General features: G+C 39.8%; 2 protein-coding genes and 1 long non-coding RNA gene across 7 annotated transcripts; 1 reads left to right on the top strand and 2 right to left on the bottom strand.

Moving 5' to 3' along the window:
* Window positions 1-23,402: 23,402 nt before the first annotated feature.
* On the top strand, window positions 23,403-86,398 carry pfkp (phosphofructokinase, platelet). 5 transcript variants are annotated; one of them, XM_008112323.3, is made up of 23 exons: window positions 23,403-23,889; window positions 45,828-45,901; window positions 49,344-49,421; window positions 52,913-53,102; window positions 53,348-53,513; window positions 54,685-54,729; window positions 54,817-54,925; window positions 55,557-55,652; window positions 60,180-60,272; window positions 63,008-63,133; window positions 63,855-63,919; window positions 65,559-65,628; window positions 68,647-68,793; window positions 70,286-70,356; window positions 70,914-71,001; window positions 76,218-76,370; window positions 78,223-78,387; window positions 80,053-80,114; window positions 80,785-80,896; window positions 82,278-82,377; window positions 83,467-83,472; window positions 83,838-83,943; window positions 85,805-86,398. In XM_008112323.3, exons 1-23 carry the CDS (start codon window positions 23,808-23,810, stop codon window positions 85,941-85,943), a joined length of 2,343 nt encoding a protein of 780 aa, XP_008110530.1. In that variant the 5' UTR covers window positions 23,403-23,807; the 3' UTR covers window positions 85,944-86,398. The 5 variants fall into 5 exon arrangements, with proteins under 5 accessions (XP_008110530.1, XP_062814178.1, XP_016849740.1 ...); XM_062958108.1 differs by lacking the exon at window positions 83,467-83,472 and adding an exon at window positions 73,101-73,253; XM_003221947.4 differs by lacking the exon at window positions 76,218-76,370 and adding an exon at window positions 73,101-73,253 and having other exon boundaries at window positions 23,404-23,889.
* Window positions 86,399-87,468: 1,070 nt separating this feature from the next.
* pitrm1 (pitrilysin metallopeptidase 1) lies at window positions 87,469-112,531 on the bottom strand. The gene is made up of 26 exons (XM_003221948.4): window positions 112,418-112,531; window positions 108,735-108,841; window positions 107,056-107,207; window positions 106,399-106,513; window positions 106,214-106,310; window positions 104,584-104,744; window positions 103,980-104,106; window positions 103,402-103,490; window positions 101,843-101,971; window positions 101,112-101,225; window positions 100,572-100,668; window positions 99,626-99,760; window positions 98,263-98,401; window positions 97,470-97,586; window positions 96,915-97,044; window positions 96,298-96,418; window positions 96,126-96,202; window positions 95,851-96,016; window positions 95,229-95,329; window positions 94,588-94,708; window positions 93,474-93,545; window positions 92,557-92,669; window positions 91,226-91,351; window positions 90,807-90,952; window positions 89,651-89,753; window positions 87,469-88,014 (listed from the first exon to the last, which is right to left on the bottom strand). The coding sequence occupies exons 3-26, from the start codon at window positions 107,183-107,185 to the stop codon at window positions 87,921-87,923; spliced, it is 2,820 nt and encodes a 939-aa protein (XP_003221996.2). The 5' UTR covers window positions 107,186-107,207; window positions 108,735-108,841; window positions 112,418-112,531; the 3' UTR covers window positions 87,469-87,920.
* Window positions 112,532-129,899: 17,368 nt separating this feature from the next.
* LOC134292494 (uncharacterized) lies at window positions 129,900-134,371 on the bottom strand. Its single transcript, XR_009999737.1, has 2 exons — window positions 133,372-134,371; window positions 129,900-131,755 (listed from the first exon to the last, which is right to left on the bottom strand). It is a non-coding gene; the product is annotated as an uncharacterized LOC134292494 (long non-coding RNA).
* Between the last annotated feature and the right edge of the window lie 9,808 nt (window positions 134,372-144,179).

The following is a 144,179-nucleotide window of genomic DNA, read 5'->3' as shown; positions in this document are numbered from 1 at the left end:
TGGATTATCCAACGCATTTTTGTAGTCAATGTTTTCAATATATCATGATATTTTGGTGCTAAATTCATAAATACAGTAATTACTACATAGCATTAATGTTCAATGAACTACTTTGTCTGTCAAATTTGTTGTATAACATGATGTTTTGGTGCTTAATTTGTAAAATCATAACCTATTTTGATGTTTAATAGGCTTTTTCTTAATCTCTCCTTATTATCCAACATATTCACTTATCCAACATTCTGCTGGCCCATTTATGTTGGATAAGTGAGACTCTACTGTACTTGTATACTGATTCTTGTTTCTGGAGGATCTTCACGTATTATTTGATTACATAATCACCTATACTACTTTTTGATTAGGCCCAATAAATCTTCTTTCTGCAAGCCAATGCAATGTTTTTCAAATCCCCAAAGTCTCATCAGGGCTGTTCTTGATTAGATAGCATAATGTGTATAGCCCTCCACATTCTCTGGATTAGGTTTTCAGGAGTCCTTTGCAAAAGCAGAGGGGGGGGGGGAACACAAATAAAAACTTATTTTTTACCTAAGAATCTCTAGGTCCTCTAGTGTGACTCTACACCCAACCTCCACCAGAAGTTGGCCATAGAGTTCTTCTGGAAGACTTTGAGATTCCTATAGAAGTGTTCTCTCTAGAAGTCTCTAGGTCCTCTAGCACTAGAGAGTCCTACAGAGACCATATTAACTAAATCCTCAACAGTGAAACCCACAAATGTGGAAGGCTGGCTATACATTAGTTCTAGAAAGCAGGTTCTGAATGATGATGATGATGATGATGATGATGATTATTATTATTATTATTATACCCCACTTTATCTCTCTCGAAGGAAAGGTTCTGAAGGAAGGAAGAATAGCACAAATATGAATGGGAAAGGAGAGAGGAAAGGAGGAACCATAAAGGCAAATAGGACAGAAGCTTGAGATCAATACGAAGTATCATGGAATCATCATACATGAGAAATATCGGACTGAACTGTGCTTTGCATGTTAAACCTATCACATCTGGCCTTGTCACTCTGCTTTGGTTTTATTTCCTTTTTCTTTGGCCCCATCCCAAGACCCATTTCCTGCCTACTACTCCATTGAGATCTTGAGACCTTTCTCAAACAGAAACTCGGCCTTCAAGGTTGTCTTATTGTTATTGCTGCTGCTGCTGCTTGTTTCTGAGTGCCTTCAAATCTTTGACTTCTTCTGAGAGAATGTGACTTACCTAAGTTCCCCCAATGGGTTTCCAAGGTCCAAGCAGGGAGCCCTGATCTCCAGAGCTCAGATACATGACAGTTTCTTTTGAATTTATATTAATTATATGTTCTTCCATTAAGTATGAAAAATGGCTTGCTCACATCTAGAGCTTCATCTTTATTGGCTTTGGGCCAACAGCCTAAGACTGGAAATCACATTCATCTTTTGGCAGAGAAGATAAAAACAAAGACTTGAGTTTGAACAGTCTGGAAAGCAAGTACTTGTACATCCTTTCTTTTAAACTCCTGGGCTGATTTGGAAAAATCTTTTGGTGCATGGGAAGAAATCTAAGCAGGGCTCCCCTTAAAAATTCAGACTTTCATTTAGTCTCTATGAAGTGGGGTCAATGTACTTGATGCATGCTACAGGATGAGTGAGCCTATTTCCCTGCATTTTGAATAGGAAATATTTGTCATGCTTTTCCTCTTATTAAAAAATAGCTTGGCTGTTTTCCTGGGATTGCATGCCTCTGGGAACTAGGCTAGGTCATGATGCTGCATTGCTTTGCTATGGCCAATGCAAGAACTGTCCTTTCCCCCTCCCCATAAAAATTACCCTGACCTCAAAAGTATGTTCTTTTGTCCCAGAAATGTAACCACCAGGCTGCTAAGAGGAGCAAAACTGAGTATTTCCATACTTAAAGGATGGCTACTTCCTTAAGATTCGAATATCCGTCAAAGACTGATAAATTGACTGATTAATTCATTTTGCATAGGGCAATGTTTTTGTGGCTCCAATGTGATGTAGTACTATGAGTGTTGGATTTTGACTCCTGAGACCAAAGTTCGAATCTCCGCTCAGACATAAAACCCATTGGGTAACATTGGGCAAGTCACACACTTTCAGCCTCAATAGAAGGAAATGGTTAGTTAACCTCTTAATTTTGCCATGAGAATCCTGTGATAGGTTCACCTTAGCATCACCATATGTTGGAAACAACTTGAAAGCATAATGTATTTTGGTGTATGAATAATATATAACTATTATATCAACTCAGAATGTATTAATCGTTCCACAGAGAAGGAAGTAAATAATACTTGATTTGATTTTAGTTTTCATCCTTTCCTTCTGCATATATTTTTTCAGAGCTTTGTTTGATTTCATATACTGTTTCTTGTGCTACATTCCAAAGAGGGAAGGTTTAGACCTGGGAACCTGCTGCAATCAGCAATACGTATGAGTATTACCAGCCTTAAAATGGGGAAAGACAGGCTCTGCTCCTGAAACTCCCATGTTTCAGAAAGGAAATTATGGCTCCAAACAAGTGAAACAATAGCCAGCTGTGAGATCTGAGACTAGAATTCCATTGTGGAGATAACCCAGTCTCTGCCCTAAGTTATCATGTCACAGCTTGCATGCGAACTGTCAACACCGCCAAAGCCCATCTGACGACAAATCTGTTAAAGGTGCCCGAAGACGCTTCATGATTCTTGCATTAACTTAGTGGCATGGCCTTTTCACCTCATCGGTATTTTTTTACTGCCCTCTTTCAATTTGATTCAACTTGATTTTTTTCTTTTTTCCTATTTCCAGTGCTTTTAGTTAGATCCTTTAATTGACTTAATTTGCCCGGGAAAGTCCTGATTAATCCTTTATTATTCCAATCATTTTTCACCTGCTTTTAAAAAAATATGAGTTTCTCCCTTCTCCTACTTCCCCCTTCATTTTACTTCAATTGATACAAACTCCAAAACTAGTTACATTTAGCATGGGTGAAATCTGAAGTTTCCCAGAAGGCTCAGGCAAAAGCAAATTGCTGCAGTGCTTCCTAGTTTGTTTTTTTCTGCATTAATATCATTTGTCATCTTGACCATACTTTGATTTTGCTTGGCAACCAATGTCCAATTTTCTTCTGTTATACTCAATCTTCTGGGATTTTTTTCTTGCAATGACTTAACTCCCCCCTCACACTTATTAAGTCAAAGACTTCCTTTCTTTGATTGCATATATTTAAATCTAATTTAAATATATTTAAAGTGAGTCTGCAGGTATTTATTTATAGTGTCAGAAGCAAATTGCGAATACAGCTATAATAAACAAAAAAAACACAAAAAATTGGCATTATACAAAATGTCCTTTGACCGGAAGCTGGCTATTTGGAGTGCCTCTAACGTCACTGTAAGAAGGTCCTCCATTGTGCATGTGGCAGGGCTCAGGCTGCATTGTAGTAAGTGGTCTGTGGTTTGCTCTTCTCCATATTCACATGTTGTGGACTCCATTTTGTAGCCCCATTTCCTAAAACTGGCTCTGCATTTCGTGATGCCAGAGCACAGTCTGTTTAGTGTCTTCCAAATTGTCCAGTCTTCTATGTGCCCAGGGAGGAGTTCCTCATCTGGTATCAGCCATGGCTTGAGGGTCTATGTCTTAGCCTGCCACTTTTGGACTCTTGCTTGCTGAGGTGTTCCTATGAGTGTCTCTGTAGATCTTAGAAAGTGATTTCTTGATTTAAGGCATTGGCATGCTGGCTGATATCCGAATGGAGGATGGATTGGAGATGTCAATGCCTTAGTCCTTTCATTGCTGGCTGTTACTTCCCAATGGATGTCAGGTGAAGCAATACCGGCTAAAAAGTATAATTTCTCCAGTGGTGTAGGGCATAGACACCCTATGATAAGTCTGCAGGTACAATGCATTAATAAATGTACAATAAACAAGATGTAATTTATTTATTTATTTATTTCCAATATTTCTATCCTGCCCTTCTCACCCAAAGGGACTCAGGACGGCGTACAATTGGCAACAATTCGATGCCGACACATCATTAAAAACAAACAGCATATAAAATCTATTACAAACAGTTAAATACAGTATAAAATATAAAACATATGCTTAAAATCCGTTCATCCAATATCCTCGTACTTTATCCATACATCATTCTGGGTCATCTTTGTTGTTTATTCGTTAAAAGCCTGAGCACATAGCCATGATTTTAAGGCTTTTCTAAACTTCTAAATTTATAACAAGTCATATGGATTGTTGGTATGGAGAAGTTCATGGTAGATGTTCCTGTGAGGAAGACCCAGAATGGAACACACCTTGAAGCAGATTTTCTCTGCTTTTCCCTCTGTCTGTGCATTTATTTAGAAATATCAATAATCAACCAAAAGAAATTTCCATCCACTTATATACCAATGAGTGTACACTTTTGTGAAAGCAATGTGCCTTATTAATAATGCATTGCTTGTCTCCCAACTTTATTCTGTCTTTTGGACTTTCTCTTCAGTCTGGTCTATTCCTAGATTGTAAGCCTTCAAGTGTAGTCTGTGTTTTAAGCATCTGATACAGAGAGAGAGAGAGAGAGAGAGAGAGAGAGAGAGAGAGAGAGAGAGAGAGAGAGAGAGAGAGAGAGACAAATAGATAAGTATAAGGCGGAGGAAGGGAGGAAGTGTAACTTTTCATGCAATGACAGTCATGGGAAAACTGACTTTTTAATGCATGCAGTGCAAACCCTATTATTTTGTTGCAATATGAATTTATACATACTTTGCCTTTAATGAACTGATCCTCTTGGCTCCTTTGGCACTTTGATCAAAGATGGTTTTAGGTGAGCATCTTTTCCCACTGATTCGGAATATGTTCCTGCCATGGCTGAATACGATGGAATCCTGGGATTTGTAGTTTGGTAAGTCACCAAGACTCTTTGGTAAAGAAGGCTGGAGACCTTGTAAAACTACAGCTCTTGCAATTCCATAGCATTGAGCCATAGCAGTCAAATTCTACAGTGTAGTGCTAAAAAATTGAACACCGAAGAAAAATGTCATTTTATAGAACAGAATTAATATTTGGGGACAATACTCTCATCTTCTTCCTTCCCTCATGCCCAAAAGTATGAATTTCTTCTAAAAGCTAGGATAAAAGGCACATTTTTTTGAAATAGATTTAAGCCCCAAAAATACATTGAGAATGGATCACCATGTTCATTGTGTCAGCATCAGAGTGCCAATAATAATAATAATAATAATAATAATAATAATAATAATAATAATAATAATAATTTTATTCTTATATCCCGCCCCATCTCCCCGAAGGGACTCAGGGCGGCTTACATGGGGCCAAGCCATGAGTTAAATATGACTTTTTTCCAAAACCGTAGAAAACTGTCCACATCCTGAACTCATATTGTGTTTATATTCCTTGGGTAGGTTTGCTTGTCACTTTTCTTTGGATGCCTACACTATATTTTGAATGTTCAGCTGGAACTTTATGTTCTTGTAATTCTAAAAAATTGGAGACTGAAAGAAAAAGCTCTTCAGTAAAAGGGCAAATGTCTCATATGGAATGCAATGCTCTCCTCCTTCCTCCCCCATTGCTCTCCTTCCAACTTCCTAAAAAGTATTCCAAGTATACTGTTCATGACATTCTCGCTCTAGTTCCCCAATAGGCCATGATAATGTAATGTAAGAGACTATTTATGGTGGCAATTATAAATTACGAAACAATGTTCCTCTATCATGTGTAAGAGGTGCATTTAATGAAGGAGAAAGTAACTCCAGTCTGTACTGCTGTGATGACAGAAACAACCTTAAATATATTTGACATTAATTATTTAGGAACCATCTGGGAGGGCTCAATGAAAAGAAAAGAAAGTAGCTTAAACAAAAACTTAAAGGTTTTATAACCAAAGGGTCCATCTTGTTCAAGATCTGACCAAAAGAAATGGAGGAGGTCTTTTACATTCAGAGCAGTTAATCATGTGTGTAATCCTTCTTTGAATAGAAGTGAATTAGAGCATATTCATTCATAAGGGATCCTTCTTTACAGTCTGGCTTTTAACCAGTTATGGTAATTACAGGCAAGATAATTTCTATATTTTGAAACTTAAATGAAGGTGACTTTTAGAAAGGTGACTCCTTAAAGAGGGGGTTTGTGTTGAAAATAAAATAAAAACATAACAAGTTTAAACTATTAAAACTATTTTTTGAATTGCAGGCCATTTTTATTACCATGGTCCTGTTCAATGTTCAGGTTGTGTATCCTTTATCTGAAATACTTGCAACCAGAAAGGTTTTGGATATTAGTTAGTTGTGGTTGTTTGGATTTTGGAATAATTGTATTTGTATATACCGTATATACTCAAGTATAATCTGACCCGAATATAAACTGAGACACCTAATTTTACCACAAAAAACTGGGAAAACTTATTGACTTAAGTATAAGATGAGGGTGGGAAATGCAGCAGCTACTAGTAAATTTCAAAAATAAAAATAAAAATAGATACCAATAAAATTACATTAATTGAAGCATCAGTAGGTTAAATGTTTTTGAATATTTACATAAAACTGTAATTTAAGATAAGACTGTCCAACTCTGATTACCTATATACTCGAATACAAGCTGACCCAAATATAAGCCAACCAGGACCCTCACTCGAGTATAAGCCGAGGGGGGCCAATTCAGCCCTAAAAAGGGCTGAAAAACTCAGCTTATACTCAAGTATATATAGTGCCTACATCATGAGAAATCTTGGAGATGGGACCCAGATCTAATCACAAAATTAATTTATATTTCATCTATACCTTCTAATTTTTTTTTACAATATTTGTAGTAATTTTGTGTATGAAACAAAAGTGTCTGAAAACAAAGGTGTCACTATCTCAGCCATCTATGTGGACAATTTTGGATTTTGGAGCATTTCGGAATTCAGAATTTCAGATAAGGGATGCACACAATGGCCTATTTGAGTCACTCTCTGCTTAGGTGCTAGACTATATTGCAGTATCAGAATGATTTTAAGTTGGACAAAGCCATTAAAGCTTGTGTAACTCCCTATGGTTGTGCTTAAATATCACTGCTTCCTTGATTGCCTTAAATGTTGTTTTAGCAATCACTTGTTCTGCTCTTGGTAGCTGTTGCTTGTGATATTGATTTTTGTCTGTAGTCTTATGACTCTTGGCCTTCTTACTCTGATCTTTTAAGCTATTGATATTCCATAAACAAGAGAGATTCACCAATGACCAAATTTGTGATCCATCATTGTCTAAGAGCCATATTTAATAGACACAGAGTATTGTCAGTCCCAGTTACTGAAGACGTTTGACAGTATTAGTTTTGACTTGAAAGGCAAACTACTTTAGACTGGAAAGGCTGTAAAGAGGCAGAGTTATTTGGCTTATTTCCCAAAGTGTTGTTTGAATCCCACAGGAAGAATAATGATTCTGAGATGGTTCTTATGCTCCTGGTTGGAAAAGGAATGTTTTAGAATGAATATTAGAATGAATCTGAGAGGTCTTGCTTCTAAACCCAACTGAGTCATAGAAGCTTATCTGAAGGGTATCTCTCAACTTCACCTAACTCATCTAACTTTTTTTTAATCTAGACTTATACAGCAACATTTATAGTAGTTGCCTACAACACACCATTAATATATATTGCTTAGTTCATGTAAGGGCACCAATCCACCTGTCTGATCTGGAGTAAAGAACCAAGTGGTTGGGTGCATTTCAATCTAGACTCATTATACTATGCAGAAGGCTATATTTTACTATATAGAAGGGTACAGAAGTATGGTATAGTGGTTTGAGTATTGCAGTAAGATACTGAGAATGGAGTGTTCAAATTTCCATTCAGCCATTAAACTTCCTCTCTTGACATTAAGGGGAGACAATAGCAAAGCTCTTCTGAATAAATCTGGCCAAGGAAAATCCTATGATTGAATCATCATAAGGCAGGATTCACTTGAAAACATGCTTATAAAAAAAACTCACATCCAGGTGTCATAAGATTAACTGAAACTTGTCATCCATGTAATGCATACCCTCTTATTGGGAAGCATGGTAACTTGAAAAACTTTCTGAATATTGATCTTTTTCACAATCTGACATCACAGTTCAGTCCATGACACATAATTTGAAAGCAATACTTACTCTGTATCATAGGAAATACAGCTTTTGGCATTTGTTTTTTTGAAAAATAGCCCCATTCTTGAAAGATGCTACTTGAATCTAATTGTATAACACAGCACATTGAATGAGTTAGCTTGTTCAGCAGCAAGGAAGATAACCTTTAAATAGCACAAGCTCTTCTTGCCCCAGGTTAACATGTCCAGTGGTTTACTGCAAAATTGTGTGAAACGTTGATGTGATCCGATTGAATGTGATGTGGCATGGTGAAAGGACTTTCACAAATATTCATAATGTATGGAGCATGGGAAAAGTGGCAGGAGTGTGGCAAGAGGAGAAGAATATGAAGCATTCAATTTAGCAAACAGGATAATGTGGTTAATAGAGTAATCATTCACTGTATAGTAGAAATGGGCTGCATTGCCCCTAAAAGAACATGGAAGGACCCATTCACCCTTGAAAAATAAATATATATATATATATATTGCCACCCTTGGGCAATATAAGGAACACCTGAAGCCACAAAAATGGTCCTGGGGACCCATATGTTACTCAGCCTGGTGTACAATGGTAGAAAAGGGTTGTGCTTGAGATTTCCCAGTATTTTCCAAAATGCTCTCATGCCTCCTTTGGCTTCTTCAGAACTGAATGATAAATGGTAAATGTTAATGTTCAGTATTGGCTGAGGTCCTGCAAGAAACAAGAATTAAACAGGGTGAGCAGGAGTTGTCTGTTTATTTAATAGATATTAGGCAACAGCTACTAAATTCAGATTTCCAAGGCAGGGAGAGGTAGAATGATACAGGAACAGGGACAGCACTTAACTCCATACCCCAGGCAATACTAATGTCACTTCCACAAATAACAACCAGATAAGCGGCTAAATAACAAAGTAGACAGGCAGAGTGTCCCTTAGATCAAAAGAAACAGGGATATTAAGGGACTTTGATTGGTGTACTTGAACAACATTGCACTACTGGAAATTTTTGCAGGAGCTGAAAGAGGAGAAAGGGTCATGTAACCCACATGATTCTCACTTGAGGAGCATAAAGCTTGGGCAAAGAATAAGTATCTCATCATCTTCCACTGATTGACCCACAAACCTCTTTCCTTGAGCTTTGTTCAGGCTTGGGATTTGTATGGTAAATCTCAAACACACTCCTGCTGAGCTGCTTCTGAAAGGAACACCTCTGCCTTGGAGCCATAGTCTGAAAATGGAAACAGAATCTCTAATATATAACATTGCAACCTTGCTAAGAAACCCTCCTGGTAGGATCACCTTAGGGTTGCCATAAGGCAGAAACAATTTGAGGGTGATGTCGAAGGCTTTCATGGCCGGGATCACAGGGTTGTTGTATGTCTTTCGGGCTGTGCGGCCATGTTCCAGAAATATTCTCTCCTGACGTTTCACCCACATCTATGGCAGGCATCCTCAGAGGTTGTGAGGTATGGTTGTGAGGCAACCTCTGAGGATGCCTGCCATAGATGTGGGTGAAACGTCAGGAGAGAATATTTCTGGAACATGGCCGCACAGCCCGAAAGACATACAACAACCCAATCTGAGGGTGCACAAAAACAAATAAATCTATTTGTAACCCCTTCAGAATTACATCAATGAGAATATATCTTGAGAGGTACACAGTGAACTGCAGTTCAAATATATTTTTTGATAAACAATGTAACATCTACCATATATTACGTATCATGCATCTCAAACAATGTAATAGATTCACAATTGTTTCTGTAATGTGTCTTCAGGTCTACTTATGATGACCCTATCATAGTTCTCTTGGCAATATATATATTTATTGCTTTTCGATGGAGGCTGAGAGAGTATTTTTTGGTCAAAGTCATTCAGCAAGTTTTCTTGGCTGAATCGAGATTTAAGCTGTTAGGACTTCATTGTATGCATGTTCTCTTCCCCCTCCATTTCTACACACTTCTAAAACATTTCATAGATGAAGTACAGTAGAGTCTCACTTATCCAACATAAACGGGCCGGCAGAATGTTGGATAAGTGAAGATGTTGGATAATAAGGAGAGATTAAGAAAAGGCCTATTAAACATCAAAATAGGTTATGATCTTGCAAATTAAGCACCAAAACATCATGTTATACAACAAATTTGACAGAAAAAGCAGTTCATTACACAGTAATGCTATGTAGTAATTTGTCACAGACAGAACGCCACCAAATAAGGTTCAACACAGTTTATTAAAGTTACAGAACCAAAAATGCCCGTAAGAAACAAAGGGCTAGGCAAACACTTGCCTTCAATGTGAAAAGATACAAAAAGACTCCGCTGATACTAAAAACGGTTCAAAAGATAAACCGGATTAAACAGGAGTTTAATCCGGGTTAAATCAAAAATGCTTACTTCAGCCTGGCACTTTAAACAAACAAAAGTTGGTAAACAAAGATTCAATGAAACACAAATAACTGGCAGAAGATTCCTCTTTGCTACTCAAAAGCTACGATTGAGTAACTAAGTTGTTACTCCTCCGTGCAACGAGCGAACTCCGGGTCCAAACACATCAATCAGGGTAGCAGCGGTCAGCAGGGTCCCAATCTGGTCCAAGGTCGAAAGCCAGGTACAGACGTCTTTAGTTCACCAGTTCCACCGATAGCCACAGAAGGGATAGTCCGAGGTCGTAGTCAGTCAGTCAGTCCAGCGTCAATCCAGAGTAGGCAATTAATGTCCATCAAAAAGACGACGGAGGTCCAAGCTATCAAGATTAAACACAAGTTGCACAGGAAAAGCCCACACAGTTCCTCCTGCCGTCTATGCCCAGTGTCCTTGGTAACTTACGTATTCAGCAAACGAATCACACCCGTCTTCAGGAAATTCCCCAACAAGAGCCCAAGCGTTCGTCCAGATTACCTTGCCCAGCGCAATTAGCCATTGATTCTAAACCCCATTTTATGCCAGTTCATAACTCCTCATCACTATCAGCTGCTATCCTAATTCCAGGTGCCTCATCATCATCATCCTCATCAGAGCTAAAACACCTTTGACTACGCCCCACAGCATCCCCAGCTGTGGATCCCGTTCCATCCCTCCAGCCCGTCCATGGGTCCGATCCTGCAACCCGCCAGTCGCCTCCCATGTTATCATTGCCGGTGACACCCAAATCCTCCCTCACACGAGTCCATTCCATGTCATCCTCCTCTGAGCTAACCATCTCTTCCTCCATTCCCTCGGTAAAACCCTCAAAGGAGTCTTCGTCTGTTGGTTCTGCAAATAAGTCTCGGAGCCGTTTCCTTTCGCGCTCCTCAAGAGAGTCTGACTCTCGAGGAGTCTTACGACCTCGTCTCCCAGTATCGGAGCCATAAGGCTCAACCATAACATAATTACTGTATTTACGAATTTAGCACAAAAATATCATGATATATTGAAAACATTGACTACAAAAATGTGTTGGATAATCCAGAATGTTGGATAAGTGAGACTCTACTGTACCACAGAACCCATCATATGATGCAGTCAAACATCTGTCTGTCATCTGTGGTGTTTCACCAGTGAATTGTGTCAGAAATGTGAAGAAACAGAAGGAAACTGAAGTAAGGGAGAAATTGTCTTGTGAACTCCTAATGCACCTGGAAATGGGAGAAAGAGTTTAATGGGATCTGTCAGATTTGCCCATGTTGAATTGTTTCAGTGGTATGGAGGAATGAGCATGAGTAATGAGATTGAGTGAGAAAATCAAGGAAGTGGTGCCTGTTTTAAGAATGGTGCCTTCTGTCTCCTCTAAGTGGATGGTTGAGGTGGGAGGAGGAAATCCTATGTGATAGGGGTAAGTAGTACATTCTCTGTCTTCTTTAAAGACGGAATCTCAAGCAAAGAAGACAATTTTCACCAACATCCTCCATTCTCCATTTAATGAAGTCCTTAGAGTCTGTTTTAATGCTCAAATCATTAAACCATGAAACGGGCAAACATGGAATTGTCACCATGTTAATTGGAGGTATTTAAAGGTGGCTTTACACCATTTTGAGGGAAAGTACTTGGATGAGATACTGCCAAGTGTTGCAGATTATATGTCAGAGGAGAGAACTGGGAAAACCATGTCTGAGTATTCCTTACCCAAGAAAACTCTATGCAGTTCATGGGGTCACCATAAGTTGACAGGTATCTTGAAATCACACAGTATTTAATAATAATCATAATCATAATAAATTTTATTTCTTGCCCACCTCTCATCATAACTTGGGGCAGGTTACATTGCAAAACACACATTCACCTATTAAGTTTTACTCAGAGTCTGTACAGTAAGCCAAAACATTTGCCATTATATGTGAACCCATTTGCATCCCCTCCAGATCATCCTTGATGAGAATATATTCTGAAAGGTACATTGTGATTTGCAGCACAGCACATAATACAGATCTCAGCCACAAGCAAAGCAGTGTATGCTCTCATCCGTATTCTCTAGATGCTTCAGTCGACAATCTGTCTCTCCCTCCGCTCGCTGAGTCACTGCAGTTCCTTATTTGAACTGCCATTAGTGACTCAGTATCTGTGTAGGAAAAAAAAATAATGGATGAGGTTTTCAGAAGCCCGGGCAAAGATGCTTTCGGTACACAGAACAGGAAATTATTGAACTCATGAAGGGAGTCGTGCATGGTGTTTTTTTTTGTACACTAACAGGGGAGCTGGGCTGGAAAGCACTATGAGAAATGTATTTATTCTTTATCATATTTCTATCCTGCCCTATCTCACCCAAGGGGGATTCAAAAGATTTGTGATAGAAAAGGGTGGGGTGGGGGGTCATTAACACAATATTTCCACAGCAAAAAAACACTCCAATACTTTTTCAGGAGGGTGAAAAAAACATCTTAAACACCAGCAGGGATTATGCATTGTTGTAGCACTCCAACGTCATTGTGTGATAACATGTTATGAAAGAGTAGCTAGGATCACAATGATGCATTATGGTGACTATATTGAAAGCTCAGGATTTCAAGCATATTAAAATGTAAATAAACTATTAGAGCAATGAAGCATTACAGAAAGGCAAAATTTTCTGGAGCTCCTGCATTGAGCAGAGGGTTGAACTTAATGCCCCCCAGAGCCCCTTCCAACTGTATCACAGGCACCAGAAGAGGTGAGCAAGGTTTTTTGGGATGCACTGCAAAGCCATTTGTCTATTATCATGCAGGGCTAAAGAATGACAATCTAGGGATAAGAAGAGTCAATAAAAACATATAATTCAGTCAGGTATTCCAGCTACAGACATCTTGCTCAGCTTTTAGGTTTGATTGTCATCGAAGTGGATACAAGTCAGGTGTGCCTGCTGATACACGTATACACACGTAGTCATAATACTGTTTGTTTTACACAACTCTGGTCCAAACTAGATTATTTTGGTTGTGCCTTTGAAGCCTTGGCTTCAGACTCTACACCCTTCTCTTTTTTAAAAAACAAAACAAAAACAAAAAATAAAACTACAATGGGAGGTTCTGATCAGGATTTATATACAGGCTTAAACCTTTCCTCCCAAAGCATTGTGTTGCTCTCAGTATTTTGAACATTGTCATCCTAATGGTGGCTGGGAAAGTGGTGCGTAATAGAATATCATCACTAAAAAACCAAAAAATTGAGAAAACTAATATTTCAATTACCTGGTTGTGGGAAGGGCAAGGACATGAACAAAGCATTAATGGCACACATCCAACTACTGAAATTATTTGGGTTTCTGAAGGTCAAACTACACTAAAAATTTAATGCAGTTTGACGCCACTTTAACTGCCAATGGAGCTTGATGCTATGGAATCGTGGGAGATGTCGTTTGGTAAAGCATCAGCACTCTTTGGCAGAGAAGGCTAACAACCTTATAAAAGTACAACTCACATTGTTATTGAGCCACAGTAAATCATGCCCTTGAAAAATGTATTGTTCAATAAGAGACTACAAATAAATATGTGTATGATTGTTTTTCTTTTTATTAAAGACTTTTCCAGAAGTCTGAAGTTGCAAAGTTCTGAAGATTTAGATGATTGAGAACAAATCTAGCAGCAGCTGTACGCCTCAAACTCTATTGTGTCTAACCCTTTAATAAATTGTATGAATTTAATGATTTCTCTGTAACGTATATTTTTCTTACTGTGTACTGTATCAATTTCTTATACGTAGTGTATAAAATGTTTCTTATATGTATCATTGGCAGCCCTGTGAACCTGTTTGCTGAATCCCTTAGGAATGGGGATGCTGGCTAAATCCCTCTAGATATTTCCTAATTCAGATAACTATCAGAATCATAGTTAGATGATCTGGCTGGTAAAGAAGACAGATGATCTTTTTTTATCACCCAGATAATCTCAGGATGTTTGTCCATATAACCTGAGGCTGAGAGTCTGCCACTCCTGCGGAAGCGGGGGCTTAGAAAATGTGGATACATCAAGTTTCTATACTAACAGCCAAGTCTTTAATTGCCTAAGATCAACACTAATTGCTACATTCACACTTGTCTCAAACAGACAAGAGTTTTTTTTCTCCCACCCTGGACTTTCCATAAATATATAAACCCCTCTTGCCTAGTTTTCAACAGAACTCACAACCTCTGAGGATGCCTGCCATAGATGCAGATGAAACGTCAGGAAAGAATGCTTCTGGAACATGGCCAAACAGCCTGGAAAACTCACAGCAATCCATCAACACCTTTGTCTTTTGAGATCTACACCTTTGTTTTGCATGGAAATAAATGTCTGAGTTACTCAAAAACTCATCAGCATAGATGTACTATTTTTTCCTCTTAGGTTGCCCCCTTGAGGGGTGGTCTCTACAGCTGATTGGCTCTTCAAAGAAACCAATCCCAGCCGCTATCCTTCCCACCTCTATCCCCGTCTGGAGGCAGTGACATCAAGGGAATCCCCAGCCAATCCTGGCACAGATCTTAGCCGGCCCTTTTCTCAGCCAATCCAGTAAGGGAGTGGGAAGTTTGAATGGCTGTCAGAACTGTGTAAGATGTCTTGCATTTCTCGGAATGCTTATGCTTGTACTATTTGAAGCAAATTGCTTGTACTTGCATCCTTTTTGGCCGAATCATAATACGTCTCTGTGGCTTGTCTTTAATGTGGTGAGTTTGTTTATCTGTCCTGGGATATCTGGTTTAGCTTATGCTCACCGGGCATGGATTCTCTAACAGCAGTCCTAGCTAAAACATTACATTATAGTTCCCTAGCATGGAGTAATTCCACATTAATTCCTCAGAAGCCTGAGATTTCAGCAAGCATTATAACACATTTTGAAGCTTATTTGTTTTGAGTCATGAGGAATAAAATGTTCTCTGTTTTTAAAAAAATGCAATATATTATAATCAGGCTGGATATTGTTCCCTGTCACATTTTATGTTTTTGATGAATGTGCAGCAAGCTTTCTGTTGTTTAAGGTATTGTGCAGGACGTGGTGTAGAAGAAAGGAGCTTGAGTCAAGGTGGTTTAAAAGGTAAAGGTAAAGGTTTTCCCCTGACATTAAGTCTAGTTGTGACTGACTCTGGAGGTTGTTGCTCATCTCCATTTCTAAGCCGAAGAGCTGGTGTTGTCCATAGAGACCTCCAAGGTCATGTGGCCGGCATGACTGCATGGAGCACTGTTACCTTCCCACTGGAGCGGTACCTATTGATCTACTCACATTTTCATGTTTTCACATTGTTAAGTTGGCAGAAGCTGGGGCTAAACAGCTGATCAATGTCAACAGATCAGTGTAAGAGATCTCAGTGCTTTTTAGAATTCATTTGCTAGTTGTGTCCATTGCGTTACTTCCCTCTTAAACCATGGGCGTGAGATCTTATTATAACAAAATAATTTCCAAAGAGTTCTAAATCCTTTTCTTTGGAAGACCTCCAATAAAGTAAGCCAAAGATATTTCAAGGAGTTGCATGTTTACGTGATTAAAGGCATAATCTTCTTGGTTGTTGTCTGCTGTGCTTATCTGTCTGTTATTTTTTTCTCTTTTCCTCAGTAATATTATTGCTTCTAATACATTATGGAACGAGAGCATAATAATAATAATACAAGTTAGATTTTAAGTATAAAAATAAAAGGAATCTCTACAGCTGATATCATAGTAAGAATTTGACCTTTCCCATATGTTTATTCTACATTTTGTTATCCCATTTTTAAAAATGGTAAAAAAAAATTACATAGCTTCTGTCAGCAGTCAGAAATGAATAGTCATTTATTTCAAAATGAGTTTGCATTACAGGTTGAGTATCCCTTATTTGAAATGCTTGGAATCATATTTTGGATTTTTTTTGGGAATATTGGAATGAAATATCTTGAAGATGAGCCCCCAAGTTTAAAAACAAAATTTCACATAAAGGGCCACACTGGCACAGCGAGTTATGCCACTAAGCTGCAGAACATGCTGATTGAAAGGTTGGCAGTTCAAATTCAGAGACAAGGTGAGCTCCTGTTGTTAGTCCCAGCTTCTGCCAACCTAGCAGTTTGAAAACATGTAAATGTGAATAGATAAATAGGTACTGCTTTGGCAGGAAGGTAATGGTGCTCCATGAAGTTATGCCGGCCACATGACCTAGGAGGCATCTACGGACAACGCTGGCTTTTCGGCTTAGAAATGTAGATGAGCACCACCCCAAGAGTCAGACATGACTAGACTTAATGCCAAGGAAAAACCTTTACCTTTACCTTCACATAAACATTAAACATATAGTTTGAAGATAATTTTATACACAATATTTTTAATAATTTTGTACATGAAACAGTTTGTTCACGTTGAACCATCAGGAAAAAAAAAACATGTCACGATCTCAGTCACCCAAGTGGACAGTTTACAATTTTGGAAAAGTTAGGATGTTGTAATTCCAGATAAGAGGTACCCAGCCTGTATTACTTTTAAAATTACAACGATTTTGGATATTGGAATTCTGGATAAGGCAATCTGTACTGATATTATTACTTTGTTAAGATTTATTACCTGCCTTTCCACACTTAAATCAAACAGTGATGGCTGTTGTTGTTGTGTGTCTTCAAGTTGTTTCCAACTTTTGGTGACACTAAGGCAAGCCTATCACGAAGTTATCTTGGCAATTTCTTCAGAGAATGTTTGCTACAGTGTGACTTGACCAAAGGTACACGTTTGGGTTTCCATGGCTAAGTGCATCTACACTGTAGAATTGATGCAGTTTGACACTACGTTTACTACCATTGCTCAATGATATGGAATCATGGGAGTTTTCTCTGCCAAAAAGTGCAGGTGCCTCACCAAACTACAACTCCTAAGATTCCATAGCATTGAGCCATGACGGTTACAGTGGCATTAAACTGCATTAATTCTACAGTGGAGATGTATCTATTATCCCATACAGTACTACAGGTGCATTAAATGCTCACTATTTTAATAATATAACAATAAAATGTCTTTTTAAACCTTTCCCACAAAGCAAAGGCATAGTTAAAAAAATTATACTGAACTCTTGATTGCCAAACATACATTATTGATGGGTCTCCATGTCTTTGATAGATTCTAAATTATACAAGTTTTGGATATTTTCATCTAACTTGGGGTGCGGGGAGATAGATAGAATACTTTGTCATATTAACCAATAATGAATGTAGATGTAATGGTTTTTAATCAAGAAGTCTATCCACCCCACCCCCTAATAAAACAACAACTGTAGAGATGCTAGCCAGTAGAATGAAACTTGAAATGCTTCCAAAGCAATATTGGACTGGTTATTAAGTCCTATCTAACTGCACAGTTTGATGCAATTACAAGAGGCATGTGACTCAAATAGGTCTTCAGATGTTGTTGGACTAGTTTCCAGCATTCCTAGCCATGGCCATGTAAGATTGCTGGGACTTATAGTCCTGCAGCAATGGAAAAGCAACACAATTCCCTCCTTTGATTTACAGGAATGCATGCTCCAGCTCAGAAAACATCGATAATGATCTCCTTGCCTTCTTTTGGTAAAACACTTCTGCTATTTCAGGCCGACTGCTTCTGTATCACCACCAACATTGTGCTTCCCTCCCACTCTCTGTTCGGGAAGCCAATTTTTTTTCCCCTTTGAGGAATCATGTATCTTACAAAAACAAAGCACTGTTTTGTATATTTTGTTCTTTGACTTGCAGCGAAGCAAAGCCTTTCCTCTGATAGTTTGACCGCAAGTCCTTAGCTTCTCTCACAAGTTGTTTTCTTATTTGTTAGTATTTTAAACAAGGTGCCAGGATGCTTTTGTTGTGCCAATCCCAACCCATCTCACCTTCAACCCTCGTCCCTGTGCAATTTGAGAAAATCCTTGTGTTTCCGATGGGATCATTGTTAAGATAGAGATATTGCAAGTGAGATCTATGAACTTATTACATACATTACAAGGGAGTGTAAGGAGTTATAGAAGTCAGATAAAATATAATAGAATACAGAAAGATGCAAAATGTGACTCCTGGCTGCAAATTTTCAAAGAGCGGTGAGAGGTGAAACAGGTCTTTCAAGTGGGTGATAGCATAATTGTTTAAATGCTCTGTATTGAGGCGTGAAAGCAGCAAAAGTCAGTTCCCTGGGGTCACAATCTTCTCTTGGGCAACTGTTTTTGTTATATGTACAACAAAATACAAAATCTACAAAATGAGGTAGTGGCATGGAAGATAGGAAGTTGGTTTTAATTTTTTATTGCACATGGGGGCAGAGGGGAACACATTTTAAGGTGGAGAATTGTATATATTTAACATACAAATTATCGTATATTAGGGTTATTTCTGCTTGGGATATAAAACTGTACTTACATCACAACAATGAAAATAATTTGTTCTAAAAATGTGATCAAGACAGATTTTCCATTGCCTTTTTAAGCATTGTAGATAAATGTTTACTTTATTTAACTGTTATAATTTTTCTTATAGATGGAGGCTGCAGATGAGCAAAGCTAGAATGGAGCACTTCAAGCAGTAAAAAGATCTTCTGTAGATGAATGTGGGAGTGGAAGGGAACAATTTGGCAGTTGATGACAGTTGGTTGGAAAAGACCAGCAGCTCTGTTCTGGAATTGTTATCGTCTTTACTTTATTTTTTCAGTGAGAAAAGAGTGTGTTTTATAGGCTGAACTGCCGATCATATTTTATTTTACTTTACTCTGACTCAGAAGGATCTACAGAGACACAAAGATGTCAGAATGTAAGTCGAGGAGGAAAACTGAGAAATCATATGAACCATGAGTTTTTAACATCCAGGGGCATTTATTTGATAACACAACAAAGAGAGTGGGAAGTTACTTTAAATGTTATTAGTTATAATTCCAACACCAGTTTAGTTGCCCTTATGATTATTTTTTTAAATAATGTCATACTTCTCAAAAAATAGCAATTTATAGTGGTTAATTTTAATTACTTCCTTACAATGCCTAAACAGTTTAATTTAAAGCCATAAAGCATGAATACATTTGGATAAAATCAGTAAGACCTCAAAGACTATAATAAAAATGAATGTTTTTACCTGATACCAGAATTACATCTTTTCTGGAAACAAGCAGCCTCTAGGGGGTGCATCTACACTGTCAAATTAAAGCAGTTTGGCACTGCTTTAACTGCCATGGCTCAATGTTATAGAATCTTAGGAGTTATAGTTTGATGAGGCACCTGCACTCTTTGGCAGAGAAAACTAGGGATTCTGGGATTTGCAGTGCAACAACATCTGGAGAGTAATATCATTCCCACCTCTGCATTTAGGGTGGCATCTACATCACAGAAATAATGCAGTTTGATACCACTTTAACTGCTATAGTTCAATGCTATGGAATCCTGGGATCTGTAGTTTTACGTCAACACATCTGTTGTTTTACATCAGTGCATCAACGCAATACAATCACGGGAGTTGTAGTTTTACAATGTCTTTAAATCTTCTCTGCCAAAGAGTGCTGGTGCCTCACCGAGATACAACACCCACGGTTATATTGTACTTAGTCATGGCAGTGCAATTGATGTCGAACTGCATTAATTCAACAATCTAGATACACTCACTGTTGATTTACTATAAACATGCTTAAGGTGGGACTGTTAGTATGCTGCCTGGATGTTATCTGTTTGTGCTGTTGATTGCTAGATTTAATTAGAATTCACTTAATTCAATTACTGTTGCTTCTTTAGTGGCACAGCTTTCATGTAAAACAGCCAATAACACATGCTGTTCTTTGAAAATGCCCTCTTTCTATTAGACGTCTCATTTTAGAAGACATCCAAATTGTTCATTGTAAACCAAAATTACAATAAAACAATCAGGACATAAATTTATTCAGTGCAAAGCAGCTTTTGTTGACATATATTTACATGAGAGTTGAGGACGAAGAGGGTGGCACCCAGAGCTGGATTTCAGGCACTTTGTGTGTCCATGACCCAGGTAGGATATAACTAGATTAACTCACTAAAATCCTATTATGTACCACCCATCTGATAGCAGTGCTTAGACCCGCTGCCATTATTAGGCACTTCAGGACTATAGGAAATATTGTTTTGTTGTTGATTAGGCCCAAATCCAGATTAATTTGTTCCTACTTGAACTGTTGGAGCCTCCGGTGGCTCAGTGTGTTAAAGTGCTGAGCTGCTGAACTTGCAGACCGAAAGGTCCCAGGTTCAAATCCGGGGAGTGGAGTGAGCGCCCGCTGTTAGCTCCAGCTTCTGCCAACCTAGCAGTTCGAAAACATGCAAATGTGAGTAGATCAATAGGTACCGCTCTGGCGGGAAGGTAACGGTGTTCCATGCAGACATGCCGGCCACATGACCTTGGAGGTGTCTACGGACAACGCCGGCTCTTCGGCTTAGAAATGGAGATGAGCACCAACCCCCAGAGTCGGTCACAACTGGACTTAATGTCAGGGGAAACCTTTACCTTTACATTTACCTTTACCTTACTTGAACCGTACGCAGACAATCTTTTTTATTGGTGCAGTCTCTGTAGTTCCCAAGCCCACAGAGAAGCCTGTTAACATGGGTTGCATCTATACTGTAGAATTAATGTAGTTTGGCACCCCTTTAAATCTCATGGCTCAATGCTGTAGAATCCTGGGATCTGTAGCTTGCTGCGGGACCAGCACTCTTTGGCAGAGAAGGCTAAAGACCTTGCTAGACTACAGCATGTTTTCCTAGCATTGAGCCATGGCAAAGTGGTGTCAAACTGCATTAATTGTAACAGTGTAGATGCACCTAGAGATGGTGGACAATTTTTTTCTGAATGAGGCAGGTAAGGTGATCAGGTGTAATAGAAAATAAGGATCTTACACCTTTTGTAGCTATGTAGAAGGTCTCCAGCTCTCTTGTCTTTTACAGTTTTTATCATAGTATATTTATTATTATTGTATGTGACCTTATTTGTTTTATGACTTTATTGTTGATTGACTTGTTTTATTGTTGTGTTTTTATATTATCTGCTGCCTGGGCTTGGCCCCATGTAAGTCACCCTGAGTCCCTATTATTACAGTTGGCCATTCTAATGCTAGGACATAATCATTCTGATGTCAGTTTTGCTTGGTGTCCTGTTACGCCAATCTTATGTCTAGGTATGCATTGTCTCCATAAGTGGCTGAGATAGGGACACTTTTGCTTTCAAATCGTTTACTGCACACACACTTGGTTTCATGCATACATTTTGGAGTATTTCAGAAATCCAGATCAGGGATGCTCAACCTGTGCTTCCTCTCTGGAAGCCTCCATACTATACTATAGAATCAATGCGGTTTGACATCCCTGCTGTAACTGATTTGGCTCAATGAAAGGTAATTATCGGGAGCTGTAGTTTTACAAACCCTTTCACCTTCTTTGCTAAAGAGTGCTGCGAGCTAACAACCCCTATGATTCCATAGTATTGAGCCATGGCAGTTAAAGTGGGATCAAACTGCATTCATTCTACAGTGTAAATGCACCTTAAAAATTTCACTCATCCTGGGTGCACCTACATCACCACGTGGCAGAATTAATGTAGTCTAATACATTTTTAATAGCCCTGACTCAATGCTATGGAATTATAGGAGTTGTAGTTTGTCAGCCTTCTCTGCCAAAGAGTGCCCGTGCCTCACCAAACTGCATCTCCCAGGATGCCATGGCAGTTAAAGGGGTGCCAAACTGTATCAATTCCACAGCCTTTAAAGGAAGAGAAGGCCCTTTAGATATTGCATTGAAATTCCCAGGGTTCCTCTCCACCAACTGGCATGAGTTGATGGGAGCTGTGGTGCAACAGCATATGGCAGGCCCTCATTTATTCATCCATGCCTTAAGGATTTGAAATGATGTCATCAAACATTTTAATTAATGCACTTCAAAATTGCTAGAACCGCCTTGGCTCATTGCAATAGAATTCTGGAAATTGTAGCTTGGTGAGGCATCAGCCCTCATTGGCAGAGGTGATAGAACACTTTGTAGAACTACAACTCCCATGCTTTCATAATGGCAGTTAAACCTGTGTCAAACTCCATTGCTTCTACAATATAGATGTGCCCTAAGATTTCCACCCATTCTCTTCTTGGTTTCATAGCATTGAGTTAAACTGAATTAATTCTACCATGTGGATGCATTCATCCTCTTCCTCCATCTCTTCACCTAACCCCAGCATCCCTCACTATGTATATTGAACCATGGCATCTTAAAGCAGTTTCCAACTTTAGAGCAGTGGTTCTCAACCTGTGGGTCCCCAGGTGTTTTGGCCTACAACTCCCAGAAATCCCAGCCAGTGTACCAGCTGTTAGGATTTCTGGGAGCTGAAGGCCCAAACGTCTCAGGACCCACAGGTTGAGAACCTCTGCAGTAGATGCTCCTCATCCTCCCAGGTGTTCTCCTCTTGCCCTGTGTTCTCACCCAAGCATCTCCTCCCCTCCTCCTGTACTGGCATCCCTCATCAAACTGAATTCATCCATACTGCATTAATTGTATACTATAGAGATGAGGAGATGCTTGGGTGAGAACGCAGGGCAAGAGAACACCCGGGAAGCTGAGGAGCATCTACTGCAGAGGTTCTCAACCTGTGGGTTCCCAGGTGTTTTGGCCTACAACTCCCAGAAATCCCAGCCAGTTTACCAGCTGTAAGGATTTCTGGGAGCTGAAGGCCCAAACGTCTGGGGACCCACAGGTTGAGAACCTCTGCAGTAGATGCTCCTCAGCCTCGCAGGTGTTCTCCTCTTGCCCTGCGTTCTCAGCCAAGCATCTCCTCACCTCCTTGGCATCCCTCACCACAACCTAGCCCGTCCCCTCCAAAGCGCCGCCTCCCCCTCCCGTTGGCCGATCCGTCCTGCCAGTCAAGAGCCCGGAGGCGTGTCCACGGGAGGCCCCATCTCCGTAGGGCTGTCACAGGGCAGGAGGCAGGATCCCGCGTGCCAGAAGCCGGCGAGCGAGCGAGCGAGCGAGGAAGGGGCTGCTCGGGGCGGCCAGGCGGGAGCATCCTTCCAGCCATCCTGCATCCCTTCTCGTTCTCTCCATCCTCCAGACACCAGCGAGTTCTTCTATTCGGTCCGGATCCAAAGCGTGCGCGTCCACACCTCGCCCAGCAGCAGCCCGCCTCCCGCCGAGGAGGAGGAGGAGAGCAAGGAGGAGGAAGAGGGGAAGAGCCTCTCGGGGGGCCAGGGCACCGCGCCGCCGCGGAAGGGCAAGTCTCGCCGGGGATCGGGATCCACCTCGGGGAAGAAAGGGACCCGCTCTTCCTCCAGCTCCGCGCCGCCTTCCTCCGCCTCCTCCTCCGCCTCCTTGCCCGCCGCCGCCGCCTCTTCCCCCAGCATGCCGGACAAGAAGTTCTTCGAGAACCTCTCCGGAGCCGGCAAGGCCATCGGGGTCCTCACCAGCGGAGGAGACGCGCAAGGTAGGAACGAGATGGAGGGGAGCCAAAGCCACATCCAGGTGGTTGGGACTCCGGTTCCCAGAATTCCCGACCCTTGGACCAGCTGGCAAGGGCTTCTGGGAGTTGAAGTCCCGAACACCTGCAGGACCAAAGCCTGGGCAAGGGGAGGGAGGGAGGAAGGAGTTTGACCTCACTTGAACCCTCGCCATGGCTCTGTCTGTGGATCTCATCACACTAGAGCTTGGATCCACGTTGAATCTACAGTAGAGTCTCACTTATCCAAGCTAAACAGGCCAGCAGAAGCTTGGATAAGTGAATATCTTGGATAATAAGGAGGGATTAAGGTAAAGACTATTAAACATCAAATTAGGGTTATGATTTTACAAATTAAGTACCAAAACTATGTTATGGCATTGAATGTTTGCCTTTATGTGTGCAATGTGATGCACCCTGAGTCCCCTTCGGGGTGAGAAGGGCGGAATATAAATGGTGTAAATAAATAAATAAAATATCATGTTATACAACAAATTTGACAGAAAAAGTAGTTCAATACGCAGTAATGTTATGTTGTAATTACTGTATTTACGAATTTAGCACCAAAATATCATGATATATTGAAAACATTGACTACAAAAATGGCTTGGATTATCCAGAGGCTTGGATAAGCAAGGCTTGGATAAGTGAGACTCTACTGTACTTCAAATCCACTTTAGGGAGAGGGCTTTAAACAGCTCAGCCAGACAGGTCCTGGGCCTCACTAAACTACAAATCCCAGAATTATGCAGGAGGCAGAAACCGGATTTAAAGTGGATTCTAGTGTGATGAGGCACTATATGCCAGTGGTTCTCAACCTTCCTAATGCCACGACTAACACAGTTCCTCAGGTTGTGGTGACTCCCAACCATAAATTATTTTTGTTGCTAATTCATAACTGTAATTCTGCTATTGTTATAAATCGTATCTGATATGCAGGATATATGTTCATTCACTGGGCCAAATTTGGTACAAATACCCGATATGCCCAAATTAGAATCCCGGTGTGGTTGGGGATGATGTCTGATTTTGTCACTTGGAAGTCGTAGTTGCTGGGATTTGCAGTTCACCCACAACCAAAGAGCATTCTGAACTCGACCAACAATTGAACCAAACCAAACCTCACACACAGAACTCCCATGACCAACAGAAAATACTGAGAGGGTTTGGTGGGCATGGACCTTGAGTTTTGGAGTTGTAGTTCCCCTCTACCCAGAGAGTACTGTGGACTCCAAACAATGATGGCGCTGGACCAAACTATGGTGGAGGCTCCTTCTTTGGAGGCTTTTAAACAGAGGCTGGATGGCCATCTGTCAGGGGTGCTTTGAATGCGATTTCCTGCTTCTTGGCAGGGGGTTGGACTGGATGGCCCATGAGGTCTCTTCCAACTTTATGATTCTATGATTCAAACCTGGCACGAATACTCAATATGCCCAAATTTGAGCACTGGTGGATTTTGGGGAAAATAGACCTAGACATTTTAGAGTTGTAGTTTCTGGGATTTATAGTTCACCTACAATCAAAGAGCCCCTTGAACCCCACCAATGATAGGATTAGGCCAAACTTCCCACGCAGAGCCCCCATGACCAACAGAATATACTGGAGGGAATTGGTTATGTGTTTTCTGATTGTCTTTAGTGACCCCTCTGAAACCCCCCCTCGGGTCCTGACCCCCAGATTGAGAAACTCTGGTTTATGCTATGGGGTTTGTGGGATTTGCAGTTTGGCGAGGCAACTTCACTCTTTAGCAAAGAAGGCTAAAAACTACAATTCCCACAACTCCATTGCACTGAACACTTTGAAGCATCTGCATCCACACTGTAGAATGAATGCACTTTTGAGCGTCATGGCTCGATGCTCTGGACTCCTGGGAGTTGTAGTTTGCAAGGCCACCCACACTATTTGTCCCAAAAGGCTTTTACAACTCCCATGTACTATGTGATTCCAGCTCATTGAGCCAGGGCAGCGAAAGTGGTGTCAAACTGCATTCATTCTATAGTGAAGAGCTGGATCAATGGGATGCAGTCGTTGCAGGTGGCCTCACCAAACTACAACTCTCAGGACTCCATAGCATTGAGCCACAGCGGTCAAAATAGTGTCAAGATGCATCTATTCTACAATGTAGATCCCCTTGATGAAACAATTCTGATCTAGCAGGCTTCTCACTGGGGATGCCTGGAATCTGAGACCCGGAAATAGTGCCGCTTCCAGGCTAAATAAGGCAACTGTTGCCATCAAAAGGGAAGCCGGGAGGTTTTATTTTTCTGCGGCAACGTGCTGGGCGTGAGAGGCAGGCTCTCTTCCTTTTCCTCCTCCTCCTCCTCCTCTTCCCCTCACATTCCCGGACGTGTGACTGGCCTGTGGAAAGCATGGCTTCCATCACTGAGCTTAGCTCTCCATTGTTTCAGAGAGAAGAAGAGCATCAAGCTGTGTGCATCTACACTGTAGTATCAGTGCAGCCTGGCACCACTTTATCTGCTATGTCTGAATACAAGCAGTCTGCAATTTACAAGCAAGATAGGTTCTGTTGGTTTGTTCTTATGCTGAATTTGTAAGCAAGTGTTGTCAAAAATCCATGCAAATGCATACCACACACACACTTGCATTCCTGGACGTGTATGTGTATGACTGGAGTTACACTTAACCATTTACATGGATTTCTGACAACACCTGCATACAAATTCATCTTAAGAACAAGCTTACATATATACACACACATACATATACACATACACAAACATACAAACCTACAGAAATATATATATATATACACACACACATATACAAATATAAAGTTTACATATGTGTGTGTGTGTGTAAATTTTGGACAGCACCCCTGTGGAGTTAACACCCCTGTGGAGTTTCTGTTGCTGTTTCTGCCCCTGTTCAGAAGATTCCACCTCACTTTTTGTCGCCAAAAAAATAGCTTGTTGTGGAAGCAAAGATTGGTGAGAAAGCTTCAGCAGAGACACCTTTTCCCCATGATAAATAACTCTTCCAGGAGTGAATTTCCCTTCCGAGGGGCAGATTTCTCTCACTTCTTATTCTCTCACCCCTGTTCTTTGCTATGAGTTGTTTATAAGTCGGATGTTTGTAATTCAGAGACTGCCTGTAACTATGGAATTGTGGGTGTTTTAGAAGATCTTTCACCTTCTTTGCTGGTGCCTCACCAAACTACAACTCCCACTGCCTTGAGCCAGGGGAGTCAACCCCTAGAAGGGCCTTTGAAAACATCCTTATAATTCACCCCAGGGTGCCAAACTGTAAACTACTTATTCCTGATCCATCTGAGAGTGTTGAATTAATGTGGGTTGATATCACTTTAACAGTCCTGATTTGGTGTTCTGAAATCATGGGAGTTGTAGGTGGTGCAATGGGTTAAACCCTTGTACTGGCATGATGACTGCTGACCGAAAGGTTGGCTGTTCAAAACTGGGGAGTGGGGTGAGCTCCCATCTGCCAGCTCTAGCTCCCCATGCGGGAACATGAGAGAAGCCAACCACAGGATGGTAAAACATCAAACATCCAGACGTCCCCTGGACAACGTCCTTGCAGACAGCCAATTCTCTCACACCAGAAGCAACTTGCAGTTTCTCAAGTTGTTCCTGACATTAAAAAAATTGGAGTTGTAGTTTGGTGAGGCACTAACACTCTTTGGCAGGGAAAGCAGAAGATGTGAAAATGACAACTCCGAGGAATCCATAACAGTGAGCCATGGCAGTTAAAGTGTCCAGGTACATTAATTTGACAGTTTAGATGCACCATGAGATACAGAAGGAGCGCAGGTGAGGAGAGGATGCTTTTCTGGGATTTTGGAGCCGTTTCTGACATTTTGGGTTGATTCGCACCCACAGTCTTGCTTTGGCTTTCCCATCTTTTCATGCATTTCCAGAGGCGCCCTTCCAAAGGACCTTCCACTTTAACCCTGTGAGGAACTTGGGCGCTTTGAACCCAGGTTTGTGCTTTGTTAGACAATCCCTCATTGTCAAAGTATGGTGGCCTTCCAAGTGTAGTGTCTTGGCGGTGGATACATAGGTGACTGTGGAGCCCTGTTCTTGACCCGCATGTTCTTCCACAGTGAGGACATCGGTTTCCAGGTGGAAGGCAGTTCTGGTCAGGGTTGGCTTGATGCACCTTCCTCTTGGCACGTTTCTCCCTTTCGCCCTCCATTCATGTTGGTAACAGCTGACCTCCAGTTAGAATGCTCAAGGGCCAGGGCATTCCAGTTTTCAGTGCCTATGCCACAGTTTTTAAGGTTAGCTTTAAGCCCATCTTCACTCGTACCTTAATTGTATCAGGGTCAAACTCAGGGATGAACCGGGGTAGGAGGCACCTGTAGCAGTGCCATGCGTGAATGCACTGTGATGATGCTCATACCTACTGCTGCCTCTTATTCCTAACTTCCCTGGGAGTTGGGATGAGTTTGCCAACAGGTGGGATTGGGTTTCCAGAGATTCCCAAGTTCAGATTTAGTCTGGCAAGGTTCCAGCTACAACAAAACATTAATGCTGTTTTGACTGCCCTGGCACAATGCTATGGAATGTTTATAGCTAGCTTTACATGGTCTCCAGATTTCCCTGCCAAAGAGTGCTCCTGTCTCACCAAACTGTAACTCCTATGGGTTGCTGTGGGTTTTCAGGGCTGTATGACCGTGTTCCAGAAGCATTCTCTCTTGATGTTTCACCCACTTGTATGGCAAGCATCCTCAGAGGTTGTGAGGTATATTGGAAACGAAGTAAGGGAGGTTTATATCTATCAGCGGAAGGTCCAGGGCGAGGGAAAGAACTCTTTGTTGGAGGAAAGTGTGAATGTTGTAATTAATCACCTTGATTAGCATTGAATGGCATTGCAGCTTAAAGGCCTGGCTGATTCCTGCCTGGGGGAATCCTTTGTTGGGAGGTGTTAGCAGGCCCTGATTGTATCATGTGTGGAATTCCAGTTTTCAGGATGTCGTTCTTTATTTATTGTCCAGATTTTAGAGTTTTTTAAAATACTGGTAGCCAGATTTTGTCCGTTTTCGTGGTTTCCTCCTTTCTGTTGAAAGGAGGAAACTCCTATGATTCCATAGCCTTGAGCTAAGAAGTGCCGAACTGCAGCAATTCTACAATGTAGATTTTCCTTTCTGTGTCAGGAGCGAGAGTCTGGGGTGAGAATGGGCTGTCTGCAAGGACGTTGCCCAAGGGACACCCGGATGTTTTGATGTTTTATCATTCTTGTGGGAGGCTTCTCTCATGTCCCCACATGGAGGTAGCTGATAGAGGGAGCTCATCCGCCCTCTCCCCAAGTTGGATTCTAATTGGCAACCTTCAGTCAGCAACGCAACCTTCAGGTCAGCTGTCCTGCCAGCAAAAGGGTTTAACCCACTCTGCCACCAGGGTTTATATCTACAGTATAGCTCAGGCATGGGCAAGCTTTGGCCCTTGAGGTGTTTTGGACTTGAACTACTGGCTGTTCGGAATTGTGGGAGTTGCAGTCCAAAGCTCCTGGAGGGTGGGCCGAAGTTTGCCCATGCCTTGTGTAGATGCACCTTGAATGCAGTTTGGCTCCATCTGAACTGCCTTGTCTTAATGCCAGGGCATCCTGGGTGTTGTTGTGGCTTGACAGGGTCTCTTCTTGCCAAAGAGTGATGCTGCCTCGCCAAACTACAACTCCTATAATTCCATAGTCTTGAGCCAGGGCAGTTCAAGTGCATTAAGTGTACATGAGCCCTGGAAAGAGACCCAGGGGATGGCAAGGCGGGAAGCAGGGTGGCTGAATCTGCAGCGAAATTGTCGGGAGTGGGGCTCCGCGCGGTGTAAACGCCTGGCCGGCCTTCTTCCTGGTCAGACTCCGCCTCCGGTGTGTACGTGAGGCTCGGCGAGTCGCTGCGGATTGAGGCTGGAGACGTCAGTGCAGGCGGGAAGCAGCAGCATCAGCATCAGCCGGAGTCACCCATGGCCTCGCCACTCCGTCGCTTTTTGGGTTGCCGCGAAGGGAGGAGGAAGCATCCCACATTCGCCAGATTAAGGCTTAGCTTGAAGCCCGGTTTAAGGACTTTGAGTGCCCCCCCCCCCATCCAAATCTCGTCCTTATATTACTTATGTAAAAATATTAAGTGGGTCTCTGAGAGTATGCAGAGTGCTGCACGTCCCCAGTGTACTGTCCTAGCTGCAAAAGCTTTTCGTTTTAAACCAAATCCAGTCCTTAAAGTCTAAAGGTGCATCAGCATTGTAGAATGGATTCAGCTTGACCACACTTGCACTGCCATGGCTCAATGCTATGGAGTCCTGGGAGTTGTAGTTTTACAAGGACCTCCGTTTTCTTTGCCAAAGAAGACTGGTGCTGCATCAAACTACAAGCCCTACGACTCCACACCCCTGAGCCCCCTTGGGGAGATGGGGCAGAATACAAATAAAGTATTATTATTATTATTATTATTATTATTATTATTATTATTATTATTATTATCATAACAGCATTGTGTTGTTGAAGGCTTTCTTGGCTGGAATCACTTGGTTGCTGTGAGTTTTCCGGGCTGTATGGCCATGTTCCAGAAGCATTCTCTCCTCATGTTTTGCCCACATGTATGGCAGGAGCCCCGGTGGCAAAGTGCATTAAAGCACTGAGCCGCTGAACTTGCAGACCAAAAGGTCCCAGGTTCAAATCCCTGGAGCAGAGTGAGCGCCCACTGTTGCTCCAGCTTCTGCCAACCTAGCAGTTCAAAAACATGCCAATGTGGGTAGATCAATAGGTGGGAAGGTAATGGCGCTCCATGCTGTCATGCCGGCCACATGACCTTGGAGGTGTCTACGGACAATGCCGGCTCTTTGGCTTAGAAATGGAGATGAACACCAACCCCCAGAGTCATACATGACTGGACTTAATGTCAGGGGAAACCTTTACCTTATGGCAGGCATCCATAGAGGACCTCACTACCTTTGAGGATGCCTGCCATAGATGTGGGTGAAACATCATGAGAGAATGCTTCTGGAACATACAGCCCAGCAACCAAATATAACAGCATTCATTCTACAGAGGCACCTTTCAATCCAGTGATTTAAGTTTATTTAGCTAATTGACTTAAAATGCAGGGCTTTTGCACCTTTGGTGCATCTGCACCAGGCATGGGCCAACTTTGGCCCTTCAGGTGTTTTGGACTTCAACTCCCACAATTCCTAACAGCCGATAGAGTTGAAGTCCAAAACACCAGAACCCTTTGACAGGCTGAAGACCGTGTAAAACTGCAATTCCCATGGTTCCATAGTGTTGAACCAGGGCAATTAAAGTGGGGTCAAACTGCATTAATTCTACAGGGTAGATGTACTTAATTGCTATGCCCGCTGGGCCCTAGGGTGCATCCATACTGAAGAATTAATGCAGTTTAAGCACCAGCATGGCTCAATGCTAGGCAGTCTTGGAGGTTGTAGTTTTACATAGTCCAGCCTGAGTTGCCAAAGAGTGTCCATGCCTCACCAAACTATAAATCCCAGGATGCCATACAATCTTCCATCTAAGTATTAACTAGTTCTGACCCTGTTTGGCTTCCAAGAGCAGCTGAATCCAGTGCCTTTAGAGTATTTAGGTACCCAGGCTACTAGGTGCCTTCAAATAGTATTGGATTGTTGATAAGATTCATTCTGAGGAGGTTTGCCATTGTTACCCTCCTTGGCTGGGAGACTGTGATGTCCTCAAGATCACCCAGTGGGTTTCCATGGTTGACTGTGGATTGTCCTAGGGCACATCTATACTATAGAATTAATGCAATTTGACAACACTTTAAGTGACATGGCGCAATGCTGTGGAATCACGGGAGGTGTAGTTTTGCAAGATCTCTATCTTTCTCTGCCAAGGATGTCTCGCCAAACTACAACTTCTGGGGATCTATAGCTTTGAGTCATGGCTGTTCAAGTGGTGCCAAACTGAATTAATTCTACAGGGTAGAAGTACTTGAAGTCTCAATCTATGGAAGCAAAAAATAAAATAAAATAGAATTCTGTGACACACTTAGTGGCAAACATTTTTTACAGCAGGAGTTTTCATGAATGACAGTGAAGTCCATGAAAATGAATTTATTGGCTTTTGAGGTGCTCTAAGGGTCCTTTGACACAGCCATATAACCCAGAATATCAATATCAATAATTCTACAGGGTAGATGCACTTATTTTCTATGCCCGCTCACTTGAATAACTAGAATTAATGCAGTTTGAGCACCACCAAGGCAGAAAATCCCACAATAATCTGCTTTGAACTGGGTTATCTGAGTCCACATTGCCATATATTCCAGTTCAAAGCAGAAAGTGTAGGATTTTATTCAGCTGTGTGGAAGGGGCCTCTGACTTTGATATAATGGCAGCATCTGAGACAGTGTGCTTTTGTATACAGGTTGCTATGGAATACGAATGGGAACGTGATACTGTGGGTTTCCCCTTGTTATGTGTTTGTCCCTTATGTTTGAACAGAATACTGATGCAGCACAGTGCGTTCTTGCGTTGTAACGTTTCCTTCTGTGTAACCACAACTACTGCCTCGTCCCATTTTTCCACATAAAATCATTCCAAAACATGCCTCTCTCTGCATGACTGAGGCTTATATAATCAAGGCAGCAGCATCTGAGAGAAAGGGAATGAGGATTTTTTTTTTCTGTTTTAGCTTCAGGGTGCTTTGTTTAAATATAATTAAAGTAAACTTAGTTCTCTGATACCTAAAGAGCCACTCCACAACCCGGCACGTGAATCACTGAGAAGGCGGAAGAGGAAGTGTGCAATGCAAACATGGAGCTCAAACTTTGTTTTTTCAAGGGATGAGGAAAAGAAAGATCTTAATCTGACCTAAACACATTGAGTGGCTGTTTTGTCTGGGTTGTCTTTGCAGGGATCTCCCTGGGAAAAGAGAGGTGCATTTGCAGGAGGCTTGTTTTAATCACGTGCCCAGACAGAGAAAACTTGGCGAAATATGTAACTTGTTTCGTATTAATGGTTTGCTGTGAATAAGCGTGCCTTGGCTGCCTCTGAGTCATAATCTCCCAAGGTCATTGAAAGAAGGTGGGGCAAGTTGGAGGACAAGTGCTGGAGGTTACAGAGATGAAGGGAAGGAGAGGAAAAAATATGTTTTCTCTCTGTTTCAAAGCAGCTCTTTTAGCTCCACCAGATTTCCAGATTTGCTGCACACTACTCACATTTCTCCCCACTTTTGTTTGGAATTTTTTTTAATCTGGTCTGAGATTGTTTTTGTTTTATTTGTAGGAGATTGAAAGTGGAAAGATTGTGCCTGAAGATGTATTGTATATTCTGTTTAGTATTCGGGTTTCCAACTCAGAAAATGCTGTGGCTGGTTTTAGTGTCATATGAACAATTACACTTTTATTATTTGGGTCAGGTAATAATAATAATAATAATAATAATAATAATAATAATAATAATAATAATAATAATAATAATAGATCTCAGCTGACATTTGGAAACAATAAACATTGATAAAATTACGATCTGTCTACTGCAAAAGGCCACCTTACTGGGATCTACACGCATCATCCGAAAATACATCACACAGTCCTAAACACTTGGGAAGTGTTCGACTTGTGATTTTGTGATACAAAATCCAGCATATAGATCTTGTTTTCTGTGTCATACTATGTCTTTGTGTCAATAATAATAATAACTTTATTTTTGTATCCCACCTCTATCTCCCCAAAGGGACTCGGGGCGGTTCACATGGGCACAAGCCCAGCATCGACATAAGTTAAAAAAATCCATAAAATTGAAAACAATATAACAATATAGTATAAAACAACATACAAACAACATAAAACAACATAAAAACATATCAGTTACTTAAAAACCTGGGCATAAGTACAGTATGTGCAGGGGTAAACTTATGCAGGACTCCGAGTGAGGCTTGGGGATAATATAGGGGAGCTCAGAGAAGGTGGGGAAAAGTCTCATTAAAAATATTAATAGCCAACAAGGTTGAGAGACAATGATAAAGTGCAGTGATTGTAAACAAGTTGGGTATCTGAGTAGACTATTCATTCAAAAGGTTTACATGTGAAGTGGGGTTTGAGTTTTCTGTGTACTTGTACAGTATATGTTCCAGAGCCAGCATAGTATAGTGTTTTGAGTGTTGGATTACAACTCTGGAGACCAGGGTTGAAATCCATGTTCAGCCACAGAAACTGACTGTGTCACCTTGGGCAGGTCACATTCTCTCAGCCTCAGAGGAAAGCAAAGGTGAAACTAATCTTACCAAAAAGATTAGAGTTGCCATAAGATAGAAACTACTTGAAGGCATGCAACAACAATACAGTCTATGTGTTGTCAAAGGCTTTCATGGCTGGAATCACTGGGTTGCTATAAGCATTCCAGGCTATATGGCCATGTTCTGGAAACATTCTCTCCTGACGTTTCACCCACATCTATGGCAGGCATCCTCAAAGGTAGTGAGGTTTGCTGGAAAGTAGGCAAGTGGGGAATATATATGTGTGAAATCTGTGGATTAAAACAAGCCACCCTGGACATTCCACAGATTTTTTATATATATATATATATATATATATATATATATATATATATATATATATATCCCACTTGCCTAGTTTCCAACAAATCTCACAACCTATGAGGATGCCTGCCATAGATGTGGGTGAAACATCAGTAGAGAATGCTTCTGGAGCATGGCCATACAGCCTGGAAAATTCACCGCAACCCAATGCAATCTATGTTCCAAGTAGTCAAAAGTATACATATAGATACAGTAACTGTAAAGGCTTTTATATGTTTCTTTTAATTACAAGGCCATAGCAACTAATGTTGCAATCCTAAACAGAATTACATAATTACAGTACTTAGGAGTCTTATTTAGTCTGGGGCAAAAGGTTCAAACTAATACACTACCAGGGATTAATCCTTGTTACAGGAAATACAATTTACTTCAGTGCAGAGGTTTCAACTAGACAATACATGAGATTGCTCTGTTAGATTTAGATTCAGCTGTAGTCATACATGACATCAGTGATGCTTTTATTGTCTAATTTCTGTCCCGTTGACAGTAGTTGTCTGGTCATCATAGGTTTAAATCTGGATCAGATCTTAATATTAAGTAAATGGACACAGGATTTATGCGGTAAATATTTTCTGTGCAGTACACTGTTAACTTCTTTTTGAGTAGGTGCAACAATGCACTTTTTGGAAGAAGAATGTTGTTATTATGTGACCTTCTCTGTTTAGAGGCTCTGCAGTTAGTACGGTAATTTTTCATAGGATTATTTAATGCATTTGTATCCTTTCTGCAAAAGTTACAGCTAAGTCCATTTTTGTCTTCAAGCACGCTTGGTCATCTCTGGTGCATTACAAAATAACATATTCCTGGATTCTGTAGGACATAGTCTGATTCTTCAAAAGTGGAGTTGAAGCCCTATAATGTATACTATGGGAGACTTATACCAGTCCGCTACATCATATTGGTTCTCATTTCCCACTATGCATTATGTAATGCAGTGTTTCAGAGGAGGAGTAAACTTCTAGCAATTAAAAACTTCTTGTACCCTTTGGTCACACTCATATTACAATATATTCCCTCAAGTTGTTTCAGAGTATGACTTTCCCAAGGTCGTCTGGTAAGTTTCTGTGGCTGAGCAGAGATTTGAACGCTGGTCTTCAGAGTCATAATCCAACACTCAAACCCCTAAGGAGCCGCGGTGGCACAATGGGTTAAACCCTTGTGCCGGCTGGACTACTGACCTGAAGGTTGGGTCGCTGGCCTGAAGGTTGCCAGCTCGAATCTGTGAGATGGGGTGAGCTCCTGTCTGTCAGCTCTAGCTTGAGGAGATATGAGAGAACATCCCAGCAGGATGGTAACACATCCAGGCATCCCCTGGACAACGTCTCTGTAGACGTCCAATTCTCTCGCACCAGAATTCTCAAATTGCTTCTGACATGGTAAAAAAAACCCCCTCAGATCCCTACATTATTGTGACTCTCATTCTATATGCTCACTGGCTCTCATGCTATATGCTCACAGTGTTGTGGTAATCTCTGAGCGGTTAGACTCAATTTAACCCTCTCTGGGGGAGATTCCACCAAAATGCAGCAGTAGTCGTTGTCTCACTCGTTCAGTCATTTTTTACTCTTCGTGACCTCATGGACCAGTCCATAAGTAGCAAAAGCAAAAGCTTTCAAGTGCAACAGTTACTTACATGGGGCGAGCAAAGAGAAGCCTTTCAACTTAGGATGTCAGTGGAGTGCAGAGTCTCAGTAAAAGTTCAAAAAACCCCCAAACATTTATTCAGGTAAAAATAATTCCATTGTAGATAGAAAGGCTTGGGAGCTGTCTAGTCTACTCTAGACTGGTTTCTAAGGAAAAATAAGAAAGGAAAAATAACAAACATCTAAATAGTTACATCTTGCCAGGAGAGACAGCGAGATGCTGCTTATTAGCTAGAAGAACAAAGGGAGAAGAGTGAACCAAAATGGTTCCAACCTCATGGTCCAGTTTATTGGGGCCATAAAAGACATTCTGGCCAATGAGAAGTTAGTGTCCCTGGAGATTCACATTTCTACTAACTTCAAAGTAAGGGATGTGACGTAAACAGGATAGAGTGAAATACAGTAAAGCCTATCTAGGCATGCTTTGGAAACAGGGAAAGGATTCCCTCAATCTAACTCTATCATCTATCTAACTACATCTAGACTTGAGTAGTCCAGGGTGATTCCCAACACACAGTACCACCTCCTTTATGTGTCTCTTCTACATTTCTGGTAATCCAGCATTAAGAAACCCAAACTGATACTGACACACTGGTAGCAAGGAGAGTCTCCTAATCTTCATAATGAAGACCTTGAGGATTTTACATAGACTCTTTAAAACTCATTGGCTTTTATTTCTTCTGGGTTTTGTTAGATGTTACACAGTTTTAACCTTTGACTATAGAGTTTTCTGTGTCAAAATATATTGCTTTCATTAATTTTTATGTTTGAAAGCAATGTACAGCCTATTGAAAAGTAGAACCGTGGTCTTCCATTTGCTTAGAGCTGGCAGCCTATGAAGAACTGAAGAACTAAGGGAGTTGCCATTCAAAAACATCTGGAGAGCCCATGCTGCCTGTCTCTGCCCTTAGTTCTTTCTTTTGTGGATTTCCAGTGTTCAAGAGTGTCATCATTTCTACTTCATCTCTGCTTACCTTTTCCTCATTTCTGTACTATTTCTTATTTGTGGAATACTTTTGAATAATAAAATACATTTGGCATTGTTCTGTCTTTGCTCGGCATCCTGCATGGCACAAGATAGATTGTTTCTGCATGCAGAATATTACTGTAACTGAGCATTTAATGCCCAAGGTGTAGATGACCCCTCCTCCTATCATTCGGTGGGTGGTGAAGTGTGTTTGAACACTGGGATAGTGCCTGATTATATCCCTGTAACTACATGCAAAATTATTATATCATCTGCTGAGACCTCTGGAGAACTGCACTGGATTTCAATGGATGATATAATTCTAGAGGGGCTTAAATCACTTCACAGATAAGAAGGGAATACCAATTTTCATAGCATATGCTGGTATAAGGTGGACTTAGATCTGCACATGCCAATCACTCATTGACTGCCATAGTCTTCTTTTCTCTAGGATCTATTATATCTCAGCCATGATATGTTGGTCCTTCAGTTGTTTTGGACTTTTATCTCCCAGAAACACTACCCATCATAGCTGATAATAATGAATTATGAGGTTCATAGTTTAAAAGATGCTCCATACCTGTTTTGATAAACAGTGCAATCCTACACACACTGTCTTGGAATACAACCCTAGACTTTATTTTAGATGACATCCTAGAATAGAATGATAATACATGTAAATGAGGTCTCGTGGGAGTAGTTTTCTGACTCCCACCTATGCTTTCCCTGTAAATGCAAGAACAAGTCGATCTGCATGTCACATTAGTCTTTGTAGAAACTTCCATGTGAATTTGTTGTCAAAATAGAAACTTCTGAAGGTGAATAAGGGCAGGCAATTCACCTTCTCAAAATCCTTCTGCTTGTCTGAGTGTAGGCAAGTACTACTAGACACAAGTAAAACTCAAGATTATTTGCTTTATTCTTGGAGCAGTGAGTTTCCTTTAGCTATGAAATCTGCTGCTACAACCAGTTACACATAGTTTCATTGCACAAAGCTTTGGGGGCTGAATAGTATTACAGGTTGAGTATACCTGGCTTTTTTTATGAGATGAGAGCATAATTACATTTGTGAAGATTGAACCTGGATTTCTATTATGACTGTGAATAAGATAATGGCATAAAGCCTGACTTTGCATTGCTTTTCACTTGCTTATCGGTTGCCACCTGTCTTTAGCTTTTTGTGCCCATTTGTTTTTCGTGCATATTAGATTATGTGTAGATGTGGCCCAAGCCCAGCTCATCCCCAAATTCCTTTGCCCATCTGCACTTTAGACCTTCTGACATTTATGCAGAAAGTCTGATAAGTCTCACAAAGTTTCTGTAAATGGAAAATCTGGATGAAGGATACCTCTCTGGGAAATTTCTAGGTTTTCCAGCATGACTTTATGCTATGGCAACTTCTGTCTGAAGTCATTCATTTCAGTATGGTTTGCTGCTATCCATGGTTTTCCTGTTTTAGGGCTGTACTGTAGTTGCAAATATTCCAAATTTAAAAGGTCAACAGTTTGACCATCGGTTGGAGCATTTCTTTTACAACATAAGGAAATACAGTAACATTTTATTGCAGATCTCACTTGTACCTCTGAATGTTAAGTACATATAGCTATTGCATTCAAGACTTGATGATAAAATGCTGTAGATATAGATAGCTGTTGTTGGAAATAGAATCATGGATCTTTTATTTGCTTCAGCTCTGCAAGAGAGATTATTACATATTGTATTTTTCAGCTTTCACAAGTGTGATTCACCTCCAGCTGTGCTTGATTTCTAGGCAGGCAATTGCCAGTACACACAGTCTGGACCTTATATATCAGATACTACCAGCTGCATATATTCTAAACAAGCACAGAGACATTATAGTATAATCCCTGTATGTATTGGAAATACATTCTTGAACTTACAGTGGAAGTGGGAAACCATGGATAATAACAAACGATTGAAATCAATGGCTTATGCTGGAAATTACTGTAGAATCACCCTGGAGGACCTGGAAAATTCATATCACACACACACCACGAATGTGGGTAAGTGAAGTCACAAGTACTGGTCCTGTGGGTTTATTTCTTCTGTAGATGTTCTGTTGAGTACAGTAAGTAGGTTCTGAGTTTGGTAATCAAGAGTAGAAAAATTATTTCAGGCATTAGACAATAAAATACAAACAGACCAGAATGAACTTTGGAATCTGTTCAGCCACTTTTGTTTTACCTGATAGAAAAGGTGACCAGATGAATTGCACTTCCAAGGAGTGGCTGATATCTGTTAATAAAGTGGGTTTGCAGGTGAAATAACCAGAGAAAACCAGGAACTCCCCTTTTTATGACTTGTGGAAAACTTCAAATAACAAGTGTGGGGTGAGGGGAAGGTATGCGATATGTTGAAGACACGACTGTGAAATGCATATTTTGGATTCCATTTGAGAGACATATATTAAGCGGCTTTAATAGTGACTTACGAGATTATCATAGCTGCAGGATGTCTAATGGTATTTTCTTTCTTTGATTCAAGCAGCTTAATTGTATTGTTAACATTCAATCAATTAGTTCTACACGCTTTTATTGGTGAGTTGTTTATCCAGTGTGAAATGGAGTCATGCTGTTGTATTATGCAATACAGAGCAATGGCTATCTATTTGGCTTTTGTGTGAATTGATTATTGATGAGCTAGTGGAAATACTGGGCTCTGCCAGGCTTTAAAAACCCAGTGGTTCAATAACAACAGCAACAACCTTATTCTTATAACCCGCCTGCATCTCCCCAAAGGGGCTTGGGGCAGCTTACATGGGGACCAAGCCCAGAAAAACAGAGAATTCAAATGTAAAACACGTAACAAAAACAATATGATTGAAAACAATTAAACCAAGGAAATAAAATACATCAATGAACATGACAGAAGTGAAGGGCAGGGCTTGTAGTCATGCCGGCCACATGACCTTGAAGGCGTCTACGGACAATGCCGGCTCTTTGGCTTAGAAATGGAGATGAGCACCAACCCCCAGAGTCAGACATGACTGGACTTAATGTCAGCGGAAAACCTTTAAGTCATAACCTGCACTTTGAATTGGGACCGGAAACTTATCGGCAGCCAGTGGAGCTCCTTCAGTAGAGGCATCGTACACTCCCTGTAACTAGCTCCCGTTAACAACCTGGCTGCCGACTTTGGACCAGTTGTAGTTTCTGGGCCGTCTTCAAAGGCAGCCCCACATAGACTGCATTGCATAGTCCAGTCTAGAGGTAACCAAGGTGTGGACCAGCATGGCCAAGTCAGACTTCTCGAGGTACGGTCTATGCTCAGTCCAGCATTTCCTGTTGTCTTTCACATAACTTTTTAAAAAGTTGGTCCTTTCCCCACATCCTCAACCAATTCATATCAGTTTTGCATGGGTTTCAAACTCTTTTGTCCCCTCCCCCATCCCACTACTGTTTCTCTTCTCTCCTGACACACTCCTTTTCTTTTCCACTGACATTTCCTTATCTAAAGTATGTTCATTCAGTCTTTCTATTGTCCACTTGCCTGCTCCATACATACCAGGCAGCCAGGAGTTTATCTATGTGCTGCCATCTTTTAGTTTACAAAATCCAGCTAATCTGTTTCTCGTATCGTGAAAATTATCAGCCCATTTTGCAACTTGGTAGATTTTGAAATGATTAACTAACACACCTGCTGCTAATTTTACATCCTGAAGCCTGCCAGAGTTGCTTCATAGATATAAAATGATGGTTAGTATCTTGCAGACAGGGCATGACTCCTGCCACAAGATGGGTACAGCTCCGTAAGATTTCTGCAGACCATCCTGGTCTAATCTATACCATTGTCCTATTTCTTGCTTGTTTTCACCTGGCTTTGTCCCTTTAAAGTTCTTGCCTGAATTTCAATTGAGGTCAAACATGATATAATGCCTTTAAGGTATTTAGGCAGGTGTATTTACATAGTTAAGGAGCCCCAGTGGTGCAGTGTGTTAAAGCGCTGAGCTACTAAACTTGCAGACCGAAAGGTCACAGGTTTGAATCCGGGGAGAAGAGTGAGCACCTGCTGTTTGCTCCAGCTTCTGCCAACCTTGCAGTTCGAAAACATGCAAATGTGAGTAGATCAATAGGTACCGCTCTGGCGGGAAGGTAACAGCAGTCCATGCAGTCATGCTGGCCACATGGCCTTGGAGGTGTCTACGGACAATGCTGGCTCTTCAGCTTAGAAATGAAGGTGAGCACCAACCCTCAGAGTTGGACACGACTGGACTTAACGTCAGGAGTAACATAGTTACTCTCAGGATCAGCTGTTTTGGGATTTTTAAAAGCACACATGTGCTGGAGCAGTCTCTGCAGGGGGAGGGAAGGAAATCATGTATTTTTGGTGAGTTCATGTGAATACAGTGATGTGAATATGCACATTTTTGGGGCTGAATCAGGATAAAAGGAGAACGTCTTATCCAATGTTTTTCAGCCGTTGCAGCGAATCAGTGCATATTTAGCCCTAACCTCATGTAACCATCCCCTTTTTAACATGGGAAAAAGGTACTGTGTAGATGAGTCCTCAGAATCAAGAGCAGATAAACTGGGCTACACATCAATAAAACCTGTGCTCTTCCAATAGTGTGTGTGTGTGTGTTTGTTTGTGTGTGTATGTGTATAATATATCTCCCTAAATGAAAGCTTTTGTTGTTTATTCCTTCACAATCCTTCACCAGCTGGATACATAACCAAATATTGGAGTTTTCTGCTTTTTATTAAACTTCATGGTCTTGAATTCATGCCCTTCATTGTCCAAATAGGTGCAATTTTAAGGTCCCTTAGGCCCCTCTACACTGCCATTTAATCCAGATTATCAAAGCAGATAATCCACATTATCTGCTGTGAATTGGATTATATGAGTCTACACTGCCAGATAGTCCATTGCAAAACCGAAATTCTGGATTTTATATGGCAGTGTAGACAGGGCCTTAGTCTCCCATGTCATGATTTTTCATCTTTAACTTAAGACTTGGATTGTTTACCCTGCTACCAGTAGTGGCTTGTTGGTGATGGGTAACACCAAGACTCCCATCTCACTTTCTCATTGCCCTTTATTTTCATTTTTAGTGGAATTATATTTAGCACACCTTCAGCAAGAGGATAGCCCTTCAGCCATAGCTCTTTACTTTATAAACTGAGAGCTGTGTTCACCTTAAATAGGAATCTGTATCAATATGCAGAAGCAGATTTACATTAGTAATTTTGTTCAAGATGAGCTGATCTTTGGAAGTGCAATGGGGTTGCTGAATTGGAGAGTCAAAAACTTTCTTTGTTGGAATGAGGAACAAGAGGCGTTTTAGCAGATGGCCTTATGGAGTTTCTTTTTACCTAGTCAGGTATTTCTCACCCCTGTTAATTGGAAATGTGTAGGATTCTTCCTAGAACAATTCTAGAGTCCCCCGCATGTGCCAGGTTAGTGCTGGAATTGGGAAGCATTTAATCTTGTAGAAGCCTTCACCAAATTAGTTGCCACAATATGACCCCCATAATTGCAGAGGATATATTCCAAGACACCCTATCCTACCCTGGATACCCGAAACCATGTATTATAGCCAACTCTATATTTTGACTATTTTGACAGGAATCATACAATAGAATCTCCCTGGAGGGCCTAGAGAGTCCCATAAACACATCTGGGGAAGGGTAGGCATATTTTTGAAACATGGATATGTGACATTGTTCATATTGAATCCACGGATGAGGGAGTTGTTTTGTAATTTATGGTGAGTTCATTTTTCATTTCTTGTGCCGTTCCTCCATATTTATCAAAGCAGTGCTGAGCCGCAAGGTATAAACATGCCATAAAAACCTAGCAATAAAGCCATGTGAAACCATTAAGTCAGCTAGGGTGAGGGCATTTATACGCTGCTAGACAACCTGGGGCACGTGCCCTTGTAAGGCTGGGTGTGAATGTATAGAGCATTGTTTTGTGCTACTGGATTTGTCGCTAGAATGTGCTGATAGGGAAAATGTTCCTATTCCTAAATCCTAATGTTCCTAATCATACATTAGATTCATGATGTAGGCCTTTAAAAATGTTCACTCTAATCATACTGGAAGTTTATGAATGGATGGATTCTCAGTTTGGATGGCTGGTTCTGCCTATTTGACAGTATAGCCTCCAACATTTTGCAGGTGAAAATTGGGACATGTGGCCAAGCAACCTTGGAGTGCTGTTGAGAAGGCCAAAACTATTCAGGAGGGAAAACACAAAACCTAGGAGAGGCTGCAGTAGGTTACTTTTGCCTGCTTCTGCTTATTTTCTCCATGCATGGAGTTACTGAGTGCAAACTTCTTTTGCACTTTGAGCATAGTTTGCACCAGTTAAAGTAAGCCCGAACAATGAAAGAAAGCGGAAAGAGAGTGAAACTGGGGAAAAGTGGGGTGCTAGAGGATTAAACAAGATAGTCCTGCCATATCTGGACAGTTGGAGGGCATGAAACAGTAGCTAATAGCTTTCAGCAAGACCAACTACAGTCAAGTTCAATTTCATTGACGGGATTAAATATTTGGGTCATCTTGCTTGCAAGTTTGAGCATGTCATATCAAATGGAAGATTCTTATCTCTTTAGTGCTTCTTTGGAGCCTTGTGGCTGGGCTGCCAAGCTGCCAAAATGGTGCTGATGGGTCAGAAAGATGACTCTTTTAGGTCAGGGATGGATACATGCGGGTGCACAGTCCCTTTGCAATCTTCCTTTTATAAATGGGTTGCAGATGATAGGCCTGTGTTGCCTTGTTTGTTGAAAAACAAAAGGCCTTTGAGTACTATATCAAAGCATGTGAAGAACGTTACTTGCACCTCATTTCTTGTAGTTTGTTCAGACTTTCCTTCTAAACCGAAGTGCCATAGTTAAGCTAGAGGAGAATTTGGATGGCATTTGGCAATGGTGCTTTGTAAAATTATTATCCTCTGGTAAACTTGAACAATTTGAGAACATTTGTAAAAAATATAATCATCTTCATGTAAACTGGCTCTGTTAGCCACATCATTTGCCCGACTGGAAATAGAACTCTTTGTGTTCCTCTTCCACATTCCTGGCTAATTGAGTCCTATCTATTAGTGGAACACCACAATAGCTTTAGCAAATGTCTTCATTATAATGTTGGATTGCAGTTTATCCAATGGATATTTGGCGTTCATCTACAATGCCATCATATTGTCTCGCATTCGCTCTTGGTGTTGGATTGGATGGCATCTTCAGTCCAGAACACGTGACCCAAATTTTTGCAGGGCTCTGAAGTTCACAGTGTCTTCATAGATGGGCCCCAGGTTCTTCTGTAAATTGATGATTCTCAATAGGCACATTGTCATTTTTCATCCTCTATGAAGACCATTATCCAACACAGTGAAGATAATGGGTCAATTTCTCTTTTTCTTTCATTTGTTTCCTGCCTTCCTTGCAGGAGGTCACAGTGGCAACCACAGATTTTCCAACTTCTGTCTCAGCAACTCAGTTAAAAGTAGTTTAGGAGAAAGGCAGTAATTGACCCATGACCACCCAGTGGGAATTGATCCCAGGTTTCTTTTGCCTTTAATCCATGCTGAAACCACGAAAGCTGCAGTGGTGGGATTATCTTCCTCTTTTGTGTAGTAATGACTTGGGGACTTCTTCAATGGTATTTTGATTGAAGCACAGCAGATGTTCAGCTGTGTCTTGATGTCTCATGGAATACATGAGGATACTATAGATTCACACATTTGTCTCCACTGCCCTTTAATGTTTACAGACTGCTAAAAACTGCATTGATTCAAGCATTTACTGGTATCAGTTCAAATACATGGTCATGTTACTCTGGAGTATCAGTTAATGCAAAAGTGATCTTCTAGCGTCTTAGAGATTAAATGGAAGAGTGTAGTTAGTGGCATAAACTTTCATAGACTGAGTGTGCTTCCTGAGATGTGTCTGAGAAAGGTTTCCCCTGATGTTAAGTCCAGTCATGTCTGACTCTGGGTGTTGGTGCTCATCTCCATTTCTAAGCCGAAGAGCCGGCATTGTCCGTAGATACCTCCAAGGTCATGTGGCTGGCATGACTGCATGGAGCTTCGTTACCTTCCCACCTGAGCGGTACCTATTGATCTACTCACATTGGCATGTTTTGTGTCTGAGAAAGAAGACTGTAACATTAATGTAGTTTTACACTACTTTGACTGCCATGGCTCAAGGCTATGAATCCTAAGATCAGTAGTTTGGTGACACAACAGTACTCTTTGACAGAGACAGCAAAAAACCTTAGAAAACTATAACTCCCTATTATTCCATAGCAGTGAAGTGATGTAAAACAATATTAATTTAACAGTATAGATGCACTCTCAGTCTGTGAAGGTTTATGCTGTCCTCTTTGTCTCCCAATCAACTTCAAAAGTGCCACAACATTCCTTTGTATACTACCGGTATTATCAGTGTATTTTAGCAACACACACTAGTGTGAGATAGTGGTCTGAGAGTTGGGCTATGAGTCTATAGATTCCAGAGTTCGAATCCCCACACAACTGTAGAAATCGACTAGGTGACATTGGGTAAATCATATTATCTCAGCCTCAAAGACGGCAAAGGCAAATCTCTGCCAGTGAAATATTCGGCATTGGGTATCATAAGTTAGAAATGATTTAAAGGCACGCATCAACAAATTGTAGCAACAAAACATATGATTCCATTACACATTGTCCTTCCAATTGATGTGGTAACTTTTTGAATGAAATTATTAAATCAAATACATTGAACTATTCAGTTTCTTCATGTTAATGTTTTCTAACCCTTTGCTTCCTGTTTACAGGTATGAATGCAGCTGTCCGTGCTGTCGTGCGTATGGGAATCTACGTTGAAGCGAAAGTATACTTTATCTATGAGGTTGGTATTTACATTTGTTGTATTTGTGTTCTACCGCTGACTTGTAATACTGTGCTACAACAGTTGGCCCAATAAAGTGTGGAATGTTGGAGGAAGACATGTGGATAAACCAGGAAATATTCCCATTCTGTGTCTGTCCTACAGCATTACACGCTTGAATAAAAGTACAGTGAAACTGTTTGCGATCAGCAAGATATGGCTGTGGAGGAGGGATGGGATAGTTCCCCACCACCTTCCACCTTTCCCATTTTCAGTATCTCCTTCATATTTTTTCTCAATAGGTGGAATAGTGGCATGTCCTTTCATTGTCCTAACTTCAGCTGACTATCAAGCTCACTAGAGGTTCATCTCTAACGTAGGATGACTTCAATCTGATACTACATTAACTGCCTTGACTTAATTCTATGCAATCATGGGACTTGTACTTTTACAGGCTTTTTAGCCTTCTCTGCCAAAGTGGGGTGATGCCTCATCAAACTACAAATCCAGAATTTTACAACATGAACCATGGCAGTTAAAGTGATGTCAAACTGCATTTGATCTACATTGTAGATGCACTCTGTGTGAGTGGTTATCCTGGTTTGTAGGGGAGACCACAGCAAGCTGCATACAGATATACAGTATGGAAGGGAATACATTCCTGAACTTACTGTGGAAAAGAAGACAACATGGATAATAACAAAACCTACTTTCATCAGACGTTTGCATTGAGTAGCTCTGGAGGACCTAGACAATTCTTAGAGAGGCATCGACTGTGTAGGAATTTACTAGATCCCCAGGGTGACTCTTAAGTAACTTGTGGTGGAAGCAAATAATATATTGACCTGTAGGGTAGGTGAAACTAAGGTAAAGGTACCTTTTAGGGTAGGTGAAACTACAGGTCCTAATACTTTGTTCTGCATACTCATCTAATTTAGTTTGTATTCTGGATAGTGTTACATATGTTTTGTTCAAAAGGACATTTAGTAGTTAAGCCTGTGCACAGAGTGCCGTAAACTCTATCGTGCAGAAAAAGGAGCTCAAGTGTGTTAAATGTGTGTGAGAATTTTTCTCAAAAGCCCACTTCAAAAGCCACACAAAAGCTCCCTTTGCATTTTTGAACAAAACTTCCAGCTTTTGATCTGGGTGTAGTTGTGGTGCTGCAAAACATATCCGGAAGTGTCCTTTCCCTACTTTTTTTTTCAATCTGTCTGCTTCTTTGTCCATGGCTAACCCATGTCTGTCTGCTCTGTAACTCACCAGTCAAAGAGCTGGAAAATGCATGAATATACAAACCAACCCAGTGTAGTGCTCCACAGTCCCTTTGTTGCATTGCTACAGCAACTGAACTATTTATTTGTTTCTCACAGTAGCGTTGTAAGTTTCTGTGTAGAAATATTTGTGCATCCTTGTTTGAGAGAAGCATGTTCTCAGGGGATTTCCACACCCCTTTTAATTGTCAGTGCACAAAGCTTCAAAATAATGTCTTAGCCCTTACAGTACTTCTCTATATTTACAGTGCTGTTTTCTCTTATCTTGGTCAACTCCTCTTAAAAAAGTTACTTATTTTGAATTCAGCAGAGTTGGGAGTCCCAATGGCAAGTCTTTAGTAAAGAGATCTATAGTTCCCTGTTCACCAGTTTGATCAGCAACATAAGGCTAGATGCATATTTTCTCTCTTCTCACCAGCTGTGGTGCATACTAAGGACATTGAAACTAAAGAGCCTTAGCTGGCATCCCAAGGAAAGAGATCCATTCATGTCTTTGTTACTAGTTATACTATAAAAACGGATGAATGTTGCAAAGCCCTTTTCCTGTTTCTTGGCTCATGTAGCAAACAAAATGAAAAAAAAGTACTTCATATAATAGTGCCAGGCTGATAAGGTGCTGGGAAAAAGTTATTTTCCCATGTCAATTCTGCAGTATCTTTTCAGTGGGATTGTAGATCTAAGTTTCCTTTATGTAACCCACCTTCATTTTGTTGGACATTTGGTCTTTTCTGTATACATCCTTTCGAATATGAACCAAACCCTTTAATAGTAGAAACCATTAAAATTTATTTTAATTTTATAATAATACTAAATGGATCATTAGAATTCTGCCTTCCAGTGATTTTGTGGAGGAACTGAAACAGGAAAAAATGCAAGTGAAATGAAATGCACAGATACAGATTTTCCTGCTTCTTCGCAGGGGGTTGGACTGGATGGACCACGAGGTCTGTCCAACTCTATGATTCAATGATTCTATGATTTTCGGTGACGTAAATGTTAAAATTAGAGCCCCAAGTCAAAACTGGCCTTCCAGGATATCCCCAATCAGAGCAGTAAATGAACTAGTGACACTTGGATGAAAGAGGCCAATAATTTTTAATAAGCAGATACCAGAAATTCAGAGCTACAGTAGAGTCTCACTTATCCAACACTCACTTTATCCAACATTCTGGATTATCCAACGCATTTTTGTAGTCAATGTTTTCAATATATTGTGATATTTTGGTGATAAATTCATAAATACAGTAATTACTACATAGCATTACTGCGTATTGAACTACTTTTTCTGTCAAATTTGTTGTATAACATGATGTTTTGGTGCTTAATTTGTAGAATCATAACCCAATTTGATGTTTAATAGGCTTTTCCTTAACCCCTCCTTATTATCCAACATATCCGCTTATCCAATCTTCTGCCAGCCCGTTTATGTTGGATAAGTGAGACTCTACTATACCACTGATAAATGCAGAATGGGAAGCATACAATGTAGCCTTGAATGTTTGTGTTACTTAACTGCTTATTCATTCATATTACTTGGCTATGTTTTTAACTGAAGGAAAACTATTGCCAGCATGTCCTGATAATGCAGGGTATAAGCAAATTTCGTGCTCTGGCATATGGACCAGGAAATAGCAAAGCACAGGTTAAAAGGACAAATGCTTCCCTGTTCTTTATCCAAAACCATCTTACATATAGTAGTTTCTGTTCATTTTGACATGCTGGTGATAGACCTCTGTATAGTTTTACTCTGTCATATCTGTACCTGATGTTGAAATTTCAAAACATATTTTGAGTGGGGAGTTTTTTCATCTACAGTATGCAGTATGTGTATGTGTAACTAAAGCAGTAAGATCTTCACCTTATTGAATGATAGATGGTGATTTTTTTTTTGTCCTTCCAGATCTGGAATATAAATAAAACTATGCAAGATCCAACCATCTTGATTTTAATCCTGTTTTAATATTGTTGTCATTCACCAGTATCCTCCTTTTGCCAAATTGAGTAACATAAGAGTGGATTATTTGGTCATTGTAGAGGACTCAATCTATTATATTCAATAAAAGAAACATCACTTCAAATCTTCTGGCACATGCTTTATGAGATGATGTCTATTGTACACTTCATCATACACAGTATTATCCTACACTCCATTTAGTCTAAGCCGTTCAAAATGTGTTTCCCTCCTATAACAGGGCTACGAAGGCATGGTGGATGGAGGTGAGAACATAGTTGAAGTCACCTGGGAAAGTGTTTCAAGCATCCTACAAGTGGTAAGTACTGAACAAGGAATGATGTGTTTGTATTTAAGTAGTTTTTTTTAAAAATCATTCCTCCAGGACTGGAGGTTAAGTGCAGTACAACTGAGTCATTAAGCACTGCATTTGCATTATGCCTATGGTTATATATGAAGCATATTTTTGAAAGTAAATCCAGAGCATCCATATTTAGGATTCTTGCATCCTGTCACTTTGCAGATTCTTTGGTGCATACATGGCCTTCAGGGCTATCTTGTTATTTTGTATATTCCCAGGCGAATTGCTAGATGGAGAGATGTAGTATCTACATTTTGCAAGGAAGTTACTTAAGCTTTAGAGCAGGGGTCCCCAAACTAAGGCCCGGGGGCCGGATGCGGCTCATCAAAGCTATTTATCCGGCCCCCATGGCACAAGGGCAGAAGGGGGTTGGACCAAATGACCCAAGGGGCCTCTTCTTCTCTTACAACCATTATTATTATTATTATTATTATTATTATTATTATTATTATTATTATTATTATTATATTGTATGACACGGCAAACAAGATAGATAAGCTGGATTTCATATCACAAAATCACATTATTATTATTATTATTATTATTATTATTATTAACATTGAGGCTGGGTGGCCATCTGTCAGGGGTGCTTTGCTTGTGCTTTTGGTGCACAAAGGCAGAAGGGGATTGGACTCAATGGCCCAAGGGGTCTCTTCCAACCCCTTTTATTGTTGTTGTTGTTGTTGTTGTTGTTGTTTTTATTATTCATTATTATTATTATTATTATTATTATTATTATTATTATTTTATTGTATGAAACAGCAAACAAGATACATATGCTGGATTTCGTATAACAAAATCACAAGTCGAACAGTTCCCAAGTGTCTAGGACTCTGTGATGTATTTATTATTATGATTATTATTAACATTGAGGCTGGGTGGCCATCTGTCAGGGGTGCTTTGCTTGTGCTTTCAGTGCACAAAAGCAGAAGGGGGTTGGACTAAATGGCCCAAAGGCTCTCTTCCAACCCTCTTTTTTATTATTATTATTGTTATTTTATTATTATTATTATTATTATTAGTTTATTGTATGACACAGCAAACAAGATACATATGCTGGATTTCGTATCACAAAATCACAAGTCGAACACTTCCCAAGTGTCTAGGGCCATGTGATGTATTATTATTATTATTATTATTATTATTATTATTATTATTATTATTATTATATTGCTTGGTGGCCAACTATAGTCCAGTCCTCCCAACGGTCCGAAGGATCGCGAACTGGCCCCCTGTTTAAAAAGTTTGGGGACCCCTGCTTTAGAGCTTGCTTTCTCCCTTGTTTTTTTTTTTTTTTTGTTTTCTTGTCCTGATATGAATCAGTTTTTGAAAAAAATATGTCTGTTAGGTAATAACTACTTTCATATTGCTTTGAGCCATGCTCCTGTTGTAGAGAAATCCCATGCCCATTTTTCTACTTTTATTGGCTAATCTCAGCCTACCGTGACTCGCATCACGTATGACTTTGCAGTGCCAAGAAATGCCTTTCAGCATGAAGAGTTCTAGTGCCCTCGTAAATTGGACTTGTTCTAAGGGCATATTTAGGGCACAGCTTTGGTTATTTTTTTCTTTAGAGAAGAGGTAATAATAGTATTGGCACGTTTTCAGCAGAGGATATAATGCTATAAGTTTTTCTTATATTATTGTTGTTGTTGTCGTCATTATTTTGCTGTTCTTGACTAGGAATGGCATATTAGTCAAGTGCTATTCATGTGTTTAAACCTTCAACAAATGTGATGATGCTTTGTCACTAACCCAGCAAAACCCTCTATTTCATATGAATGATTTGATTCTTTGTGAACTTTCTTAACTCTCCGTGTTTACATAAAGAACAGAATTGTAAAGGGAAAGAAATGGCAAATTGCCAGGTGAAGCCAAATCAGGATGAAATGTTACTATAAACCGTAGTTGCAAGTGTACTGCAGTGCTTATCTAGAAGCTTGCCCTTCGTGCCATTCATTCTCCAGTAGCAAGTGTTTTGTTATCAGTGCTGTTATCTGCAAGTAAAGTTTATATATAACTGACTGCTAATGCTAATTTTAGTCACCGGTGGCAAGCGCATGATAGTAAATGTTGTGTCCTGTGTGTAAACCCAGTAAATTGGGTGAAAGGCTCTTAAAGATGACTACATTATTGATTTTTCCCCTCTGGGGTCATCTTGTTGCATTGAGGTTACTCTCTTCATGCAATTCCTCTTTGGGGCTCAAAGTAGTATGCATTCGTTTCCCCCTTTTTTTTAATGCTCATAGTGGTCATGTGCACAAAAGAGAATAAAGTGAGGAGGAAGAAATGATTGGAACTTGTTTCTTCCTAATCCATATCCCAATACATTTTTTTTGTTTCTGTGTTAGCCTTGCTTTGGTTATCCCATAAAGCCTACATTTCCTAAAGGTACCATATCCTATGGGGCCCCTGGTGGCACAGTGTGTTAAAGTGCTGAGCTGCTGAACTTGCGGACCAAAAGATCCCAGGTTCAAATCCCAGGAGCGGAATGAGCACCCACTGTTAGCCCCAGCTTCTTCCAACCTAGCAGTTCGAAAACATGCAAATGTGAGTAGATCAATAGGTACCGCTTCGGCGGGAAGGTAACGGGGCTCCATGCAGTCATGCCAGCCACATGACCTTGGAGGTGTCTATGGACAACGCCGGCTCTTTGGCTTAGAAATGGAGATGAGCACCAACCCCCAGAGTCGGTCATGACTGGACTTAACATCACGGGAAACCTTTACCTTTATCATATCCTATTTCATATTAGAAGCTCAGCAGAGTCAGCCGTGTTTAGTAATTTGGATGGGAGACCATTAATGGAGTCAATATTTCAGAAGTAGGAACCAGCCAAATCGTACCTGAATATTCTTGCCTAAGAAGATCCCATGACATTTAAAGAGTTGCCATAAATTGGCAGGCAGCCTAAAGGCACACACATCAAGGTAAACAGGGCATGGTTCTGGCAAATATTGTCCTGCATCCTATGCTCATTGTGGTCAAGAGGTTGACTTTCCATGTGATCGCTGGTCTACATTAGGGTGTTGTCATCGTATCCGTGTTGACATTGACTTGATAGGAATAATGTATATTGAGCTGAAGGGTATGTATGATCATTGAATGCATATTGGACTCAGATGTACTAGATAAGGTGATGTTCATGTCTCTCTTCTTTCTTTTCCCGAAAAGAGTTGGCAGTTGACAACAGATGTAGGCAACTTAAAAACTACCAACCGTAACCAGCTTTCCCATTTTTCTGCAGCTTCTACAACTATCTTCTGTCATTGTGTGGTGATTCACTTGCGAACCAGTTATTCCATAGGTGAAATGAATAATAAAAATTGCACATTTAGTACCTATTGCCTTTGTAAGACTCAAGTATTGCATGATCATGGACTAAAGCTACTAAATTGAAATCTGAAGAATGAACTTCTTGACCCGAATCTTTTCCCTCTTTTTTACAGGGAGGAACGGTTATCGGCAGTGCCCGTTGCAAAGCTTTTCGTACCCGGGAGGGTCGTCTGAAGGCAGCCTGCAACTTGGTTAAGTGTGGAATCACTAACCTTTGTGTGATTGGGGGAGATGGCAGCTTAACCGGAGCAAATATATTTCGTACTGAATGGAGTGGACTGTTAGAGGAGCTGGCAAGTCAAGGTAAGTTATGTAGTACTGCCATGTACAACGGTACTGCCATGCCAAAAAATAATATCACATTATTAGAACCTGTATTCCAAGTTGTTATCTGATTTGGCCAAGGAACATACACTAATTCACTCATAAAATCATTGGTTCAGCTGGTCAAAGTTCTGTTTCAAGTGCTGACCAATTATTTACTTTTCCATGAGAGTAGATGGGATTGTCTGTTGGACACTTCTGGATATACATTGCTTTCTTTCCAGGTGAGATTGATGAAGAGGCTAGAAAGAAATACGCTTACCTCAATATTGTGGGAATGGTTGGCTCCATTGACAATGACTTCTGTGGCACGGATATGACTATTGGCACTGACTCGGCTTTGCACAGAATCATTGAAGTTGTGGACGCAATCATGACCACTGCTCAAAGGTAATTTCATACTGGGTTGTATTGCCTGGCTACTCTGTGTTCCAAATGTTGCATCTAAACTTGCCTACAGCAATGCTCCTGCAGTTCAGGCATCTTAATTATCTGCAAGGAAGACTTGATATAGTTGTGAAGGTCATGGATGCTGAGAACAACTTTCTTGATGGTAGCAGTACAGCTAGAAGGCTGCATGGGCACCCTTATTTGTGGACCCTGATTTCACCCCAGCTCCTAAAACATCATCTCAAAATCATATAGAACCCCTCCAATAGCATGAAAACATATGAAAAAAACTCCACAGCACAGCCATCCCAAAACTCTATACTATCATTAGATGTTGTATTCCTCTGCAGTCTTTCTCAAAATGGCAATTGAATATTTTGAGAGGGATTGCAAAAGAAAACATTGTGCTTGCTACAGGGCAGAGATACAGCCTGCCCCTGGCCCCCACACAATTGCCCATCACTGACTTAACAGCATTTCTTGTCATGGAGGTAACTCACTTCCATGTTGTACTTACAATCTTGCCAAAAATCAATAACAACACTATTTAAATAAGTTTACCTTAGGGGTGCTATATGTTAGAAACAACTTAAAGACACACAGCATTCTCGGCTAGTTTGAAACTGTGACTAATTCAGCTTGTGACTCTGCCTTCTTGTTGTTGTTGCATGCTTTCAACTCATTTTTGATTTATAATAACCTGATCGTAGTTTTCTCATGGCAAGTTATCTTCAGAGGGGGCTTGCCTTTAACCTTCTCCAAGATACCTTGTCATCAGAACTATAGTACAATACACAGTGAAGTTTGTCTTTCTCTCTGCATGCCTGTTCAGAAATTTCAGCTCATTTTCTGTCCCTGTGATAATTGGATTTTGGAAAATGTGGCTTGCTGTGGAAACAAGGCTTGATGATAAAGCTTCAGTGGAGATACATTTTCCCCATGAAAACCTCTTTCTGGAGTGAATTTCCCTTCCGAGGGGTAAATTTCTCTCACTTCCTGTTGTCTCTTGACTATGAGTTGTTTGTAAGTCGGATGTTTGTAACTTGGGTACTGACTGTAGTTTATCTACCCTCTTCTACTTCAGTACATTTTGTACATTTCAATGATACCTTGTTGTTATGTTGTTGCCGTTGTGGGGACATTAATCTTTCTTGTATTTTTTTTAAAATAGCCATCAAAGGACCTTTGTCCTGGAGGTGATGGGAAGACACTGTGGGTATGTATATTTAGAGCACCACATTTTATACAAATTGCAGAAATCTGTGCTTCGCCCACTCATTTGGCTTTTCTGACTCTGTCTCAGGTACCTAGCTCTAGTTAGTGCCTTAGCCTGCGGTGCAGATTATGTCTTTATTCCTGAATATCCCCCGGAGGAAGGATGGGAAGATCACATGTGCTCTCGGCTTTCTGAGGTAATCCCTTCACACTAATGGTTTTCAAGCTGTTTCCTGAGAACTTCAGGCTTTCTTTGGAGGTTTTTCAGCTTCCTCAGTGCACAGATCTTTAATCGCAATTACACTTTCCAGTCATTAAAGGACAGTGTGTTGACACTGTGAACCAAAATGTGAGAAGTGACCCATTAAATGGGACTAAAAGTGGCCTAATGTGAAAGCAGTTGTGGCCAATTTTGTGTGTGCAGAAAATTAAAGAAGAAAATGATAGCTGAACAGGACAGCACAGGGTGATTTCGGCTCATTCTCAAACACATGTAGTCATTGTAAAGGCTGGAATCCTATTCAGGTACTGAAAATAATAGTTGCACACAAAATATTTCACTATCTGCAAGTCTCGTGCTTGGTGCAGCTAACTGTTTCAGAAACATACACCCACACATTCCTCTCTTAGCCTTTTGATTTCCAAGTGTGCAGCAAGTGAGTTGTACAATGTGTAATCCAGAGTAATGACATTGGCATTTATTTATTCTGTATTAAAAGTATATGGTCTTGCAAATTCTTCTAAGGAACGCCTGAATTTGATTGTGAGCTGCTCATCTCAATTTCACTCTTCACTGTAATAGTTCATCTTGTGTTTCTCTTATTTTAGAACCGGGCGCGAAAGAAAAGGCTGAATATCATAATTGTAGCAGAAGGCGCCATTGATTCCAATAACCAACCAATTACTTCAGAACAAGTTAAGGATGTAAGTATTAAGCTGCCAGATCTTCTGCTATAAAGTTATAATCAAGTAAATGATATTTTTCTGTATAGTCTAAAGCTCATGCACACCCTCTGTGAACATGGCTCCTTGGTTACATGGCTTCTGTAAGTAAATCGGAAATCCAATTTCTGCTTTTTGAAAATATATATTGTTAAATAAATCTAACCAGAGAGAGACAGATTCAAAATAGAGATAGATGGTGAAGGCCTTGCTCTCTCAGAAGTCACCTGTTAGGGATCGTAAGTCAATAATAGGCAGGGTTGATATCAGCTTTGATATAGCCAGAGCCCATTTTTTTCTGTCTGTCCATCTTTTTCTCTATTGTCCTTTTGCAAAAGAGAGTAAAATCCACCTGAGAAGAATCTGAGGGCCATGACTGGTCAGAAAGGCTCTAGAACATATTCCTTTCCTTTAGAAGATCTTGATTTCAGGATTGTTTATTCCTAGGAATCTAGCTCTCCTATAGGTATCAATTTGATAACATGCAACTATCCATGTAACTTGAGTACAGTTTTGTATCAGACCAAGACTTTCGTAGTTCTGAAGACTGTTTCTTTGTTGAAAGGTTTTCAGATTTACAAAAATCCTGAGTTTGAAAGTACAGTAGAGTCTCACTTATCCAACATAAACGGGCCAGCAGAATGTTGGATAAGCGAATATGTTGGATAATGAGGAGAGATTAAGAAAAAGCCTATTAAACATCAAAATAGGTTATGATTTTACAAATTAAGCACCAAAACATCATGTTATACAACAAATTTGACAGAAAAAGTAGTTCAATATGCAGTAATGCTATGTAGTAATTACTGTATTTACGAATTTAGCACCAAAATATGATTGGATAATCCAGAACGTTGGATAAGTGAGTGTTGGATAAGTGAGACTCTACTGTATTAATTTTGGCTGTTAGGCAGCAAACAATTTAGGAAGCTTCTCAAGCATATGATGGTCAAATCCCCCAGGGAAGCTGCTTTCCAACGTTTTTCTGGTCCTTCTAATATGTTTCATCATAGTTGCTGGGAAGCCCATGGCTTGTATCAGGCCTCTAAAGCTGTGCTTCCTGCTCAAGATGACACTACAAAATGTTAATCAAAATGCAGGAAGTAAATTTTGAGATACAAGTGTTCTATTTTAATGTCTCTCCAGTTTTCCATAACTTTCCAGTCTTTGTTAGCAAAACTTCCAGGCCATAGAATTAGGTCTAGAAATCCAATAGCCCTTACTACAAAATATTAGCAATGATTAGCTCTGGTATATGTTCTTTGTATATGTGTGTACATATGTATGAAATCAATTTTTTGTTTGAGACTATCTAAGCTTGTCTGTATGTAACTTGCCTAAAGTAAAGACGAATTCTGTTATGACAGAAATTAATATTAGAGCAAAGAGGAACAAGAGTACACTGTGTCAATGGTGCCTTTAAGAAATGTTGAAACTCAATTGTAGGCACATGTTGCGGGTTGATTTATATATATGTGTGTGTGTGTGTGTGTGTGTGTGTGTGTATACATACACACACACACAAATACACAATATGTTCTTGATTCTTATAGAAACAAGTGCTTATCTTGGTCATAATTGTTGGCCTGATGTTCCTACCGAACACAGTATTTATAATGGCTCTTGTGCTAAATTGCATATTTTCCCACTTTCATTTTAAGCCAAGCCTACAGGCATGGGGTCTAAATTGATTTTATATTCTCAGAATAGGATGTTTGAGTAAATTTCAGCCCGTGTTCCTTCTTACTTTATTGCTCAGAGACTGCCAAGAGTTTAAATTTGACAGATTGTGGACTGGCTATTTTCACCGACTTCAAGATGACTCATTAAGTTGGCACAAGCTCTCTGGAAATCCGTAAATGAGTTTATATGGGTGAAAAATTGGACTTGATTAACCATGAATTGTCTGCAGCGGCTGTGTAGCTCCTTTGTTAAAAAGCATAGCCTGTAGCTGAAGAATTCTGTGAAGCTATCTTGTGTACACATTCTTGGTAAAGAATATAAAAATACCTTGCATCTACCTAGTTGAGCAGGTTTTTGTTGTTGTTGCAAGAATTACAATAAACAACCAACATTAGACATCGTTTGATTAAACTTTGCTACCAGTCCACTTGTAAACCACTGGTTTCCTCCAATTCACTGCTGATTATAGGAATACTAATTTGCATTTGGGCTTCTATCCAGTTGGACTAACCAGGTTGATTCTATTAATGGGATTGGAGGACATTATCTCCTCCCCATACTTTTTTCAGATGGAGGGAGTGATGATCCAAATTGCCTGGAGAGAATGGCTTTGTTATTAAGAAAATAAAAGATACTGATAGTATAGTATAATGGCTCATCTATTATATGAGTGGTTTCTGTGTAGTCCGTATAAGTTATGTGCCTCCAAAGAGCAAAGTTCAGGAGGTTTTATAACTAGCTGATGAAATAGTTTGACACAAAGAAGTCCTCAGTGAGCTTACACTAAAGAACATGGAATTGCAAACCATCTGTGCTGAATTTTGGCTTTTGAATAGCAACTTGCCAAGCAGTTTGTGTAAGCATCTGGTGAGATGTTTGTCTGTTAAATCATGAGGACATTCTTTCCTCCTACACCTGCCTCCAGGCTTCTTTTCTAATTTTATTTAACAAGACAAAACCAAATAGTGGACCAAAGGCAGAAAAGGAGCACAAATAAACAAAATGCACACAAGAAGAGACAACTGGTGAAAAATAACAATAAATATACCAGGGTCTTGCTGGAATGCCCATGGTAACAGTGGACCGCTTTATGCAAAAAATGTCTCAGGTTATCCATGATTTCCCTCACAATCTTTATATAGAAGCATAGCAAAATTCTCTTCCCCACTTGCTAGGGCCATATTGATAGAGAAATTAATGCCCTGTAGTAAGTTGCCACTTTGAATGCAAACCAAGCCCCCCTGTGATTAGTGCCAAATACCCCAAAGCACCAGATCCTGTCTGATCTCAGAAGCTAAGCAAGGTCAGTCCTAGTTGAATGGGAGGTTGCTGATAAATACAAGATACTGTAGGCTGTTTTTCAGAGGAGGGGATAAGCAAAACCACGTATGATTATTCCTTGTCTTAGAAAACCCTATGAAGTTCATGGCATTTCCATAAGTTGACATGTCATTTAAAGGCAAATACATACTCTGTATTTAGAAAATTCACCCCATGGTAATTATATCCTCTGCCTGGGATCCTGGTCAGTATACCCAGAGGACTGCCCTGTTACCTGTATCTTTTCCTTTCCTGCAACGTTTAGAGCACACCAGCCACATTTACATTTATAGTATTCCTACAATTTAACACATATATGTTGTTTAGCTGAAGTGGGTGGTCCCCAACATCCTACTTCTTAACTGGAGCTCTCCCTGTTGCTTTTGCTGAACAGTAGACCAAACTATGAGCCATGAATAATAGAGAATGTTTCACATAAGGTATGGCTTGGCTCTTAGTTTTTTGCCTTTAACATAGGTCACCCGGTTTGTTAGTTATCAACTGTGCTACAAAACTAGCTGTTTAAGCATGACCTATCCCCAAGGCTTGTCGGAACAAACTGTTACACTTAATTGTGGACTTCAGCCAGACAATGAATCATAAGGACTATAAAAGGCTAAAACACATCAAGTTATGACTGAGTTGAACAATTCTTCCAAGATGAGTGGGATAACTATACGTGTACATGAAGAATGGGGCAGTCATAAACCTACATTCGCATAATATATTTTTTCCTCTATGTGTTAGCAAGAAGGATGGGAATCCCAGCTCTGCAAGACCTGCACAACTGTCCTCTGGTCCTAAAGTTCATCTTGGCAACAGTTTCAAATGTCTAAAAATAACTTTATCTCACCTGATGTTGGGGCCAATTGGATGGACTTCTCCGGTGTTTTCTCCTCCCCCCCCCCCCCCCATCAGATGTAGACACAAATTCCTATATTGAGAAATCCTGCAATTCAGATTCAAGATCTGTGAATTGAAAATAATGTTTATATAGTATGCTTTGTATAGTAATGTATACAGGAAATTCAACTAGTCCAAAGCCAGATTGTTAACTGAACCTTACTGGGTAGGTAAGGAGTAGAGTTTGACTTGAATCTGTCCCTGTGTGTTAAATAGTTGTTACGCATGTGCATAGCTTTGTATGATAAGTAAGAAGCATTCTTTGGTTACTGTGCAATTATCCCGCAATTACATTTTCATTACCCCAAGGTCTTATTCTAATTATTACAGGGAATAGTTTTCCAAGATGAAGGCAAATTATTTTTTTTCATAGTGTTGACAAGCATACATTAAAGCCATCATTGTCTACCCTTCAGTGTAAGAAACGTTGAGATTAGCTTTGCCTACGTACTAAAGAATCTGATTTTATCATAAGCTTTATGCCTTGTAGACATTCTTAAAGGTTTAAGGATTATCAGTCACGGCTCAGACAAAATGTTAATGGTAATGTTTGTAGAGCTTTTCTGTTCTTGAACTCAATACTCTTTTTTTTTCTTTTTGCAGCTTGTGGTGCAGCGGCTGGGATATGACACCCGTGTAACTATTCTTGGCCATGTTCAAAGAGGAGGCACTCCTTCTGCTTTTGATAGGATTTTGGTGAGTGAAGCCTGACCAGTTTCAAAAATCAGAAGATGGCAAGTTGTTTTGGTGTTTTCAGTCTTTCAACCAATTAAGCAATTGTAGAGATTTTGGTGACTATTGCATAGTATAGTAGGAAAGAAATGTTGGAGTCAGGCTGAGCATTACATTCTTGTTCAGTCCTGAAAAGGCACTGAATAGATTTGGAACAATGAGTTTCTCTCTGTCTAACCAAGGGACAAATGAGATTCAACTGTTTATGCCACCTGATATAAGAAGAGAGAGATTCTATAAGAGATAGCATTCAAATAAGGAAGTCTGTCTGATAATTCTATTGTTGCAGTTCATCAAAAGGCTGTATTCAAACCCCCTGCCATTTGCTAGGTTTAGTCTTTTAGCACAACTATTTCTGGATCAGGATCTATATCCTGTTTCCCCAAAATAAGACATACCCATAAAATAAGCCACATCAGGATTTCTAAGCATTTGTGCAATAGAAGCCATACCCGAAAATATGACATAGTGATAGGCGTGGCTATGCAACCCTTCTCATTGCTATCTCAGAGGTGACCGGAGAGGTGTGGGCAGTCCCATCAACAATGGATAAAATCACTGACAGTGTTGTTGCCAATGCACTCTGAGCAGGTTACATGGATAAAAGTTGTGCATTTAATGAGAACTCTATTTCTGACATAAAAGATTGGGCCAATGATTCTCTAAAGGAAATGGAGTTTCAAGAAATTGAGGATGGAATCCCGGATTTGGAGAGTTATGACAATGTTCCAGAAGAAGATGACGACTATATTTGAATAAATGTAGATTGTTGCACCATACTTAATAAAAAATAAGACATGCCTTGGAAATGTCTTGAGGAAAAGTAAATATAAGACAGTATCTTGTTTTTGGGGAAACACGGTAATACCTAGATTTTTTAGAAGATATATAAAGTACTCAGATAATATTTATTATTTAAATATTGTTATAATAGAGAAATAGATGCCAGGTAGATAAATAAGTAGAATCCTTATTACTATTCCCTGCAATAATTAGAATAAGACCTTGGGGTAATGAAAATAAAAGGCCTAATTTGTATGAGTTTTCAGCTTTTTGCAGATCTCCAGCAAGAAGTTAAGAAATGTGTGGTTATTTCAAGTGATAATATACTATATCGTAATGTTTAAGTCTAGAAATGTTAATCAAAAAAAGAGGTCAACAAAACCTGGGTCAATTTGATTATTATATCTTAACTCTTATATATAAAAAAAGAACCATCCCTTTCCTTGTAGAGTGGTAAAAGGCAAGATCTTAGTCCATTTTGGGAAATCCTAAAATAGTTTGTTGTCGAAGGCTTTCGTGGCCGGGATCACAGCATTAATGTTTCAGTTAATCACCCTAATTAGCATTGGAAAGGTTTTGTCTCTTGACTGGGGGGCATCCTTTGTTCAGTCATTAGCCGTCCTTGGGGCTCCTCTGCCCTTAGAGTGTTGGTTCCCATCTACTGTTTTAATTTTAGAGTTTTTTTAATATTGCTAGCCAGATTTTGTTCATTTTCATGGTTTCCTCCTTTCTGTTGAAATTGTCCACATGCTTGTGGATTTCAATGGCTTCTCTGTGTAGTCTGACATGATAGTTGTTGGAGTGGTCCAGCATTTCTATGTTCTCAAATAATATCCTGTGTCCAGACTGGTTCATCAAGTGCTCTGCTATGGCTGATTTCTCTGGTTGAATTACTCTGCAGTGCCTTTCATGTTCTTTGACTCTTGTTTGGGCGCTGCGTTTGGTGGTCCCTATGTAGACTTGTCCACAGCTGCATGGTATCCGGTAGACTCCTGCAGAGGAGAGAGGATCCCTCTTGTCCTTCGCTGACCGTAGCATTTGTTGGATTTTCTTTGTGGGTCTGTAGATAGTATGTAGGTTGTGCTTCTTCATCAGTTTGCCTATGCGGTCAGTGGTTCCCTTGATGTATGGTAAGAACACCTTTCCTCTGGGTGGATCTTTGTCTTGACTCTCCTGGCTTGTTCTTGGCCTTGCAGCTCTTCTGATGTCTGTGGTGGAGTATCCATTGGCCTGTAGAGCCCAGTTTAGGTGGTTGAGTTCACCTTGGAGGAGGTGAGGTTCGCAGATTCTCTGTGCACGGTCTGTCAGGGCTTTGATTGTGCTCCTTTTATTACTTGGGTGATGGTTGGAGTTTTTATGAAGGTATCTATCTGTGTGTGTAGGTTTTCTGTAAACTGTGTGGCCCAATTGTTGATTGGGTTTGCGGATGACCAGAACATCCTAAAAATCCTAAAAGATTTTGCATTGCTTGTGGCCTATTTGAATGCCTGGGTGGGGAAATGGCATTAGGAGCCCAGGGTGGATGACTCCCTGAAATAGCATTGGTCCTTTTGCCTCTTAACTTATATCAACTTCCATATTTTTGGCCCCCAATTTTGGCTTACACATGAGGTCAAATTATACATGAGTATATAGAGTATTTCTTCCTTCCTCTTTGTAATACCATGAAATAGGTTTTTTAAAGTGAGCACTCTGTAGACCAGTGGTTCTCAACCTGTGGGTCCCCAGGTGTTTTGGCCTACAACTCCCAGAAATCCCAGCCAGTTTACCAGCTGTTAGGATTTCTGGGAGTTGAGGGCCAAAACATCTGGAGATCCACAAGTTGAGAAGCACTGCTGTAGATGCTGGGTGACACAACAAAATAAACATTTTCTCTCTAAAGCCTGCACATTTAAAAACTTGTGTATCTCTTCTAGGCAAGTCGCATGGGGGTGGAGGCCGTGCTTGCGCTTCTGGAAGCAACACCTGAAACCCCTGCTTGTGTGGTCTCTCTGTCTGGGAACCAAGCTGTCCGCCTGCCTCTGATGGAGTGTGTGCAGATGGTGAGCTGATAAAAGGAAGCCATTGTATTAATCCATGCTCTCTTGCTGGTAGCACTCAATAGTCTGTTGTTGTGTGGAGCACATGTAAATATGTTAACAGAATGTGTATACACATGGGACACAGTGTGTCCCAGTCATTCATGCAGGAGAAGTAAATAACAGCAGACTGCAATATATTTTTTTACAAAAAACAAACAAACATCTAGATCCTTTTGTGATAGTGTTATCACTTTTTTACAAGCCATTAATATCATAAACATTTATTTAACATTTTCCTTAGTTTTCCACAAAATTGAGAGCAATTGTATACACATATATTCAGATATAATCTCTATTAAACTTGAAGTTTCTACTTCTGAAAACATGTGTATAATTACACTGTAAATCCCAGTAAAATCTTCTGAATTCACACCATGTAATCATATGTTTAGAGAGCCAGAATGGTATAATAATTTCAGCATTAGTCTTGGACTCTGCAGAACAGGGTTCAAATACCCGCTCAGTCATAGAAGTCCATGGGATGATCTTGGGCAAGTCTCTCAGCTTCAGAAGAAGACAATTGCACCTTCCCTTTGAACCAATCTTGTCAAGAAAAGTATGTGATATGTTTGCTTTGCAGTCGCCAAATGTCAGAAATGACTTGATAGTGCATAGCAGTAATGATATGTATGGGAACTTGACTAGTATGTGACTATCTGTTCATTTTTTCCCTTTTCAAAAGACTCAAGATGTACAGAAAGCCATGGATGAAAAAAACTTCTCTGATGCTGTGCAGCTTCGTGGAAGGTACTCCATTGTTCTTCATTCCTTCCCTGGCACAGATTACCATCTTAGTTTTTCAGTCAACATTGGCTAGTTGTTTAAAGGGGATGATTTTTTCTTATTGAATACTTTTGTTTTTTTAAAAAAGGAGACATTTATTTTCCTACAATTTATTTCTTGAGGACTTATGTGGTTTTTTTGTGTCAGAAGCAGATTGAGGCACGTTGCTTCTGGTGTTAAAGAATCAGCCGTCTTCAAAGATGTTGCCCAGATGTGTTATCATCCTGTAAGGGCTTCTCTCATGTCCCCGCATGAGCTAGGGCTGACAGACTGGAGCTCACCCAGTCTCGTGGATTCGAACCGCCAACCTTCAAGTTAGCAGTTCAGCCGGTACAAGGGTTTAACCCAGTGGTTCTCAACCTTTGGGTCCCCAGGTGTTTTGGCCTACAACTCCCAGAAATCCCAGCGAGTTTACCAGCTGTTAGGATTTCTGGGAGTTGAAGGCCAAAAACATCTGGGGACCCACAGGTTGAAAAGCACTGGTTTAACCCATTGAGCCTACGCAGCTCCTACTTATGTAATAAGCTTGTGTATGTATGTATGTATGTCTGTATTTATTTATTTACAGTATTTATATTCCGCCCTTCTCACCCCGAAGGGGACTCAGGGTGGATCACATTGACACATATAAGGCAAACATTCAATGCCTTATAGCATAGAACAGAGACAGAGACAGACGCGGAGGCAATTTAAACCTTCTCCAGTGTCAGGACCATAATTTCTGGGCCTGTACTCTGGCACCAGAAATCAAGAACGCTTACACAAAGAACTGATAAGGCACCTGCGGCTCCCGGCTCTGAAGGGAAACGGCTGATGTGCAAGCGGGAAGAATTGCGCGGGGGTTTTCTCTAGGCGGGAATGACTTCTTTGAATGTGGGGGGAGTGTATATAAGGGAGTCTTGCTGGGCCGACCATCAATCTCGGCTTTATGTGTGTCAAAGTGTTCTTCAGTAAAGTTTTCAGTGACAACAGAGCAAGCCTCTTGTGTTCATTTGGAAGCGGCTGGAGTGAGCTGACACTCCAGCTTCCAGCTTCCTGAGGGTATGCTTGATTCTGGCTACAGAGGGAGCAGCTGCTTCATCATCCACTGTGATGGCAACTTCCTCATTCCAACGGCGGCTGGATGATTTTTATGGTGTCATAAATTAGCCTCACCACATATAAGTGGTACCTAAATTTCCTACTTGATAGATGCAACTATCTTTTGGGTTGCTTAGGTCAACAACGATACAATAAGACAAAAGCTAAAATACTTTAAACAGTATTAAAGCTGAATTATCATGGCTGTCACACAGTATGCCTGACAAATCACATTTAGCATAGCTGTACCCATATGAAATGACCAAACTTCCATCAGGAAATTATTCCACTCATATATATGTGGTAGAGCACAGTTCAACTTTACAAAATGTATCTTTTCAGTTTTCTTGATGTACATGTTACTTCCTTTCAATGAAAGGTTGTTATTTGCTTTTTTCATGTTAAGCATCCATTGCGTTCTGTGGTATGACATTAAAAGTGGGTTGTGACTGTTTTTTTGTTCAATTCCAAAGAGGTGAACAATAGTCTGTACAACAGGAAAATCAATTTTTTGTTTCTGCAGGAGTTTCCAGAACAACTTGAATACTTACAAGCTATTGTCTACCAAGAAGACTGCTTCTGAGCTTCCTACGGTACACCTTAGAGTTATCTCTAATTATTTGGTTTTCCTTGTCTAGTTTATCTCTCATTGGTGGATCCTTTTATTAAATCCAACACCAGAAAATAAATTATTTAGATGTTTGAAAAACTGTCATCCCAGAAACCTCTCTTCCTAATTTGGATATAACTGATCATGGACCCGTGTAATGAATTAAAACTTGCTCAAAAGAAGTGTAAAATTTGAAAAAAAAACACATGAAACAAGTCCTAGGCAATAGATCTGCCATATCTATTGTCTGTTTTTAATTACCAAAACACATTTAATGAAGACTATGGTCTATGCAATTGGAAGTAACATATATAGTATTTGAGATGGGTCCAAATTAAAGATTTTATTCTAATCTGCATCTATTTATCTGTCTTGCAAAGTAAAGAAAAAGTTCTCATTGTAAATTTCTTGAGCAGCATAGAACCCGTTTTAGCTCTTTTCAGCACACTTAAATTAATTTGGTAGCCTGATTGTTTAGTGGATCACCATTATAAAAGCAGATTTTGTTTGGTTTGGTGTGTGTTGAGAGACATGGTTTTGTATCGTGGCTAGATACACAGGAGTCACAATGTGGCTTTTAAATCTCTCTGTTTTCTTCAACAGGATGATATTTCATATAATGTATGTAAAAGGAAATGCAATTTGATCAATCTTAGCAAGCTTTTTTTTTTTTGGAGAATATGCTGTTATTATTATTATTTTTGCATGACGGTCGAGACTTGCTGTGCTTGCAGTTTACAACTCGGCACCTTTTTGCTTAATGCTGGTCAACAAATGCTCTCACACCTGGTTCTTCAATTTTGCCACAGTTCAACATGACTCTGCAAATGCTTGGATTGGTATTAGCAAGAGCGTCTGAAGGTCCCCCCCAGAAAGTGTACAAATTTAACTGACAGTACAAAGTCAAATCATATAATCCATTCCATGTGCAGCAGCTAAGCAGTGAGCCCACATTATTTTGGTCATGTAGACCAAAAGGACAAGGCAGTTGGCATGATGGTTGTACTTTAGGTGAATAAATTAGTAATCGCCTACACAAAATGGCATGTGACATCGCACAAACCAGTTGCAATGACCCAGGAAACCATATAGCAGAAAAAAAATAATTTTGCATGCAAATGTTTGCTTAGATGTCCTTAATACAAGATATAGATATAGATATAGATATAGATATAGATATATCTGCAATGGATGTATTAGTTTATTTTTACATTAGATTATAAATAGTCTTTCTGAACGGTGCAGTGCATGGCTATTTCCTTTGGACACATTGCTGATAGTGAGCAGCTATAAGCGTCTTGAGTGCAAATGGTTCACACACTATCAGGACTCAGCAGGCCATATGCTTAGGCAGCCTGCTGCTTTGCTTCACAGCATATTTATTGTATTCTATGCATTGTGGCTCACTTTAGAAGGTAAGATGAGAGTTAGGATATTTACTTGGAAAAAGTAATCATTATCTTAATCATTACAGTATTTAAAAGGTAATCCTTTGCTGTTACTTCGTAGAACGGCAAAAAACAAATAATCTGTTATATTAGTGCTGCTCACTAGTTTCCCACTACTTTCTGTTACCTTTTTGAGTGGGACAAAGGAGGGAAATTATTAATCACATAAAGACTCAAAATGAAACATCCCTGTCAAAATACTGATTTAAAATGTGCTTTAAAAGTATCTTTTGAAAGGAAGCAGGAAACTACTTATTACAGCAATACAGTAATTTTGCTCCTGGTGTCATTTTTAAAAATATGTCTACTGTGTACAGGCAGCCTTCAAGTTACAAATATCCGAATGCAAATGACTCATAGTTAAGAATGGGATGAGATATCAGGAAGTGAATGAAATCTACCCCTTGAAAGGGAAATTTACTCCTGAAAGACTTATCATGGGGAAAAGGTCTATTGACTGACGCTTTATTGTCAATCCTTGTTTTCACAACAAGCCAATTTAAAAAAATCCAATTATCACGGGGACAGAAAGAGAGGTGAAATCTTCTGAACAGGGGCACAAAAGGCAAAACGAACACCACAGGATGTTAACCCTTCCCTATGCATCCAAAGCTGGTGTGTTTACACATATATATTTGATTGGAGTTACACTTAAAAATGTACTTGTTTCGGCTTATATACAAATTCAACTTACGAACAAACTTACAGAACCCATCTTGTTCGTAACTTGGGGACTGCTGTATCCTCAATACAGTAGAGTCTCACTAATCCAAGCCTCGCTTATCCAAACCTCTGGATAATCCAAGCCATTTTTGTAGTCAATGTTTTCAATATATCGTGATATTTTGGTGCTAAATTTGTAAATACAGTAATTACAACATAACATTACTGCGTATTGAACTACCTTTTCTGTCAAATTTGTTGTATAACATGAAGTTTTGGTGCTTAATTTGTAAAATCATAACCTAATTTGATGTTTAAAAGGCTTTTCCTTAATCTCTCCTTATTATCCAAGATATTCGCTTATCCAAGCTTCTGCCGGCCCGTTTAGCTTGGATAAGTGAGACTCTACTGTATCTCAAAAGTTACAGGCTACTCTGTTTCTACTAACCTGTTACTTCAAGGTCTGGTAATTGGATTGCCATGCTTTCATTTGATCTACTTCTGTGTAATTGTAAATATAGGTAAGTCAACTAAGAAATGCAGCTTTTAAATATATTGCATTTGAGATGTTTTTGTTCCTTTTTAAATCCACTTTTTCAAAATAATCTCTAGGGATGTAAATTCGGAAAGTAGCATTCGGAGGGGACTGACTGTATGGGCAGTAATTTTTACTTACTCCCATTATGTCAAGTATATCAAATGTCTATTTGATGAACTTAAACACTATTTAAATCCAAAAGTAAATACGTTCCTGAAAAATGACCTGCTTACACTCAGAATTGATTCACATCTCTTTTGGTAAACTTTTGGTTTTCAGGAAAAAAGGATAGCACCGAGTCATTCCATATGTACTCTGTATCTAAAAAGGTTTTTCTTCTTTTCTCTTGCAGACTAACTTCAATGTAGCTGTTTTAAATGTTGGCGCTCCAGCAGCTGGTATGAACGCTGCAGTTCGCGCTGCTGTCAGAATTGGCATCACTGAAGGGCACAAAATGTTTGCTGTCACTGATGGGTTCGAAGGATTTTCAAAGGGGCAGGTTAGTTTCTTCCTGACGTAATAGCATAATACAGTGAGCCCTTGGTATCTGCTTGGATTTGATCTTCTGGATGCTCATGTCCCGTTTTATAGTATAGCATAGTAAAACACTGTGCCTTATATAAAATGGCAAAATCAAGATTTGCTTTTTGGAATTCCTGTTCAATATTTTCAAACGGTGGATGGTTGAATCAGTGGTGGCAGAATCCTTGGATATGGATGGCCGACTATACTTTGAAAAGGATTTAGTGATCATTTTAACCTGCCCCAAATACATCGAGATATATGGAATTAAACTAGATTAGAACTAGGGTGTCGGCTACTTAAATCCAAAGTGTATATGAGAATGAATATGTGTGCCATCCCTGAGTAGGGCATTTGTCTTATTTTGAGAGATACTTTGTTCAAGGTCTTGTGAGTGGGAAATATTTAATATATTTCTGGAACATTACTGACTAGCACTATAGAAGAACATTGGTCATCATTAATGGAGCATAAAGTTGTCGCATTGTAAGATAGCTCGTTGCGATCTGTGTCCATCACATAAAAGGTTCTCTTGGGGAACATGTTCCATTGCAGTCAGATAGCAGCTTATTTCCCTAGGTCCTAAATGCCATAAAGGACTATGATTAACTGTGTTTGTAACAATTGCTGGACACCTCTTGAGAAATCCTCTGCATCATATTGCATATGTTTGTTCTGAGATCAGCTTGAAGTTGACCTTGGCAGAAGGCCACTATTTGGCCATCTGTCTGTCCTAAAATAGCCATGAAAGTATGAAATATCTGGAGATAAGAATGCAGGCTAGAAGATAACTAGATATGAAAAGCTAACGGCATCACACAATCTGTGGTCACAGTGGATTCCAGTTTTTGAGGAGGTGTTTATGAAATACCATCCACTCAGTCCTGAGGCTTCTAATGTGATAGGCTTGAGTTCATGTTTTTTTAAAATATTATTCTTATTCTGAAGACATCCAAATGGCTTTTTGCTGTTAGTCACCAAATTACTTTTTCCACATAGAGTCTAGCCTCAATTTTTGTCATTATGGCTTTTGGTACAGGATGCAAACAGTATGGCAGTTTTCATAAATACCCTAAAGGCAGCAGATCATGTTTAATCTGAGAGGTTAAGCAGAGTGAGCCTTGGCTCCTATTTGGATGGAAGATTGCCAATGAATAATACTAGGTGCCATAGGCTATATTTCAAAGGAAGGAATTGTCACAATCATGTCTAAGTATTCCTTGCCTTAAATCTCTATACATTCATCATTCTGGGGTACTCTTGTGTGTAGAAGGCATCTACACTGAAAGAATGAAAAACAATACTGAAATGGAATTAAATGCTGCAGGTTTCCTGAGTTGGAGAGTAAGCATAGTTTAGTGATTTACATAGTTTCCTATCTGCTGTAGAAATGTTCAGTTCTGTATATCCTAAACTATGTCATAGGAAATCAAAAATTACTTCAACTTTTTATTTGTTCTAACTTATAGATCAAAGAAATCAGCTGGGGTGATGTTGGAGGTTGGACTGGCCAAGGAGGTTCGATTCTGGGCACAAAACGGTAATTTAAATTTTATAGAAGATAATTAAACAGCCTGAAAGCAGCTACCAAGAAGGCCTTCTCACATGAGCTCACAAAGATGAACCCGGGATAGTGGTGGAATGGAGAGAAAATCTTTTTCTTGAGGATCTTGTAGATTTTGTAGACTCATACAGTGTCATAGATCTATATGTATAAGTTGTATTGTGTGGTATCGATTATGCCTGGCACTTTGAATGAATGAATGGAGTTTATTTCATTCAGAAACCAGGAAAGTAAACTAAAATGAAACAAAACCAATACAATATTACATTAAAATCTTATTGTATAATAATTTAAAATACTTTAAAATAGTCTTACCTTAAGTACTCAATAAATCAGCATCCTGCAACAACAAGATTAATAATTGCATGTAAATCTCTTATTACATTTATCTCTTCCTTTTCCCTCAAGACTGAGATGCAATTAAGATGTTGCAGAACACAATTTTGTTATGCATTTTTCAAAATGTATCATAAGTGCATTGTTCATAACTCTTTAATATGTGTGTATGTGTGTGTGTGTATATATATATTTAGTACATTGCCTGCAAAGCATATGGAGAAGATTGCAGAACAGATGCGGAATCATACCATCAATGCCCTCCTGGTTATAGGTGGCTTTGAGGTAATATCTCTTGCTTTGTTTCACTTGTAAATACTTGTTGGTAAATGAGCTCTGCAAAGTAGTAAGACTTTGTGATTAAGGCTTAATCACACCAGAGTCCCTGCTGGTAAATGGTTCATTGAGACTGATGGTGTTAAGCGAGAATGAAGTCATTAGAGATTTGAAATAGGGATCCGTCTAAGAAAAGTTGCAGTTCTTGTGTTGCAAAGAAAGCCAGACTGTGGAGTAATGTTCTATGCAAGGCAAATAGAAAAAGAGTCCTTGTAGTTACAAATTGTGGTTGCAACTACACATTATCTTTAAATTCTCAGCATCATATTAATATACCTCTAATAGGAACAAAATGGCCTGATGACTTCAGATTTCCTCTTTCCATCCCATTTTTGTACTGAAAATTACACACACCAATGGCCTGTAAACATTAACACTTAGTATTCCAGGGAAAGTAAATGAATTCTTAGAAGGCAATGGTCTTGCTGCTCTTACCTTGACCAATACAGTTTATCCTTGTGTTGACTCACCATTCAGTAGTTGACTCAGGCCCCTTCCACACAGCTGAATAAAATCGTATGTTTTCTGCTTTGAACTGGAATATATGGCAGTGTGGACTCAGTTAACGCAGTTTCTGCCTTGATATTTTGGGTTATATGGCTGTGTGGAAGGGCCCTCAGAGAGTCTACCTGGGAGTAACTAACAGGATCTGGACTAATATTCTAAGACTGAGTTTAATTCAAAATGCAGTGTAAATAAATAACCATAGGTGGGAGTAATTGAGGTGCTAAGCCTTCTTTGGATGTTTGGAGGGAACTGGAAAATTAAGCACACATCCTCATAAGATGTCAGCAGATTGTACAGTTCTTCCTCTGTTTCAATTTGGTTACTCCCTAAGAGAAAGTATATTCACATATCTTTAAAGAAACAGAAAATGGAAGGCAGTTCTGCATCTTATTACCCCATTTCAACATTCTTCAGATAGATTCAACTACCCAGAATCTTAACATCTGCCAATCTGTGGCTGGAAGTGTAACTAAGCAGCAGGCATTTGTGAGAGTTAGAACAATCCTGTTAACTGCTTCATATCTAAATTGTCTTCAGTGTCTGCTGTATTGGTTGTGAATATGATCTGCAGATCAGTGGAACCCAAAATAGCAACTTTTGATTTCCCTCCCAGCCCCTTTATCTGTGATACAAGTTGCTTTGAGTTTAGCACAATTACGTTGTTCCCAAATCCTCACTAGAAGTCATCAGTTATATTCTATATTTGCAGCAATAAGTGAAATCTGCACATTTCATTTATTTAGTGGCAACCCCCATGTTCGTTTTTAATGTTTGCATTGTGCATTGGATTTTTTTTAAAGGGTGACATGTTTGATTTATCATTTCAAGCATTAGTCCACTTTTTAAAGCCAAAGTCCTGCTCCGGAATTCAAATTTCTTGTTAAAATATGAGTTTCGTAAGTTTATTCTTCACCACAGGAGAATCATTAATAAGAAAAAAATCTGATCCCTGTAGGAAAAAAATATTAAAGACAATGTAAGCCCCAGAGAAACATAAAATAATTTATATTTGTGTTCTAAATTGTTATGATTTATATAAAGGTATGTTTAAATGTACTTAGAGTAACAGTTGATGTTAAGAGATGTTTACTTGTCTCTGTCTTATGCATTGTGACATTCTGTGTGAGGTCTTCCCTAGTGTCTCTGTGTGGCTGGAGTTAAACAGTATTTTTAATAGCATTGAACATGGTTTGAGAGTGGCTTTCCTTCCCAAGGTGTATATGATTTCATTCTGTCATGCTCTCTAGTCAAAGAGGACTTTGAAATAATGCAAAAAAAGTCACAACTCCTAGAATCCCCTATCTATCTGGCCAGGGAATTCAGGAAGCTGTAGTCTAAAAATCCTATGTTTTAAAATGAGCAGCAAAGTCTTTCAAATCAGCTTTAACTGTTTGAATCAGAATACCCCCAACCATTTGTCTCATATGTGTCTGTGTTATAGTCACCAAACCCCCCTGCCACATCCCAACCCATATTGCTATAACTCAAGCTTCTTTTTATCCCCCTTCTCATTCTGCCTACATTACGATGGGTACCATTAGGCCTACCTGGGACTTTTGGAACTCTCTGCTGCTCGGGAGAAATATGACGAGTTCTGTATTCCCATGGTTATGGTTCCTGCAACCGTATCCAACAATGTACCGGGTTCTGATTTCAGCATTGGTGCAGATACTGCTCTGAACACTATCACTGATGTAAGTCTCTCTTCTCTCATGTGCATGTACACTAACATAGCCTCTTTAACACGGCTGGCGATGGAGATTTTCTTGGACCAGAACACAAGGAAACATGATTGCAGCAGGAACTAGATGAAATACAATTATGTACACAAGTATGCATATAGATGGTTGCGTGATCAAGCAGTATGTTTCACAAAATGGGAAAGCTGCTTCTTCCTTTTTTCATTTATTTAGGAACTATATATCCCATGATCACAACAAGGTGGCCTTCAAGGGTACTTTCTTTAAATATAAATGGACTAAACTTGCCAAACAAGAGAAAAACGTTTCATTACTTTTCATTATTTGTGCTTACCGGAAACAAAAATAAATCCCTACTCAAGATTTATGGATTACAAAAATGATGGATTTGGCAGAAATGGTTGAATTGATCAAGTTTATACAATCACCAGTCCCTCCCAAATTTGAAAAAGAAATCTAATACTGTAATAATTAGAGAAGGACAAATTGACTCAGCTTATACAATCACCAGATTCTTCTAAATTCGAAGAAGAATAGCAGCCCTTTATTGACTATGTAAAGAAGAAAAGAAAATACTGGGTTTTCTATAGCACCAGAGGGAAATTAGTATTAGAGGGATGTAGGAATAACAAGAAAAAAATGGAGACGTCAGTGACAAGAAGAGCAGGATCCCCAATGGCATTCAAGGGATCCTGGAAAATTAATCTACCAGAGATAAGAAGCTTGTACCACAAAAAGAATATATTTTCATTATGAAGAGGAAATGTATAAAAATGTATAAGATGTTACAAATGTATAAGGTGTTAAAAATGTCCCCATTCTATATTCACTCTTGTATATATCTATATCATTCTATATCCACTCTTCCTCATATATTTGCAATAAAAATTATATGGAAAAAAATAATCTATGTGCTCAGGATTTGAACAGGTGTGATAAAATTTACCATTTAGGCATGTATTTTTAAAGATTCCTATGAAGCAGAATTTTAAAATATAAATTAAGGCACGGCTGAGAAAAGAGCTGCACTGCTTTTTTCTGCAGGCCCCAAGGAATCGTGTCCATATGTCTCCCCATTCCAGATGGTAGAGTGTTTTTTTAAGCCACTGGTGTCTCCAAGGCATTTCATGGCTTGGCGCTGGAACGCTTCGAGGGAGGAAATCTGATATTAAATGTTTTAAAATTTCAGAACATTTCCCCAAGCATCTCTAAGCCTGTGGTAATAGATTCCTGCTCGAGGCATGTCTTTTAAAGACGATGCAGTTACATGCATATCTGTAAAGAAGAGAGCCAGCATGGCATAGTGGTTAGAGAGTTTTACTAGGATTCTGGGTCCTTGCTCAACTGTGGCATGTCAGGCTTGCATGGGGTGAATATCAGTCCCCACCTCATACAACTGCCTGCCCTTTTAAAAAAACCCTCTATATAATATTGGTTTCCAGTTCTGGTACAAAAACTTCTCCACCAGTTTTTATTGACATACTAAGGTGAGTAATGCTGCTTTCCATGTTTCTTGCTGTCCTTTTTTTCTTCCATGGATTTTCATTTCTCTGATCTAGAATATTTTGCCTTTTCTCTCTTCTTTCCTGGCACTCTGTTTAAAACGCAGATAGCACTAAGTCTGGTTAGATTGTTGGTAGTTGGTAGTTACTAGAGCTTTCTAATAGAATACTGACTTCTTATGGACTCATTACGGGAGGGGTGGGGAGGGGATGTGCAGTGTGACATATTTATTTGCTGCGACCAGGAGTGTTCAAATGATGTTTCACTAATGGCAGCCACATCTCTCTGAAAGACAGGTTAATCGCCACTGTTGACCTTCCACTACTTTTTCCAGCTGTGAGGGATACCTTCTGCAGCATGAAGATGGTGGTGTGGAAAGGAAGTTCTAAAAGTACTGGTGTTTGTCTTGTTCCCAAATATAGTTGCTAGTTCTGCTGCAGTGTTTGATGTCATCTGAAATGTACTTGAAAATTTTCCTCTTTCTGGCAATGAAATTTTGGCCATGGCTTATTAATGATGGCAAATATGAACCAAGCACTTTCTATCCACTGTTGACTATCATTGTGGCTATGTAGTGCTGGTTCCTATGAGGGTTGGGTGTATTTTAATTCATAAAGCAGCACTCCTAGGACTTGGCATCTTCCTGGATGGGGAGACAAGTGTGAAGCTGCCCCTGTGGAGTGTTTCGCATAATACAAGATCTCAACCTGCATGTGAGGGCTTATTTGTGTTGTGCATGTATATGTTTTCTCCAAAGCCTGATAATAAAACAGGCTCATCCACATCCCAGCGTTCCTCACACATGTATATGACATGTGGGAGGATCTGGGCTACTGAGGATTACAGATGATTGCTGGCTGTCACATTGTCTCTGGCATTTGATACCTTCTTTCAGTTGTGGAACATTTTCCAAGTTCATTTTAGAGGGTAAGAGGTGAGAAGATCTGGATTGTCTTCAATCACTTGGTGTTTTTTCCTCATTCTTCCATTTTTTCCAGTCGTTATTATCTTTTACTAAGACTCCTTCTATACTATCATATAATCCAAATTATCAAATCAGATAATCGCCATTATCCACTTTGAACTGGATAATACACTGCCATATAATTCAGTTCAAAGGAGATAATCTGGATTTTATATAGTATAGAAGGCACTTTTGATCTTTCTGCTTTGATCTCTCTATTTTTCCACCTTTTGCTTGTTTCACCCTTTGACTAACTCTGGTTGCCTTTCTTCTGCACCAATGCAAATCCAGCCAGCCACTGCAGACCCTCATGAGGAAAAACCGAATCTTAAAATCTTTAGTGTGAAGGGTTTTGTTACTTTCTTTCTTTGCCGCTGCAAATCCAGACTTTCCATTGCCACACACAGGGAGCCACTAGCTGAATGCCACATGATTGTGCAAAGTCGGGGCACCAAGCGCCTTGCTTACCATTCCTTGTACCGCTGCTTTAGGCTTTTGAGAGCTGTTTGCTGTTAGCTGAAGCCCGAAGCCGCTTTGAGGAGTTTTGCATTCCTATCTGCATAGTGCCTGCTACTATTAGCAACAATGTGCCTGGCACCGACTTGAGTATTGGTGCTGACACTTCCTTGAATGCCATTGTCGAGGTAAGATTGCAAAAGTTTCAGTGTTGGTCTGGATTTTGTGCCTGAGAGCCAGGAAGAAAGAGAAGGACCGTCATTAGAAGTCTTGTGTCTATTAATTTAAGGAGCTAGGTGTGAATCAAAATGATGGTCTCCAATTATGAGGATCCTCTAAATTGCTGAAATTTAATCCAGAGTCTACTGCTATATTTGATTTTGTGAACAGATTACAAATTGGGTGTCCCTTTACCATATGTAGCGGGCTAGAACAAGCATGGAGCAACAAGTCTGGCACACACACATGAAACCCACCATGGAGAAGTCACTTTGGGGAGCCACATCATCTACTGTACTTGCTGCCTGAGAGTTTTTGAGAGTCGCAGTTCAAAAAGGAACTTTTTCCATTCCTAGGCAAAGGTGCCAAGTTATACCAGTATTGATATTTGGTTTATGTAATTCCCTTGGTTTTCCTTTCATCACTTAAGAAGGTAACTGGGATTTAAAAATGCCAGAATGAACACTGGTGCAATTTTAAAAAATAACCTTCCTGACTACATTGATATAGTGCTGGAGAAGTCCATGATGGAAATATCAAACAGATACATTGGAAATACATCTTTCTAGGGTGCAAAAGTGCTACCCTAGCACCAGTTTCTCTTCTGATTGAATAGGAAACATACACCACCTTTAACACAGATCTTTAACATTAGCTGTAATTGAGTTGAAATCTTTGAAAATTAGCCAATGGATTATATAAGAAAATTTCAACTTGCTCCTCCGTTCAAGAAAGGGATACATTCTAAGGAATGTCCTACTCCTGCAATCCCTTTGAAATCTAGGTTGCTTTTACAACAATTGCAAGATTGTGGATGTACATCTTGACTTGTATCTCATGGATAGAAATAAGGAATTCCCTTTTTCCTCCACTAAATGAGGTTACAAGAACTTTTCTTCATCTTTAAGTTGTTTGTTGCTTTTCAGAACTTCATTGCTAAAAATATTTTTGTCCTCCAAATTATGGTTTTTGAACAGCAGATTGGATTTTCTGCTAAAGCATATCTTTTGCATAAAATATTCTGATTGATGTGTATTTTTGTACAATAAGGATTTAATATGGTAAGAAATATTTCACAAAAACTTCAAATGTGAAAATTTTCACAGCAGTTGACTAACAGCACTTTCTCATTGAGGACAAGAAAACTGAAGAGTATTTCTCACATCCCTTAAAGGAAGATAATTTTTTCCATACATTGATGCTCCATATTTATATCGTCTTGATCATTATTAACCACAAAGATTTGTGTCTGTCTTCTTAACACAATATCCAGTTGTAAAATTCCTTTCCCTCCATTGCAAACATATGCCCAAGGCCGTTTTCAAGCATGATCTTGAAACATCAAAGAGCTTTCTTGTCTAGGATTCTCAAAAGGCTGGTACTAGACCACCACTGAAATAATTTGAGTTGATTGTTTATATTTCATTGCGTCTCCTTTTGACATTATTTTGTATGGTGTGATTGACCTCAGCCATTGATATTTGATGGGAAACAAAATGTGTTATTCTACTAAAAAAACAACAACAACAAAAAAACAGATCCCAGATACTTCGGAATCAATAACAGTTTTGAAATTCTGTTTCTAGCACAATGCCAGAAATTTCAATTGAAAAAAATATGCCAAGATTCACACCACTCATATCATGGGTAAGAGATGGAACATTTCAGATGACAGCAGAAAAGGCAAGAGAAGGAATTATGTTATTGAGAGAATTCTTTTTAGTTTTCATGGTGCATGATACCTTGGTAACAATGAAACATCACCTTTCAGAAGGGTTAAGTCTTTGGTTTGTCAGTTGCTAATAGGCCATCTTTTGCCAGACTTGTGACCGAATCAAACTCTCTGCAAGTGGGACAAAGCGCCGAGTGTTCATCATTGAGACCATGGGTGGCTACTGCGGCTACTTGGCCAACATGGGGGCCCTTGCGGCGGGTGCTGATGCTGCATACATCTTTGAAGAAAAGTTTGATATTCGGGAGCTCCAGGTGGATAGAATCTTTTCTTTGCATTTTATCTACCCATATGTCATTTTAAGATCACATTTAGCTGCAAAGCAACCAACCTATGTCTCTGTGATGTTTGAGCACTGTCTAGTTTATAGCATTGCATTTTCATGGAATCATAAAATTGGAAGAGACCACAAAGGCTATCCATACCAACTGCCTGCCATGCAGGAAATTATAGGGGATGAACTATTAGATAAATTCTACCTGGTTTGATCTGTCCTGATTCACATCTGCACAGTATCATTTAATGATATAGATATCAAGCCATGTGTATGTGTGAAACTGCCCAAAGGGAAAATAATAAAATGTGACCTCTACCCTTACTGCTGTGTTTCCCTGTTATAATAATAATACCGTATATACTCGACTATAAGCCGACTCGAATATAAGCCAAGACACCTAATTTTACCACAAAAAAACGGGAAAACATTGACTCCAGTATAAGCCGAGGGTGGTAAATTTCAGAAATAAAAATAGATACCAACAAAATTACATTAATTGAGGCATCAGTAGGTTAAATGTTTTTGAATATTTACATAAAGCTCAAATTTAAGATAAGACTGCCCAACTCTTATCAAATCATTATTCTCATCTTCTTCAATGTAAATGTGCTTACATATCCTTTTAATAATAATAGAGTAAAATAACACATGTAATAATAATAATAATAATAAATATAGGAAAATAATACATGTAATAATAAATAGAGTAAAATAAATGCAATAATAATAATAATAAAATCAGAGTGAAATAATAAATGTATTAATAATAAAAATAGAGTAAAATAAATGTAATAGTAGCAACAATAATAGAGAAAAATAATAAATGTAATAATACCAATAATAATAGAGAAAAATAATAAATGTACCATATATTCTCGAGTATAAGCTGACCCAAATATAAGCCAACCTGGACCTTCACCCGAGTATAAGCCGAGGGGGGCTTTTTCAGTCTTTAAAAAGAGGGCTGAAAAACTAGGCTTATACTTGAGTATATACAGTAATAATAATAATAATTTATTTTATAACATTGTAATAATGCAGCTGCAATTTGTTGCAGTAAATAATCATAATCATAATAACAATAACAATAATTTATTTGTTACCTTTTCTCATGGCAGGGTGCAACATGGGGGGAAAACACAATTAAATTGCCACTAACAGTATTAATAATGAAATTGTTTGTTCAAACCTATCAGAATGTAATAATTGCCTGGAAATATAAGAATGTTTCTTATGTACAGTACTGTTTGATCATAGCATTTCCCCTTCATTTCCACAAGATGGAATACTTATACTTTTGACAATGTTGCCTCAATCCGTAATGCTTTCAAAATAATAGTGCCTATTATGAGTTCACTTTCTTGTTGTACTAGGCTTTGGAGAGGATGGATCTGCATTGTGACAAACTACTTTAACCCAGCTTCCTTAGGGCCTAGAGAATTTATAACCAGCTGTGACACTTTTGCATTCTCCCCCCTCCCCAATAAAAAAAAAATTCCATCATCTAAAATTCCAAGTAAGGAATCTGGCAATTGCAATGCATAGGAATAAACAACATCAATCCTGTCTTGCTTTAAGACTCCTGTGACATTAGCAATAGACAAGTTTACCTGCTTTGAAAACAGTTTTATATTTTCCATAGGCCAACGTGGAACATTTAACTGAAAAGATGAAAACGAGCATTCAGCGTGGTTTGGTGCTGAGGTAAGCTGATGTTTCATTGATGTGAATTGTTAAAACAAAGAATGTTGCAGTGATTATAATGCTTTTGCAGGCAGGATGGAAGAATAGTTGTAGGTATGTAATATTGGGAGAAAGGAAGACATCTTCATCAGTGCAGTGACAGGATGCAGGTTCCATCACTGATATTATCTGTGGATCTTGGGTGTCAGGCTCCACTTTGTGTGTTGATTGTGTATGTGTGTGTGTGTGGGGGGGGGGGAGTTTTCAAAATAATAATAAAGGGAAGACAAGATTGCTCAGGACATGTGAGGCAATCCTAGATAAGACCTGCCTCAAGTCTCATGAGATGAGGACCTCAAGAGAGATCCAGTCCTGCAAGATCTCCAATCTCATAGAATTTGGTTATTGCCTCGTTGATTCAGCACTTGGGAATGTCTTTCTGTATTAACTGAGTTTCTTATGTAGGAAAAACTAGATCATAGAATCATAGAATCATAGAATAGTAGAGTTGGAAGAGACCTCATGGGCTATCCAGTGCAACCCCCTGCCAAGAAGCAGGAAATCGCATTCAAAGCACCCCCGACAGATGGCCATCCAGCCTCTGTTTAAAAGCCTCCAAAGAAGGAGCCTCCACCACAGTCCGGGAGTAAAAGTGATCTATAAATCTTTTTTAAATTTTTGTGTTGTACAGGAATGAAAACAGCAGTGAGAATTACACAACAGACTTCATTTACCAGCTGTATTCTGAAGAAGGGAAAGGAGTATTTGACTGCAGAAAGAATGTACTTGGTCACATGCAGCAGGTAGGTAGGAATTTGAAATCCTTCAGGTTGAAACAAGAATTGTATGACAGATTTTGTGACCAAGCAGCTCTGTGGATGAATAATTTGATTCAGTTTTGATCTCTGCTCAGACTGTCTAGGCAGAACTGAACCCTGTCCTACAATTTCTGTAAAAGGATCCATAATGATCTATCTAGGAGCAATGCCAGAGTTTGCACAACAAAACCAGAAATACAGTACAGTCCCCTTTATCTATGGATTTGATGTCCATGGTTTCACTTATTCACACTCCAAAAATATTTCCCTCTCGAAGTGTTTGTGGCCTCTTTAAGTTCTCCAGTGCCATTCTATGATATGCTTCTGGCCCAAATATAATCAAAATATAGGGTTTGCTATTATCAAGTTTCAGGTATCCACAGGGGCTCTTGGAACACATCCCCATGGATATGAGGGTCATACTGTATATTGGGTTAGATAACACTGTCACATAGTACAAGTGTCATAAGTAAAACAACTTGATCCAGCAAAAGAGAATGGTGTAGAAGTTATTTTCCCCCTTGTGTTCATTTTAATACTGGGCAGTCGAGATCAGCAGTTCCCAAACCATGTTCGTGGAACTCTAGGGTCCCACAAAAGCATTGTGGGTGTTCCATTAAGTCTTTAAAATATTTTTTTAAAGTTCATGCCAGAGTATAAAGATCATATTAAAATTCAGTGTACCTCTGTTTTAAAAATGAAACTCTGTGCCACTGACTATTGGATAGATAGTTTGATAGACTTATACCTGTCAGTAGATGGAAAGGCTATCTAAGCAATGCTCCCCTTCATGTTCACCTGTTGATGCAAATCAGATTTTTTAGTTTATGTTTACACGAAAAACAAATTTAGGAGTAAGTTAGATGCTGCCCTGGATTTAAATATTCAGCTGTAGGACATAAAGCTCAATTTCAATATTGTTTTAGATACAAAAATGAAAGAATTTCAGGAAAAACATTGTGGGTGCACCATGCTTAACAGATAGAGCTAGGATTTCATGTGGGTGGAGGGAGGTCAGTCTTCTTAAGCCAGTGGTTCTCAACCTGTGGGTCCCCAGATGCTTTGGCCTTCGACTTCCAGAAATCTTAACAGTTGGTAAACCGGGTAGGATTTCTGTGAGTTGGAAGCCAAAACACCTGGGAACCCACAGGTTGAGAACCACTGTCTTAAGGGTTCCATAATCTGAAAGGTTTTGGAACTGCTGGTCTAGATAGTTTCCCTTCCTGGGCTATTACTTGTTGGCTTGACTGCGTTTCCATTTTGTGCCTCAATGTATGCCAGTTAATCCTGTGTATGCTTTGCAATTAGTGTTACCTAGCTTAATCCTTCAAAATCTTAAACTTCTGTTCACTTTTGAATGTCTTAGGGTGGTGCTCCTTCTCCATTTGATAGAAACTTTGGGACAAAAATTTCAGCCAAAGCTGTGTTATGGCTCTCAAAGAAACTCAAGGAATCCTATCGAAGAGGTGAGGAAATATCAATGTCATGTTTCATAATATGAACTTGTTCAGAACACTAATTGTTGCGTGTTGTGCTAAACTTAGTATCCTGTGAAACGTTATTTCGTAGTAAATTGTATGTCTGTAGTGCTTCCAGATCAACCTGAATGTTTCTTTCTTGGAACATTCCACTCTCCCCTCATTCCAAGATGCAGCTAGTGGGAATTAGATTCCCTTAACCTCAAGCTTAAGGGTTTCCCAGCTTCCATTTACATTACAAGGATGGGTTGGATTGATTCATCTCCCTCCCCGGATGTTTGAACTTCTAAGATCAAAACCCCCAACAATTACCAATGTTATGGGATTGTTGGAATTGTAAAGCATTTGAAAGACTAAAAGTTTCCCATGTTCATGTAACACTTGTTACTGGGACTACAGATATATATGTTAGAAGGAATCCTTTGGTTGCCAATTCAGTATACTCCCTGACTTACATCAGTAGAGTATTTGAGAATAATGAGTCCTCCATGAACATTATCTCACTGCTCTATCAAGCTAAGAGCTTGAGAAGTTGCTTTTCTGAACTGTAATTCTCAGAATCCCCCAATGTTTTGGGAGCTGTACTCCAGAAATGTAACTTTTCTAGGTTCCAAAATACACCGAGCCATTCCAATAAAGCAAAATGGATGAACCCAAATCAAAAACAAGCCTTAGATGCCCCCATGGGTCCTTACAATTATATGCTCTACAATTATTTCTGCAAAACAAAGTCTGCCATATAGGGCAAGCTTGTTTGAACGATATAAGATCCAAGAAAGTTTGATTCACTCCTGTGTAAACATGCATAGAAGCAAGTTGCAAATGTTATAGAAAATAATAAGACAAATTGTCATCGTGTGCAGAGATTGGATCTTGGAAGTTGGTAACACTTGTTTCTTATATTCACAGAGTTAGATTCGTCAGTGTTGCTAAATTTTGCTTATGTTAGACTCCTAGGCCATTGCTTAAGATGTATTAAGCTTCCTACTAAAATGGTAGATGTCAACGAAATCAGCATATTGTAGTTAAAGTATTTTTCCTTTCTTGTTTTTTTCTTGGTGGCTGCATGGATCGCAGATGAAGGTAATGTGTTTTGTTATTTTGCAGTTTTATCAGCTCCCAGTTGGACATACTGAAAACTCTAATTAAGGTTTATTACTAACCTGGAACAATTGTGTTGCCAGTTACTCTATCATCCCTCATTTCCCCTTCCAAATACCAAGTCAAAAACTGAACCTTAATACTCTTCATCACTAATTCACGTCATGTTCTCCATTGTGAAATTTTAGTGATCATATCAGCTTAAACACCCCATGAGGAATTTTTAAAATGTTTGTTTCCCCCAGAATATCCCTGGTTTGACCCATCCAACTATGTGGCTCTCTGTATGCATAAAACTAGAATTGTTTTCTCCTCTCCTCCTTTCCCCCCTTTTTTCTTCTTTAAAGGGAGAGTATTTGCCAACACGGACGATTCTGTCTGTCTCCTGGGTATGCGCCGAAGGAACCTGATATTCCAGCCTGTGATTGAACTGAAGGGTGATACAGATTTTGAGTATGTAAAAATACAAAAATACTAATATTATAAGTATATAGAGAAAAAGGAAAAGGGGCTGACCAATGGACAAGATGGATGGATGGTATCCTTGAAGTGACTGGCTTGACCTTCCAGACTTTTGCTGGATTCCCATTTTGCCAGCTTTCCCAGAAAGAATTGGATACTGGGAGAAGTATAAAAAAATAAGGATGGCCTCTAGGTTCTCTGTCACTGCAGTAGATTCTTAATGCTTAACTATTTTACTTTTAAACTTGAGATAATAAAACTACTGGGATCCAAATCTGCCTGCAAAGCCCGCAATCCAAGCAGTAATGATACCTTCTTTTTGTAATCCCTCACCTCCTATGTTTGTTCATTATTAGTGCCAGTTCTCTCAAAATCCTTCTAGTTTTGCCATGCTTCAGTGAAATTAGCTCTGTGCACGGGGGTTTTGCATGAACAATTCCCTTGCCAGATGAAATTCTTCTGGCCAAAATGTAATGGAGATTTATTTGCATACAATAAACCCACACATGTGCCAAGAATGTAAGTTACACTAGAAAAATTTGATCTTTAAGGCAATAGCTCTTTTCCCATCTAAAATGATACTGAGGTTAGAGGTCTGGGAATCCAGGTAAGGGTTATACCTTAAGGGAGCTAGTACTGCTAAGAATGCACCTACTTGCGACATCATTGAGCATTTTGAGTTATGGCAGGTCATATCTGAGCAGACACACCAATGATATCTGAAACCACATGGTACAGTCAGCTAACAAGTCGAGCTTCCTGCCTGAGAAAAAACAGCTTTGGTTTTCATAGAAGGGAATAATGAACTTGCACATGGCTTGCACATTGTTCAATTTAATAGCATGTTGCTGAAATTCAGTCAGCCCTCCATATTCACTAGGGTTAGGGGCACAAGACACCTATAAAAATAAAAAAATCATGGGGAATATGCTATTTTTCCACTTAAGAGAATACCTCTTTAGGCATCACTAGGTTTTCCAGCATGACTCTGTGGTCAACTTCTTCTGGAGGTGTTGTCTCTAGGAATCTCTAGGTCAGTGGTTCTCAACCAGGGGTCCCCAGATGTTTTTGGCCTACAACTCCCAGAAATCCCAGCCAGTTTACCAGCTGTTAGGATTTCTGGAGTTGAAAGCCAAAAACATCTGGTGACCCCAGGTTGAGAACCACTGACCTAGGTCCTTCAGAATTAATTTAAGATCAAATTCCGCTGGAAGGTGACCTCTAGATTGCTAGGGAGAACAATCCAAGTTCTCCACAGAATGAAGCACATTTTGGTGCCTGTTGTTAGACCTGTTACTTGGTATATTTGATGTACTGATTCCAAAAATGGCATGTTTTCCCCTATCACCTCTAGTTTTTGAGATACAGAACATATGTCATATTCCACTCTTCACTGTGCTTGCCCATAAAAAACAGGGTATCTTACATTAATCTCTTTTAAGCATGAAGGAAACATATTTAAAAAATTAAAAAATCTATCTACCATAGTTCATCCCAAAAACAGATTTATTATACAAACTTTCCAGTCATTTGACGCACCATATCTAAGAAACTAGGTGATGCAGTCTATCCATGCAATTTTCTGAATCAGGATCTGTAATAATCCCAGAAAGAGGCCTAATAACCAATACACCAAGAATGTTTTGTTGTTGTTGCGGTATGTAATCAAACCTGCAAGCATGGAAGGCCAACCATATAAATTACCTACTCCTAGATGAAGGGTATAAACAGATCCTAACCCTCATCTTAACTGAGCTGCTCCATGAATGAACATGAACTAGTCTAAGATGTAACTGCACTATCAGTTTAAAAATACCAATGTCTAATGCCATTTCCCTCCAATGGTCAACAGGCACCGAATTCCCAAGGAACAGTGGTGGCTCAAGTTACGTCCTCTGATGAAAATTCTGGCCAAGTACAAGACCAGCTACGACATTTCAGATGCAGGCCAGTTAGAGCATGTGCATAGACCGAAACCTGTAGAAGCCTGAAGTGACGATCCCAAGACGGCGTACTGTTCAACGTTGTAATAGCTCTCTCCATTGTGTGTCAACAATGCTTTAGAATGTTTGTTACAGCTTGTTTGTAACATCTAAGTTATTGTGCCAGCACTTTATGTGGAAAACAAAACAAAACAAGCAGCCATCACAGAACTCCTCTTCCTGATGCTATCTTAGGTTTCTCAACAATAAAAACAAATACACCACAGGAAAACCCTAGCGCCTAACGTAACAAAGACTACCCCACTTACCAATGTGTTCCTTACTGGTAACCTGTCTAAAAACTGGTTCTATGCACTCTGTGTGATGTTATTCATCTCTTTGCACTTTTACCAGATAGTGTTTACACTCCAAAGTATATTATAAAGAGGCTTAGTTTTGTGTCATACAAAAAAAGGAAACTTCTATATGCTCCTGCTGAAATAAAATACTATATTACAAATAAAGTTGGGAGTGATCTATTTTATAGTCTTAGTTTTTCCGTAAAGGTACCGGATCCCTCTTTATCTTGGAAGCTAAACAAGGTTGGCCCTGGCTTGTACTTGGATGGGAGATAATCAATGAATGATGTAGGGCATATTTCAGAGGAAGGAATTGGCAAAATAATTTTGAGTGTTCTTTGCCTAAGAAAATGTTATGAAATTCATGAGGTCACTATAAGTCAGCAAGTGATACACAGGCCAGGCCCAACATCATTTCTTCTTTCCTCCTCCCACTGGTTCAGAAGCGGCAGCTTGCAGCCTTTCCCATGGCATTGTGACTGCAAGTCCCATCAACTATCACTATTACAAATGCTGAGAGAAATGTAGCTCAGTCAAAAGCTGGATATGCAAACTATTCTTGTCTAAAGGTACGAAACAAACTTTGATTGTACTCTTTACTGTGAAGACACAGCTAGCTAAGTGGATAGAATAAAAGACACTTCTTATTCCATTTGCTGTAATAACACTGCATAGAGAATGTACTGCCAGACGAGGTGAAGTTGTAGAAGCCGAGATCCTATGAGGCTAAGTGGGCTGTTTTGTTGTTATTATTATCATTATTTATATCCCGCTATTTTCTCCACAAGGGCTCAAGGCAGCTAATAACCACACAATCTAATAAAAATTAGAACGAATACAAAAATTAAACAAATATCAGTGTGTGTATATAAAGTTAAAAATACAATAAATACAATTAAAAGTGATACTTTGTGCTCTCTCGCCATACAAGGAAGGTTGGCTAGTAGTATATAGGATGAAATTCACCATTTAAATCTCAACTTGTACCCTCTTGCTTAAAATGTATGTACAGATTTCAGATGTATTTATTATTTCAGGTATAACTTGCCCTTCTTCCAAACTTTACTGTGCCTGGCATTCTCACTGCACTTTATGTCTGCCAACTCCATAGTAAAATAGCAAGTTAAATTTTCATGCAATCCCATTATCAAAACAGAAGGACAGAAGCCTGTCTTTCATCTCTGTCTTTAGTGTCACCTCATGTGAAAGATAACTCCCATGATAAACTACTCATCAAGGGTTGAAATATTTAATGGCACGAAGTTGAGACAAAGAGTATTTAAGGGTGAGTACAGAAGAATGTCAGTCCCCAGAAGAGTTAGTTAAAAACGTGATATTCTTTCAGTTGGACATGATTGACGATCAACCACTGTACAGTGTCATTCTGTGCTTTTCCAACGTACGATGTAGCTAAAACATAATCAGTTGGTCAGAACAAACCATGGCTCTGACAGGATGCAGTTACAATCATAATCAAGACCTGAAGCTTGCAAGATTAAAGAAAGATGGGTGTCATTTCAAAAATCTTTCTTCGGTAAAAAGCAATTCCAAGCTCTTTAAAACAATGGAGTGGAAATGGCTTCTTGTCCTAAATCGCACTTTCAAAAGGGAGATGGGGTTTCAAAGTCATTTGGTACTTGTCACGTGAATTGGTTTGATATCCTCGACGCCAAGACAACAGCAAACATCATCGTATGATCCATGAAGGGTCTTTGGCAGTACTGGGGTTTTCTGGCCCAAGCATAGCCAGTCCTCTTGTGCTCTTCCCAGCTACAAGGTACCTGAAAGCAACAAAAAAATCCCTCATTAGTTTCAGTTTATAGTCCAGGCATTTAAAGGGGGAATTTTGCCTATTCATTAGCTAATTTTTGAGCTGTGGGCAACTCTTTTCATGTCTTCTTTGCTTCTGGCTAAAATCCTACTGGTTACTCCTAATTCAAAGACACTGATTGAATCAGTTATTAAAGGGGGCATTATAAAATGCAAATTATTATGTGATTCTACTGTAGTCAAGAGTAACCAAAGAATAAAGGCCTCTCTTTCTGATAGAAATGCACAACCACACTATGGTGGAAAAGAACCTTAGAAATAAAAAGGATAATTGCCCTAACCTGTACAAGGTTTGTTTCCAGCAAATATGAGGTAACATCCCTATACATTGGCTTGTATTCTGACATAAAGGAGGTTATCCCCTTATCTGCTTAAAAGTAAATATTTTCTGAGAACAGATTTTCTATACACATCTAATTGGGATTACTGAGGTGAGAGACAGAGAAGAGCTTAATATCACAAAGCTGTCCTCTGCTCAGTTATGCATGCATACAGCCTCAAGGCACATTGATCAAGGACTTTGCATCGGAAGATTTCAGCAATTAGACCGCCACCCTAATTGCTTCCTGTTCCTCTCTCCATTAGCTATATGACAATATTTGTCAGCCTTCCTCCGTTGCTTATTGCAGACTAGTTACTCCTTCCTCTTTGCCATTCTGTTAGTTTCTGTGAAGCTGATGCTTGATGATTACATCCAAAGAACTACAACCAGGAAGCAGTAAACGGTAAGGAAGCCATGGTGCTGGAACGGAGGAAACAATGCCAACTGCTCGACAGAACTTGATGCTACTTGTAATTGTGACAAACAAGTCAGATGCCAGGAAGCAGGGCAGAAGAACAGTGGGTCAGGAGTTTCCCCACGGCTGGTGTCAGAAAATTATTTGGATCTGTCCATTCTCCTAAGGCAAAAGCAATGGCAAAATGCAAAGCCTACAGCGCTTGCCCCCACCCCCACCCCAAATTTAACATCTCCTGGGAGAGCCCTCCTTCTTGTTCTCCAAGAGGTTTTCATTTAAGATTATGTCAAATGAGGAACAGTTTTTATGGGGAAAGCCCATTTGTTTTACATGAGTCACTACGCAACATATGCCTCCAGACTGAAAGGAAGCATGTTCACAAAAGTGACTCACAAGGAGAGTGCAGAGATGCATTGGGGGTGACAATGTTCCAGTCACATTGAATGCAAACTCATCACTAGAACTGAGCTTGTTTCCAACAAAAACTTGGAAAAAGGCAAGGCTAGAGCAGTAACTAATACAGGAGCAACAGTGAACAATCTTCTGTGACAAAAACAGCCACAGGACTATGAGGTTGTACTTGCAAACTTACTAAAATAGTGGGATTTAGATTAGTCATGAATAACTTAAATATCACTAATTTCAGTATAACCAAATCGGGATCCAGCCTAGCATTGTCACACATCAGACTTATTTAGTTCAACTTGATTTAGTACTGTTACGTGTCATACTAAGATCTAATTCTATACATTAATACATCCACATGGTACATTCTCCCCTTTTGCCTTCTTGGAGACCTCAACATTTCTAGAATACCCACGCTTATTTCAGACAGATATATTTGACTTACTTATTGGCTGCATCTATCAGGTTGTCCTTGTTGACTGCAAAAAGATGTTCCCTGTGCCGCTGCTTCATCTCATCAGAGATTCCATGCAAGAAGTTATTCATCCCTATACAGCAGAATTCATGTGTTAACTGTTCACATAACCCTCAAGAATAGAAACAGATGGCAACACATCCACATTCATTTTTCAAAGCATAAATTTAAACTGAATAATTTTTTAACTTGCTTCACTCCTGATTTACTCTTCTGAGAAAAGCATGCAGAACATAAAAATTATGCAACCAATTCTGAATCATTCATTTCCTTTGAAATAGTCAAATGCAAAATCTTTTATGTGTAACAGAAATCATACAGGGGCTATAATTTAAACAGATAAAATCATGTCCCCATTCTGTATATATTTCAGATTTCAGTATTAATGTCAAAAATACACAGTATGATTTTACATAGGATTTGTGCTATATTAGAACAGTAAAGACAAATATCACTTAAAATAAAATAAACATTAAATATTAAATAACCAAAAAAATAAGGTGTAAAACACTAATCTGGGAATCTGCTATTGCAACGCATCCAATGAAGTGGTTTAAAACCAGTATAAAAGGATTAAAACTAGGTACATAAAACTAAAATAAGTGCAAATTAATACCCCAACTTTAGGAATTTTAGCATAAATATAAAATGTATCAACAGGTGGGGTATCTTGGCATGCATTTCAGTTGCTACATTTCACCTGGAAAATGCTGACATGAAGTTGATTTCAGTCATTTCAATGGATTGTTCCAGAAAAAGATATAGACAGCTTATTAAGCATAAATGTCAAGCAATGACAGTATGCATATTCCACAATAATTATGCAAGTTCTCTTCCATTTCTCCCATTGTGCTACTTGAGCAATGACTGGTGTCTTTCTCTGGTCTCCAAAACACAACAAATTAAGGGAGCATCACTTGGTGTCCTCCTAACCATCATTTTATCCTTCCCAACTGCAATTAAATGTCGTGAAGGAACAGAGGTGCCAAACTTGCTCAAAGTAAATGTGATTTAACCAACAACCAACAAACAGACTATAAGGATATGGAAACTTAGGTGGGTCCATTTAAGAAGAGTCTCTCTTTCATTCATTAGGTCCAGCAGTTTGAGGAGAGAGGCTTCCTACCTTTGTCAGACGGTGCCACGGGGGCATCCACAGCTGCAAACACAGCGAGTTTGGCTTCATCAATGTCCTGCTGGGAGAATTTGCCCATTTTGGCCCATTCAGCAGCTTTCTCAAATGTACTCAGAGTATGCATTGAGTTTGGATCCCTAAAAGTCAAGGCAGTTAGAAAACAGTGACGTTTCTTTTCCCAAATAATATTATCACAAACTGTCTTGTTCTGGCTTTATGATGATCTTTTCTAGATCAACTGCTTTCTGTACAAGTCACATGGGGGGGACACAAATTCCACTTGAATCAGAAATACTTTGACCACCTGTATTTGGCAATCCACAGCAATGGTATAGAATTCTGGTCTGCAACCTGACAAATGTAAAATTATAGTTTGTGTCCAACTCAGCCTCACTCTGTCCAATACTTACCTATAGGAGTAGAAACTGAATATGCCATTATGGGCAAGCTGTGCACCACCACCATAGGCACCTCCTTTCTCTCTGATTTCTGTATGTAGAAACTTGGCTGTCATTAAACGGGCAAGAATTCGAAGGCTGGAACAGAGAAAGAGAGCAAGTGTGAGCAAAAGGCTTCTCCCATCCCACCTTTGCTGCCTCAGAGGTGGTACCTGTTTCCACTAAGTGCCAGGAGAGGCATGGATGCAACTAGTTCAAAAACAATGTTTTACTGCCATTGAAGAATGGGAAGCCAAGATGGGAACATAAAAGGATGCTTCTGAAACCAACAGCACCTCTGCTCTTCCAGATGGTCTTGGTTCAGATTACAAGAATGATGAGCAGATAGTGATGCAATGTGAGGCAGACAGGGAGGGAAAATCCTGACTCTCATATTGAGTGAGGCCTGGAGTGCATACTACCTGGAGGTACAGGCATCTAAGAACTACTTGCGACTCCCTTTAACTTCATCAACAGTCCAACCTTTGCAGTTCAAGTCAACATTCCTCTCACTGAGCCAAGGACAAGGTTTCCCCATTCCCACCTTAATCCACATACAGAAACAAACAATAATGGCAAATGAATCTTTCCTCAACATCAGAAATGGGACAGTATTCTACCGCTAAATCTTAGGTCATAAACTAGCTCACACTGAGCTGAACAAGATACTAACAAAGTGGAAACTGGCTAAGGGCTGCAGCAATTGCTCTCTGAGGCAGTTTCCTCTTTCTTTCATCAGGGCTGCCATTATTTGGAAGGCACAATCATTTATATTATTAATAAGATCATCATAAGCGTCCTGCTGGATCAGATTAAAGATCTGGTTAGCCCAACATTCTGTCCACACAGTAGACAGCCGATTGCCTATTGCCAACAAAATAAAAATGAAATTGCATTACCATCAACTGACATATAGAAGCTAGTGCCTATGGCCATACCACCCTAAACACGCCTGATTGTCTGATCTCGGAAGCTAAGCAGGGTTGGGCCTGGTTAGTACTTGGATATAGAAGCTAGTGCGAGGCAGTGGAGTGATTACTGGACTACAATTCTGGAGGTCAGTGTTCAAATTCCCACCCAGCTGTGAAAGCCCTCAGGTGACCTTGGGCAAGACACACTCTCAAGCAATAGTGTCATAAGTCAGAAACACCTTGAAATCACGTAACAACAGACCGTTTCTGATACAGAAGGTGATATATAGGCATTGTGACTAGTAGTTACTAAGAGATGTAAGCTCCAACTATTTCTGAAGTCACAATACGTGTTCTGTCTTTGCCATTCGATAGTACTTTTCACTGTCCTACCTTGCATAGTCTGGGGATGTGAAGGGAACCGTTCGTACACAGGCACCAACATAATTTACGGGAAAGGGAAGCAGGAAATGAGTCTTCATCTGACAAGGCTGGAAGGTGGGATCCTGGGGAAAGAAACATAACATATTTTGAGTATGTCCCCTCTGATAGAGATCTGACAGTACTCCCTTGGTGCCCATCCAAGAACACCAAATGGAAGTCCAGCAATAGTTATCTGAGTGCAAGGACATGCTCAACAAGATCACTTTAATCACTCAAAACATCCTTCTCCCACTTGACAGTCTCCGAATGTACTAGAAACAACTCCTCCACCCTCCGGGCTTACTGAGGATGATGGAAATTGAAAGTTCTAAAAGAGCCCAGGCTCAGGAAGACAGGCTTCAATTTTATTGCAGGTGATTTCCACACTTTAATTTCCACACTTTCTCCTTTAAAAGTAGTAGACAGTAATTACAAAACTATGGGCAGTAATTATAAAAAAATAAGGGGTTTATCCTTGTTTTTTTTTAAATTAAAACCATTAGTGTGTAAACCAAATGTCTGGAGGAAAAGCCAGTATAGAGCAGATCATAAATTTAAAATGATGCTGCCATTCAAGGCTTCAAGAACTGCAGGGAGGGAGACTTCATTACCTCAACCTCTCCAAAAGTAATTGTTTAAAACAGTGGTTCTCCACCTGTGGGTCTCCAGATGTTTTGGCCTTCAACTCCCAGAAATCCTAACAGTAGGTAAACTAGCTGGGGTTTCTGGGAGTTGTAGGCCAAAACACCTAGAGACTCACAGGTTGAGAACCACTGTTTTAAAAGAAGGATTTTAGCTGTCACCCCAATGAACTCAAGGTAACTATGCCTGACGAGACACAGGGGAAAAACAACCACTACACTCTAAACCAAATAATCCAGACTCACCGTAATTAGCTTCCTTGTAATCTGGGTGGAACCAAGGACTTCACTGCCAGTAGCTTTGGGATCTGAAGGTTTCTAGGAAGACAAGATTCCATTGATACACCACAGATCCACTCAGGCTTCTACTGAATCATCTGTGCTATTTCCCCTTCTATTTATTATATTACTTATGTTAGGGAAGGGATTCCCAAACTGTCCCTCCTTGTGATTTGGATTTCTGCTCCAAGATTCTCTGACCAAAATGGCTGAGACCTCTGCGAGCTGAAGTCCAAAAGACCTGGATGACCAAAGTTTGGGAATCACTGTATGGCAATAATGTCCAAAAATACCAATAGTAAATATTATTGCTCAGGATAACACTACCTCTACATCCCACAAGACAAGCGAGATCAGATTACAATATAGCCAATGTTAATACCTGATACAAAAGTAAGGTGGAAAGTCTGGGACTCCATGCCAGTCTTTCCCTTCTGCCATGCCTCTCCATTATTTCTCAGTGGTCTTCCTCCCTCTTCACAGCAAATTCTGACTTTGCAACTGATTACTTTCCCTCTCCTTAATAGGTAGCAAACCCACTGCTCTCTCTTTTGAAAAGTTCAGCTCAGTAGAAGGAAATAGCACTCTCCTGGAGAAGTGTGTTAGATCCAAACGCAGCTCTCTTTCTGTTGGTTAGGAAGGGCTGCTATATATCATATAGGTGAGAATCATGCAGACCTTTACATGTTGCTGGACTGAAACCTTATGCCTTCCTTCCCACCAGCAATGCCAGAAGGGATGGTTGGGACTTGTAGTCCAACAACAGGAGGGATGCTGGATTCACTCTTCACATGAATGAACACGGTGCAACAGAATACAGACAAATTTAAAATATAATTTCCTCCCCAAAACCCAAAATACACACTCAGAGGGTCCCCTTATTATGTGTGCTGTATAGTTCAGATATCTAGACTTCCCAGGGAAAGAGCTAAAGTAGAAAAAAAACAATATGCATTATTTTACCTATACTGTATAAAGGAAAAGGGCAGTCCTTTCACAAGATGTATTTATGAATTCCATTCAAACAAGCTAGCAAAGCTTATCAGCTTTTAAATTTTTTAAATGGAATCACTCAATTTACCTCAATTACATGTGGACGGATAGGCTTCCTTTCCTTTTTACTCCTGACAATGCCTTTTATGAATTTTTCTATTGCTTTTGCCGCATTGGGCATCTGCTGAGGAGTGGCATTCACTGAACATCTGTGCAAAAATAAGAGATGTCTGGTTGAATACTAAACTGACATATTTACAAGAAATAAAATGTTCTTTGCATCAGAAAGCACGGTCCATGGGATGATTTCCCCTTTTTGCAACATCTGTCCAGGCTGCAGAGTGGTCTCCCCACCCTCTGATGTCTCTTTATCAAAACTAGAATTTCCCCTGAAAAGAATTTCACCCCAAACTTCATTCAAACACATACACACACATAATCATAAAAAGAGATTACTTTTCTTTTCCTCACTATAGAATATTAAAGATGGCTAAGCAAGTTTCTATCTTTAGTAAGCTGACTTTATCCTAAAATCATAGCATTGTTAGTTTTTAAAAATGTCATCTTGAAATTCCCAAATAATTTCAAGGGAAAGGAAATTGCTGTTCTTAAGGAACTGCTGCTGTGGCAGGCTCCATGTCAGCACTCTGGATCTGTGGAAGAACCACTTGCACTGGAGTTCATTCAAAATCCAGAACATCACATGAACACGAAGAAATGTCTTCTCACCGCATGTTATCACTATTTAAGAGGTACTTCTTGATGCGTGGCAATTTACGGAGCACAGGCTTGATATCAGACATTTCTGCAATTCGCTTCATCAGTTTCACCTGAATAGATAGAGAGGGAGGGAGAGAAATCAGTCTTGAGCTACTAATAGATTCAAATGTAAGTATACAAAATACAACTTTTATTTCCTGTTATGTGTTCATATGGAAACACCACTAAAAAGTGAGATGACTACAGAAGTGCCAAGACCCTCAGAGAACCTCCTGGGTCTCATGCACGTGTCATCATTGTGTGTCTGTATATTCTGACTTGAAATGGCTCTCTAGGGCTTCAAGCTGGATTCCTTTTTATACCTGGACTTCTCTAGTATTTCCATAGAGTTGGAAAAGACCATGCAAGAAAATATGATCAAAGCACGCCTGACAGATGGCCATCCAGAGAAGGAAGGTCCGCTACCCTCCAAGGTAGAAGCATATTCTACTGCTGAACAGCTTTTACCATTAGGAAGTTCTTCCTAATGCTTGGGTGGAATCTCTTTTCTTGCAACCAAGCCCATCCCCTACTTCACTTCCAAAATGGACCTGATCAGGATATTAACTCTGAGCCCTTCCCTTTGTTTTACCTGCTCCATGCCACTGAACATTTCATTCAATTCTCCTGCAGGAGTCAGGGTCCGGCTTGCTCTAATGGAAGCGTAGATGTGTCCAGAATCAGGAATTCCATTTGACAGCTCCTGAGCTGTCATTTTCACCAAAACTTTGAAATGTTCTTCATCTTCAAAATGGGGACTGCAAAAAGTACAGTACTTTAAAATATCATTCTGACACACACACAACCAAGAAATTGAGTATTTACAACAAAATAAGTAATCCCTCTTAAAAAAAAAAAAGGTCTTACTGGTTGAATATTTCACTCCAAAGGTGCATCATGTCAGGCAGATTTCTGTCCAGGCACAGAGAAGAGAAGAGCAAACCCTAATAAATGGGGCAAATAAGACCAGATTACTGAGCAAACTGTTATAAAATGCCCATGGAAATTTATTTTATTCTTTATGTGTTTGGGGACTCACCTGTTCATATATGTCCAAACTGGAGTCATCTGCAGTGATATGAGGGCCAACGGAAAGGCCACCAGTCTTCAGATCTATTTCTTGAGCCTGTTCTCTGTAGCTCAGAGCTCCACATCCCATCCTGAAAAAGGAAAAGGGAACGAGAGGGTGGGAGACCGAATTCCTTGTAGGCTGCATGTTCTCTTTGCCAGTAAGAACCCTATCTAAATCAAGTCCCGCTTCTTTAGACTTAATTGTGCTCCACTTGCTCTGCAAACATGCACAACTGGATTTTCACCTGCTTGCTTTCCCTAAGAGAGTAATCCTAGAAGCCAACTGCAGTCCTGGAAACTTGGAGGAATGAAGGGAGAGATACTGCTTGAAAAACTGAAAATATATCCTTAGGAAAATAATGGGCTTTTTTCCTATCTCCTCCACTGTCCTGACAAGTAAGACTTCAATTGATGTATGGATGAAGGAAGGAGACAACGTGGAACCCAACTCTTATCTAAAACAAACTAAACCACATTAAATCTAAAAATAAACCATGGCAAGGATAACCTGAACCACCCCCCTAACAATTTCTTGGAAGGGTTCATCTTCAACACACAATAACCTTGAACACACAAGTTTCTTACTTGGTGATGACATTGCAAAAAAGTGGAACGTAAGGCCGGAGCTCCTCTGGGAGGGTGTTTAGGCTGGAAACCGCTCTGAAATACACCATGCCATTTGTGGGCTGAGCACAGTACTGGACAGGGACATCATCTGTTATAAACAAGCAAAAAAGAAAAACCTGAACAAACGAACAAATAATATTTTGGGTCATTTAAAAGTCCAAACCTCCCCCAAGCTGTCCCTGCCTCATTTCTTTTCCCCACAAACTGAGCAGAAGGGATCGTGAAAGGTGTAAAGCAAAGGGTCCTTTCACAGATGTTCATTCGGTCTGAGAACCTGACCTTGCATTGAAATCTACTTTCACTTCTGTATAGTTTAAACCAAGTGTGTTTCCAGAAGCCTAAACCCATAGGCAAGAGCTACGAATATGACACACATCCCACCACCCATTTAGGAGGTTCTATATCAGCATGGCTTTGGATGACCCAAATTGCAGGCCAACATGAACACTTGAGAAACCCAGCCATTCATTTTCCTATTAACCCAACCACCCAAGGCTTTTTAGTAAGGCTAACCTGTACGAGCCACCTCCAGTTCAGTAAATGGAATCCTAGGCTCAATGTCTGAAACTTTCAAAGCTGGGAGGCAAGATGTGTCTTCCTGTTGGCTCTGAAGCTCCAGCAGCTCCAATCCTGGCAGACAAAACAGAATGTTACTTAGCAGTTTGGATGTAAGTAGCCAACATCAGTCAAGTTCTTTGGCAGGGAAGCTGGAAAGCAGTTCAGGTCTGTGAAACACATTGAAGGAAAATATTTCCCAAACTGCTACTGATTATGTATATTCCTACCCAACCCAGGTTTGATTTCTAAATGCTTCTATAAAATACAAAGAGCATAAATTGAAGGCGGCCTGTCAATCTTTATCATTATTGACTTTCCTCCCGAAAAACCATCTTGTCTGACACGGAATCTCAGAGTGCATCTACACCATAGTAAGCATGCAGTCTGACAACATTTTGACTTCCAAAGCCCAATGCTACAGAATCATGGGAGTTGTAATTTTACAAGGCCTTTGGTTTTCTCTGCCATGTTGGTGCCTCACCAAACTGCAAATCCCAGGATTTAATAGCAGGTAACTTGGTTTCTAATCCTACAGTGTAGATGCACCCTCTGAGTATCTACCATTAAAATCCCATTACCACTCTTTCCTAATTCATCACCTACCTGTTTTGGAGGACAGATCTGGTCTACCCTAAACAACACAGACTTGTTGGCTAAGAATGACAGGAATTTTGATTCCACAAAACTGGACATTATCATATTAAGGAAAGATCATTTTTCCAGTGAAAAGGAGATAAAATATACTAACCTTTTTCATAGGTTTGTTTCTTTTCTGCCTCAGAGAGAGCTTCAACCTTCTCTTTCAGCTTTGCTTCTTCCATCGCTCTTTGTTTCTCATAGAAAGACATGTCTGGACTCATTGATAATGTCAATCTATGGGGGTTATCCTTTTGCCCAGAGCCATGTCAAAGAAGAAAAAGGTCAAAGTGAAGAGGGTTTCGCTTTCCTCCCAACCCTGCTCAACTATTGGTACAAGTTATCTCTTCAATTACATCAGTACAGAAGCAATGGGGGAAGTGCTGCTTTTTCTAGAAAAATTATACTGTAAACTATTAGTCTTTTGTTCAGTGGTGTGTGTATGTGAACATAATGAGTCCTGTACCCACATCTGTCAAATGATGTCCTTTCCAGGAATATTCTGGGTCCTCCATGTAATTCTATAGTATGTATTTGCAATACATTTTTATTATGATTATATTCATTTATATCCCGCTTCTTCTCTCCACAAAGAGGCTCAAAGCAGCTTCAAAGTGATTCTTTGATAACTTCCAACAGAAGTTGTTCATTTCAATAGGATTTTCTATTATCCTATTGATTTCCTGATTTTATGATAAGAAATGTATTTCTCACTACATTTATATATATGTACAACTAGAAAGTAAATGAAGGCAAATAAAGGAAATACTATGAGGAGATGTAGGATCTGTCAAATATATTTTTGCTCTCTGCAATCTCCCTTGATTTACATATGCAGAAGCCGGATGAACAAAGTAACTGAACCTTATTTCAACACTGCCATTCAGACAGAATCTTTTATTACAACTAATGGCAGCAGGAGAATTCAGAAGGCGACGTAAGAGCCTAGAAGATTCCGAAGTGCCACAAGTGTCATTATATGAAAGACACAGCTCTTGGGAACGTAGGGCAACAAAGCAGTGAGGAGTTTTATCTTAGAGCTCTGTCAGGAGCAGGGCTATGGGTAGCATAAGAAGAATGCCAAGGGGAAGCAATGCTTCAGCATGCCATAGCAAGCTTTTCTAAGGGCAGAAAGGGATTCAAACCTTTATTCCATGTCTCTTGGCATACATTGTGGATGGTAGGGCAGGAGGTTATGCTCAGATCCATGTTGATCTTTCCCAATCAGTAAAGAAGCAATGGGGTCTTAGTGCCATGATACTAATGATATCTGACATGTGATTGACCAAAGGTTTATCCTACATTTTATGAGGATTGTAATTACTTATTTTATTTTAGGCATTTATTGATTGCCTCTGGATCCATCAACACCCCTGGGTTGATAACTGCCAGAGACGAACCTTTGGAACTCTGACCTGAATTGTTCATACAATTATTTAATACTGATGTAGGTTCATACCATTATTGCATCTCACCTTGAAGTACTGTTTTACTTTCTTCTGAAGGAACTTTGGATCCTCCTTGAAGTGCTGCCTGAACTGAGACACTTTCTCAGCAATCTTCAAAAGGTCCACGGGATCTCCTTCGTGGTTCCAGCAGGAAGCAATATACTTGAAGGATGAAAGTAAGGAGAGAGGAATAAAGACAGGTCAGTTTCATGTGAAAGTGGCAAACATACCACAATTGGTATTTGAATAATATATATATTATTCAAAAAGCATAAGACCAGAAATGTTCTGCATTTCAGAATTTTCTTTCTTTCTTTTTGGATTCTGGAATACTTGCATACACATAATGAGACATCTCAGAGATGGTATGCAAGTCTAAACATAATTTATGTTTATACTTATATTCTATATAGAAATCATACATATTTTTTAACAATTTCATGTATGAAACGAAGTGTGAGTGCTGAACCATCAAAAAGTAAAGGTGTGATTATTTTAGCAGTCCACATGGATAGTTTTGGAGTATTTCAAATTTCCAGATAAGGGATACTCAACATGTATGAAAGTTAAAAAGGGGAAATAGTCAAAGCAATATAGGACCAATAAACATAATGGACAAAACTCTTTTATACATTTAGTTTTGAAAACTTTTGAGCCAAGATCATGTTTGTCATATGATGGTTCTAAAGATGTAAGATTACCTCTAAAAACTAAACTGCATGTTCTCAACTTCCATTTGTTCCATCCATTGTTCAAGAAATACCACCAAACCAGTTTCAGGTATGCAGAAAATATCAATTCACAAAGCAGACCTTGGAATTTAGTCAAATGGCTATGATGTTCAGAGCCTTTTTGGTAGAAAAGAATACCATCCTAGTTATAATGGACACTTCTGGAAGGCATTATGTTAGAGACGTTTGGCCGTAATTCTGAGGGATCATATGCAAGACACTTATGAAGAAAGAACACTTACTGAAGTTAAGGCAAGCCCAAAGCTAGTTGACTGGTGCTTCATCTGGATTTCAATTTTGTGTAGCAGGGCTTCAATTCTTTCATCCTCAAAACCATCCCTTGATAAATTAAAATAGAAATAGTTAATTTTTCTCCAAAATCACAAAAACAAACAACAAAGCCACCTGAATTGTTTGACTAAATTGTTTAATGTCTTCAAATAGGAAAAAAAAAATCACTCCCAGTTCATACAGCAATTTTGCTATTAGTTGTTCCGTATTTCCTGATGGGATCAATATATCATTAAATGTACCAGAATTTCTCTGAAGATTATTGAATCAAATACATGATATATATCTTTAAAACAAACGCAATGTCCCAAAGATAATCAAAGTTATAAGCCGCATTCAAAAACCATATTAATAATAATTTAATACAACATAGGAATAGGGTCATTTTTTCAGGATCACATGAGCCAAATCTAAGGCTTTCTCCAAACGTTTTAAACAAGCAATACAAATTTGGGACTGGGAGGGGAAGGAGAAGCACAGACAATACTTACTCAATAACTTCATCAACAGTTCTGGCAATAATTTCCTTCACGGTGTCAATGTCTTCCTCAGAAACCCCTTGAAGGCCAACGCTGAAATAAGCTTCTCGTGTTGAGCCATTAAACCTACAATACAGGGAGAAAGGAATATGAGCAAAAGTGCTTCCTGTGAAATCTTGGAAAAAATACCTCTCAGTGCCTGTGGGTTTCTAGGAGTAAAAGTCCACAAAATGAACAGCTTTCTCGCAGCTTCAGACTTTGGGAAGATGGCTTTTGACATAGTTATATCCCAGGACAGATAGGCAAAGAGATAAAATGGTGCATCAATAACTCCTTTCAGAACTACTTGAGCCTATTCCTTCTTGGGAGAACCTAAAAGCAACTTCTCTTCTACTCCATCTTTCATGATGCCACTTCTGGCCTTTTTTAATGCCTGGACAGGAAAATGGCAGTTGGCAGCAAAGCATACCTTCTTTCCACAGAATTACCCACAACTTATCTAGAAGTATATCAAAATCCATAATTTTGGTTCCAAAACCTTTCCTCAACTTATACAAGAAGTCAATTTATATACGAGTATATACAAAACTTGACTCCATCTCAAAATTCCCTATACATCTCATGATAAATAAGGCTAAATAAGGTCCCATGCAAAGAACAAAGTGAAGATTGCTCCTCTTTTAAATGCCCAGTCTAAATTCAAGCTGTGGAAAGAGCTCTGTTTTGGAAGGCACCACACTTACCCAACATCAGGTGAGAAATCTGTTCCCAGTCCAGCCTCGATTAAAGCTTTATAAAAGGGAGAATTGGGGCCACCAACCAAGAGAGAGGACAGCAAGTTTAGCGTAAATGTTTCAAAAGTATCGGTAATGCTATAAATAAAACAAAAATACACAAACATATTAAGAAAAGTTTAGGATATCAGTGGAGAATACAATATAATCAATATTTTGATGATGATAATAATAAAATTGTGGCTCTGTCATCAATGCTTTTGACTAACATTCTACCACCATTCTGCCCTGGGTTCATATGAAGGACCAAGCCGAGGTAAAACTACCACCACTATCCCATAAGCAGTTTTATCAAGCAATAGGTTGATCAAGTAATATACAGTAGAGTCTCACTTATCCAACGTTCTGGATTATCCAACGCATTTTTGTAGTCAATATTTTCAACACATCATGATATTTTGGTGCTAAATTCATAAATACAGTAATTACTACATAGCATTACTGTGTATTGAACTACTTTTTCTGTCAAATGTGTTGTATAACGTGATGTTTTGGTGTTTAATTTGTAAAATCATAACCTAATTTAATGTTTAATAGGCTTTTCCTTAATTTCTCCTTATTATCCAACATATTCACTTATCCAACATTCTGCCGGCCTGTTTACGTTGGATAACCAAGACTCTACTGTACTTATAGCTCTCTTTTATCTTAACTATTTCATATGGTTGTTTTTTGGGAATGCCTGGAGAAAGACGGAATTCAAAAATATTCATTCAAAGCTATAATATAAATTAGCCCTCTAAACAGTAAAATTACAATTGCCCTTCCATTTCAAAAGCTTATTAAAAGTGCCAAGTACTCCAAATATGGCCAATACCACTCACAAACTAGCCCTGTACAGATGTACTGCACACACATAAAATCACAGCACAGTCTATTTCAAGGCTTTCATAACAGGAGTATGCTTCCAACTGGAAATAACAAATACCCATATTGACTCGAGCCTAATGTGCCATCAAATCTAATGCACACCTAATGCACACCTCATTTGTCAAAACCCCGAAACAAAAAAAGAATGCAATGTACAGCAGCAAATGGTGCACTCTTTGTAACATAGCCATTACAACTGCTGCCTGCTTGGAATTCCTTCTTTAAGATCTAAAGTGTTAGACCACCAAAACTTCCAGCAATGGAAAAGAAAACCTATGCTGTAGAATGAATACACTTTACCTGCCTTGGTTCAATGCTATGGAGTCATGAGAGATGTTGCTTTATAATGCCTTGAGCCTTCTCTGCCAAAGAGTGCGAATGCCTCACCAAACTACAAATCACAGGATTACATAGCACTGATCTATGTCAATTAAATTACAGATGACATTCATCAAATAGGAGCTCCAGGTGCTCCTGAAGCAGCTTCTCCTATTGCTTTGGCTCAACACTAACATTACCATATTACACGAATCCAATGCACACCCTAATTTTGGCAAGGTGTTTAACCAAAAACAGGTGAATGTTTGATTTGAGTAAGTACAGTATTATCACACTTCGTCGCATTCCAATCTACTTACTCTGACAGGAGGTAGCTGACGCTGACCATTGTCTGCTTCTTGGAATCTGTAGCAAATGAGTCCATGCCACATATCACATGGTGTTCTCTCTGTGAATGAAAATCCAAAGTGTAAGGTGGAAATAAAGCAGCGTTCTCCTTGTCTGTGCATATGTGCTTTCAAGTCAAGGGTTGACTTATGACAACTCCATGAATTTCATAGGATTTTCTTAAACAAGGAATTCTCTAATGTGGTTTCTCCAGTTCTTTCCTTTGAAATAAAGCCTAGTATTCACTGGAAGTCTCTCATTCAAGTATTAACCAGGGCTGATCCTGCTTAGCTTCTAAATTGTAGAAGAGGCTCAGAAGGAGAAGTGGTTGTCAGAGATAACCATAGGATCCCACCTTAGTCCACTCATTCTCCCAAGCGGGAAAGTATGTCCCCAGTTGGGATAATGTTCTCTTCAATTGATGCCTACAGATAACTGTAAGACATGCTCTGCAAGCCACTTGCTGTCCAATCACACACACATCTTACCATATGACACAATTACTTCTAAGAAAAAGAGCAGACATGTTCACAACCAAGCAAATACTCACAGGCTTCTCCCAGGGTTGCTGTGGCGGGACAGCAGTATTTGATTCAATTTTCTGGAATTTACTCAGGGCTTCCTCGTGGATTTGTTTCAAGTGATGCTCCAATGGAAAGTTACCATATGTGAAAAACCTGTAATTGGATGCAAGGTGATTACTACCAGTACATCAAAAAGCCTAAATCTAACAAAGGCTCATTTGCAACAGATTTCAGCATTTAACATCAAAGAACGTGGCTTCAGCATCCCTTATCCAACACTGGCTGAAATAGTGACAGCTTTGTATTCTGATGTTCTAATGTACACCAATTGTGTGTCATGCACATAAACATCAAACTATTGTTTGACATTAATATTAAAGGCTAAGTACATAAGGTATATATGGAATATAAATGAATGTTGTGTTTAGACTCCAACATCTAAAAGGTCTCAAGCATTTTGGAAAAGGGACACTCAAGTTGTATCTGTCGTTTTTAAAACCAGAAGTAGAATTTTCATTGCATCTAACTTCCCTCATATCCAACTTAATAGAAATACTTCTCTTTCCCTTCACTGCATTAACAAATGAGGCACCCTGGTCCTTCTCCATTTTCTGAACAGACTTTTCATACCTTGCATTGCTGGGATGGTAGTGTGTGGCATGAAACTCCTTCAGCTGTTTCCAGGAAAGATCAGGAATATTTAGCGGATAGCCACCAGACACAACTGCGTATGTGTGGTCAGGGAGGAGTTTGTTCTGAAGGTGCTGAGAGAATACTCTCTCATTGTCTGTCTTAAAAGAAATATTTCAGTAAGAATAAAAAACACTCACCAGAAAAATTTGTGTCTCACACTATTAACTGGGCAACATCTACTTTCTTTTAAAAATGGCAGAAAACACCCAGGTTTCTTAGGCACACTACCAAATCTTAAGGCAATGGGGCTCAATTGCATTTCTTGCAATTCTCTGCCAAGGACACCAAATTAAGTGAAAACCCGATTCCCTGCAATTTCTACATACTGGCAAGATAGATCTTAAGATATTGTGTATCATTTCTTTCCATATATGTGTCCTTTCCTTCCTCTCAGCTAAATACGCTCAGCCTTTTTGAAACCACGACTCCATATTTCCATATATCCCAATGTCCTGGTGACCACTGTTACTCTAGAACAGGCATGGACAAACTTGGGCCTTCCAGGTGTTTTGGACTCCAACTCCCACAATTCCTAACAGCCTCAGGCCTTTTCCTTTTCCTCGTCTAATGTAAGATAATGATGTAGTTTGAACAGCATTATTTATATGGTCAGTGTAGACTCATATAATGCAATTTAACTGCACAGAACTGCATTATGAGTCTACACTGAACATGCATTATAATGGCAGTGTAGATAGGGCCTAGGTCTCAAGTACAACTTCTACCAGAAGTTGACTACAGAGTTGTGCTGAAGGACCTAGAGATTCCTAGAGAAGTTTTCTTTCCAGGAATCTCTATGTCCCCCAGCAAAGCTCTATAGCAAGTATGGACAAACTTCGGCCCTTCAGATGTTTTGGATTTCAACTCCCAGAAATCCCAGTCACCTTACCACCTGTTAGGAATTGTGGAAGTTGAAGTTCAAAGTTTGTCCATGCCTGCTCTATGGTCAACTTCTGGTAGAAGTTGATCACAGAATAACAGAAGCTGAGCTAGAGATTCCTAGTGAGATCATATTACTCAAAGCCTGAATAATCAAATCCACAAGTTTTAAACTTGCAAAGCTGGAAGGCTGGCTGTATAATTATCTAAACTTAGATATAGGGGTATATGCTTTTCATCTTGCTGTCTTGGACCCACTGATCCATTCCATCAAGGTCACTTTGAATTTTGATTCTTGCTCCTACAGTACAACTTTGCTTCATCGGTAAAATGGAGAAATCTTTTAACTTTGAGAAGGTCCCATCCTCATCCATAAATGAGAAAAATGCTGAACAGCACAGGATCAGTAGAGTACTTTACGCTTGAAACTTTCCTCAGGTTGACATGCAGATCATCACATTTGAGCTTTCTCGCCAATGTGAAAAGAAGTAGGCCTGAGGCAGGATGTACCATAAAACTAGCTTTAAAAAGCTACCCTTAAATCATTTTTATTCCACCCACTACTAGCTTAACATTTATGACTGTGAAACTTGGTCTACTTCAAACGTTTACATTTCAATTTTGAAACACAAATGTCCCCAAGCGGCAGCACTGAATGAAATGAACAAAATAATCAAAAAGGACTTACAAATGCACCCTTCATTTCATTAAAAACAACTCCTTTGAAGGTTAATGGTGTTTGTGGGTCTTTTGGGTTCTCATGTTCTAACCTCCAGCCTTCCTGCCTGAACAGAATTAAGACATACAGGAAAACGAGTTAATATTCCTTTGGATTACACCATCATGTACAGCTGACAAAATGTGAGGTCTTACCAGAAATCTAGATGTCTCAAACAAGGAAAAAACGCAGCATCCAAGTACACAGACAGAAGATTCTGAAAATCCTTATGATTTTGGGTGGAAAACGGGTAGAGTGTGTAGTCACTAGCTGTACAGAAAATAATTGAATATATGTACACACCAATTAATGGTTTCTATAGTTCAGTTAATACAGAAAACATGCCACATCATCCTTTCCTGTATGGTTACTGTTCAGATACATGTCAATGTTTAACTTGTCAAAATTGTACCACTTAAGCACAAAGTTTCTAGAGATATTATCTGAAGAAATGAATTCCATGGCTCTCAAACTTTAAGGTCCCCCAACGTACAAAACTCCAGCTCCAAGACAAGAAAAGCACTACATTTTGTAGTATGTTTTGTAAGAAACATATCTCAATCCAACCCAACTCCCACCACTTGGAAGGCTAACCCTATGTATCAATTATTTTAAATTGTATTCCTTGAATCTATGTTGATAACCCCAGCCTGGTTTCTAAATGCTCTGTATAACTATAATCATGTTGGCAAGTTGACACTCAGCACTGGAGTTAGCAATCAGAAGGACACTCAAGAGATTCCCAACACATATGCAATTCATCATTTACACACAGCAAAAACCCAAGAAGCTATTCAGTCTCATTTCCTCACCTGTAAATGCATTCATGAAAGTAGAGAGCGATCTGTTTAGCATCTTAAAGAAGGGGTCTCGGACGGGGTATTTTTGTGACCCACAAAGTACAGTGTGTTCAAGAATATGAGGGACCCCAGTACTATCCATAGGGGTGGTACGGAATTGAACACTGAAAGAAGAACAGAGAAATGCTTGGGAGTCACAGATAGAAAGAAACCAAACACATAAAAGTAATATGCTACTACTATTTGGGCAGAATTTTCAACAGTGAGGACTGCTGGTATCCAATTCAGCAGGTAGGTGTATCTGGGCTGGGGGTCTACTGAACTTTATGGAACTATCCAAAGCTCTGAACAAGTTTGGTAGCTAAGTTCAGCACCTTGGATAGCTCATTTAAAGACTGCCATTTGCGATTGCTCCACTGTGAAAGAACTATTGTCTCCACTGGCCCCTGAAGGTTTACAGATGTTTTTAACGAAGCCATCTTTGATGGTTTCTTTGAATTTGTCAGAGACAAGTAGGCAATCCTGATAATACTTTGCTAATACTCTTTGATTTTTCTCCATTGAAAATGAAGACAGAGAACACTGTGATGTTGCTGAGATCTCAGAAAATATTTGACTCAGTGGAGTCAGCTCTACACCGCAAACCTGTAGCAGCTGGACATTCCCCCCACTTTTTAAGAAATGTCAGTCCATAAGCCTAGTGTGTATTTCATTTGGCGTTGACAAAACAATTACACATGACACATTGTTGTGCTGAAGTTTGAAACTGGAGGGTGAAACTCAACACAGCAAAAATGTAAACATAACAATTACTATATACGCTAAGATCCCATAGCCGCAGAAGATACATTACTCGCAGGACTATGTTTACCTGCAACAGCAGATATGACTGAACACCGTTAAAGTACCTGACTCCCAGTCCCAGTATACCATAAAGTTGCACTGGTGAACTAGAGATTCCTAGAGTTATATCCCATCTAGGACTTTGCTCATCCTCAATGGAAACTTGATAACTTCAGTGGGAAGCATACCATATGTACTTTGTGATTACAGGGTTTTTCCTGCTTTCTTGAAAAACAGTTGACATGTGGTGTTTTAAGTATTTCCTTGCAACAGCACGTTCACACTTATAGTCCTTGAAACCACAGACCTGATTGTTAGAGCTAAACAGAAGTGTGCAAAATGCAGTCTGGAGGCCATCCTGTCTTTCTCATGCCCCCTCAAACTATTAATTTCATTTTATGTAAATTAAAAATTTGGTCCAAAATGTCCCTTAGGAGATATTTTGTCACTGTCATTTTAGGCCCAGGAGAGGACTTTTTCCCATAACAAGAAGTGGCCCAGAATTCAGCTTCCAGTCACATCTCATTGGGGAAAAATAGCAGAGAGGTCTAAAAACATGGAGAAATTGCCTTTTTTGGAGAGGGGAAAGTATATGAAAGGAATGCTCCAATGTTGCCCTGCACTCTCTTAACCTGCAAGAGTTATCTACCTGCAAGAATAATTTGGGCTCCAAAATGGAGTACCCTCCCTGAGAAATAAAATGACACTGAAATCCACTTGAAATCCAGCAACAAGTATTAAAGCTGGGATCTATCTTTCCTCGAAAGCGATCAAGGGGCAAACAAGGATGTGCCCTAGTTTACCCTCATAACCACCCTGTGAGATCATTTAAGTGCAGCACTGTTTACCTGAATAGATTATTGGAATCCTCTCGTGCCACGTGCAAATACTTGGCCCCCGTCTTATCATGGCTGAGGTTAACTGCAGTTAAGAATAACTCAGGCACAGCTGTCACCTGGGAGGAGGGAAAACACACGTATTCCATTAAGCACAAACAGCAAAGCCACAGTTAAAGAGTTATTTGTTACAGCCCAGAAATGATGCATAGAAAAGCGGAAACAGTTGCTTGGCCCAGAGCGTGATGACCTTATGCAGTAAGCTGCACTTTAGTCTTTGGTGTTATGTGTTGTTCAAGTTCTTTCTGACTTACAGCTACTGTGATGCATGGATTTTTCTTAACAAGACTTCTTCAGAAAATGTTTGCCACTGCCTTCTTCTGGGGCAGAGAGAATGTGAGATGACCAAGTGAATTTCCACAGATAAGTGAGGATTTGAACCCAGGTCTCTTGGGTCCTTGTCCAACACTCTAATGACGACACCACTCTGGCTTTATAAAGTGTGTAGTCATTATGCTATATAAGATTTCCAAATGTATTATTATTGGAGGTATTGTTTGTGCAGGCTGTATTTTAAAAAAAATATTTTCCCTAATGTATTTTAATATTTTGTGTCTTTGAATATATGTGTTTTAATGGTCTATGTATTATTATTATTATTATTATTATTATCATCATCATCATCATCATCATCATCATCATCATCATCATCATCATCATCATTATATTTAACTGTGTTGAACTCCAACAGCCTTAAGGAGAGGCAAGTAACAAATCAAATTATTATAGTTGTTGTTGTACATTGGTTTGTTAAATTCCGAAAATCCAACAAAAAGAAATGCCTATCTTATCATTATGGATAAATTATGTAAAGGCTTAAAGGTTAGGAGAGGCAGGTAACAAATGAAATGTATAATTATTATTCTCTTTCCATTTCACTTTCTTTTTTTATCCAGTTAGGATGGAATGTAGTCATTTTCTAAGAGGCTAATCTATGTTACAAATTAGTGGAATACTATTCAGGGCATTTTTGTGGTAATTGAGCCTGGTTTATTTGTTATCTCTGCCTGCAGTGTTGATATTAACATTCTTTGAAATATTACATGCTGCTTCTATCCTTTGTTAGAGGCATGTTTATTTCCCTTGTTAGAGGCATGTTTATTTCTCATGTTCTTGTTTGGTATGTGTTCTTACGTTTGAGACTATTGCCTCTTGTATTTGTTGGCAACAGAGGAAAGCAACATATCAGCTTTTTAACAAGTTACTAAAAACAAACAGGCTAATGACCCTTAGGCTTTTCTTCATAAGGCCAACCTTTTTTTTTTTAAACACGTTCCTATAAAGTTGTTCAGCAAAAATTCTTACCTTATTGTTTACTGACAAAGATGAACCCAGCAAAACTTTATCATGGAGATTTTAACACAGTTCTATCACATTTGCTTTTTAAAGTTGTATTTTTGCTATCTAGTTATTGCTTTAAGGACTGCCACATTTTACCCAAAATGTTGTTCAAGATGAAAATGGCACACAAATGCACTATAGAACTAAAACTACTTTACAAGCCTGAAATTTCAAGGTGATTTTCGTCTCCAATTGATTGTTTAAATAGATTGAACTCTTCTCTTTTGTTGAGTGTGTTCATTTAAGAAAATAATTTAATGTTATCGCCAGCCCAGCTTCTAATTTTAAAAAATCCCCAAACTGTGTAATAGGTGAGAAAGTGCTGGCTGTATTTTATAATTTACTCTCAGTTCAGACAGAATGCAGTGAGACAACAAATAACTCCCATGTGTTCATGTGTATTTGACTAAGTTTTAAATGGTTTTAACTGTTTGTTTTTAATATCCCTTGTTTAATTCTATTTCAGGGTTTCAGGTTGCATTGTTTTTAGTATTGTTCATCGATTCGAGTCTCTTTTAAGAGATAAAAAGTGGAATATCAATTATTATTATGATAATGATGATAATAATACAATGGGTTCGAAGATGCAGGGATTCCTGATTAAGAATGCCCTTATATATGACAGAAGGATTCTTGATACGTTCTCCCCTAGAAATAACCTATAGACTACAGGAGTTATGTGATAGAAAAGTTTATGCGGAGAAAAAACCTGCCCAAGTTGTCTACCAAGATTTATATCTTTCAATCACTCACAACATCCTTGAAGAAAAAAAACACTGGATTATCCTAAATACCAGGAACATCATAATAATAATAATAATAATAATAACAACAACAACAATAATAAAGCAAAGTGAAGAACCTGCTTTGATTGAAGTCAAAAATCAGAAACTCCTCAAAGCACAGCAGACAAAAAACCAGTACAAGAAAGCCACACTACAAACTAGAGCTGACAGCTGGCACAACAAAACACTGCATGGAAAGTTCCTTGACAAAATTGAAGGAAAAGCTGATAAGGAGAAGACCTGGCTCTGGCTCACAAATGGGACCCTGAAGAAGGAGACAGAAGGCCTGATCCTTGCAGCCCAGGAGCAAGCCATCAGAACAAATGCAATTAAGGCCAAGATCGAAAAATCAGCTGATGACCCAAAATGCAGACTGTGCAAGGAAACCGACGAAACCATTGATCATATCCTCAGCTGCTGTAAGAAAATTGCACAGACAGACTACAAACAGAGGCACAACTATGTGGCCCAAATGATTCATTGGAACTTATGCCTCAAATACCACCTGCCAGCAGCAAAGAACTGGTGGGATCACAAACCTGCAAAAGTATTGGAAAATGAGCACGTAAAAATACTGTGGGACTTCCAAATCCAGACTGATAAAGTTCTGGAACACAACACACCAGACATCACAGTTGTGGAAAAGAACAAGGTTTGGATCATTGATGTCGCCATCCCAGGTGACAGTCGCATTGACGAAAAACAACAGGAAAAACTCAGCCGCTATCAGGACCTCAAGATTGAACTTCAAAGACTCTGGCAGAAACCAGTGCAGGTGGTCCCGGTGGTGATGGGCACATTGGGTGCCGTGCCAAAAGATCTCAGCCGGCATTTGGAAACAATAGACATTGACAAAATCACGATCTGCCAGCTGCAAAAGGCCACCCTGCTGGGATCTGCGCACATCATCCGAAAATACATCACACAGTCCTAGACACTTGGGAAGTGTTCGACTTGTGATTTTGTGATATGAAATCCAGCATATCTATCTTGTTTGCTGTGTCATAATAAAATAATAATAATATATTTATATTCCGCTCTATCTCCCTGAGAGGACTAATAGCGGAATACAGAACACATATATGGCAAACATTCAATGTCATTACACAATTAACAACAAAGAAAGACAGTACATAGAAAGAGGCAAGGCTTCTCACTTTTCATCTCCGGCATCTGGAGGCTGTGCTCGACTAGGCCAAGGGGAGGTGATGTTGTTCCATTTCCCAAGCCGAGAATGCTGTTGTCCATAGACGCCTTCCCAATCAAATTCTGCCAGCATCTTTGCAGGGGCCCCTTTTATCTCCCTGCCTAAGTGGTACCTACTTATCTATTCACATTCCTGTTTTCGAACTGCTAGGTGAGCAGAAGCTAGGGCTGATGGCGGGAGCTCACCCCAACCTGAGGCTCGAACTGCGGATCTTCCGGTCGACAAGATTTTCAGTAGCTGGTAGTTTAACCTGCTGTGCTAGAAAAGATGAGATAGAAACTCTTCAAAAAGTAATATATTACCTGGTTGACTGTGAATCCATGAATGCAATCCCCGGTCTTGTACTGCAATGCTCTTTCATTGGCCAAACTACTCTTCCACCTCCACAATCTTGGGCCATATGACTTGGAAATACTGAAAAGAAAGGTGCGAAAGAAAATCAAAGTCAATTCTTCATTGCCTCTCTATATAAAATTAGCACAGCAGCAGCAGCATGCACAGGGGTTTACAATATACAGGGACATGTCCCTGCCCCATCTATCCACAAAAGGAAAAGAAAAAGAACAAACAACACAAAATCAGGAATCAACCTGGGCTGGTCAGTAGTCAGCTACAATAAATCACTACAATCTGGGTTGGATTGAGTGCCCGACCATTAAATAGCCTAGCTCGTTGTTTACCTAAGCAACCCGAAAGAGAGTTGTATCTGTCAAGTAGGAAAATTTAGGGAGCACTTATGCGGGGATGCTAATTTAACTAATTTACATCACCATAAAAATGTCCAGCAGCATGCATGCAGAAGATGAGGAAATATTCCATCAAGGACTCGGTGTCACAGTGGATGATGAAGCAGCAGCTCCCCCTGTGGCGTGAATTGAGCATACCCTCGTGAAGCCAAGCCAGATGCTGGAAAATGTTAAATAGCCTCTGTGTCTTTGTCTGTGTGTGTCGTATGTCTAATGGCATTGAATGTTTGCCATGTATGTGAGAATTGTGATCCGCCCTGAGTCCCCTTTGGGGTGAGAAGGGCGGAATATAAAAACTGCAAATAAATAAATAAGTAAGTAATCAACATCTGGTTGTTTAAAAAAATAAAGTAAAAATTACAAGGTATAATGGCTCTGAAACATCTTTGCATTCATAACTGGATGGAAAAAGGCACTTTCAACTGGCATTGGGTGGGGTAAAGTCAGATAGGGCTGCAAAAAGTTTGGCAAGCTGCACGATTCCCATTGTGCTGTCCAGAAATAACCAGGCCTATATCTGGTAACTTTTTCATAAGGAAAAATGAAATGAATGGCTATAGTTTTGCAGCAGTGTCAAGAGGTATAAGCTATATTTCAAAAAGGAACTGGCAAAACCCACCTGAATATTCCTTGGGTAAGAAATACTCTATTAAATTCATGGGGTTGTCAAAAGTCAACAAGTGACCACGAAACATACAGATAAAGAGCAAAGCAACTCTCCTGGCTTGAGGAATTGGGCAGGGAGATAAGACAAAAACAAAGTCCAGAAGGCCACAAACAACTCTCCCGACTTCTACTTCTGCAAATGGTATCAATTAAAAAAAGGTTTTTTTATCACTCAGCTGCCATGGAGTTAAAGCATTATGGGACTGGTAGTCCAACACATAACTTCTATAATCAAAGACATGGTAGCTACATATGATGGGAGTCGTAAGCCAGTACATCAGTTTTTGTAGAGCAAATACCCTAAAGGCACCTGACCCCATCTGAACTTGGAAGCTAAGCAGAGTGAGCCCTGGTTAGTACTTGGATGGGAACCACCAATAAATAGCAGGCCCTGTAAGCTATATTTCAGGGGAATTTTCCATACAGAGCAGTGCTTCAACAAACTACAAAGCTCAGCAGAAAGAAACTGTGGCAGTTAATGTGGAATCACTATGTTGTAATTGTGTAGTATGAAAAGCCTCCAGGGCAGAGACAGAATGGCAAGAATGATGAAGCTCTGCAAACATGCTGATGAGCATGCTTTTGCTTTCTTTAATGATTCCATACACACAACTTTGTATTCAGCATGACATCAGAAAAGTACAAAAATACTTTAAGGCTAAGTGTATATGAAACCTGAATGAATTTCCTGTCCAGACCTGGATGCCTAAACAAACTACAGTTCCCAGGATTCTATGGCATTGAATTCTGGCTGTTAAAGTGGCGTCAAACTGCATGGATCTCCAAACTACAAAACTCAACCAGAAATGTTAAAGTGGAATAATTGCGCTATAATAGTGTATCGTAATAGAGGCCTAACTTGGAAAAAGAAGTTGATGATAGCACAAACTTTTGTAGACTTAAGTTTGGATGCAGTTCTAATGGAACTTGTCATAGTTCAATACTGTGGAATGAATGGAAGTTATAGTTTTACAAGGTCTTTCGCCTTCTCTATCATAGTGATAGCTCAATACTATGGAATCATGGGAAGTTATAGTTTTACGAATTCTTAAACCTTCTGTTCCAAACCTCAACACTGTGGAATCACAGGAGTTATAGTTTCACAAGGTCGTCTGTATCAAAGTTCAACAATATGGAATCATGGGAGTTATAGTTTCACAAGGTCTTTTGTACCAAAGCTCAAGACTATGGAATCACAGGAGTTATAGTTTCACAAGGTCTTTAGCCTGTACCATGGCTCAACAGTATGGAATCATAGGAGTTATAGTTTCACAAGGTCTTTAGCCTCTTCTACCAAAGCTCAAGACTACGGAATCACAGGAGTTATAGTTTCACAAGATCTTTTGTACCAAAGCTCAAGACTATGGAATCACTGGAGTTATAGTTTCACAAGGTCTTTAGCCCTCTGTACCAAGGCTCAACAGTATGGAATCACAGGAGTTATAGTTTCACAAGGTCTTTAGCCTGTACCATGGCTCAACAGTATGGAATCATAGGAGTTATAGTTTCACAAGGTCTTTAGCCTCTTGTACCAAAGCTCAAGACTACGGAATCACAGGAGTTATAGTTTCACAAGATCTTTTGTACCAAAGCTCAAGACTATGGAATCACAGGAGTTATAGTTTCACAAGGTCTTTAGCCCTCTGTACCAAGGCTCAACAGTATGGAATCATAGGAGTTATAGTTTCACAAGGTCTTTAGCCTCTTGTACCAAAGCTCAACAATATGCAACCATGGGAGTTATAGTTTCACAAGGTCTTTAGCCTGTACCAAGGCTCAACAGTATGAAATCATAGGAATTATAGTTTCACAAGGTCTTTAGCCCTCTGTACCAAGGCTCAACAGTATGGAATCACAGGAGTTATAGTTTCACAAGGTCTTTTGCCTTTTGTACCAAAGCTCAACAATATGGAATCATGGGAGTAATAGTTGCACAACATCTTTAACCTCTTGTACCAAAGCTCAATACTATGGAATCACAGGAGTTATAGTTTCACAAGGTCTTTTGTACCAAAGCACAAGGCTATGGAATCACTGGAGTTATAGTTTCACAAGGTCTTTTGTACCAAAGCACAAGGCTATGGAATCACTGGAGTTATAGTTTCACAAGGTCTTTTGTACCAAAGCACAAGGCTATGGAATCACTGGAGTTATAGTTTCACAAGGTCTTTTGTACCAAAGCACAAGGCTATGGAATCACTGGAGTTATAGTTTCACAAGGTCTTTAGCCCTCTGTACCAAGGCTCAACAGTATGGAATCATAGGAGTTATAGTTTCACAAGGTCTTTAGCCTTCTCAACATTATGCAACCATGGGAGTTATAGTTCCACAAGGCCTTTAGTGCTTCTCCAAACTATAACTTCCAGGATTCCATAGCACCGAGCGCCATGACAGTTTAAAGTTGTGTCAAACTGCATTAATACGGTACTGTAAATTGAGCCTTTGGTTCTATGGTTCTACGGCTTCCCTGCGCTTGAGGAAGGGCGCCTCTGAGCATGGGCAGAGTGCTTTTCCATTGGTAGGGATGGTTGGAAAGCCTGTAACCGGGAAATGACTGGATCTCCCCCTTCCCCGCTGCTTCCTTACCGGCCAAGGCCCCGCAGAGACAGCCACCGGCCCCACATGGCGCGAAAGCGAAGCCACCGGATTGAAAACGGGAAGGATCGCGCGCTCTTGGCCCGTACTTGCCCGGCACGCTCCGCTCCTTGTCTTGGGAATACTGCGCATGCGCAAGCCTTCCTCCAGCAGAGGCTGGGCTGGGCCTAGCTGTGTTGTTTTCCCCAAAAGGGGCGGGGCTCTCCGGGAGTTGTTGAACTACAACTCCCAGAAGCCTTAGCGATCCGGTCCTATTTTGAGGCGTCCTGGGAAAGAAAGTCCTCTCTGGGAAATGAAGTCCTCTGTCCCAGCAAAGCTTTGCAATGGGGGAATTGCCTGGCTCTTCCTTGTTCCAGGAGAATGCCATTATGTGTCTGATGTTTTTTTATTTAAATACTATAGTACATAAACATTAAAATTTAAAGAATGTGCAAAAATTAATTAGGAAACTCATTGACTTCTTTGCTGACCAAATAAGCATGTGAACAGTGGGTTGCTGTGAGTTTTCAGAGCTCTATGGCCATGTTCCAGAAGCATTCTCTCCTGACGTTTCGTCCACATCTATGGCAGGCATCCTCAGAGGTTGTGAGGTCTGTTGGAAACTAGGCAAATGGGATTTATATATCTGTGGAATAATGTCCAGGGTGGGAGAAAAGACTCTTGTCTGTTTGAGGCAAATGTGAATGTTACAATTGGCCACCTTGATTAGCATTGAATAGCCTTTCAGCTTCAAGGCCTGGCTGCTTCCAGTCTGGGGGAATCCTTTGTTGGGAAGTGATAGCTGGCCCTGACTGATTCATGTCTGGAATTATTCTGCTTTCAGAGTGTTGTTCTTTATTTACTGTCCTGATTTTAAGAGTTTTTAAAATAGTGGTAGCCAGATTTTGTTCATTTTGATGGTTTCCTCCTTTTCTGTTGAAATTGTCCACATGCTTGTGGATTTCAATGGCTTCTCTGTGGAGTCTGACATGGTGGTTGTTAGCGTGGTCCAGCATTTCTGTGTTCTTAAATAATAAACTGTGTCCAGGTTGGTTCATCAAGTGCTCTGCTATGATTGACTTCTCTGGTTGGATTAATCTGCAGTGTCTTTCATGTTCAGCCAGACCTTGAAGCTGAAAGGCTTAACATCCTAACATCCCAAAACAAATAATGCCTTCTCCTAATAACCTGGGCACCGCCAGGTCCCCAAACTAGTATTAAATACAGTACAAAACAACAGCAATTAAAACACACATAAAATATAAAATAAATAAACATAAATATGCATTCTAAAAACAATATACATTAATGTAGAGTTTTAAACTACAGTAGAGTCTCACTTATCCAACACTCGCTTATCCAACGTTCTGGATTATCCAACGCATTTTTGTAGTCAATGTTTTCAATACATCATGATATTTTGATGCTAAATTCGTAAATACAGTAATTACAACATAACATTACTGCATATTGAACTACTTTTTCTGTCAAATTTGTTGTATAATATGATGTTTTGGTGCTTAATTTGTAAAATCATAACCTAATTTGATGTTTAATAGGTTTTTCCTTAATCCCTCCTTATTATCCAACATATTCGCTTATCCAACGTTCTGCCGGCCCGTTTATGTTGGATAAGTGAGACTCTACTGTATTTACATTGGGCCCTTCCAGACATGTCTTATATCCCAGGATCATATCCCAGATTTTCTGCTTTAAACCGGATTATATGAGCCCACACTGTCAGATAATCTGGGATAAACAGAAAACCTGGAATCTGATCCTGGGATATTGGGCCTGTCTGGAAGGGCCCATTGATTTTCTCTCTGTCTGCCTGGAGAGTCCATTGGTATAGGGAGGAGAGAGAAACTATTTTTAAAAAATTCAGTAAATTCAGTAAATTGGTGTATTTTGCCTCAAGCTGTGTAGAGAGATGAGTGACAAATGAAATGTATCATTACACAATGTAACATGATTTTTGTTCCAGGGTGATAAATGTCATTTCCTAATTGCTTCTATCATAAAAACATGAGAAAAGTGTATTAAACTGCCAAAACTTTGTGTTTGTGGGACATCCTGCAGCACATTTTGCTCTAGTTTTTCAATGAATATTTTGAGTCTCAACCAACTCAACATAGTTTGTGGCAATCCCAAAAACAAGGTTTCTGAAGTAGAACAACTACTTTTAATGTAAAGATCACACACTTAAACAGGAAATAACACTTTCAAAATAGGAACAGATTATTTTCAAATTTTGTTACATAGTGTTATTATTATAATCTCCATTTCAATCTTTATTAGGACAGTAAATTAAGAGCAACTCTCAAAAAAACAGGTGAATTCCAGACAGGAAACAATCAGGGCCAGCTAACACCTCCCAACAAAGGATCCTCCAGGCAGGAAGCAGCCAGGCTTTGATGCTACAAAGCTATTCAATGCTAATCAAGATGGCCAACTACAACATTCACACCTGCCTCAAACAGACAAGAGTTCTTTCTCTCACCCTGGATATTCCACAAATATATAAACCCACTTGCCTAGTTTTCAAAAAACCTCACAACCTCCGAGGATGTGTCATAGATGTGGGTGAAATTTCAGGAGAGAATGCTTCTGGAACATAGCCACAAAGCCCGGAAAACCCACAGCAGCCCAGTGATTCCGGCCATGAAAGCCTTTGACAAAATCTTGCTGTGTTTGCTGGGCCTTTTATTGTTGTTTTGTGCCTTCAAGCCATTTCCGACTGATGCTGACCCTACTGTGAACTTATCACAAAGTTTTATGAGCTGAGAGAATGTGACTTGCCCGAGGTCATTATGGATTCTTTATGATGAGGATTCGAACCCTGGCCTCCATAGCCAAAGTTCAATGCGCAAACCATGACTCCACATTGGCTCTTCCCATCAAAATGCACAGAATTCCAGATGAAGATGCTCAGGGACATCCTTCCTCAAAGACACAATAGACAGATGAAGGAGCATTTTAGGAAGACCTTAAGTAGATACTGAAGCTTCGACTTATAAAAGTTTTCAGACCCATTTGCATTTCATTTTATGGCTTAATCTTTGTTATGCATTTCATACTGTATGCATATTCTCGTTGTTGTTGTTGTTTTTTCTTGCCACTATAAAAAGAAAAGTGCATTGCCCAGAAAAAAACATTGGTTATGGCGTGGCACAGAAATGCTTAATTATGTACTTCATAAATAATGGTTTACTTAATGCAAACATAAAGAATGGATTGTTGAGTATGTAATAATGTACAGTTTAATAATTAATGCGTTCTTTTTTGCCCAGCGCACCACTTTAAGAAGCAGCTCGTCTGGAGCCTCGTGGGTTTAGGCTGATCACTTGTTTTCTTATCTTTCTTTACCAGCTGCATTATTTAGTCTGCCTCTTCTTCCTTTCCCTCTGCCTTTCCCTCAATTAAATATATATCCTTTCTTATGTGCCTTCTAAGTCCCCTTCCACACAACCATATAACCCAGAATATCAAGGCAGATAGTCCGCAATATCTGCTTTGAACTGGGTTATCTGAGTCCACACTGCCGTATAATCCAGTTCATTGTGGATTTTATACAAGTGTGTGGAAGGAGCCTGAGTCAACGGCAACCTTATAGGATTTGCTTGACAAGATTTGGTTTTGGTACAGAAAGAGTAGATGGAAGGAGCAGAAAACTAGCAGATCATTAGGGTCACTCATTCTCCTGGGAGTAAGTATCCCTTAGGGCCCTTCCACACAACCATATAACCCAGAATATCAAGGCTTTGAACTGAGTTATCTGGGTCCACACTGCCATATATTCCAGTTCAAAGCAGATAATTTGGGATTTATTCAGCTGTGTGGAAAAGGCCTTACTTTTAAGGTTCAGGGTGCAAACTGCAGCATAGTGTAAATATTCTCATATGGTGCATAAACTTCCCATACTTAATAGGAACATTATGCAATAGTTAAGTGCCATTGTGCATGATGCACAATCCCAATGCACAATATAAAAATGTTGCTTTCTGCCTTCAAGTTATTTCCAATGTATGGTGACCTTAATGCAAAGCTATTATGGGTGAAACCTCAGTACACAGTTGAGTGCATCAAGTCATTTCCAAGTTTTAGTAACTCTAAGGTCAATCTATCATGGGGTTTTCTGGGGCTGAGAGTGTGTGACCCACCCAAGATCACCCAGTGGGTTTCCATGGCTGAGGGGGGAATCAAACTCTGATTTCTAAAGTTGTTCTGCACTCAAACCACTACACCAAGTTGGCTCAGTATTCCCAATGCCCAACTATAGTCCACACAAAATACAATGCACAACTACCATGCACAATTACAATGCACAAAATATTATCATAGAATCATAAAGTTGGAAGAGAGCATAAGGGCCATCCAGTTCAACCCAGTCAAAGCACTCCTGACAGATGGCCATCCAACCTCTGCTTTAAAAACTCCAGAGAAGGAGACTCCACCATGCTCCAAAGCAGCACATTTCTTTTGCTGTCAAGAAGCTTTTCCTAATGCTTAGGTGAAATTTCTTTTCCTGCTATTTGTACAGTGGGCAACTGCAACGTACAATGCAACAGAGGAAAATGCCACTAGTGCCACTTTAATACATACATCTGTTGTACAATAGTGACTTTTAGGACATGCGGGCCATCTTCAGTGTGAAATGGCCTGTGCTTAAATCTAAGTACTACGTAGTCCCAAGTAGAATACACATCTTCAATCGTTTACTGAATAGTAAGTTAACACTATAACTCTGGAAGCCAGGATTCAAAGCCTTGCTCAGCCATGAATACCCTCAGAGTGATCTTGGGAAAGCCACATACTCTCAGCCCCAGAAAAACCCATGATAGAGTTGCCTTAGGGGTGCATATACTGTAGAATTAATGCAGTTTGAAGCCACCTTAACTGCCATGCTTCAGTGCTAAGGGATCCTCAGAATTGTAATTTAACAAGGTCCTTAGCCTCTGACAAAGAGTGCTGGTGCCTCATCATACTACAACTCCCAGGTTTTCATAATTTTGAACCATGGCAGTTAAGGTGGCATCAAACTGCATTAATTCTCAAGCGTAGATGCATCCTAAGTCGGAAATGACTTGAACACACACAAAAGCAAGAAATTAATGCAAATCCCATAGATTTGGTTGACTTATTGTGACTGGATTTAAGTCCTTGCCTTGCCAGGTGCTGAAAAAGAAGTATCGGTATAATAATCTGACCATAGTGAATGGACTGAAGGTTTGAATGAACTCGCTCAGTATGCAGGAACGTTCTTCTTTCATCTCCAAAAAGATACCCAAATGAAAGGAGCAATATAACACACTGCGCACCGGGAACAGGGTTCATTATGTTCAGCAGCATGCCTTTTCTGTCTTCCATTAAAGCAGAGAATTCTCTTTTATCTCTCTTCCTAATGAAGACCTGCTACTCTCTTTGCTTAATTATTAAAGGCACTGACTATTCACCAGAGATTCTGTCAGATTTTTTTTGGCTGAATCGGTAAAAGAGGGGAAAAGATCTAATCATCATTTCTCATCCATCAGAATGAAACGAGACGGGCAGGCATTGCGAAAAATCCAAAATCTGTTATTAGCATACCTGATTTCATTAAAATGTATGTTTGTATGTGGTGGAGGTGTCCACTTACACAGTCAGCCTCCCACCTCCACAAACAGCTATAGTTCCCACTGAGCAGGATACACCAATGGCCCTCCCTCCACTGACATATAGGTTACAGTAGCACCATGAACATGTAGCCCAAACCTTGCCCGTGTCCTCCACAAACACCATTCTGCCACCCATCCAAGGCTTCCATGTGGGGACCAGATGTTTTGTTTTTCGTCCATAATGGACATCCCAGAGTTTCATAATTTGTATGACCCTGCCCACTGCCTCTCCCTTAACCCTTTTCTACCCTTTCTATGGCACTCAGTTAACAGAGGAATTGATCAGCAACTGAACAAGAGGTTTGGGGAGAATTCACACCATGATTTATAAGAGTAGTACCTGACCTACATCCAGAGAGCACTGTGAACCCAACCAACGGTGGATCTGGACCACACTTGCCATAGATAATGGGACTTACAGTACCTTCACTGATACTGTGACCCCCACCGACAATGGACTGGGACCAAACTTGGCATTGAGAAGCCCCATGACCAACTGAACATACTGCAGGGGTTTGGGGGAATGGACCTTGATTTTGGGAGTTGTAGTGCACCAGCATCCAGAAAGCACTGAACCCAGCTGATGTCAGATCTGGACCAAACTTGACACACCGACCCAACATACAGAGGAACCTGAACCCAGCCAATGACATATCCGGGTCAAACTTCAGTGATATTGCCTAACATCCCAAAACAAACAATGCCTAATTCTAATAACCCGGACACAGCCGGGTCCCCAAGTCCCATACAGTATTACAGTATACAGTATACAATATTAGTTAAAACTTCTCTTGGAGATCAGCAAAACAGGTACCTTGAACTGCTAAAAAAATAAACATCAAACCAAATCTCAAAGCCTGGCCAACTATCCAGTTTTCATGCATCATCTCCAGACAGAAAATCCAGGTGCATATTCTCCAGTTTTGATGAGCTAACAAGGAAGGGCTGTGTTGAAATATTTAGTTCACCTGGGAAGAAAGAGCTTCCTATACTTTCTTGGTTGCTTTCTACAATTTAGGCCCCATCCAGACAACTGTATAAAATCCACATTGAATTGGATTATATGACAGTGTGGACTCAGATATCCCAGTTCAAAACAAATATTGTGGATTATCTGCCTTGATATCCTGGGTTATATGGCTGTGTGGAAGGGCCCTTACTCTTCAAGGAGTATAATAATTGTGTTTCATGGCCGGAATCACTGGGTTTCATGGCCGAAATCACTGGGTTGCTGTGAGTTTTTCAGGCTGTATGGCTATGTTCCAGAAGCATTTTCTCCTGATGTTTCACCCACATCTATGGCAGGCATCCTCTGAGGTTGTGAGGTCTGTTGGAAACTAGGCAAGCGGGGTTTATATATCTGTGGAAAGTCCAGATTGGGAATCCCAACAAAGGATTCCCTCAGGTAAGAAGCAGCCAGGCTTTGAATCTGCAAGGCCATTAAATGCTAATCAAGCTGGCCATTTGCAACATTCACACTTACCTCCAACAGACAAGAGTTCTTTCTCCCAACCTCTACTTTCCACAGATATATAAACCCCACTCCCTTAGTTTCCAACAGACCTCACAGCCTCTGAGAATGCCTGCCATAGATGTGGGCAAAACATCAGGAGAGAATGCTTCTGGAACATAGCCATGCAGCCCAGAAAACTCTCAGCAACCCAATATAAGTTGCTTCTAAATACTGCAGTGCCAGGGCTCACCCTCCGCTCTTCATCCACATTATGACTAGAAGCAAGTAGGCTAGATTAAATATTCTTTATCCCATATCCTTTGGAATGGGAAGAGCCCCAAGGTTTTTATCTTAATGCCTAAATAGGAAAGTTCTGTTCTGTGTCAAGTGTGATTGAACAACAATCCATAGGCAACTGTGGTTGGAATTTAATGCATAACAATTCACGAGTGCATCTACCGGTATGCTGTTGAATGAATGTTGCTCGGCACCACTTTAAGTGTCATGGCTCAACGCTATAGAATCGGGAATTGTAACTTTATACGGTCTTTAGCCTTCTCTGCCTCATCAAACTACAAACCCCAGGGTTCCATTGACCCATTGCAATTCAAGTGGTGTCAAATTGCCTTAATTCTGCAGTGTAAATGCAGTCCAATTCAGTGTAATAAATATATCCAAATTAAAGTAAATACTGATTTAAAAAAACAACAACAATTCTGTCACATTGTGTATATCTCAGGATTCAGTGTTTCCCTTTCCACTCAGATTTGAAACATCTCTACAGTTCAAAGAACTCACTGAACTATTCATAGTCTGCTAACAGCTTTGCGCCTCTGAGTTTTGCGAAACAAAGCTTGGCAATTTGGCCTGTGCATCTGAAATGGCAGCTTGAGATCGGGAGTTCAGATTTGGCAAACTGATTCTGTCACAACTGTTTTCTCTGCCTTAATCCCAACAGAGTGGAACGAGAGCTTTGTATGTGTGTATTTGGTGCCATGTTGTCTTGCTTAGTCTTTCATTCACGCTATTACGCTGATCAGGAAAAGCCCCTGGGACTATGGAGCACAGTCAAGCCTGCAAGAAGAAATGCATAAAGAGAGAGAAGGGGCAAAAAGGGATTTTCAGGAAACAACATTTTAAAGAATCTAGTAGAGTAACTGAGATTTGAGTATAAGAAACTTTGACTAGTCAAATGATTAGTTCATGTGGTTAGCATTTTAGTAAAAACTAACCAGAAAGAGGCATAAGGGAGAGGGAAGGTGGTTGAATAATTATTCAGAGGGCACATCTACACTGTATGATTAATTCAATTTGACACCACTTTAACTGTCATAGCTCACTGCTATGGAATCATAGGAACTGTAGTTTTGCAAGGTCTTTAGCCCTCTCTGCCAAAGAGTGCTGGTAGTTCAAGTTACGATACCCATGATGCCATGGCATCGACAGTTTAAATGGTGTCAAACTGCTTTAATTCTACAGTATAGATGCACCCCGAGGTAGGTTCCACTTTGTTCAATGAGACTTCTGTTTGGTCTCTCTAACGCTTATAGGGCATATAGGTAAAGGCAAAGGTTTTCCCCTGACGTTAAGTCCAGTCGTGACCGACTCTGGGGGTTGGTGCTCATCTCCATTTCAAAGCTGAAGAGCCGGCGTTGTCCGTAGACACCTCCAAGGTCATGTGGCCGGCATGACTGCATGGAGCGCCGTTACCTTCCCGCTGGAGTGGTACCTATTGATCTACTCACATTTGCATGTACTCTACTCACATGTCTCTCTAATGTTCAATGAGACTTCTATTTGGACTCTCTAATGCTGGATATACACTGCCATATAATGAGCTGATTATACGGTGGTGTAGACTCATATAATCCAGTTCAATGCAGTTCAATCTGCATTATATGAGTCTACACTGACCATATAATTCAGTTGAAGCTGCATTATAGGGCTGTGTAGATGGGGCCCATGTGTGCATCCACAGTGCAGAATTAATGCAGTTAGACCAGGCAGGCGCAAACTTTGGCCCGGGGGTCAAACGTGGCCCCTGGGTGCTTACCTCAGGCCCTCCTCATTTTCCCTGTCCTCTTGACATAAGGATACAGTGGTGTGCTGTGTCCTTATGCCAAAAAGATGAGGGAGGAAGACATATAGTAGCAGAGAGCCCTCTGGAGAGCTCTCAGTCACAGTGTGTCTCACCCTCATCCCCACATAAAGACAGTGTGAGCAACTCCATCCTTATGCTGGGAGGACGACACAAGGAAGGCATGTGGCAGCTTTTGTTAGACAATACTTTAACTGCCACAGATGAATGCTATGGAATCATGGGTTATAGTTTAGTGAGGCACCAGTACTTTTTGATTCCATAACTTTTTTTTTCATGTCAGGAGTGACTTGAGAAACTGCAAGTCGCTTCCCGTGTGAGAGAATTGGTCGTCTGCAAGGACGTTGCCCAGGAGATGCCTGGATGTTTTGATGTTTTTACCATCCTTGTGGGAGGCTTCTCTCATGTCCCCGCATAGAGCTGGAGCTGATAGAGGGAGCTCATCCACACTCTCCCCGGGTTGGATTCGAACCTGGCAGCCTTCAGGTCAGCAACCCAACCTTCAAGTCACAAGGCTTTAACCCACTATGCCACCGGGTGCTCCACCATTCCATAACATTGAGCTATGGTAGTTAAAATGGTGTCAAACAGCATTAATTCTAGTGTAGATGCACCCTAAAGTCCATAGATTACTGACCCCTTCTTGGTTGCTTCCAACCCCAAGTGGTTCTTTATTGGAAAATTGTTCCCCTTACCTTTTCATCTAGTATTTTGGGGGCAGCAGGAAAAAATTCTCTCAATATAAAACTGGCCATCTGAATGACGGGTTATTATTGCTGTGTGGGGACCATATGGATGCGAGACTTCCAAGTCACCCTATCATCCACAGTCCTGCTCAGGTCTTGCAGACTTAATAAACCAGACAAATCAAATTAATCCTAAGAACATTTCCTTGGAGATAAATTAACCAGACTGATTTCCTAATAAGTATGGATACAATGCAACCCCATGCAGGTAAATCCTATTCACTTAATTGGGTTTTATCTTCACTGAAGACTGCAACCATTCAGCGTGATACCAAACATGTTTACTTAGAAATAAGCCCTCCTTGCCCCATAGTACATTTGCTTAGGATTGCCGCCACTTAATAGATGATCTCTGTACCATCTTACTAGGAAACAAATCCCAGTATGTTCAATGAGGATTATTTCTCAAGTACAGCTATATGTATACATTGCAGCCTTCATTCCCTCCCATGGCAAATATGGATAAGTATCTTGATCTGCACTAACCTACGGAGCAAGACTGTACAGCTCCCCATACGTCCCGAATCCCTAATAATTTTTTTCAGAGGCCCAGAAGGCAAAACACCATGACATTGTAAGCCCACATAATCCTGTTTAAGCAAGGAAGAATAAGTCCAGAATTCACATTGGGTACATGGGATTTTCATTGGTTTTGCTTGAGTTACACTGTATTTTGTCAACATCTCTTATTGATTCTAAGGGGCGCTTGGATTTTCTCTGCTGTCTTCTTGAATTAAATTAGCATTTTGAAAGAGTGGGGGAACTTGGTTTAAAATGGAAACAAACTTACTTGAGATACAGCATGCAATTTATTTTGGTTCCAAAAACATAAATATAAGTTTAGTCCTACAAAAATAATGCTTAAGGAGCAGGGCTCCTTCAACGTTTTCCACTTGCAAACCCTTTTCATCCAAAAAATGTTTACGTGACTCCGGGTATATAGGTATCTAATCAAACATTTCCTGATAGTAAATCATAAAGAAATGCATTCAAAAACAATTATTTGGTACACATATAATTTTATTAAAGATGAAAGCCAAATTGCATACTAATGAGATGGATGTGCTTACTTATTTTTACAGACTAAATTACATCTTGGGAGAATATTTGTTACTCTGGGACATAGAGCATCTTCAACATTTTTCATGCCAAGATGCCAAACTTGGTTTGCAGAATATACTCTATTGGTTCTCTTTTTCTCTCTCTGGATTCAGGTAAATGACTAAAATAGCCACCAGGTGGCAGGCTACACAAAGTTTTTGCAACCTTCTTTTGGGGTCAGTTAGGGGACTCCAAATGGGGTTCTTAGCCAAGGTTTAAAAAGCTTTAACGTAGAGAAAATGTTTACTGAAATTACTTACAATTAAGAGTGCCAGTATCTACGCAGCGCCCAAACACGAATCAAGGAACGTGAAAGGCACTGTAGACTAATTCAGCCTGAGAAGTCAGCCATAGCAGAGCACCTGATGAACTAACCCGGAAACAGCATATTATTTGAGAACACAGAAATGCTGGACCACTCTCACAACCACCATGTCAGACCACACAGAGAAGATGTTGAAATCCACAAGCATGTGGACAATGTCAACAGAAAGGAGGAAACCATGAAAATGAGCAAAATCTGACTACTAGTATTAAAAAAACTCTAAAATCAGGATAGTAAATAAAGAACACTGCTCAGAAGACAGAGGAATTCCAGACAGAAAACAATCAGAGTTAGCTAACACCTCCCAACAAAGGATTCCCCCAGGCAGTAAGCAGCCAGGCTTTGAAGCTGCAAGGCTATTGAATGTTACTCAAAGTGGTCAACTGCAACATTCATACTTGTCTCAAACAGATAAGAGTTCTTTCTCCCACCCTGGAACTTCCACAGATATATAAACCCCACTTGCCTAATTTCCAACAAACCTCACAACCTCTGAGGATGGCTGCCATAGATGTGGGTGAAACATCAGGAGAGAATGCTTCTGGAACATGTCTAGACAGCCTGGAAAACGCACAGCAACCCAGAATATACTCAATTGGTTCTCTTTTCACTCCTCTGGATTCAGGTAGCTTTAGAGTAGGGAATATGCTCATTCCTATATACCAGTATAGCTTGGGCAATTACTTTTGAAATTATAGTTAAGAGTGCCAGTGTCTACGAAACAGTTACTTTTCATTATGATCTTACATACGGTAGATAGATATATTTTATTTTCCTTTTTTTTTTTTACAAGTACCTGGCATTACTGCTTTGGAGTCATTTATAAAACAAGATCCACATTTCTCATGTGCTCTGTGGGACTTGTAGCATCACCAGATCTTGAGCCTTCTTTGCCAAAAAGTGCTGACCAAATTACAATTCCTAGAATTCCATAGCATTGAGCCATGGCAATCAAAATGATATCAAACTGCATTAATTCTACAGTCAGTTTCTATGGTCGAGAGGGGTTTGAACCCTGGTCTCAGTGCTCAAACCACTACATGTTGGCTTCTTGTTAAATTTCAGCTATTATGTAGATACGCTTTGGTTCCCAGAAAAAAAAAGTTAATTCCAAGTAACACATAATGTATAACTCATAACCTATAAACTCTGTAGATAAAGCAATCAAGGACTGCATACCTGAACATACTCATTCCTTACCAGATCAGTGTATTTTTTAATAAATGTCATTCTTAGCAAAGACATTGCTGTAAGTTTGCCGATTTTATAATGTTTCTCTCGTGAACATCTCTTACGTTTCCATCCAGCCCATACAAAACCTCTATGACTTGAGCTACCTGAAAATTTCCATTAAAATGAATCATCCGTATTATGTGGTAAACATGAATCAACGGGCTTTAAATAAGCGGCTTGTATGCATGCATCTATATTAACCTGTCATTCAGTTTGCCAGCTCTATATTAAAAGCATATTTTCTGGCTGCCATCAAAATGCTAGATGAGCAGAATAAATAGGTCTTTGCTCCCACCCAGCACTACCACTGGATTGGGTTATTGCTTGCGTTTCTTTATTGCTGTGTTACTCAGCTGTATCAAATGCTGGCACGGCTGCATAGATAGAGTCTTTGTTCTTCTGGAAATGTATAACCGGCTGTTAGGAATTGTGGGAATTGAAGTCCAAAACACCCGGAGGGCCGAAGTTTGCCCAGGCCTGATCTAGGTCTTGCTGATGGGAGGTGTGATGGGGTTGATCAACCTCCACTAGAAACTGTCTATAGGATCGCATTGGAGAAATTCCTTGGGTGGAAAGGTTGTTTTGTCTGGAAATCTCTAGGTCTAGACTAGACTAGAGAAGTAGATTCTCGGGCCCGGGGCTGTGGCGCACATGGGAGAGCAAACCAGCTGCAATTAACTGCAATGAATCACTCTGACCAGGAGGTCATGAGTTCGAGGCCTGCTCGGAGCTATGTTGTTTGTCTTTGTCCTATGTTAAAAGGCATTGAATGTTTGCCTATATGTGTAATGTGATCTGCCCTGAGTCCCCTTCGGGGTGAGAAGGGCGGAATATAAATGCTGTAAATAAATAAATAAAATAAATAGATTCACGATGGAAGATCTAAAGATTCATAGAGAGAACATGTTCAATCAAAACCATGAATATAATCAAATCCGCAAAAGTGAAAACCACAAATGTGGAAGGACAACCATAATTCACTTTAAAAAGTAAAGACCATCCATTTTTATTGATGTCTTTGTATGTACTTTGATCCACGTTTCCTTGGATTTTCTGTGGGTCTCCTTGAGTCCCTCTAGTCCAAAACAGGTGGGATATAAAGGAATTAGCAACAGCAGCCACAAAAATCACAATAACTAGTTAAAACCAAGGGGATAACTTAATTAGTCTTTTTTTTTAAAAAAAAAAAAATTACAGTGGATGTCTTAAACTGGCTTTTCTGCATTAACTTAATCCCAAAATTAAGCCATTAGTTTATTCATTAATTGGATGAGAGATAATACTAATAAGGCAACAGATTTTACCATTCTTGAGTTAATCCCGAGGTGAAACAGATTTTAAACAAATGAATAACAAGGACAAAGTGGAAAGGTGTCCCTTTGCATCCAAGTGGTCTTCCTGTGTTAAACACCAGACAATAGTGTTGTGTGTAACCTGTGTCAATAGTTCTTCAACGTGCAACACAACTCCATGGTTCCGCAGACACTTGGAAACAGGAAACAAGTAAATCACAGTGATGAACTGCGGAGCTGAAGTTTGTACCAGATAACAGATGTTTATCGCACAACATCTGTTAGCCACCTTACTTACAGCAGTGATAACTTGTGTTATCACTAAGTTTTGCTAATGAGTAGTGTTAATACTGAAGTTGTCGATGTTCATACTTTCTGCATCCAATTTTGCTCTGGCTTCACAGTCAACAACCCATTTCCAACCATGTACATTGTGAGAAAGGACACCCCAAACTCTATAATTGCAGTCATCCCTCTGCATTTGCTGTGGTTAGGGCCACAGGACCCACATGAAAAATTGTGAGGAAATAAGTCGCTATTTTTTAACCTGAAAGAATAAATCTCTGTTCATTTCTAGGTTTTCCAGCATGACTCTATAGTCAACGTCCACTGGAACTTGACAATTGCACTGCATTGGAAGACCTAAAGCAGCGGTTCTCAACCTGGGGTCCCCAAATGTTTCTGGCCTTCAACTCCCAGAAATCCTAACAGCTGGTAAACTAGCTGGGATTTCTGGGAGTTGTAGGCCAAAAACATCTGGAGATCCCAGGATGAGAATCACTGACCTAGAGATTCACACAGAGTTGTTCTCTTATGAAATCTCCAGGTTCTCCAGGATGACCGGATGAAGTCGGCAATAGACTCACACTTCCAGTTTCAAATTTGACCAGGAATTATCTTTGGAATGGTTTGGGGGAGTTATGGGGGAAATCAAGTCAAACCACTATGTTTCTGGTCAGTCTTGCAGCTGCTTGGGCAATGCGGCGTGAGTGTGTCATTTCTCATCTCTTTTTTTTATTTGAGAGATCTAGAGAGACTTTAAATAACAGGTGCACAGTAATGGAGCACAGTGGTAAAATTCTCCCACCCCTGTAAGCAAAATCTGCAGTCACACGAAAACACATTCTCAGACTGCAACTGCTTGGAGATAAATAGACATTGTGGGCCTTAGTGTAACTCTATGGTAGCTTCATGATCTCTGCCTCAACTATTAAGTCCCCTCACTCAGGGACAATCACTCATGGCCAAGTTTGATGGTCTTCCAAAGGTAGAGACTTGGAGCTGGATCTGTGCAGACCTATTCTGGATCCACATGGTCCAGAGGACATAGATTTCCAAATGGAAGGTGACTGCAACAAGGATTTGTTTGAGGTGTCTTTCTCTTGACATGTTTCTTCCTTTCATCCTGCATTCATGACTCTGAATTCTGCAGCACTGTTGGTAGCAGCTGACCTCTGGTAGAATGCTAACCTCAAGTTAGGGATTCCCAGTTCTCAGTGTCTGTGCTACAGTTTTTATGCTTAACTTTAAGCTCATCTTTAAATCTCTTTTGCTGTCCACCAACATTCCATTTTCCATTCTTGAGTTAAGAGCATCGTAACTGCTTTGGGAGATGGCGATTAGGCATTAGGACAACGTGACCAGTCCAGCGAAGTTGGTGGAGGAGAATTATCACTTCAGTGCTGGTGGTCTTTGCTTCTTCCAGAATGCTGACATTTGTCCACCTGTCTTCCCAAGAGATTTGCAGGATTCCTTTGAAGGCAACACATAAGTTGAGAGTGATGTTTATAGATGGTCCATATTTTGCAGATGTACAATAGAGTTGGAAGGACAATAGCTTTATTAACAAGCATCTTGATATCCCTACACACACACACACACACATTTGCCATGTTTTCTTAGGCATCCTGGTGATCATGTGAGGACCTGAGATGGCCAAAGAATTTCAGGTCCTGAGATTCTTTGGAAAAATCCTACTCTAAAATCCACCACCGCATACCCAATAATGGTCCTGATGTGACATGCATGGTCCCAATTAATCCTCTGTTAAAAAGGAGAGGTTAAGTCCAGTTGTGACCGACTCTGGGGGTTAGTGCTCATCTCCATTTCTAAGCCGAAGAGCCGGCGTTGTTCATAGACATCTCCAGGTCATGTGGCCGGCATGACTGCATGGAGTGCCGTTACCTTCCCGCCGGAGCGGTACCTATTGATCTACTCACATTTGAATGTTTTCGAACTGCTAGGTTAGCAGGAGCTGGGGCTAACAGTGGGCGCTCGTTCTGCTCCCGAGATTTGAACCTGGGACCTTTTGATCCGCAAGTTCAGCAGTTCAGCGCTTTAACACACTGTGCCACCAGGGGCCCCAATCCTCTGTTATCCCAGTTTTTTCTTCTCATTAGTTTCCATTTTCCCCATCTATTTCTCAAAACAGTTTAAATTATGTTTATGACAAGCTGCTCAGAGGCTAAACCAACACATGATGGCAGCAAAGAGTAGTACGAGAAGACTTTTGCACGGAAAAAGGGACACAAAACATCAAAGACTCGCATGGAGTCACCCTTAAACACTGCATAGGATTGTCTGCAATCCACTGGCTCTGCTTGAGATGGCTTTTCTATGAATGGACAAACATTAATTGCTAACCTTCTGGGGCTGATGCATATGACCAGGCTTTTTTCTCCTGGCCTCTGTACAAATGGAGACGAACCCACCAGTTCTAATTTTGGATGACCCCTGCAGTCATAGAAACCACTTAAACAAAATCAGTTTGAGGTCATTGACATCAGATTCCCCCTTATAATGACTCAAGCTGTTGGTCTGCCTAACTCAGTTGCAAAACATTCTTTCTCCAAATCCAGATGTGTTGGGCTACACCTTCCATCAAACACCAGATAGCATGGCTATGATGCTGGAAGTGACAGGATTTGTAGTTCTACACACATTAAAAGACATCTGGTGGGGAAAAGCTGTTGTATGGATAGGCCTACCAGAAGAGACTATTCTGTAGTACTATTTTAAACTCAGACTCTATATCCAGCTGTTGAATCTCTTCTGGCAGCACATACTACAACACTACAAAAACATATGAAGCAATACACATACTTCCAAGTCTCATTAACATCCATACACCAATACATCATTCCAAAATTCCAAAAAGCAAGATGGGTTTCCCTTGCCGGGTTCTTCCGTAGCTTAAACAATGTGTGTTTTCATTCTTCACAAGGCATTACAATAGGACTAGGTTTTTTCTGTAAATAAAATCATCTACTTTGGTCACTGAGCTAACTGGAAACTAACTTTCTGCTAATCAAGAACTCTAAACAAATATACCTCCATATAAACAAACTCAAACAAACACCATGAATTACCTGCTTATCCAACCAGGTTTCCTGTGTCACTGTGTCAAAATAGGTTCAAGACGGACAAGATAGCATATCTTCACACACGCTGCATAATAATTAATGCATTAGAATTCACCACTGCGAGGAAGTAGTGATGCCTGCAGGCTTGGATGACACATAAAATGGATTACTCAAATTCCTGGCGAATGGATCTATCAGCAGATATTAGTTACAACCTCCAAATGGAAATGACACATGATGAAGCAGTTATCATTCCTGCTGTTATCACTGTTCAGGTGTGAGTGTTGTTACCAATTTCACCAAATTCACCGGATCAATACACAAGAAAAAGTAGGTGTCAGGGCACAAACTAGAGCACAAAATGCTAACTGATCATCAGGTAAATGGAAAATTGAGTGGAAGAAAAAGGGTTTGAATCCCCACTCAGTCATGGAAACCCAGTCACACACTCATACCTCAGAAAATCCTATAATTCATTTGCCTTACAGTCTCCATGAGTTGAAAATAACATAACAAGTACAAAGTTTCATTGGGTGGAACTGTAGCATGTCTCTTTCCCCATCTGCCCCATAACCCAACTTTTACCTGTTGCAGAAGGCAGTGGTTCAAATAATAATTCAGCTCTATTCCTGTAGTTTAAAGGTGAACAATATGGTGAACCTTTTTAGGCTGCATGCAACCCTTGACACCTGCAAAAACAGACCCTGAAACCCTCCAAAAAAACTCCCCCAAAGTCCCATTTACAAAAAGATTAAATCATGTCACATTGGGGGTCATTTATCACCTAAATCTATATACCCAGAGGTGCCCACAACTTTGGCAATGTTCTTTCTCATGTCCTAGAACCTTCCATATCTTCACCCCAAATAAAAAATGGCCAAACATCAGTCAAAATAGCACTCAGAAGTGATGTGATATCACTTCCAGCAGATTAAAAAAACAGCAATACAGTTCTAATATTGCAAAGTTGTCCATGCCTGCTATAGCTGGAGGCACAACATTGGAAACACTGTTATTGCTGTTCATCCAGATACAAGAACAGATAATTGGACGGGACCCTTTGCTTGCCGTTACATGGAATTGCTGGCTGTTTATACGTTTTATTGAATAATACCCAACTTGGTAAATATTACACTTAGATTTTCCTGCTCTGCCATTGGCTCACCTTCTTGGCTTTGCTCATGGATGGAATGAAGTCCCTCATGACCATTCCCAAATTTGAGATTAATGCCCATGCTAAAAAACAAAACCCCTATATTAAATAGATCCTTAATCGCTAATGGGGGAGAAACTACATTTCTGAAAAGACAAATTCTCATACAGTAGAGTCTCACTTATCCAACGTTCTGGATTATCCAACACATTTTTGTAGTCAGTGTTTTCAATGCATTGTGATATTTTGGTGCTAAATTCGTAAATACAGTAATTACTACATAGCATTAATGTGTAATGAACTACTTTTTCTGTCAAATTTGTTGTATAACATGATGTTTTGGTGCTTAATTTGTAAAATCATAACCTATTTTGATGTTTAATAGGCTTTTTCTTGGGGAGCCTGTGGTGGCTCAGTGTGTTAAAGCGCTGAGCTGCTGAACTTGCAGACCGAAAGGTCCCAGGTTCAAATCCGGGGAGCGGAGTGAGCACCCGCTGTTAGCTCCAGCTTCTGCCAAACTAGCAGTTCGAAAACATGCCAATGTGAGTAGATCAATAGGTACCACTCCAGCGGGAAGGTAACGGCATTCCATGCAGTCATGCCAGCCACATGACCTTGGAGGTGTCTACGGACAACGCCGGCTCTTCGGCTTAGAAATGGAGATGAGCACCAACCTCCAGAGTCGGACACAACTGGACTTAACGTCAGGGGTAACCTTTACCTTTACCTAGGCTTTTTCTTAATCTCTTCTTATTATCCAACATATTTGCTTATCCAACGTTCTGCCGGCCCGTTTATGTTGGATAAGTGAGACTCTACTGTATAACTAACTGATACTCCAATAAACTGGTTGCATTGATAGCAAATGAGTCAGCAACGGTTCACCTTGGTTTCTTTTGAAGTGCTAATTCACTGTCACGCATCAGCATGGCCCCTAAATATTCCTGGAAGTATTTTAAAAGAATTTCACAAGCAATTAAAAATATATTCCAACAAGCACTTAACAATATGCATTACGAGGAAGCTTTTGAAATGGACAAGATCAAATAATTGCTCTTTAACTGCAGCAAGTCTATTAAAATGAGGAATAACTTTGGCAATACACTTCCCTACTGTTTCAACCTACAATATCCTTGCTGTAGGTATAACAACAAGGGCCTCAAATCCCCTGATTCTGAGAGAGTGGGGTAAGGTGGGTATCACCCTCAGCCATGGATGACAGTTTAAAGGCAGGAACAGGCACTTTGAACTGTTACTGGTTAGAACTAGCCTTTTCTGGATGCTGGGTCCAAAAAAGCTAATTAAAATAATTGGAGAGCAGGAAAGGATTAAGGATGCCAAGGATTATACTTGTTACTTTAGCAAAACCTGAATATTATTGTTCGAAACAAACCATTAGATGTGCCACAAAAATTCAGTTTTTATATAACTACCAAAAGACATCCACTATTTTGAAAGAAAACATCCATAGAAACTTGCAAATAAAAGTATATCTCTAAACATTTCACAGGACATATGTGGCCAAGCGACAAAATAGAAAAAGCTATTAACAAACATGCAATTGCTTTTGCCTGAGCCTACTGGAAAGGCCAGCATCCCACTCTCCTTTCCTCTTCCCTGTTCTTAATAGAATTTACTTTTATACTTTGGTCCCAGTTTGCAGAAATTGAAGAATGCTGAGGGGAAAAAAGGAGAGCTGGGAGAAGGTGAAAGAGCCTGGGACATTTTAACAGCAGTTGAAAAAGTGGGATGGCAGAGGATTCAGCAGGGCTATCCCTACCAAACTGGGTTGGTTGGTGGATATGTTAGACAGAAATGGCATTATCCAGCTCCCATAGGCTAAAATCCTTGGAGCATCTTTTTCTGCACTACATGCCACCACTGCATTGGCTGTTCAATTTGCCAGCAATGGAAACTACCCTGCCAAAAGTGTCCCCACCTCCACCGCTTTTTTAAAAAACTTTAAAACAGGCTAATTAAGTAAAACTTTGCTAAAATTGTTTCTGTCTTTCCCCCATTTCAATCCAACCTCTCCTTTGCAAATGAAAAGCCCTGCTCTCTTGCCTGCACCACGTCTATTCATTCATTCCCACTGCAGTGAATCTTTCTACCCCGAAGTCTCACAGGACTCACTCACGCGTGAAGATGCTCTGCTAGAGTTCAGCAAACAGAACTATTTGAGCATCCCAGGCCTTGGACTTTCTTGACGGTCTTGTTGGTTGGAAGAGTTTGTTAGACCCATGGCAGAAACCGCAACTATTATCAGCAAGACTGAAGAACCCACATACATACCCACATCTAAAAAGAAATATTAAAGTATATGAGATTGGAGGAAAGTATCTTTATGAAAAGGCAGATCAAGGTAAGAATTTGTTGTTGAGGTGTCGTTGTTGTGTGCCTTCAAGTCATTTCACAGGGGCTGTCTCACTCCAGGTCATCCAATGGTTTTGAGGTGGAATTGAACCCTGTTCTCCAGAGTCACTCAAACTGCTACATCTCACTGATTCTCTATGTCAAGGCATACTGCAAGTTAACACAACTCTGAGAATTTAATTTATGCCACCCAAATATCTCCCTGTCTTCTAGAAAACAACAACATGCTTCAGAGCAGCTCCCTGGCTCTGTTGCTATCGATCCACTTAAGAAATAATGACCAAGCATGGCACATCAGCAGAATTAATCCAATCTCTCTCTCCCCAATTCCATCATCTCCCTGTCTTACCCTCAAGTGAAAAGTATAGATTTCTTTTACCATTTGGCTCGTTCGTTTACTGTGTGACAGTGACCTACTTTCACTCTGTTTCCCGATACGTATGAATTTTTGAAAAGAAGGCATGCGTAAGCCCCCATGCTGTCCTCGAACACACAAACAAAGCATGCAGAAGGTTTTAGATGATACCCATCGTTTGGGGATTGCAGGCTGCGCCGTTGGATTCAATGAGACAATTGTGAATCTACGCCAAAATGTGGGAGTGGGATTTGTTATTTCGAACTGCTTTTGATGCTTTCAGATCCATACCGATGTTTTTGCCTTTGGAGAAAAACAGCAGTGCTGAATTTACAGCAGTCTGCAAAAAATAACTGCCCCCCTGCTGTTCCTTTCCATGTACCCGTTTCCTTCCCCAGATCTGCCGAAAGCGCTTTTCTTGCCCTCTCTTTTGGCCATTGCAGGATAGATGATATTCATTTCTAGTGGCTGAGGATATTTAGTACTATGAATCAGCCACCCTCCTCCCCTTGGGGCAACTATGCTGTGGTCAAAGAGGTTCCTATAAAAGCTAACACATTATTGTCTTCAAGTCATAAAACTGCATTATATGGGAGTGTTGTGAGAATGGGCACCTGGCAAGCATCGAAAAGGAAAGACACCTTCAACACTGTTCTGCAAAGATAATGAAATTGCAATGTGCCATGTTTCATGGGGAAAGAGCTATTTTATCTTGAAGAGATCACTTGAATGTACTTTGCATACCTTGCATGTCAATATCCAATGAACCCAAGAAATGTGCACTGAGCTAGCAATTACACTGGACATTCTTGCTGCTATCCCAAATATTGGTGACCACTACCTGACAAGGGCTCCCTATAAGCATCAGCTACCAAATCAAATAGGAAATAAATCCTAGTTGCCAGGCAACTATCATACGCTCATTCATTCTGTATTTTCTACAACCTTAGAAAGTATGCAGAGCATTTCAGGTAAAGAAACGGGTGAATGAAAACATGTTCAAATGCTTCCCTGTCCATATTTCATGTACTACTTTGGCACACCGCACAATCCCTGACATTTCCTGCATGTATGCAGACTCTCCACACAGTTGGGAACCTGCACATACATGGAATGAGTCATGTGTTTGATTCTTGCCTAAATATCATATTTACAAGAGGTAGCATAAGCTACACATTCAGTTCTTGCTTGGATATGACTTTTGTAAGGAATATCTACAAATCCACGGAGGTTGTTTCACATGAAAGAGAGTACCATTTTCTGTACTGAGCTTTCCTTGGTGCTGAAAAAGCATCTCCTTAAGTGCAGACACTCTATGACAAGATCATCTTCCAGTAAGAATCTGTTAGGTGGCTTACATTAGTATACCTGCTAGTTGCATAATATCTTTGTACTGAGTGTATGATTGAAGCTGAAGACTATCAGGTACAGATCTGGCCACTAATGGACTATCAGGAAGCCTAGACTCTGATAGCCTAGATTTTGTTATATGTTTAAGGAAGGAGAAGCAGCAGCAGTAATTCCCCATGAAAGGAAAGAAGCTTTTTTATGTCCAGGTATGCAAGGGAAGAGGAAGGGTGACTGGATGGATGCACCAATACCATGGACAACCAACAACAGGTGCCCATGGAACAGAACTAGCACAGTGGTGACCAATATTTGGTTCTCCAGATGTTTGAGACTTTTGTTCCTAGAATTGTTGGCCAAGCCAGCTGGGGCTTTTGGTAGTTGAATTCCAAAATATACAGAGGACCAAACGTTGGAGATTAGAACTCCTTCCATACTCATGTATTGTTTCCCATTTGTGAAGCTCTACTGCAATATTAGCTACTTCCCAATGCAACTGTTTAGTATATCTTGATCGTGTGTTTGATAAAATTATTGATTCCAATATATCGAGGATGTACTATTGGCCAAGATTACAAGAGCCCTTGTAGGCATTTGTACTCAGAACACATCTAAGTTCATTGATGTATCTGAAACCATACTTGACAGCAGAGTGTCTTTGTGTAACTGCTTTAGGAGATACTTTCTTATTCTTCCAAGGTTTGCAGGGAAAGACAAGTCTAGCTTGTGAAGGTTATCTAGATTTTCTTATAGACCTAGCACAATGCATCAGATCATAACTCCAAAGTCAGTCACTCTTGGTGGGTAGGAAGTGAAGGCCAGCAACATCTGGGTCCCTTAAGTTGGTCACTTGTTCTTTATGGGAAGCTAAATAAGAATTCACTAAACTGAAAAATAGAAGTTATCCTCAAAACTGGCCACAAATTTTGGTTGTTTGTTTGAGGTTCAGAGGGAAAAAATGATAAAAAGCTGAGCAGTATCTCATGTGGGTGGATCCACTTCATCAATGACTTATAGCCTGCATGAAACAACCTATCATAGTTGTCCACCCAAACAATAAAAAAGGATTGAATCAGCAACACCTCCACTAATTTTTTCTCTTAGATGCAGTCATTTTTTAAAACACTAAAACCTAAACCAGTTGTGAAAAATCAGGAGCACAGTTCCTATATCCTGATGCATAAATGTAGACTTTCTAGCAGCATCTACTGTCTTTGGTGAGTTAGAATTTGCCAGCTCAGCAATTCTATAAATACTAACTGCAGTCTTAGCCTCGCTGGCTTCAATGAGTCTCTACTGGCAACAAAGAGTCCGTCTGGGAGGAGACAACAGATTTTAATGTCAAACATATGTCCATGGCAAGACTTACTTCTCCATGTCAAGTCAAAAAGTCCTTTGATTTTCCTCTGTTCAAAGTCCCACATTATTTAGATCTTCTTCTGAAAGCTTTTTGAGCCATTTCATCTCATACAAAATGCAACTTTCATTTGGGAGACAGAAAGCAACAACAATCAAAACCACAACCAAGGATGCTTAGTTGTTGTTTACTCTGTGTGAATGGTTAAAAAGCTTGCAAATAGGATTGGTTTGTCTGCCTTGCTCTCTAATAGAAAGAGAGAGAGAGAGAGAGATGCACTCCAGAGAAATACTATTTAGGCAAATCTGCTGAGTTCAGATGGCAGTCAGCTAATTACAAAGTTTTCAGAAATATCATGGAGCCATTTCTACAAGGCAAGATCTTCTGAAGTCACAAATGGAAATGTCTGCTATTTCTACAGTGATATCAAAGTAACCTAAAAGTCTTGCTTCAAGACTTGAGAAATTACTGAAGGGATTGTCTTCTAAAGCTTCCTTAGCTAAATAGACCTTGGACTCCAAATGACCTTGGACCTTTGTGGGACAGTGTTGAGAGATCTCTGATTTTAGGGTGAGGAGAGGTATACCCATGTCAGAGCACAAAGTAGGGACATTCCAAGAGACAACTAGCATCTGAAAATGCAGGCAAGACAGGGATCTTTGGAAAGAATTGCCACATGTGAAGAAAGCCCTGTTTATCAGCATGCTCTCTGGAATAGCAGAACCTGGATGGAGTTCAAGTTTATGGGCTTCAATTCTTGACCAGGAAAGCTGCTGGAACTACTGTTTCCTTATCAGTTCAAGTGCCGGAAATGCTGTTTCTCTCCCACTTCAAGACATTGTTGTCCATACATTACTTGACTACTGCTGTATTTGGGTTCCTTCCATGACAGGCCAGAAGTAGGCAAAAGTAGGCAAAAGTAGGTCCTCAAGACTTTCTTGAACTATCTAGATGCCCAGAACTACCCTTTTTCTGGTCAAAAAAGGATGAGTACTAAGGAGTTACAGTTCACCTTTTGATTGGGTTGCAGGAGTTCCTTGCATCAGTTAACATCACTTTCAAACCCAAAACTGAACTTCTGGATATTTCTATTTTTTTCTATTTGAACTTCTTTTAGAAGTCTCAGGGTATCAAAGATTGGAACATTGTTCTCAAATCTTCTTCTGTTGTCCATGCCTTTGCTAGACTCTGTAGGGTCTTTGGCCCTGTTTGCAAATTGCCTTCAAGGTTTTTTTTAACACTACATTATTGTTGTTGTTATTTACCTTGAAGTTGACATCAACTTATGGCAAACCTCTGAATGAAAGACCGTGAAGTCACCCTATCCTCAAAAGCTCTGCTAGGGTCTTGCAGAGCCAAGTCTGTGGTTTCCCTGATTGAGTCTATCTATCTGGAATTTGGTCTTCCTCTTTTCTTACCACCCTCCATCTTTCAAACATTATTGTCTTTTCTAGTGAATCATGTTCTCTCATGATATGTCTGAAGCACAACAGCCTCAGTTTAGTTATCTTGACTTCCGGCTTAATTTGATCTAGGATCGTTTATTCATTTTTTAGCCATCTACAATATCCACAGAATTATTCCCCAGCACTATATTTTCTTCCGATCAGCTTTATTCACTGTCCAGCTTCCACAACCGTACATAGAAATTGGAAATATGTTGGCATGGACCATCTTAACATCAGCATTCAGTGATATATTTTGACATGCCAAAATCTTATCAAGTTACTTTATAGCTGCCCTTCCAAGTCCCAGTCTTCTTCTGATTTGAGTACATCACTATAAAATTGGTTTTTCTAAGCTCTGGGGCAGATGTGATTTCTTTTTGCACTTCTGACTCTGCAAGCCTTAATTTAACCAGTTATGCTTTCTTGCTAAGTCCTGTATCACATTAAATGCAACATGGCAGGAGGCAGCCTCATGCTGTCCTTCCTCTATTAAATTCACTTCAAACCAGCAATCTATAGCAATTTATGATTAATATGAACTGCCACCAATAAATCCCAATAATTGATACTTCATACTTTGGGGGCACAAATATATCACTGTCTTGAGATGCTATATTGGGGGAAAGGTGGGATAAAAATACATTAAAATCAAATATATTACTAAGTTTTTGTTTGTTTTGCCTCCTTCTCTTGTTAAGAGACACAGACATTATTATTATTATTATTATTATTATTATTATTATTATTATTATTATTATTATTTCTGAACTGGTAGTGCACCTGCTATTCCCCCACCCATTCAGCTCTGATAGTGGTAATAAAACCTGTCTTGGAAAGAATAATGTCAACCAATTTTTGAGACGGGGCAGCAGCAGAAGGGCAAAGAGGGTCAGGTTGACATGAAGTCAACAGCCTCCTTTGCCGTGGCTGTGGCCATGACTACAAAAAAGGAAGGAGAGTGGTATATATTACTGGATGCTCAGCCATTTTGAAAATGAACCCCAGGCTCACTGGTTCCCAAATCACTATTTCAAGTGCCAGTGTAATAAAACAGGAATGAATGCAGCTAGGTTTGACATGTTTATGCATTTGTGGCACACTTCTGCCTCTGAATCTCAAAGACACTTTGGGGCTGCATCAACACAGAGACAAAAGGATTGAAATGATTACAGAGAGTCAGAATTTAATGGCTACCAGTCTGCTTCGGTCAGAAACAAGACACTCTGGGAGCAAAACACTGCACAGGGCCTATTATCCTCTTGAATGAACCCACTAAACTTTTGAAAACAACTATTGTATATGTTAAGACATGGGGCATTATCATACCAGCCTGTTGCCTCACAGCAATTGTGTTATTAAAGCAATACCGGCATGGAAACAATAACTTTTTCCACCTTAATTCCAATAGCAATATGGTGACGCTTCAGTGATGCATATTTTTGCAATCACTTTTCCATACTCACAGAATTCTTATGCTATGCTTGCCCATATAGGACCTCAGCCATTATTAGGAATCTATATAATGTAAATAATAGGATCTCAGCCATTATTAGGAATCTATATAATGTAAATAATATATACTATTACAATTCATACAGTATAAAGATGCATCATTGAATTTCATCAGGATTGTCCATGGCATAATATTTCAGCTTTCTATGTCTCATGGTGAAAACTAAACAATGAAGAATGTTGAAAAGAAGAGAATCAACTCACCTGAAAAGTGGTGCTAGAGTGCTATAAAGACAAATGGAACAAATCAAGCCTGGCTCATTAGAAAAGAAAGCAATGTTTGGTAAGCTGGAAGGCAGTAGGAAAAGAAGAAGACCACATTATAGATGGATCGATAAAGGAAGCTGCAGCCCTGAGTGTGCAAAACATTAGTAAGGCTGTTGGTAGCAGGAAGACTTGGAGGTCTCTCATACATTGGGTCAACATAAGTCAGTGGTTCTCAATCTGTGGGTCCCCAGAAATCCCAGCCAGTTTTACCAGATGTTACGATTTCTGAGAGTTGAAGGCCAAAACATTTGGGGACCTATAGGTTGAGAACCACTGTCATAAGTAGAAGTCAACCCGACAGCAAACAATAGCAACAACTTTATTCTTATGCTGTTATCCCACTAGGAAAATATTAAAACTTGTGAAGCAATCCTTAAAGACAAAAACAATCTTTGATAGGGGTCTAACTTGGAATCACAAGGCCACCTACCTTCATGACCAACCACAACTGGATACCCCAGAGTAGATCTACTGCAGAAACATTAATCTTTCCTGAAGTCTTCATCTTGTAAGCATGTTTGTTACTTCAGGAAACAAGGATTTGAGAGGTTTCAATAGATTTTTCCTGACACCTGGGATATTGCTGGATTGTAATTGAATCAGAGATTAGCGTTTACAGGATTATTGTTCTCACTCCTCTTGGCTTTGCTTCCATCTGCTCACGGCAGGGTGACAGGGAGGTGGGAAGAAAGGACGTGTTATTAAAAAGTAGTCACCTCTAATATCCTGGTTGCCGCTTGCTGTTTGCAAAGATAGCTTAAACATAAAATGAGGCTGACTTGTGATTGGATTGAAGACAAAGTAATTCACTCAAGGATTTGGCTGTCCTAATGTCTGGAAGTATACTGGAGTCTACAACTTGTTTGAAATAGCTGAAATGTACAATCATCTTACAGGTTTCTCCAATCAATCACATTTGCCATACTACCATTTTAATGTAAGAAGACAGTGTGCATGTGGTGGTGGAGGGCAGACACGTAATTGCTTTTTTAAGGACCAACA

This window comes from Anolis carolinensis, chromosome 6 (assembly GCF_035594765.1).
Source record: "Anolis carolinensis isolate JA03-04 chromosome 6, rAnoCar3.1.pri, whole genome shotgun sequence".
NCBI classification, from domain to species: domain Eukaryota; kingdom Metazoa; phylum Chordata; class Lepidosauria; order Squamata; family Dactyloidae; genus Anolis; species Anolis carolinensis.
This window is presented reverse-complemented; position numbering and strand designations above follow the sequence as displayed.

Bases quoted from the DNA above. Each gene is read 5' to 3' on its own strand.
- pfkp (XM_062958108.1), top strand. From the start codon at position 23,808: ATGCCGGACAAGAAGTTCTTCGAGAACCTCTCCGGAGCCGGCAAGGCC. The intron at 49,422-52,912 runs GTAAGTACTGAA...TCTTTTTTACAG, and splicing joins TTTCAAGCATCCTACAAGTG to GGAGGAACGGTTATCGGCAG. The intron at 70,357-70,913 runs GTAATTTAAATT...ATATATATTTAG, and splicing joins TCGATTCTGGGCACAAAACG to TACATTGCCTGCAAAGCATA.
- pitrm1 (XM_003221948.4), bottom strand. From the start codon at position 107,185: ATGGATAGTACTGGGGTCCCTCATATTCTTGAACACACTGTACTTTGT. The intron at 96,203-96,297 runs GTGAGTCCCCAA...CCCATTTATTAG, and splicing joins GTTTGGACATATATGAACAG to GGTTTGCTCTTCTCTTCTCT. The intron at 89,754-90,806 runs GTAGGAAGCCTC...TCTGCTGTATAG, and splicing joins CGTGGCACCGTCTGACAAAG to GGATGAATAACTTCTTGCAT.